General features: G+C 36.2%; 1 protein-coding gene across 2 annotated transcripts; it reads left to right on the top strand.

Moving 5' to 3' along the window:
• The first annotated feature begins 42842 nt into the window (after nt 1–42842).
• gria1a (glutamate receptor, ionotropic, AMPA 1a) lies at nt 42843–129239 on the top strand. Of its 2 annotated transcripts, none has more exons than XM_051127452.1 (16): nt 42843–43260; nt 43405–43539; nt 61221–61460; nt 72677–72861; nt 77464–77517; nt 85193–85351; nt 86789–86956; nt 87814–87918; nt 88176–88286; nt 92964–93170; nt 93641–94065; nt 109734–109932; nt 111803–112050; nt 117842–117956; nt 120743–120877; nt 126938–129239. In XM_051127452.1, exons 1-16 carry the CDS (start codon nt 43179–43181, stop codon nt 127103–127105), a joined length of 2736 nt encoding a protein of 911 aa, XP_050983409.1. In that variant the 5' UTR covers nt 42843–43178; the 3' UTR covers nt 127106–129239. The 2 variants fall into 2 exon arrangements, with proteins under 2 accessions (XP_050983409.1, XP_050983408.1); XM_051127451.1 differs by lacking the exon at nt 117842–117956 and adding an exon at nt 117255–117369 and having other exon boundaries at nt 42847–43260.
• The last annotated feature ends 14940 nt before the right edge of the window (nt 129240–144179 follow it).

The raw sequence follows: 144179 nt of genomic DNA, 5'->3' as shown, positions 1-144179 counted from the left end.
ACAGCAGCCCTGTGGGAAAGGTAACTTACAGGATGACCTGTATCCGTAAGTGAACTTATGACTCAACTTGCTAGGACTGTTAAAAAAGAATGTGAATGAAGGGGGTCAGCTTTTGGTCTACCAAAAACATAAAATGGCAATAAAATACTGGGTAAAATAATCTCACCTTGGCTGCCATCTTAGAAATATTTTTATGAATTTATTTTTTACACATCCAATTCACAATATCTCAACCACTCACTGGCTGGAAGGATGTGGATAAAATGTAGCTGAGCTTAGATGAAACATACAATCACACTCTCATTGACACTAATATAAAAATGCTGAACCTGGCAACACACACTGCAAAATATCAACACACTCAGGCATGTAATATGTTTGCATAGTGCACTAGCAGTGTGCTGTCAAATCCATCTCATTTTTTTTTTATAGCTGTAAAGTAGCAAATCAGATTGTGAAGTAAAGAAGGCAGGGAGAGGGTGTCAGGCATGGCGAGGGCAACTCTCTGAGTGAATCGGAAAAGTGACGTCCATAAATCATGCCAGACATATGCAGCAAAGTGGATCTTACATCTGCGTCTGAGGTGAGCCTCAATTTAGATGGTGAACTATAGTGAACAAACAAATATATGCTTTAGTTCAGACAGAGCAGAGCTGAGAGGGTTGATAGGAACGAAGGCCACTGCAGTGCTTTTAAGTGCTTGGCTATCAGAGAATTTTAGATGCTACACTTTGCTGTAGTAAAATAAAGTAGACAGGTATAAAGACCCTGTCTGGCACAAGATGTGTAATCATGGTTTGTATAAGACCAATAAGAGAGAAAAAATATTTTTTGTCTGTTTGGTGGAACATTTTGTTAATGGAATCACCCCGCTTCTATTTTTTAGCCAATCTTATTGTGAAATATCCCCAGTTCTGACCAATAGTTGTGAAATATGATCTGCATTTGGAATTTGTTTTTAATGAATTGTCTTGTTTCACAATCGCTTTGCTTTTCTATTTTAGTTTTGCTGAAAGTGACTATAATAGACTTTCAAGGTGTTGTTTTGAAAGATTTTGGGAGGATAAAAGAACTCATTTTTCAAGGAGTGAGTACATCAGCCACAAAAAAGTCAGTTACGGATGGTGATAGAGAGGCCAGCATTCTGTATTCCAGTGTGCAGAACTGTACATCTGTTTCAGTCACCTGTCCTTTCTACTCATTTGCCATATTTTTGACCATCGGCAAGACAAATTCACAGTGGTGAATGAAAAATATATTCGGGCACCTGACCATCATACCAACAGAGGCTTTAATGACATTGCTTTGTAAATGCAGTTGAGGTCAAAAGTTTTCATACACCCTTCAGAATCTGTAAAATGTTAATTATTTTACCAAAATAAAAGGGATCAAAATAAATGTTATTTTTTATTTAGTATAATATAAATATCTGAATAAGATATTTCAGTTTACATACACTTGATTCTTAATAATGTGTTGTTACCTGAATGTTCCACAGCTGTGTTTTTTTGTTTAGTGATAGTTGTTCATGAGTCCCTTGTTAGTCCTGAACAGTTAAACCTGCTGTTCTTCAGAAAAATTCTTCAGGTCCCACAAATTTTAGGTTTTTCAGCATTTTTGTGTACTTTAACCCTTTCCAGCAATGACTGTACGATTGTGAGATCCATCTTTTCACACTGATGACAACCAAAGTCCCTTTAAGGCAAACCATTTCACTTGGTGGCCATCTTTGAAACGCTTCTCGGGCATGCAAGTGCAGCTCTTATCTCTTTGAATAGGGAAACATCAAATTCTCTCAAATTGTCCATTAAGCTTACGATTAAATTTTTTATTTAAAAATCACCAATAAAATCTGACAAGAACTCCAACAGCATTAAAAGAATCTTATTTTTCAGGTGAGATCAGCCAGTGTGCATGCGCAGTACTAAGTGAACGTCTCAGAATGCTGACTGTTTTTTATACTGGGACTTATAACGGCAGCTGCAGTGACATGCTGACTTTACTTATTAACGATTAGTTCTTTTATTAAGAAGGCAGGGCTTCGCGGCCATAATGAGCGTTGCATCTTTCCCCATTCAAAACTATACAAGTGACAAGTCTTGGGTATCTATAGTCTTTGGGACAACTGAGGAACTATTACAACTATTACAGAAGGTTCAAATGCTCACTGATGCTTCAGAAGGAAACACAATGCATTAAGAGCCAGTGGGTAAAACATTTTGAATTTGAAGGTCAGGGTAAATTTAACTTATTTTGTGTTTTCTGGGAAACATGTAAGTATCGTCTGTAGCTTCTGAAGGACAGTACTAAATGAAAAAACTATATTTAGGCAAAATAAGAAAAATGTACACATCTTTATTCTGTTCAAAAGTTTTCTCTTAATGCATATTTTTTCCTTCTGGTGCATCAGTGAGCGTTTGAACTTTCTATAATAGTTGTAATAGAGTCAATCAGTTGTCCTCAGTGTGAAAAGATGGATCTCAAAATCATACAGTTATTGTTGGAAAGGGTTCAAATACACAAAAAATGCTAAAAAACCAAAGAAATTGTGGGACCTGAAGGATTTTTCTGAAGAACAGCGGGCAGTTTAACTGTTCAGGACAAACAAGAGACTCATGAACAAGTATCACTAAACAAACAAACACAGCTGTGGATCATTCAGGTAACAGCACAGTATTAAGAATCAAGTGTATGTAAACTTTTGAACAGGGTAATTTTTATAAATTCAGCTATTATTTTCTCTTGTGGACTATATGTAAACATCTTTTATGGGAAATATCTTATTCAGGTCAGTACTAATTTAAAAAATAACTTGCATTTTGTATAATCCCTCTTATTTTAGTAAAATAATTATCATTGGTGTACATAAAAATTTGACCTCAACTGTATATAGACATTAATATGGAGCTGGCTCCACTCTTCTGGGAAGGCGTTCCACAAGATTTTGGATTGTTTCTGTGGGAACTTTTGCCCATCTTCCCTGGCTCACAATCCTTGTTCTAGTTCATCCCAAAGGTGTTTGATAGGGTTGAGTTCAGGGCTCTGTGGCCAGTCAAGTTCTTCCACACCAAACCCATCCAGCCATGTGTTTATACTGTAGACTTTGATTTGTGCACTGGGGCACAGTCATGCTGGAATAGAAAACTGTTCCAACAAAGTTGGAAGCGTAGCATTGTCCAAAATGTTTTGGCATGCTGAAGCATTACGTTTTTCCTTCACTGAAAGTAGTTTCTGTGCTAAAATTAATGCCAGTGAGTGGAAGTTTCAAAGTCCTCAGCTGTATCAGAAAAAGCGTTAGCAGCATCAGAAAAAGCATTAGCAACATTTTTACGTTTCATGTGCCTCAGAACTCAGTGAACCCTCATTCATGAAACATGAGCAGAATTTTTTTTTGTGTGTGTATTTTTCTTGCATTTCCTAAATGCTTTCACTTTCCAATAATACCACCATACCAATGCTCAATGGTATTTCTTGGTATCTTTGTTCATGTGTTTTTGTGTTCACCTCCATTACTTTGCAAAAGCTAATGGTCATATGGCAGATAAGTGGAAAAGTCATGTGAGTGAAACAGATGAATTGGGCCATGCTTTCTTAAAAGGACAATTGTACCGTTTTTCCTGGTTGGAAATAATCAGTAGCTTTCCTCCCCCCCCCCTTTTTGTAGCCAAGACTTAAGGGATCCTAAAAAAAATATTCATTTGAGTGAAGGGTTTTGATAGTTAGCTCTGTAGCTTTGAAAATTAGTCATGTAGACTCTGCTATAAAGACTTGACTCACATAGAGTCTTCTAACTGTGAAACCCAGTCACACGAGAACACATACTGTACGTCTACACATGCCAAACGACCAAACTGCACATTGAATTATGTAACAGTCTGCAGCCCATCACACACTACTCCTCCACGCAGATATAAAAAGTCAACCATCTTTGAGAAAAATGTTTGCTGCATGCACGCCAGCTTGTCATGGAGTAATGAGGAGTGACTGGCAGATGGCTAAAGGATAACATGTGTCATGAAATTGGCCTGCGTCCAAAAAAGTGTCTTGATTTCACCCACTACATGTCTTCGATCAATCTCTATAGCTTTGACACTCTCCCGTGGTACATCAATAACATGTATGCAGTTCCTCCAACGGTATATAGTCAATAGACTGACTTTCATTTATTTCTCCTCAGTGTGTGTTTGGCTTTACTCCTGTCCATATATGCACATATCAAGATCAGTCGATCTCTCTGATGCACAGTCACACATTGTGCTTTTATTGGACATCTGTGAGTGCATTAAGAGCATGTTTTCCTCATTAGTCCTGGTCTGAGTGTTTTTGTTTGTTTCTTGCTGTAGTTATTGCATCTTTCATAGCTGATTCTATTACTTTCACAGTGTGCTCTTTATCAGCATACTGTGTCACTGTGCTCTTGCAGGCTGAGCCCACATGGCTTTTACACATGTAGGCACATAAAGAAACATTTTGTTTTTGGAAACAGTTTTTTTTTTTTTTTTTTTTGGTAATTTTCTTCTCTCTCCTTTAGAATTTGAAGTGCTGTTCACTCTCAGAACATCATGTCTAGAGTGGAGTGTGTTAATCTGAGTTTTAATGTATTATTGTTGTGGTATTTCATGATAAAACCCGCTCCTGCAGACTCCAGAGCCCACTGAACCTACTCTTCGGAAACCTCATTAAAATAAACCATCCAATTTTACAGTCACCTTGCGAGTGGAAAAAGTGAATGTGCCTTCATCATTTTTAAAGCCAGACTTTGTAAGACTAAGGATAGAGAGAATATTTTCTCACAACAGTCGATAGTTGCCAGAGGGAGTCAACTAAGGATGAATTGTGGCAGCACAGTTTTTTTCTTATTTCTTATTTCCACGTGGTCAATCAGCATCCGTTTCTCAAAAGAAATTATGTAAATCTCATATCAGTTTAAATATACTAACAAAATCTGGGGCTGAATCTGCTAAATGGGACTGAGTACACTGTAAAAAACTATTTGTTGAGTCAGCTTAAAATAATTTGTAACCTGGCTGCCTTAAATTTTTAAGTTCTTTCAAGTTTTTTCAACTTGAAATGTTAAATTATACTAAGTGACAACTTTATTTGAGTTGAATCAACTTAAAATTTTAAGGCAGCTGGGTTACTTACCCATCTGTTAAGTTTAGCAAACATAAATATCTACGTTGCTAGTACAACTTAACATTTCAAGTTGAATAAACTTATTTTAGTTGACTGAACTTAAAATCTGCGTTTGTGTTAAGGACCTTTGCAGAGGAGTTGTCACCTGTCTGGCATAAATTATTCCAGTTTTCTATTGATACTCATACTGTGCCGGTACTGTGGAAAAAATCGGTTATCATCCCAATACCCAAAAAGGGGTGCCCCGAGGAGGACAATGATTATAGATCGGTGATACTCACCCTCACACATATTCTTCTTAGTAAGTTGGCCCAAGCAAAGGTAAATCCTTTAAACAAGTGGTATCGTTCTTTTTTGTATGATAGGCCACAGCAGGTGAGGTTGATGGATTTGTGCGGGAGTGTTAATTGCATAAGTTCATCTGGTGAGATTGTACAATTTTTTTTTTTTTCTCCCTCCATGCTATGTCTTTTTTGTGCAGAACGCCCTCTGTCCAAGCCAAATTTCTCGCACGGGAGACGAATAAAGTTAACCTAACCTGACCTTTAGTGATTAATAATAGAGCATTTTTCACATGACTATTGCTTTTAATAGTGACAAAGGATAAATGGCAATATAGAAAGAATAAAATGCTACTTTCAACACAGTTAATTGCACCTGGTATGCATTTTTATTTATTTTATTTATAATATAATATAATAATTATACTTTTATATTATATTATATTATATGTCCATCATATCATCAGTGAATAATAATTTATATAGAATTCTCTAAATTTTTGCCTAAAAAAAAATACAAATAAATGGCCATTTAGCACTGGTAATTTCACCAGACTAATATAACATAATATAATATATGTCGTATAATCAGCGATTACTAATTTAGCATATTTCACATGACTATTGCTTTGAATAGTAACAGAGCATAAATGGCAATACAGAAATGAAAAAAATGCTACTTTCAACGCAGTTAATTGCACCTGGCATGTATTATATAATATAATATTATATTACATTATATTTATTATATTATATTATTTATATTAATCATATTTATAATGTATTATACATGACTATTGCTTTCAAAAAACAAGTATAAATGGTCAAACAGAATTGCTATAGGATTGGGGTATGTTAAAGTTCAAGTCTATTATACTGTTCTGAAAGCATGCTGTAATGTGACGTGGAAATGCTTTACAGTCTGTCTGCTCGGTGTCTGTGTCTCTGAGGTGGATTCATGTATGAATTTGATGGAGCTTGCCGCAGAGCATAAAATTACATTAGGCATTGCACTGGCTCTGGCTTCCCACACCTGTCAGCCCAGTCAAATGATGGAAGGCTTTTAGTAATAGTAAAGGTAATGTTAGGGTAGACTTCTCCAGACCTAAAAACCCTTTTCGGTATTAAATGCAGAACTGAACATTTCATGTTCAAAGGGTTGAGTAGTTTTGCCTGTACCCAGGAAACCCTTTTACACTCTGCCCCTTTAAACTGGAGTCAACTGAACAGATTAGTTCTTCTGTTTTCAGCTCATCTGTCTGAAACAAAGTAAATTGCATTTTTGTGAGTTTTCATTTAGATTCTTTTGAAAAAATTGAAACAAGAAAGTGTCAATTTGAAAAAAAGTTTCAACCACCAAGCTTCAATCCCAATGTAGGTGTTTGATTAATAACTAATCGCTTCATTTCCACTTTTTTGTTTTTGGAAAGTCTCAGAACTGCAAATAAATGACTCAATCATTGTTGAAATTGTCTCCTAGCGTCATATAATACTGGTAGAAAGGTTTTGTTGATTCATTCATAACTTGTTATATCATCTAAAGTTTATGCCGATTGTATAAGCAAACTTTAATCATTTTTAATCACTTGTTCAAATAGAAACTGTGAATACAAAAAGAGCAGACGGAAGATGGCTTATGATTAATGGAGGTGCTGTCTCGGGGTCTCTATAGACAAATACTTAGAGGAGAAAGTCATTGATGGTCTCATTGATCTTTCCCCCAAATTATTCACTACATTAGTGGCGTTCTGATTTTTAGATTGCACCATAGCACCGAGATTAGATCCTGTCTGATGAGTACTAAGATTAATTTCAAGTAGCCTATATTTCATATGCCTGCTCAGGCATAGGTTTGTAAACAAACCGCAGTTTTGACCTGCTCCGTATAAAATGAATGCAGCTGTGAAATGCTTTTCAAACTGTGTGAGCTATCTATATAAAACAGATTTTGCATTTAGGCGTTAACCCTTCGCACTGAAGTTAACAGCTTTATAAACTCTAGACTGAGGTCACTTTTAACTGTGTGTAAAGCAATGTTTTACACAAATACGGTGACAGAATGTTATATGTTTAGCAACAGACAAGCAATCGTAAACTATACAGTGATTAACTCGTTAAATATTCATTAACTTTGAATAGCTCTAGAAACTTTCATAAGCTGTTTATTTTTTATCATCTCAGAAAAAAGAAACTTTGATATTGCTTGTGTGAAGAGACTGCAATTTTGCAATAACAGCCGACTGGATGTGCATTATCCTGCTTACTACACGGCTACTTTGCATTTAAGTTAATATTTACACAAAAAAATATTGATTTTGAGTTGAAGTATTTTATTAGCTCATTAAACGCAAAGCTTGCACAAAGAAAAACAATTCCTAGCAAGCCGCTTTGAGCATAGGCAAACACAACGAGATGGACATTTAATGGATAATGTACAGGCGTATTACTTATTACACAGCTTTTCGTCCCATAAATAATGATAGGGACATAAAATATTGATTTGAGAAGAAGTTTTTAAATCTTACCTTTATTATCTTATTATCTTGTAATCCATTACAGTGCTCAGTTGTTCTAGCAACAAGACGAATACTGCAACAATGTTGCCGTAGGCCTGCTATTAATACTGAAGTCCTTCAGTTTCATTTCAGAGTTAATACAGTCGAGTACTGAGGCGTAAGATGGCACCAGCTGCATTTGAATAAAACAAGACCGTGTGTCCACGGTGTGATGCGAGAGACATGAAAGAAGCTCCAGTCTCAAATACCCGGAATAACGGTCATACAGTGCTTTGCGAAAGTATTCTTACCTCTTCATTTTTTTTTCATGTTTTGTTATGGTGCAGCCTTATATTACACTGCTTTAAATTACTTTTTTTTCACATCAGTCTACACTTTATACACTATAATGACAAAGCTCAAAACAAGTTTGTAACATCTTTGCAAATTATTAGAAATAAAAACTGAATAATAATTCCATTGCATAAATATTCACTTTAGGTGATATTTGAAATTTAGCTTAAAAGCATTCATATCGCTTGTAGATGTTACTACACTTCGAGTGGAGTTTACCTGTAGCAAATTCATTTGAATGAGTATGATTGGAAAGGCGCACACCTTTAAGTAAAAGGTCTAACAGCGGAAAATGTATATCAGAGCAAAAACCAAGCCCTGAGGTCAAAATAACTGCCTGTAGGGCTCAGAAACAGGATTGCGTCAAGGCACAAATCTGGGGAAGAGTTCAGAAAAAAAATTCTGCTGCATTGAAGGTTCACAGAAGCATGTAAGAAGTTTGGAACAACTAGGACTCTTCCTAGAGATGGCCTGCTCTCCAAACTGAGCAATTGATGGAGAATAGCATTGGTTATACTGCTAATGGTCACTCTAGTTGAGCTCCATGATCATATATGCAGAAGGACAAATATCACTGCAACACTCCACCGATCTGGGCTTTATTGCAGTGTGGTCAAACTCAATACTCTCTTCAGTGAAGACAAATGAAAACCCATTTGGAAATTGTAGCAAGCATCTAATGAACTCTCAGATTGTGAGAAACAAGATTCTCTGGTCTGATGAACCTCAATTCCAAGCATCATGTATTGAAGAAACCAGGCATTGCTCATCACCTGTACAGTACCATCCCAAAAGTAAAGTGTGCTGGTAGCAGCCTCATGCTGTGGAGCTGTTTTTTAGCAGCAGGGACTGAAGGACTCGTCAGAGCACAACACAGCTAAATATAGACATAGCCTTAATGAAATCCTAGTCCAGAGCATTCAGAACCTCAAACTGGGCAGAAGGCTCACCTTCCAACAGGACAATGACTGTAAGCACACAGTAAGAGACAACTCTGTGAATGTCCTTGAGTAGCCCAGCCAGAGCCTGGGCTTGAACCCAATCAAATATTTCTGGAGAAACCTGAAAATGTATGTCTGCCCCCATCCAAGCTGACAGAGCTTCAGAGGTGAAGAGGTGAGGAGAAGAATGGCAGATAACTGCCAAATGCAGATGTGCAAAACTTGTCGCATCATACCCAAAAATACTTGAGGCTGTAAAGGTGCTTCAACTAAATACTGAGCTAAGAGTATGAATACTTGTGCAATGTGATTATTTCAGTGTTTTATTTTTAATAAATTTGCGAAGTTGTTAAAAACCTGTTTTTTGCATTTTAGAGAGCTGTGTGAAGAAAATGTACTGTATGGTTGAAAAAAAATTTCTTTGAACCAGGTATGGAAAAAAGACAGTCGCTGTTTTTCTTCCTCTAACACCATGAGCACATTAGCTTATTTGTTCCACAGTAGGAGAACAACAAAAACAAAGTGTGCCAAATGCTTTCCCCGGTTCTTTCTCTCCCACAGCAAAGACAATGTTCTCTTCAGCTGCCAGCAGATGAATGGAAATAGGTGTGATGGGAGGAGACTGATGCCTGCTAGGAATATAAAGAACTCAGACTCTCTCAAAAGACAAAGCCTGCAAGGGGTTAATGAGTGGGGGACTGTGACAGGAGAGAGCCTATTATCACGCAGCTGAGATGGATATTAAATTGAGTCATTTCTTTCTGGTCCAGCTGGCAGGCTGCGATAAGGCCCATTCCACTGAACCTGTGAACCCTCCAGAATCCATCAAACTACAGAGCACAGGCCTTTAAACACCACACACCTTTGTGTCTGAGCCTAGTTTACACTCCACAGTGTGCTGGAGGATTGTAACGCTAAGCTAATTGATAATTATTTGGCCTCCGTGAGTTTAAGATATCTCTGAAAACGAACGCTTGTGCTGACTTGCGTGGTTTTCAATGCCATTTTGTCTCTAACCAACCATAAAAAAGCCAGAGCTCCATAATCTGCTTCGAAAAACACAAGTTGTGCACCATTAAGAATTGAATTAAAAATGATTTTCACATTCGAATTCATTTCCTGCATTTGAATTCAATTTGAACTAGTGTAGCTGATGCTCCAGAAGGAAAAACGATGCATTAAGAGTGAGAGAGAATTTGGCGATCAGGGTAAATTTAACTTATTTTGTCTTCTGGAAAACATGTAAGTATTTTCTGTAGCCTCTAAAGGGCAGTACTAAATGAAAAAATATGATATTTAGGCAAAATAAGAATTTCTATTCTGTTCAAAATGCATTGTTTTTCCCTCTGGAGCATCAGTGAGCATTTGAGCCTTCTATGAGTCCCTCAGTTGTCCTCAGTGCGAAAAATGAATCTCAAAATCATACAGTCATTGTTAGAAAGGGTTCAAATACACAAAAATGATGAAAAACCAAAGAGTTTGTGGGACTGTAAGGACTTTTATGAAGAACAGCGGGCAGTTTAACTGTTCTGGACAAACAAGGGACTCATGAACAACTATCACTAAACAAAAAAAGTACAGCTATGGATCATTCAGGTAAGAACATAGTATTAAGAATCAAGGGGATGCAAACTTTTGAACGGAGTAATAAATGCATCTATTATTTTCTCTTGTGGACTATATGTAAACATCTTTTATGTGAAAAAAAATTTATTCAGGTCAGTATTAAATAAACAATAACACACATGATATTTAATATTTTGCAGATTCTGAAAGGGGGACGTAAACTTATGACCTCAACTGTAAATGTGTGAGTTGTTTACTTTTTTGAATTAGTCTTCCCATTAACGCCATTATATTGTTAATTCAGACTGATTCATGAATGCGGAATGTGACTTTTCTCCATTCATTCTCAGTTACCCCCCACCAAACTCACTGCATGCTTTAAGGGGTCTGTTAAAACTCAATGGGCTAAGGGAGACTAGAGATGCGGACTCCTGCTGTAACTTTACCCGCTGGTATCAATATTTGACAGTGTTTTTTTGAGGAGACACCGCCTCCCTTTCCTCTTCAGAAGAAATGCCCCTGATAAATAGATGGCATGTTAGCATCACATAAGTTCCAGTATGTTCAAAACACAGCATGCTTTGCTATGTTTTTCAGTAATCCATGCATTTTATGCTATCAGAACACGTCTGCTGGAAAAGATCTCATCTCTATCATCTCGGCAGCATTGAAAACTAAAGCGTTTAGCTGCTCAGGGACAGCAGCATAATCAGTACAGCATCGTAAAAAGCAATTTAGAGTCTAATTAAAAGAAACATCCCAAATCATCACTGGCCTCTGCTCATTACTGCATTACTGTGCTGGGTCAACAGTCTAAACATTTGGTTAATCATAACACAGTGAAAGCTGCCACACAAGCCCTGCCAACATGGTAATTACTATAACTGGCACCCAAGACAGAGAAGCAGTGAGCTACAGAGCCAGAGAGAAAAAACTATTAGTCATCTTCATTATAGAAATTCAAGAACGGCACACTTTGGTTGCTTTTCTGGTTCTGTATTCGTATTGATTTTCTCAGGTTTACAATCTGAGAGAATGGTGAAGACAAATTTATAATGGTATCGAGTGTCCTCAAGACCCTTCTTTTTTATTATTATCTAGCTTGTGTGCATCCGTGATTATTCATCAACTCTGGAAAAGCTTCAGTCTGTGGAGACGTTGAGGTTTAGGCCTTCCAGGGAGACACATCCATTACCTATCCCCCCTCGTGGCAGCACAGGGCCAGACGAACCATCACACACCGGCCTGATTTATTGGAGCTTTTAAAGCCTCGTCATCAGCGGCCCGTTTGATTTACACAGTGCTGTCCTGACAGCTGTCGACGCTTGGCAATACAGCAGCTTACTGTAAACTAGCCACTCAGGACAACGATTTTTATCATAGCATGAATTACAGTCTGCAGTCTCTATAGCCCTATAGTCACTCTGAAATTCACGTGGGGGACCGGCGCAATATATACAGCACAGTGCGTGTGTGTGACATGACAAACTGTGTTGTTTAATAATACTAGTTTTTCTGTTTCACATTATAATTTATTATAGTGCAGTCAGGACCACTTTTGTCACATATAAATGTCTTAATAAGAATTTTACGCAGTTTAGTTGGTGTTGGTGGTGCGGTTCTGTTCTGGGCAAACTGTAGATATGCTTGGACAGAGCACAGATTAAACCCCTCATGGGTAACGGACCAGATAGAGCAGAATAAGATGTTACAAAATGACTAATATTTTTGCATAGAGTACATTAGTGGATACTTAATATGCTGAAAATGATTAACTTTTTCTTTTTAACAAGTTTGTTACTCTACTGAAACTTATCTAGAATCCGTAGGTGTTTTTACATTTGGAATCATAACAATTAAACAGCATATTTGTGACCCTGGACCACAAAACCAGTAATAAGTAGCACAGGTATATTTGTAGCAATAGCCAAAAATACATTGTATGGGTCAAAATTATCAATTTTTCTTTTATGCCCAAAATCATTAGGATATTAAGTAAAGTTCATGTTACATGAAGATATTTTTAAATTTCCTACCATAAATATATAAAAACTTAATTTTTGTTTAGTAATATGCATTGCTAAGAACTTCATTTGGACAACTTTAAAGGCGATTTTCTCAATATTTAGATTTTTTTGCACCCTTAGATTCCAGATTTTCAAATCTGATCTCGGACAAACATTGTCCTGTCCTAACAAACCAAAAAAAAAATAAAGTAAATAAATAAAAAAATCCCCTTTTAAATAAATTGACCCTTTTGACTGATTTTTGACTGGAATAATGATGCTGAAAATTTAGCTTTGTCATCGCAGGCATAAATTACATTTTAAAGTATATATTAATAGAAAACAGTTCTTTTAAACTGTAATAAAATTTCACAATATTTCTGTTGTTACTGTTTTTTTAATCAAATGAATGCAGACTTGGTGAGCATATGAGGCTTCTTTTTCCTTTAAAATAATTACTTTTTTTTTTTCACATAAAAAAATCGGAGTCTCTTCCCATCTGATACATTCACTTCGAGGCACATTGTAAGAATGCGTCACAGGTACAAAGAAATGCAAATGACTTTGAATCTATAGCGCTCCCAGCATGCACTGCAGCACAAATGCATTATGCAGTTGCTGTTATAGGACTATTGTTTTGCTGATTGCTGACTTTGTTGTTTTTTTATCATTGCCATCAGTTGTTTGTTTTGTGTGTGTCAAGGCATGTTCAGAGCTTTACTTAATGAGATTTGCATGTTAAGTGTTGAGATCAGTGTGCATAAATTTAAACCTATTGGCTTGCAATGTGTTCTATTCTTCAGAGGCAAAGGTGGCTGCTAATTGATAAGTGCTGATAACTAATACTTTTGATAACAAGAAATCTGTTGCCCTTCCTAGTATTAATTGGCTGAATGTTGCATTTTAGATTTAGTGAAGAATTCAATTCAATTTGACTAAACAAATTATTATTAGCAGCATTTAAGGGGACTCAAAAGTCTCAATCTGTCATGGTGACTTTGTTTTTACACTTCCCAACAGTTTTCAATTTATGTAATTATTTCTTTGCAATATCTCTTTCCTTTTTTAATTCATGTATAGATAAATAATAATAATAATAATAATAATAATAAAAATAATAATTTAGACAAGAAACAAAATTAAAATGAAGATTAAACATTCTGAAATATATAACATAATATTATTAGGGCCGTCAGTTTAACTTAATTAAAATATTTTAACGCGCTGGCCCCGCCCCCAGACTTGTACATCAACTTATATTTCATACAACTCACAGTTGACAAATATGATGCAGGGCAACAACTCCATAACTAGAGTTATGCCCTAAAATTCAAGATATTGGTGCAAAAATGCCCCTGTATGTGTTTTGTCTCATATTTATACATATTACATATCACATGATGATATCACACAGCAAGAGCAATATGACAAGAGTGCTGATTTTGTCCCGATCTATCACAAGCTTAAACGTGATTTTATACAACAGTTCATTAAATAAGAAGTTGATATTGTGTTATTCTTTAAGCACTATATTGTGTTTTTGCTCAGTTTTGCAGAGAACATACTATCTTTCAAACAACAGCACAATAGTTGCACATCTCCGACTAACACACCGGTGTTTAGTTTCTGAATGAATCCGTGTTTTAAACAAATCATGTGAATCGATTCAAAGGTACATTCATAAAGAGAGCCATTTACTTAATTCCTGAATGAATCAGCCATTTGAACAAATCAAATCGAATGAGTGAATGACTCATAAAGACAAGTTAAAAAAAGTTAAAAATAAGTTTCTTATTTAGAGTATAATTTCATTAAAAAAAAACAATAATAATGATAGGAACCCCCCAAAAATTAGATAGATAGTTCACTATCAAGTTTACTTCAAGATAGTTCAAACCAAAAAATTTAAATTTTGTCATCATTTGCTCACCCTCATGCCGCTTCAAACCTTTCTTTTGTGGAACATAGACTGTAAAAAACAATTTGTTGAGTCAACTTAAAATAATTTGTAACCTGGCTGCCTTAAAATTTAAAGTTCAGTCAACCCAAAAAGTTTATTCAACTTGAAATGTTAAATTATACTAAGTGACAACTTAGATATTTAAGTTAATCAACTTAAAATTTTAAGGCAGCTGGGTTACTTACCCATCTGTTAAGTTTAGCAAACACAAATATCTAAGTTGTTACTTAGTACAACTTAACATTTCAAGTTGAATAAACTTATTTTAGTTGACTGAACTTAAAATTTTAAGCCAGCAGGGTAACAAATTATTTTAAGCTGTGTTTTTTTATTTTTTACAGTGTAGAAGACTGTTTGTAACAAAGCTGTTTTGGTTATCATGACTTTCATTATATGAACAAAAAATACTGAGATGTTTCTCAAATTATCTTCTTTTATGTTCCATAGTTACGGTAGGCCATTGCAGCCTAAATGTTTATGTGTAATAAATTTAATGTTGAAAATAAAATATTTATTTCTAAAGCTAAAGTTTATAATGTCTACTTGATACTTTCTCATTTAACACAAAAGTAGCTTTAAATAATCTTTTGTGGGTATTTCTTGTTAAATTTATTTTGTGATTAATTAGATTAATTAATCAACACATCATGTAATTAATTAGACTGACAGCCCTAAATATTATTTAGTATTATTATATAATATATCTAGCATGATTCATAAATAACAAATCTGGAAATTCATGTATATTTTCAACTCCTTTTGTTATTCAAATTGTGCTGAAAAGATCATAAATGTATAAAATTATACAAATGGAAAATAAAAGCATTTTTGCCGGTGTTCACTGGGACTTTTGCACCCCACTGTATGTTTTTATAAAACGAAATGGCATCCAGGGGCATGTGAATCAATTGCAGCAGTGATTCACTGATTGCTTTTGAAACAAACCAAGGAGCTCTGCAGCAGCGAGTGCATTTGTAAGTGAGTCAACATACCTACTGTTTTCAGCCACCGTGTATGTGATAAAACACTGATGAAAGCTTGTAAGTGTTGCCCCACGCACTCCTGACCTTGATAAGCCATTGAGCTGCTGGCTGCCAAGCTATGGGAAATTCAAACAGGGTCTTATCAGAGTCTGCAATTCGCAGACTGACCGAGTGCTGATATAGAAAGAATTTACAGAGGAGGAGAAAATGTCTGGCCGTCTGCATCTACACATAAAAGGCTTAGTGGTGCACACATATAGAGCCATGTCACTCATACAAGTGACTTGGGTTCAAACCCGACCTGTGATGTGCCACGATCCAATTTCCCCTCCTTTCTCTCCTATATATTTTCCTCTTGCTGTCTGCTATAACCAATAAACTGGAGAAATAAACTTTTTAAAGGCCCCACCTCACTTGCAGATAATTGTTTCCTCTAGAAATCCTACATAGTCCACATCAGGAGTCTACAGTCCTCCCTGTGAATATAAAAGTCACGCTGCATAATTTGCCGACCCAGAATTACTGTATTTATAACTGCAGTAAGCAATGGTAGCTATTTTAAATATATAACACTTTTCAAAAGCAAAAGTGGCTGATACGGGGCTCAGGGTAGCAGAGTGCATTTTGAAGCACGCGATAAGTGATAAGTTATAGAAGCCTATGCATCGTGGTGTTTTAAATGGGGTTTCTGCTCAGCTGTGCTTGAAATGGAAAAAACGGTTACAGTGGCAGTCACACCACGTCCTTCTCTCCGCATCACTGCCGCAGAGGTGTCAGGTGTGGAGCGTTGACCTGCTTTACACTCCGGCATGTGCAGATATGTGAACATGTTGACGGCTCTCTATAGCATAAAGCCCAGGTGTGTTGTGTTGTGAACACTGGAAATCATCTTGAAGCTGGTGTACTGATCATCCCTGAGGTGAAATGCCTGTAATCTACTGTACAACCTGCTTTGATTACAGTTTCATAGTCAGTAGCACACAGTAAACATTTGAGCTGGAAATTGTGGTCATCTTTCCTGTTATGACATATGTGCAATTAAAGGGATAATTTACCCAAAAATGAAAATTCTGTCATTAATTACTTACCATCATGTCGTTCCAAAGCCGTGAGATTTTTGTTCGGAGCACAAATTAAGATATTTTTGATGAAATCTGACACAGACAAACAGAAATTGTTGAATAGTCATTTTCTTTCTGCACAAAAGTATTCTTGTAGCTTCCTTAAATTAAGGTCGAACCACTGATGTCACATGGACTATTTTAATAATGTCAGTACTACCTTTCTGGGCCTTGAACGTGGAAGCTGCGTTGCTGTCTATGCAGGGTCAGAAAGCTCTTGGATTTCATCAAAAATATGATAATATTTGTGTTGTGAAGATGAATTATAATTTTTGGGGGGTGAACTAACCCTTTAAAGCAGCCTCTCGAACAGGAAACTAAATTTTGTCCGTAATTAATTGATTTGGCAATTTTTGTGATCTTGTATGAAGGACAGATTGACAGATTTTGATTATAGGTGAAAAAAAAGTTATTCATTTTATGTTTAGAGTAAATAGTAAATTCTCTTAATTGAACTTAAAATGTCAAGTTTCTATGACTTTTAGCAATTACCTGATTAAAGGGATAGTTCACCCAAAAAAGAAAAATCTGTCCTTATTTACTCACACTCATGTCACACCAAACTTGTATGACTTACTTTCATCTGTAAAACATAAAAGAAGATTTATAAAGAAGGTTGGTAACCAAACCATTTTAGTTCCATTGAATTCCATGATTCAGCCAAAAAATATAGTGGAATCAATTGGACCCAAAACTGTTTGGTTGCCAACATTCTTTAAAATATCTTGTAAAGAAAAAAAAATAGTCATACATGTTTGGAAAGACATGCGAGTGTCATTTTTGGGAATTTTCATTTTTGGGTAAAATTTTCATTTTGAGTTGGAATTTAATTACAAAAGTTTTAGGATGTTAAAGGAGAAGTTCACTTCCAGAACAAAAAATTACTCAAACCATTATTATTCAAACCATTGTTATCCAAGATGTTCATGTCTTTCTTTCTTCAGTCATATAGAAATTATGTTTCTTGCAGAAAACATTTTAGGAATGTTCTCCATATAGTGGATTCCTATGGTACCCGCAAGTTTGAACGTCCAAAATGCAGTTTAAATGCAGCTTCAAAGGGCTCTAAACGATCCCAGCCGAGGATAAAGGGTCTTACCTAGTAAAACGGTTCTTTATAGTTACAATTTATATACTTTTTAACCTCAAATGCTCATCTTGTCTAGCTCTGCTATGTGCATGCATAGTCTGTGTAATCCAGGTCAATACAGTTAGGTCGAAAAACTCCCATCTCATTTTCTCCACCAACTTCAAATTCGTCCTACATTGCTGTAGAAGTACCAACCAAGTACCGAGTTTTTCAACCTACCCTAACTGTATTGACCCGGATTACACAGACTACGCATGCACATTGCAGAGCTAGGCAAGATGAGCATTTGAGGTTAAAAAGTATATAAATTGTAATTTTTTTTTAGAAAATAATCGATTATTTTGCTAGATAAGACCCTTCTTGCTCTGCTGGGATTGTTTAGAGCCCTTTGAACCTGCATTTCAACTGCATTTTGGAAGTTCAAACTCACAGGCACTACAAAAGTCCATTTGTATGGAGAACATTAATGAAATGTTTTCCTCAAGAAACATAATTTCTTTACGACTGAAGAAAGAAAGGCATGAACATCTTGGATGATAAGGGGGTGAGTAAATTACCTGTAATTTTTTGTCCTGGAAGTGATCTTCTCCTTTAATTAAAACATTCATGCTAACTCTCCCTTTTATTTACATTTTAATTATTCAATATTATGTGCTTCATCTTATGTTTTCTATGAGAAATATGCATTTCATGGAGACTATAACGTGTATAATTTTGAACTGCTGGCATCACATTCATGTTTGCCTTTAAATGCCACATGCTGACCTCAACAGTTGGTACACGAAACATGACAAGAATAACAATCAACTACTGTACATGTAACTGCTACTTTTAACGGAGGAACAAATGCATTCTGATATCACAAAACAACAGGTTATCAGAGTAAATAAAACTTGCAAATTGTCAAACAATGTAAACATATTCATTATTCATAAGGGTGGATGCACCTGAAACCTTTTTTCATTCTTATTCAAACACAAAAAAAAAGCATTAACTCAACACTCAACTCAAAAAAAAAGACAAAGAAGTACAAGAAATGCATGCATGGTGTTGTTTATCTATGTTTGCTACAGACTTTGTGGTTAAAAATGAAAATCCATGTTTTTAGGTCTGTTTTTAGACCTGCATTCTTTCCTTTATGTCAGGAAATGAGATCCTTTTGCATAATTTCTCTTCAGAATCCTTCTGTCTTGAATTTGATGTGTGCTCCGCACAGACGGTTATGGCAGTTTATCACATTTTACTGATATTTGTCTAAAGTCTGGCTTTAGACTGATCATCACAGCACAAGGCCATTAGAAAAATCACCTGGAAGAAATGATATTAAAAAGCATATCTTAAGCATGGCCTACGTTCGTGTTCCATCAGACAATCTCCAGCACATTACTCACTGTCATATCGCAAATGATTCAGCGTGCCATGCATAATGCATCAGTGCGAATCTTTAGAGGCTGCCTGCAGATTGCCAATGTCTCTGACTGCAGGTTAATCTATCCTATATTCACTGGAGAAAATACAAAAGTGTTGTTACCTTCTGCTGTGCAGATCGCACTTTTACACAGGTGGTGTGTCTCCCATCATCCTTCTATCACTTCAATCAAGCCGCTGATTAATTAATAGAGCCTGATTATGGTGGTTTTGACGCACACGGTTCTGTATCTCATTACCACGGCATTGTTCTTTCAGAATGCTACGTAATGCTTCTATTAAACCAACCAAGCTAAGAAAAAGATAGAGATGGAATTGCTCTGGGCTTTAGGGGGTAATTGAAGGAACGATCACCTCGCTTCTGTCATTATCATGGGAATCTGAGATTGACTGTGCCATCATCCTCTGTGGGTGCTACCATTTCTTCTCATTCTTCTCTCAACATCCGTTCCAATATGTCCTCCTGAATAGCTATCTTTCACTTTTATTTTTTTCCCCCAGCCTTTGAAATGACTGAGAGGTGAATCAGAGGATGCCAAGATTCTAGGCAATAACAATAAAACGCTTCTGGTGAGGAAGAGGGAAAGCAATAAGAGTGGAGTGTTCTCCTAGTGTGCCAGCAAGCAGCCCTGAGACGCCTGAGAATCAACCCATCTGCTTCAACTCCATTTTCGCTGTTGTGGATTACACAAAATATTGACGGAATTAGAGAATTAAAGAGGAAGTGGTGGTTTCGCATCTCCTGATATTTGGCTATTTAACTCTAATGTTCTGTCAGGGGTCTGAGAGAGCTACTGATTCGATAACACACTTCCAAGGTTCTGCAAGACATCTGTTTCATTAATAATGTTTAACGTCTCAGAGAGTCTGGATATAGTTTACTCCCTAGTTTTTATTTTTCTACTTTAAATTTATTTTATTTTATATGCGTTTAAGTGCTATAATCGAGTCCCCAGTGCATCTACCAACCCAGAAAACGTGAAAAAGAACAACCCAGCAACTTTAATTTGGTAAGCTTTTCTCTGCAACCTTGTGAAAAAAACGAACCACTCAGATGACATAGAAAGGGGATCTTATTATAATATTACCACCCCTTAATCTGCATGTTTCCACCCATGGCACCGTCATTTTGGAGTACCAGTTCTAACACCATGGCATAAGTTCGAGCAAAGCTCGATACCCACATAGTTTAATACCCACATGCCGTGTGACAGGCATGCTCCAAATGTGTGCGTTTAGAAAACCCTATATCAGAAGTTTAAACTGATAAGGCTTTAAAACACATGATTTCAGCACAATAGACATGATAATCAAAACCAAACAGATTTTTTTTTGACTGAGTATCTAAGAAATGAGCTGTAAAGGCACAGCCCTATTCTGAAAAAGGGGGCAAGGAGCAGCAGCTCATTGGGGTATTTTGAGCTGAAACTTCGCAGACACATTCTGGGGACACCTGAGACTTGTATAAGCTCTTATAATAATGTCTTCTTTAAAAAGTACTAAAAGAAATGTTATTAAAATCTGATTTGTTCATGATTCCCATCCCTACTTCTGTATAAGCACAGGCAATCAGTGTTTGGCATGTTATTTAAAAAAAAAAAAAATTAGTTATAGTTACTAGTTACTTCTCACAAATAGTAACTGAGTTGGTAAATAATTACCAGGAAAAGTATCTATTGTGTTCAAATAGGTCAAATAACTTGGATGCCGCCAACATTAAATATGTTAAATTAATATAATTTTAATTTTTTTGTTTGTTTGTTTATTCACCAGATGTATAAAGCTTTTTTTATTTTCAGCTGTATAAAGCTTTTTTTATTAATATCTGAATGTACACTTAGCGTCAGTCAAGCATGATTGTATGATATGATATTAATTAGTAATTAGAACTTTAGAATAACCATTTATGAATGCATATTTATCATATTGACTGAACTTAGGACTGGTGGTGGTGCTTAAGATGTTGTTTGTAATTTAGCATTTCTATAAAAAAAAAGTTGGAAAAAACTAAAAATAATACTTTAATAAGAAACAAAACTACTACAAATTCTACTACAAACTAATAACAATATAAAATGCCCTAAGGATTAATGAGCAGCTGGGTTCATGAATATTAATCACGCTGTCTGCGTTCGTACAAACTGATTTGCTGAAATCAAAACAGGGGCTATAATAGGTGAGTGCCAGCCAATGAGATTATCGTTTGCGCATTAGTTCCGCCTACTACCGGAGAAACCGGGAGTTCTTAAAAGCTAAAGAACTCCAAATGAACTTTGTTATTTTGACAGGAAAATACAGCAAAGAATATCGTTTACATGTAGCACGTCAGTTCTGCATGGTATATAAGACTCTCTCGCTCTGTATCTTTCTTTGTGTGTGTGTGAGACAAAGCAAAGGGTAGTCATGTGCTTTCACACTAGAGTTTACGGGTCATCAAATACAGGTACGCTGAACTAAAAAATAAAATGATAATAATATTAAAATAAATTATAGTAACACCGCATTTTATTGTCAGTAACGGCACTGTAACGGGGGGAGACAGTAATTTGTTTAATTAATGCAGTTAGTAACGCTGTTTATTTATAATGCCGTTATTCCCATCACTGCTGGCCATATGCTCTGTAATCTCACTGTGTGATCATGTTCATACAAGCGTATCAGGTTCCATGTACTTTTATAATTGATTGTGTAATCCACCTGTTATCTTATTAGTAATTTCTGTCCTATCTGTATTGCGTCAAGGCTTCTCTAAGGCTTGTAACCCAAATGTCTGTATGTTTACACACATGCAGCATTTATAGTTTATTAACCTCAGTGGCGTGACATCAGTTCCTCCCCCCCTGAGGGCTGCGGGGAAATCTGTAATGGCTTCAAAGTGTTCTGCCGTTTCCATAGAAACAGCAATAAAAGCAATTAAATGTGATGTGCAAAAAAAAGTGTACATCGAGCCATCTTTTCAGAATGGCCCTTGAAATTCCATCAGTCATTGCTTCAGATTGTCTTGCTCTCTTGCTCTCTGCGTGAATCTCCGAAATGTTCACGTGCTTCGTGCATTTGATTTTTGCTCTGCTGTTTTCCCATCATGGTATCTATGGCATCAGGGGGAGGGTGGCAGAGAGTGGTGCTCATTTCTGATGCGTGGCACATTAGCGGGTATTTGCATAATGTCTCCAGGCCTTATTAGGGCCATGCAGAAATGCTTTAGGGAGGATCTCATGGGTCTGATCCTGCATAGACATGTTTCACACCTTCCAGTACTTTGCAGTGCAAATGAATCACACATGTGAACAAATCACTTAGTGGATCCCAGTCTGGTCCTTCATCACAACCAATCAGTATACGTGGATACCTGAATGCAAACCAGTCCTGCTCCATATGTGCACATAATTGTACAAACATTCATTTTTATAAAAGTATTTATTTCAGTCAATAGTGTGTATTTTAATTAGTTTTATTCTTAATTCAAATTTATTATCTACTTCATTAACTGATTATAATTTTATTATATCTTATGTTTTTATTTTGTCTTTTTTCTTTTTATTTATATGCTAATTTATATAGATGACATAAAGAGAAATCCAATTGAAAATGGCTTTATTTGTATATATTTATGATTATTTTCTGTAAATGTATAAAAAAATAGAGCATATTTAATTTTATATAATTTCAGAAAGCCTCTAATACAAAACATGTATTGTAATTTTGTAATATCTATTAGTTATGAATTATTTTAGCCCTTTTTACCTTTAGTGTATTGCTTTATATAGCCTATAGCCTTTGTGCAGCACTTTGGTTCAGCTTGTTGCTTTTCAGTATGCTTTTTACTGTACCGTAAGTACCTTTTGTCTTGACATGACATACTTTTGGCCATGTAGTTTGTGTTCTAGAGCTTTTAGACCTTCAGGTGCTCACTTAGAGGTCACTGGAGATCTCCATTAGCTCCAGAACCATACCGAATGAGCAATTATGTAAGTATGAAGGGTTGGTCAAAACAAGCCTGCAGAGAGAATGCATCTTGCTGGTGTACACCAGCAAATATTCACAAAATACTGTGTGCAAAACTGTCTGTGTCTTGTGAACAGCAAAACATGACTTCAGGCTCTGATTGTGCCAGCAGTGGAGACCAAAAGGCAGCGAAACAAAATGTTCAATAGGAATGTGCTGTACTGTATCTGTGCATATCGTGCAGCATGGATGCTCAGGGTTAAAAGAAGATGTAACAATCAATATCTTCCTCTGCTTGTCTTTTGCCTTCGGCTGTCTTGCTCTCCTACTCAATCTGACACAGAGCACAAACGAAAGCATATAAAGGCGGCGCTCTAACAGATCACTGTGTTGTTCAGTGTTTTTTTTTTTGCCCATGCCAAAATAAATTCAAAGAATGAATTTATTTTACAGCAATTAGTAAGCCATCCATGATCTAGAAATATTGAGGCCTAATTTTTTTAATTTAACTGTAAATAACCATAGCTCACACATGATGAGTATTAATGTGAAAGGGGCCAATGGTGTTGACACCATGTTGACAAAGGAGAGAAAATTACATTTAATATAACTATATAGGAAAACTGTGCATATTTTTTTTAAAATGTTGTGCAAAATATATAAAGTAAAGTATATATCTCTACAAAGCATCTGTAATCTGATCACTGCTCGCTTTCTGAGTACAGGCCTGAAAATGAACCCTTGGCACTGCTAACACATAATACTGGTATATTAACATAGACACTTCATTTTAACCTTACAGTCAAAATTAATGTAATTTACGATTTAAGTAAATTGCTACACTTATTGGAATGTGACCAGTAATTTAGTGGGATATGACACTGAGACTGACACGGAAGAGAAGAAATTGTTGAATAAAGTCATTATTTTTGTTTTCTTTGCACACATTCTCGTAGCTTCATAACATTGAGGTTAACTACTGATGTCACATGGACTATTGACTATCAAGGCCTTGGTAGTTGCGTTGCTGTCTATGCAGGGTCAGAAAGCTTTTGGATTTCATCAAAAATATCTTAGTTTGTGCTCTGAAGATGAACAATGGTCTTTGCGCCCATTTATTATTTTGCACATAAATATAAAAATGCCTACATGTCATAATCTATAGTCAATCGTTTTCTTACGCGAGCTGTTTTTTGGTTTCACTTTCACTTTCGAAAACGATCCACAGCAAGGAGGGGAAAGTTTTGAAAGGGGGTGCACAGTTATTCATTTAAGTGGGCTCGGCCCGTGAATGCCCCCCTTTGCGCTGGCCCTGCTGTCTGGAGAAGTGTTCAGTCTTTGTTCTCGCAAATTCCGCTGTTTAAATAGCGAATCCACCATGGTGCAAGCGCAACTGGCTCTTAAAGGGAATGGGAGATGAGACTGATTGGTTTAATGCACGTTACGCCCAAAACACATCCATGACTGTGCACCCATTCACATAAGAGACTAGGGACAACCCTTTCAGACCATGTGCCAGGCGCGCTGACCGTTTTTCCCATCCTTAAAATAGCAAAAGTGGATTTGGACACGCCCCAAGTGCATTTGCGCCGTGCGCTTTAGACCATGCACTTCGATCGTTAAAATACGGCCCAAAATGCTCAAAAGATCTGCATGATTTAGTGTGATATGGATGAATTATGATTTTCAGTTTTGGACTTTAAGGCGTAGCAACACTTGACAAGACAAATCCACCAGAGCTTACATGATTTTACGGGTATGTCCTGAAATTACATTAATAAACAATGAGATTTCTCAGTGCTGTTTTGGTTTTGCATGGTTGATTTGTAATCTTGACACAATATTGTGTTGCTGGACAGGCTGAGCCCATACACCTTTATAATAAATATAGTGTGTGAAAATGAATAATTTTTGGCAGTGCATGTACATTAATGTAACAAACAGACCTCAGGCCTGCTTGAGGGTGGGGAATATGTGTGCCAAAAGGTTGCATCAACTGTAGATAGCCATAAGCAAATTTGATCACTCAAATGTAATGTTAAAAACATATGATCTTATTTTTTGTTGTTGCTATTTCCAATTTGTCAATACAAAATGTATTTAATAATTAAGTGATTTTGAAGAATTTTTGCTCAGTCTTTGAGATGATTTACATCACATGTGAATGGAAATGTCCATCCTAGCAAAATCATTTCAAAGTACACTCAGGAAGATGTGCTCTGATTATTCATTGGAAATTAAATGTAGGCCATTATCCTTTTTTAACAGTCACTATAAAATGCATGTAATTACCTGCTTTAAGGCATTTTACCATCCTGTGTATTATTAACTTAATTACTTAATGTTGTAAAAGAGATTCCCAAAATGTACATTTCAGTTAACATTTATATCTAAAAGAGCTATATTGTAAATCGTTAAAAATGCAACTGGCTTAGCCAGCAAGTTTCTTTAGCCAACAAGCTTAACTATGAATATAACAAGCTGCTTATTTTCTAATTTTATTTACAGAAAATAAAAGTGGCAACATGTTTTTAAAATTACTTGAAATAATTATAAACAATTAAAATAATTAAATTACTAAATAACTAATTAATTAAATAATTGATGTTCTTCGGTGTTTACACTTTTACATAAATTAATTTACATGACTTTTACAGTTATTTGTGACCGGGGACTGTGGGAGTCTTTGTTCTCAAATTTTGTTGAGAGAATTAATTAAATAAGAAATACAATGTCAGTTTACATCTTGTCTTATTTTGTTATATTTTACATCATTCTTGTGATTAATTACTGCCTTAAGGTAACAATTTGTCTTTTTACAATACAACCTGTTGATATTGCAGCATGGAGAATGTGTAGTTTCCTTTTGTCCTGTCTGACTCAAATGTCTTATTACATTAGCTAGAAAAAAAAATCCCTAATCCTTTTTTCTTGGTCGTCCATGGATACTGAGCAGAGATGCGTCTTCAAAGGGTCCCTTGCATTTATTTGCATCTCCCGTGCTAATGAAAGCGCTATCAGCACTCTCCGCCCCTCGGCTGCTCCCGCAGCCCTGCTTTGTCTCGCCCTTTCCTGGGGTCTGACCACCAGACACTGAGCTTGAGTTCAGCCATTACAAGGCTATCAGAGACGAGAGGGTTTTTTTCCCACCTCCGGTCACTTGGGAGCAGGAGCCACTGGGAGCCTCACTAATTGGGCTAGCAACAAAGGACTGAAGCAACCCCAAGGCCTTAGTGCCCAAGAAGTGAGCTGAAAAGCACAGCCATTGATGGAAGGAGTGAATGGTGAGATGGGCCTGTTACTATCTAATGGGAGACCATATTTGTGGTATGAACTGAGAGGGGTTTGTTTTCTCAGTCCAGCAGCTGCCCTTATTCTCTGGTGACAGTTGAGACGGAAAAGGCTTTTGAATGGTACTCTTCCCTCATCTCTGTTACCATAGTTGCATCTCCGCTCTCATCCAGGCCTGGGCAGCACAATCCCGTGTGAACTCAGAAGGAGAAGTGAGAGAAGAAAGCAGTATGATGTTGTGAGAGATGCCGATAGGGCTAATCAGTGGGGAGATGTGCTTTGCTCTTTTTCTGAGCCAACTGCACAACACTGAGACTCACTGAAAATGTAGGTTGGTTTTGCATCAATATTTAAAGGCCATATATACATACAGATATACAGTCCACATATGGCGGGTTCAGTATGACCCAGGCTACATTTCATGATCTGAGAGATTGGTGAAACTAAACCAGATCAATAACCCACAGGCTCTGCTGCTGTGCTGAAAAATGAAGCTTTCAGAACAACTCTTAAGGGGGTTTTATAATAAGAGTCAAGCTTTGATTGCTGTCTTGTATGGATGCATAGAGGTGATTTCCATGCAAAGACGATTTTGAAAGATGGCAACATGGCTTACAGAAATATGATGATATAGAAAGATGGCTTCAGCATTAAAATACAGTTAAAGGGTTCATCTCACCTGCGTAAGGTTTCATCTTCGAAGTATAAATTAATATATTTTTGATGAAATCTCAGAGCTTTCTGACCCTGCATAGACAGCAACACAACTATGATGTTCAAGGCCCAGAAAGGTAGTAAAGACATCGTTAAAATAGTCTATGTGACATCAGTTGTTTAAACGTAATGTTACGACACTATGAGAATACTTTTTGTGCGCAAAGAAACCAAAAATAACGACTATTCAACAATTTCTTCACTTCCATGTCAGTCTTCACCACACGTTCACAAGAGTACCACAACATGTGTGATTCAAGTTGCTATTTTTAGGGCCCGAGCACTGAGGTGCAAGGACCCTATTGGAATTGCTCAGATTCTTTTTCTTCTTCTTCAACATCTACAAAAAAAGTCCCCGGTAAGAAGTCCAAAACCCAACAGGAAGTCTGTTATTTTAAAATTTCTCAGCAAGTTTTGTGCCGTTTCTGTCATTTTCAGGCATTGTATTTAAACAAACTCCACCTAGAGATTTAAACAGATCAATGCCAAATTTGGTCAGTGTAATCTAAAACCCTTTGTGACATTAAATTATGAAGATCTTGAGTTTGAAGGGTGTTTCCGTGGCGGCCTGACAAACTTTGATGTTTTGCCATGAAACAGGAAGTTGTTATAATTCAGGCATACAATGTTTGATCTGCACCAGAATCCACATGTTTAATAAGAGTCCTGTCCTGAACACACGCCCATGACCATATTCAGCTATAGCCATAGCGCCGCCTGCTGGCAACAGGAAGTGGCATGTTTTACGCTGTAATGAACGTCTCATCTGCACCAAACTTCACATGTTTGGTAGAAGTCTTGGCCTGAAGACACCTAAAGGCCAATATTACCTACCTGTTGGCACCAGGATACATCATACTTTGTACTAACTCAAACATACCATGTTCAATCTGCACTAAACATCATATGTATTATACAAGTGCTGGCCTGAAGACATCTATATCCCAATATCCAGTTATAGTCATAGCGCCACCACCTGATAGTAGAAAGTTTGGCACATATAAATGACTTATGACATATTCCTTCTATATTTACCACTTTAAATGTATATTGCCCACCGTTCGCTGTTTTCCTAAAGCCACCAGGTGGTGGTGAGCCCAGGTGCGAGGGCCCTTTCAACGCCTCTTGCACCTTTAATTGTTGTTGCACAAAAAGTATTCTCGCAGCTTTATAAAATTACCGTTGAATCACTGATGTCACATGGACTATTTTAACAATGTCCTCACTATCTTTCTGGGGCTTGAACGTGGTAGTTGCATTGCTGTCGTTGCTCTCAGAAAGCTTTTGCATTTCATCAAAAATATCTTAAATTGTGTTCTGAAGGTTTGGAACTACATGATGTTGAGTAATTAATTACAGAATTTTCCTTTTTGCGTGAACTATCCCTTTAAGTCCAGCACACTGCATTGTGGGACAGAGTGTCAGTAAGCTTTGTGCATAGCACACATTTGAGCAAACTGCATTAAAGTTCACAAGCTTTGCAAGCAGTTCAGCCTCCATTCTGGCATCTTCCACCTCTTTCCCATTGAAAATGAACTGGAAACGTGCATCGTATATAACCGGCCTTTTCCCCTGTCACATGTGCACACTGTGATTGGGATAGATTGGTTGTCGTGGGTGGTGAAGTACTCCTGGATCAATGATATGTGTGCAATGAGGTAATTCTTTGTTTCTTTCTGTATTTATTCAGCAGGGATCTGAGCGCGTGCCAGGAACGCTTGTCTTGCTCTCTCTGTGGAGTGACACTGACGACTCTCTCTTCTGACACTCCTCTGGGGTGGCCCACTTCCTCTCATCCATCCATGCACTTGTCTGCCGTGTTGACAAAGCTGCGCAGGTCTCTCTCCATCAACACCGCCACCTGACAGCACTGCGTTTTACTCCGCATGGAAGACTGTTGCAGAGTCGGGTAATAGGTTTGCTGACACAAACTATGCGGGTCAATAAAACTCAAAGATGTTTTGGACTCTGGGAAATGTCTTTCCTGCAGTGCCTGCACCGTGATGTAGGCCTTTGAAGAGCCGGGAATGGGGTTTTTAATATTGACCTTTGGCTATACACAGACACCGAACTCTTGTTTTGAAGCCATTATAGAGTCTCTGACACTCTTAAGAAATTTTCAGAGGCTCACTTTGAAATACTCACAGCAGTCACTACCTTACAAAAGATGTTTTTTAAAAACGTCTCACTAGAACAATATTTTTGATAAATACCAATCTGAAATATCAAATAGCATTTTTCATCTCTTAGCAACAAGGCGCATGTTTCTGCTTAAGTTTGTTGTGTTTGAAACAGTTTGAAAGGCTGAGGTGTGTGATCCTCATTCGTTTTGTTCAGTGCCCAGTTTTTCTCTGCAACCGTCAGAGAAAAACCAACGTCAGCAAGTTGTAGTGTTTTAAAAAAAATCAAGTCATGTAGTGTATTCAAGCTTTTAGTGACACAACCGAAACATAAAAAATTACACTGAAATACTCACAGCAGTCACTCACATAAAGACATTTCCACTTGGAAAAATGTTTTTGATAAATATCCAATTGAAAGATCTGTAAATTTAAGAGCTTACTGTTGGATCTTTTTTTAATGATTTATTAAATTTATTTATTGATGATCAGACTTTAAACTGTTTGTTAGTGTAGCATTTGCTGCTGACATGGCATAAAAATAAATAAATGGTTTTTACTATAAATAAATAAATTTATAGTAAATGCATGTAATGCATATTTATTTATTATTTTATTTCTAAACATTCTGATTACATAAAGATAAAATAATTTAGATTTAATTCATTTTTTTATATTTCATTTCATTAGTTTTTATTTTTTAATTCTGGCTGTTCATTTATTTTTAAGTACTTTTTTCAAGTTTCCACCAGTTGGATCCCTCGAGGTGAATTGTGGTTAAAAAATGAATTTGATAGGCAGCCATTATCTCTCTGACACAGTAATGAGCCAGTTATAGCGTAGTGTAGGCATTCAAATTTTGTTTTGCCTTCTCACATTTAATCCATGCTTTAGGATCTCAATGAAAATGCAGTGAGCTTACTGTTGCATCTTTTTTTAATGATTTATTACATTTTTTGTCCTATCAGTCATTTTCAAAATGAAAATGCCCTCTGTAATTAGATCATTCCCAGATTTTTTTTGTACTAGTATGAATCAGATCATATTAATGATGCAGTAATTGGCATGAGACCTTTACTGGATCCGTGAGCTTTAACCTCATGTAAATACAGGATAAGAAGCGTTAAACCCTACTGTATATACCTTTAGGTGCTGTAAATGCATATATCCCCCTTAAAGGTCATCTAGGCCATCTAGAAACATAGAACACTCTAATTACAAACAAAACAGAGCGTCTCTTACGCATGAGCCCTTGTTCATGTTTAATTATTTTAATGAATTCTAAGCTAATACGTGCTGTAATGTGCACAGCAAACTATTTCAGGACCCTCTGGTGACTTTTTTTTTTAACATCCCAACCTCATAATGAATGTAGGCCATACTGCTGTTTGAGGACAAGAAGAACATGGAATGAAACTATGCTGATGATGATACATCTAGACTTTGCTTTGGCACGGCGTCTTTATTATAAGATATGCGTAAACATTGTTGTCTTAATAGAGGCTGCTTGTGATCAGGGAAAGCCCTGCGCGGAGTAAGTTCACACTATATTTAAGTTTGGAAACATTCTCATCTTGGCTGCAATATGGGCTGTGTTACACATGATTGTCTCCAAGGGAAAGAAAAAGACAAATGCTTAAGTGAATTCCATGTGTAATTCCAGAAAACACCTACATAATGTAGGTTTCCAGAAAACACCTACACAGCAAACATATATATTAAAGGTGCGGTACGTGATTTTAGACTTCGTACTGCTGCTTTCCACCACTGAATTGCCAAGCAGTTTCTAATTACTTAAAAAACAGTCTCATGGATTTATGGATCAGGTGATTGGCTCCATAGAGTGTTCTCACGACACATCATCAATTGGCCATGTTGGTGGCACTGATCGTAAACAATGTCACTGAACTGAACGAAACTTGCATATTTATCTGATTATTGCTGCTGAAAATGGTCAATAATTGTCATGTTTTGGGCTGTAATAATTGGTGAGACCAGGAAAAACATTTGGAGTACTATAGACTGCCAAAAATTTTAACAAATCAAAAGTAGAAGAGTGCAAAAAACTGTCTGAGGAACAAAAGGCGTTTGTCCTTGGCCAAACAGCACCAGGATTTCCAGGGCAAGAATCTTGACAACATTCGTGTTTGTTCTTCTCATTTCTGGTGTTTACCACCTTTAAACTTTAGTTTGTCAAAATATTGTGCCTTTTCCTGCTTACTAGGTCATTCTCTACAATTTAGACCAGAGTATGTGAGCGGAGTGGAGCGGCAACAATTTCCCCTCCGCACTCCAAGCATTCAATAATCACTCTGCTCCAGCTCCACTCCAGGTTCACCATTTCTCACTCCCCGCTCCACTCCTTGCTCAGCTGATCAGGAACACCGCTCCGCCTTCGCTCCGAGGAAATTACGGCTAAAGTATTTCAGTATGTTTTGAAATATCACATAACATGTATTACAATAAAATAAAACTAAATAAAATACTAGGAGAGAAGATTTGTGGCTTATTGGACCACTAGTAGTGTGCAAACTATTATCCTACCACATTCCTATCCAGCTTATTTGGTGGTTGTCAGCATTAAAAAGTATCATCTGCTTTTTTCAATGCAAATTTTGTTTATAAAGGATGAAAATAATAGTTCATTTTTGTAAGTTATTTTATCTACGGATTGCTGCATTTCCTACAGATTTCTGCTCATTCGAAATCGGATACGGAAGCAGTGCTGTAAGATTACATTTGATTGAATTCATTATTGAGGTAGCAACTGTGTGTGTAAATAAGTGTTGAAAGCAGTGCTTTCATCTGAAAATTTTCAGTATCTTGAAGGAGCAAACAAATTCCTCGAAAACTATCCTCCTAAACCTCCCGCTCATGTATACTGCTGTCATTATAATCCTCACATTCTTTCTGATCTCAGTGATCCATCTATATCAAGCTAGCTGTCTATGCTTAACATGTGAGTTCTTGCTAAATATGCAGTTATATTACAGGCCATTGGCATGAATTGTACTCATGATGGAGCGGTAGTGGAGCACTCTTGGAGCGAGTGAAAACCATGACGCTCCAGCTTTTAAAAAATCCTCTCCTTGCTCCGTTCAAAATCACACCGCTCTACTCCACGCTCCGCTCACATACAGACAGCATAAATTAGCGGATCAACCTATTCAGTAGTACATTAACCATGCAATTCATTCTGTTGTTTACATCTGAGTATCGCCAATATGGCCACGTATCCAAGTTTGCGGTCTTCCCGTGGAATTGGACCATGGGTGTCGGAACCATTGAATGTGGGTGGGACAGGACCCACGCATTTTTGAAGACCAGTGATATTGGACCCACCCACTTTTACCATCTCTAATTCGGCGAGATATGTCTACGCACTTTTAGAGCACCATCAGTCAAATCCATTCCACACGACGAATGCGCTAATAGACTAAGCTCTATGCTCACACGTATGAACAGGCAGCATCTGGGGTGGAGGAGTGGACGGAGCGGGCGCGGGCGCATCAGGCGCAATCATCAAACATGCTGCACTCCTGTAACACAGCGAAGTAAACGAAGCATCTGAGCGTATCAGATACACCTAAGCCTACCCGATACTTTCAAACTTTTCGATTATTTCCTTCATTTTTATTTATATTGAAAACAAATGCCTTTCCGATGCAAAATGAGATGTGAAAAAAAGCAAAAGAACGATTTCGGCAACAGGCTGACGCGAACTCAGGTCGTTCGCATCAAAAAATACTAGCTATTCGCTTACGCCACTGGAAATGTGGTCAAATGGTCGTCTTTTCTAATGTTGTCACGTTAGTGGATAGAGGTAATATACATCATAAAAGGGACCAGACTACAGAAAATGGCATATACTCCAGTAATTTTTGGGGGGAGGACCCACCCACATTTATTTTGCTTCCGACGCCCATGAATTGGACTACTTTAACAGTGTTACAGCGGGTTGATTTTCATGTTTGTGGGTTGAAGCAACAACAATAATGTGATATTTAGCCAAATCTGAATTTTACCAGGGGAACCTCGCTAAAAATATGTGTATTTTACCCCTTGCAAACACAGTTTTTACTATTGGACCCACTTTGAAATGCAATTGGCCTAGTTTTTAATAGTAATTGGGTGGGTTTTGTTGTGAAAACCTGGCAACCCTGCTCTATAAAACCTTTATGTTAAACAGTTAAAATCTGTCCTGTTGGTCTTTTTCTCTTTCTGCCATTCTCTTTAGGGATGGGCCATATAGCCAAAAAAAAATCATATCTCGCTAGGTTTTGGTTGAAATGCGACATACGGTATTTATCTCTGTATTTTGAATTCACTAAAAAAAAATTAAGTATCTGTTTGGCGCGCTCGTTCACTTAAGTCTCTTAAAGTTCCGCGGAGAATCGCATGCTAAATGGCTCCAGACAGCAAAATGGAAATATAATTTCTAACATTTACAGATGGAGAATATACCTGTGTAATGTAAGTTATGCACTGAGGAAAACAGCACATCTCAAAAACATTAAACAGCACAAGTAGCGTCTCTGTCAGCAGCACATCCGTCAGAATATCTGACAGGGCGAACCACATTAAACTGTACGTGTTAACTATACCTTACGAGCTTTTTAAAGCTCTTAATATAAAACACATCTAACAAATTGGACAAATTGGATTATGCACTTTCCCCGCACCAGCTCACTCCGTGACTTCTGGTGTTATTCAGATGCGCTCCTGTAAATCGCTATAAACTGTATCCCCTCATACCATATCGCTTATAAAAATACACCGATATATCGTATAACCTTGATATACTGCCCTTCATTCATCCTGTCACTTACTTTTTGTATGGCATGCAGGCGATTGCATCAGACAGCCGAGCGATTGAGATCATTAGGCGAGCTGATTTAATGAACAGGAAGCGTCCTGCTTGGCCGTGGCAGGCGTGCGATACTCACACAGACAGGCACTAATTGATTTCTCAGCCAGTGATTTCCCTGGATAAATATATGAAGGCCCAACACCTCCACAATGCGAGCCGTCAGCTCAGGTGGCTGCGAAGATGCTAGCACAGCATAAACAGTGCATGAGGCACGATACGCAAATCCATCAATGCTTTGTTTACCTCATATGGCCTCCCAGTATTCTCGCCTGTTGCCACGGAGACTCTTATATCACAGTCAGGGCCTGAAAAGTGATGGTATGACGGCTGCAATCAGGAGTGGCTGCTGTATATTGTATACAACATGACATGGGTTTGCCTCTTCGGTTTTGACCTTGTTCATCTCCTGTCTGTTTTTTTTTACTTTCACAATATCATTTTCTTTTGTCTTTGACAGAGGATATGCTGAAAAGTCGTTGACTTTTGGGGTTCAATTTGCAGTTAAAACAGATTTTTTGCTAGTTAGCAATTTTGGTCAATTGGAGATAACAGTTTTCATAGAAAATCACAGTGTGTGATTTTTAGCTTTAGACTATGATTCCATTCAGTCTGAGGATATCAAACATGTTTGATATTTTAAGCTGATTCTAGAACACATTGTTTTCATTTTTCATGTATCTCTTGGCAACAAGGCGCATGTTTCTGCTTAAGTTTGTTATGTTTGAAACAACTTAAAAGGCTGATAGTGTGTGATCCTCAGTTTCATGCCCAGTTTTTCTCTGTAACTGTTTAAAAAGTCCGCAAGCACCTAGTGTTTTGAAAAAACTGTTCAGATTTTAAGTCATGTAGTGTGTTCAAGCATTTAGTGACACATCTGAAACCTAAAAAATTTAATTTAGTGTTTGCCTCATGCCAACAATTAGTACAACCCTAGTTTAATTCCTTAATAGGAATAGTTTTCTCGAAAATAACATTTTGCTGAAAACGTACTCACTCTCAGACCATCCAAGATGTAGAAACGTTTATTTCTTCATTGGAACATATTTGTGGAAATTTAGCATTACATCACTTGCTTACCAATAGATCCTCTGGACTGAATGGGTGCCATCAAAATGAGACTCAAACAGCTAATAAAAGCATCACAATAATCCACAAATAATCCACACCATTTCAGTCTATCTATTAATGTCTTGTGAAGCAAAAAGCTGCGTGTTTGTCAGAAACAAACCATAAGGCTGTTTTAACTTTTTAACTTTTTAGGATGTAGGACCAATCAGAATGTAAATCAATTTTAATTAGATTTATCTCAGTAAGTGATGGTACAGTTTAGTTTGTGCATAGTTTGTCAATTTTTGTGTACTTTTACTGAGGAGTAGTCTAAAATTATTTTCCATAATTCTCCATAGTAGCATGACAGTAATAAAAAAGCATCAGTCACATACCTAATGTGTATCTTTTTCTGTTTTTGTATGTAGCATGAAAGCTTTAAAAAGATTCATGTCTTTACATTTTTTTTAATTGTCTAGTTCTTTTTATTCTGACCAAAATTACATTACACATCACATGAAAACTAAAGCAGAAACTTTATGAGTACTTGCAAGAATTTAATTCATAAGTCATATCCTTTTTGTCATTTTTAATTCTATCATAAACTAGTTTTGTAATTTTAAAATGTTCACTTTTTTTAAAAAATTCTTTTATATTATTATACCTTATGGTGCCTCAGGAGGAACCATCATACCATAACCCCCTCTGTGAAGTCATTGATTTTGTGAAGATCATATGCTTTAGGTTTCCTAAACATCCACATTTTTAATTGCTATGCCACAGGTGTCCAGTATTTGTCTGTTGATATCTTGCCCCCATCAATTACATCTTCACCCCTCTGTTCTCTAAGGTCTGTGTGGGTGATGGAGAGAGCAAATGATTGGCAGTCGTGGTGATTGGCACTCATTATTCGCCTTGTGACTGCTTTGCAACCAGGTCCAATTCCATTTAACATAACGCAGCTATTGCTGTCAGCCATTAATTTGTTTTGATTGATTTTTAATGCTTGTCTACTAGTCACATTTGGACTGAAGCAACCCTGACGTGTCTTGCTGCTTTTCTTTAACCCACACGTCTCCGTAGCAGATCACATTAATTTCCTTGTTTCCTGCTCCTTTTATTAGCAAGAGTGAATGTTTCTCTGTTGCATAACTATTGTGCTTGATGTATTTCAGCGGCTTTTTAAATGTGGCTCAAAGACTAGACGTAGTTCAGAAGTAATAGCCTCTTGTCAGCATATATCCACCCGTCGAATGCCCACCATTACTGTCTTTTATCCATCCTCATCAGTGAGAGTTTCCGCCTCTTCACCTTGTCTTTATTTTCTTCCCCTTTCCTACATGAGCATACTAAATGAATGGCCATGTGGCAGGCAAAGTTCATAAGTATTCACAATATTTCTATTTTCCCAGAAGGAATTCATCATGAGTCGAGCGATTATAATTTGTTCCCCGAAATTTGTCATGTCTGTGTGCGGGGGTGTTCGATGTTCTGGAACCTGGCGAGGTATCGACTCCATCAATCAGTATTACCGTGGTAACATTCTGAAAGCCCTACATCCAGCGCCAGGCAGCGGGATGGAAAGACAATTATACAGGGAACATGGAATGAGCGAGAGAGACAGATGAGGGGCTTAGGCCCTTAAAAATGCCAAGCACACATTTCTTTGACTCACTTGTTTTCTACCTTTCCATCAGTTGGTGTCAATCGCAGTTCTTTACAGCGTAATTTGTCCCTATAGACTCGCTTTGGTTTAGAACATTCAAAAATGGGAAAAATAAGGGATCTGGAGACAATTAAACTGAAATAATCACATTCTGATAAGGCAATTCTCTCCAGTCAAACAAATAATTAATTCAGTCATAACACCGTTACCATAACAATTTATGCAGATTTGTGTAAAGAATAAATCTTTGCTTGTCTCTACGTATTCTGTAGAATTTACAGACTTGTGGCTTTTTATCCTAAGAAAAACTCCCACTGAAATTGATCACAAAGACTAATTAAGTTGCACATCAATAATCACAATTAAGACAGAATTAAGGTTAACATGCTTCCCAGATTCACATTGATCTTTAGCACCGAGACATTGGCCAAACAAGTCAAAAAAGGCTTCTTAGCCAAAAGTATAAACAAGCCAGCCATATTTGCAATGCTGTTTTGAGCATGCAAGACTAACTGCTGTCTTCATAAATGGGGAAATAACATTTCAAAATATCAAAAACTGTTGGCAAACTCACATTATCAGTCGTGATAAAACAGAAGTAGCAACAGATCTTTTCTTCCATGTTGTGACGTATGTCTAAATGTAATGAATTATTAAAATTGAGAATTTGTTCAATGCATCGGTTGTTGATTGGACTTGCAATGTGGGTGTTGCACTCAAAAATGGATGCAGATGAATGCAAGCTTGCAGGGTTGAGGTTTATGTTGACTAAATGACTGGAGAAGTCCTGCATACATCATCAGAGAAAAGTCTGACGTTGTCTCTGGAAGGTCCAGTTATGACATTTTGATTAAACATTATGAGGCCAAAAATAATTAAATAAACGAATACTGACAAGAATTGTCTCAAACATGCTGTTTCTTGTCATCAAATAGCATTTAAAAAGTGTGTACGTTAGGTTGGTCCAATGCATGTGCAGTCCCAAGCTTACATTTCAGAACACTGACTGTTTCATTGAGAACTGGAGCTTTTAATGGCAGCTGGAGTGACGTGATGACTTTACTAATTGGTGAATTGTTCGTTTTTTTAAAAGGTGGGACTTGCTTCGCCGTATTGTGCACGGTACAGGTTCTCCAATCATAGCACTGTGAGTGATCCAACTTGGTATATGCAGTCTTTGGTAATACTCAAGGGTTTCAAGTGCATTGTTTTGTTGACATGCTGTTGTTCATTTAGTGTTGCCAATAGCTGTCTTGGTGATTATCGATTATATTTTTGTTCCAGAGCAATTTTAGAGCCAAAGTTGTCTGAGGTCAAATATTTGTCTAAAACGGCCAAACATTTAGGGCATCAATTCAGTCCACATCATTGATTTGAAAATCTATAATAATTTTATATCTAATCTGTCTATATATCTCGAAATATGTAGTAGAAAACTCATTAAATATTTTGGTTATTTTTATAAAGTTCCACTTTGTTGTGTGCGTATTTTGGACTGTGGGGGGAGTGCCATTATTTTGATGACCACAAAACAACTCGGAAAATAAAATACTGAAACGATGCCACATTGTGAGGCTTTTGGTTGTAATTTTCAGTTGAAGGGCAACAAGATAACGATGTGAGTGTTTACTGATTTCCTAGCGATAAGAAGAGGTGAAAAGAATAGGAAGATGCCTGTGGATGAATAAAACTTGCGTCTTTGTTCTCTCCACTTTAGCCCTGATGCCTTTGAGGCTTTTAGTAGACCACAGCTACTGAAAGAGCTTACAGACGGCAGAGACAAGAAACGCTAAATGCCATCCTGACAGGATATAAACACGTCGATGCTTGTCATGACACTGCAGCCACTGAAGGAGTTTCTCAGTGTGGATTTTACTCAATATCTGGGGGCGTTTAGACTCCTTGTCAGGAAAAATGGTCATCCTATGAGTATTTTATTTTTCAAGTTGTGTTGTGGTAAAAATAACAACAGGTAGCGCCAGTAGTTCACAGAGTGCAACCATTTCACGTCATCAAGATAATGGCGTCCCACATAGTCCAAATATGTATAAAACAATGTGGATTTTTTAAAACTAACATAAATCTTTTATGGGTTTTCTATTACGTATTTCAGTAAGACACATTGTTTATGTTATATTAAGCCATACAAGTCTTAATGAACTAAACTAAACTGTACTTAATACCCGGTATTCAAACAGGTGGAGAACCCTCACTCCTCACTCCTAACTATTCCTATCCCAGTATGGGATGCGGGGAGTTCTAGCTAAATTATGGTATCGGAGCCCTCCCCTCGGACAGCACACCAAATATGCATACTATTTGCTCAATCTGATTATATGTAAGTGTAAACTCGTGAAAGTCCTTTTATGTGGCCTGCTGGGAGGTGTTACATGATTAGTGGTATGGACATAATGCTTATTCTGAGCTTATGCAAATGTTTGTGTCTTCCTGTGAAACTGGAGGAAAATATGTAAATTAAAGATGATTAGAAGAATCAGCATCATGTCTAATGTACATGGAAGAAACGTATGCTTGCATTAACCCGAGTTCTTTGACAGCAGACGCCATTCTACAAAAAGATAGCGTTAATTATGTAGGCCTTGGAGAAGAGTGCGCAGGGCATCCTTTACAGAGAGCACAAGCTGTGTGTACAACAATCAAAACATCTTACGTAATAGGTGCAACTCATTTTCCAAGCCTCTAACTACTTGCTCCTTTTGCCTTGATGTCTAATAGAGGTCTTTTGGGTGGAATATGATACAGGCTTAATGAGAAAGGCCTCCTCACCTTCTCACTTTCCAATGAGTAATAGAGCTTCATGGTTAGAAGCTGGTGTGGCTGATTGTAGCCCATATGCTACATCTCGACTCATTTGTATGTGCGCCTTTCCTCTTGAACTCGGCTTCTAATAAATGATACCTCCCTTTCACACTTTGCAGTTGATGGTAAGTTCTCAGACGTTCTCTTTCATTTTATGCAGTCTCACCAGATTTCCTTGAGTCTGAAAGGTGTCACAGCAGCCAGATACTGAATCTATCATGTTTTATCATTGGCGCGCTGTGAGTGTTAAATTGAAGACGGGAGGAAAGCACTCTTGTCTCTCACCCCACACCCATTTAATCGCTTAAATTCTATTGTCAGGGAAAATATGCTAATTGGACCCTCTGTTTGCGTGAGACAATATTAAAAAGAAAAGCAATTTTTCTATTATCCAGAAGAGAGAAATTGCTTGGCTCTGATAAATGAGCTTATCCTTAATCCTAATTATGTCAAAGGCAGGATTTACCACCTTTTTCATAAACAAGTAGAGAATGCCACAAAAGAACGTGGATAGCATTTAAGCTCACCTTGCATTTAAACCTGATGCAGAAACTTGGTTGAACCCTGGCAGACTTGTTCAAAGAAATATGACAAAGTATTTTCTCAGGCATGTGATAACTTTACCTCGAAGCATGATGTATAATACACAGATCCATGGGAATATGAGCATCTTGAATGGCTCATGTTTGAGAATTATTGTGGTGATGCTGTGACAGTGACTGGCATGTTGTTTCCTGCAGTGTTTGCCAGCAGGTAATCTCTATCACACTGAAAGTGCAGTGGATTATAAATAACCCACTGTTGTTCTGAATCAGCCCGAGAGCTCTAATCTTGTCATTGCTCTCTCCAGCTCAAAGTGGCTGCGAAGCCGGCTGTGCAGCTGTAAGTGGTGGAGATTGCACAGCAACATCATAAAGGATGGTTTCAGTGGTTGAGTTTAAATATTGTGCCAACCAAGGAAGATAAACCATAAAGTTTCAAAAGTTCTTTTGCTCTTGTTTCATTACGTTATTGTAATTAATTACTTTTAAACTTCATTTTAAACCCATAAGGCCTTTGTTTATCTTCAAAACGCAAATTAAGATATTTTTGATGAAATCAGACAGCTTTCTGTCCTGTGTAAACAACAATGCAACTGACATGTTCAAGGCCCAGAAATGTAGTAATGACATCATTAAAATAATCCATATGACATCACTAGTTCAACCTTAATTTTAAGCTACGAGAATACATTTTGTGAAAAGAAAACAAAAATAATGACTATTTTAAAGGGGTCATCGGATGATTTTCCACAAGCTGATATGATTCTTTAGGGTCTTAATGAAAAGTCCATAACATACTCTGGTTAAAATGTTTCAGTGGTAGTTTAAAACAACACCCTTTTTACCTTGTCAAAAACAGCTCTGTTCACCGCAACCCATTTTGGTGCATGTCCCTTTAAATGCTAATGAGCTCTGCTCACCCCGCCCCTCTGGTACATGGGGTGATGAGCCATTCTCTGAGAGACTGTAAACTAGAGCTAACTAGCACATTATTAGAAAAGGCGATTTGCAAAGATTCATTAACAAAAACCTTATACTCACTTCTTCTGTAGGTGAAGCTGGATCACTAATAATTCACGCGAACATAGATGGATTTAGACAGATCAAGGGGTGCATTCCCTTCAAAAAACAAAAGTAATCATCTACTTCTTCAGCGGCTCAGATGTGGGGGGGTAAATGACAACTGCTATGTGCATTATTACATCCAATAACAGACCACCTCAATCGCCTAGGAAAAATTTTTGTCTACCCCTGCTCAGGCGTCGAAACAGTGGTTCACAGCTCACTTAGGGCTGGTATGTGCTAAAACAGCCATGTTAATCAATAGTTGTGGGAGGCGTCTGTGCGGAACTACGTCATTCTGACAGGAATCTCTAAACAGCCTGATCTGAGAAAGCGATTATTATTATTGAGGATTTAAAAAAGCACTGGGTTGTTTTTTATCATTATAGGGTGGTTGTGTACACACACTGCCATCACACATGTATGTTCAAACAACATATAAAAGTGAATTTTGCATCTGATGACCCCTTTAATGATGTTGTTATCTTTCTGGGCCTTGAACATGTCAGCTGTGTCTACACAGGATTAGAAACTCTCAGATTTCATTAAAAATATCCTAAATTGTGTTTTGAAGATGAAGGAATGTCTTACGGGTTTGGAACGACATGAAGGTGAATAGTTAACAGAATGTTTATTTTTGGATGAACTGTTCCTTTAACTCTAATTGTAAGTGATTTGTTTTATTGATTCTGTTGCATTGTTACAGCATGTTTTTGTAGTCTAAATGTTCTTGCATGACATTAACTTCTCAAACATACAGGGACTGTTCCCTGCATTTAAAACACTGCTCACAGGCTCACCTTGAAATCCCCTGCAACATGATCAAGCACAGAAAGCACTTGAGTCATGTAGATTAGGAGTATTTCAGGTAAAATGACATACTCAAATAATTATACATATAATATTAGTTACATTTAATATATTATCCATGTGTTTTTAAATGTTATGGTGTACTGGAAGCCTGTGAAACCTTCATTTCTGTATGAGGGAACTGGGCAGCAGATGGTCTCTCTGTCAATGTCGGCCAGTAAAGTTTATCTAGCATACTCTAAATCAGTGGTTGTCAACCAGGAGGCCTTGGCAGATGTCCAAGATGACTTCAAATTATGTTAAAATATTCTAACTAATGTTACAAAAATGTAAACCAGCATCATATTTTCTATTTACATTTGTCCTCACAACAACTGTTGTTTTTACTGAAGAACATACAGTTCTTGAAACTGGAAAGAATCACTCCATGAGAGGAAACCAAAGGAAATAGGAAGAAAAAACAGAACCCTCCGATTATTGTCTCTGACAATAGAGGATCTTGAAGTGACAAAGGTCTAAAACATCATTTCAAAGCATGCGCTCGTGTTTGTTTACGCGTTGTTCGCCATCGAACAAGACGCGCACGAGAGACCGCTGTGTAATTCAGTCATACAGAGTAATTGTGAACGTGAGAAGAAAGTCCACACACGGTGTTGCTCTGGAGTGGAATACGGTTATCAGTCCCTCGCTCACTCGCTCTCTCTCTCTTGCGCGCCCGCGGCTCTCAGAGGAAGTGCTGCTTGTGCTGAAGGAACGGCTGGGAGCGCAACACACAAGGACGCAGCGCGCAAAGAGGTGCACCTGTAATCCACGCTGCTCACTCGCCGATGTGCGGATAGTGTGAGAGCATCCAGCAGAGATATTCTACACCACGCGCATACCCATGCTTGGGATTTGGCTTTCTTTTTCTTCGCTAATGCAAAAGGAAATATGCAGCGAAGCCTCACACTGCTCTGCACCAGTTTTCTGGGATTGTGCTTCGGTTCCAGTTTTCCAAGTAATATCAACATAGGTGAGTGAATAAAAAAAAGTGAAGGATGGAGTGTAGAATGTTGCGTTATGAATAAAAAATATTGGATTAGTCGTTTCACTTGTTTTAGCAGAAACATTCCGAGGTTGTTTTAATGTATTGTGGGATTTTTGTCTTCCCCCACAGGAGGGTTATTCCCAACCGAATCACACGAATATGAAGTGTTTCGGTTTGCGCTCTCGCATCACCAGGATATCCCTAAACTGGTACCTCAAGTGGATATGGTCAAAATGGGGAATAGCTTCTCCATGACATATGCTTGTGAGTACAACCTGTTTTTACAGTGTAGAGATAAACGTATGTGGTGAATATCAACGCACTGCAGCTGCTGTTCACGTCTATCTGTTGCTCTGATGGCAGGATTATAAAATGAAGAAGTGAAAGGATGTAAAAGTTTTTGTCTCCCTGTTGCGCATTCCTCGCGGAGAAAAAAATCGATCTGTTTTGTATTAAAGACTAATATTTTTGGCATCAAACGTGGCGCTTTTTAAATGTATTAGCGATATGTGGTTCACAAGTGCAGAAAGTGCAGGGTTCAGACGTATAAATGCGCGTTAACGCGTTATGCCTGGAATGTGTCGTTGGGCAATAACCTAATCATCAAGTTAAGCACATTTTTGTACGTCATTTTTGTTAATTTCGTTTCACTGCCGTGCGTGCAATTAATCTCAATTATGCGTCATGATGGACGTGCGCGCTTCGTCGCTGATATATCATCAACGAAACCGTTCTGTTATGTTTATAATGCTTATTATTTGAGTGTATAACATTTTGGAGTTGTCGATCAGCTATTCTGGGTCACAGGTCATTTTATGCCTTAATAGCCTGTAAGGTATTGTGTTTCTAGTCTGAAAGCGCACAACGTGTGGCACCTTCCGTTGTACAGAACACAGGATCAAAGCGCTGCTGAAGAAAACAAGCGTTAATAGCCAATGAATTGATTAATCAATGACTTTCAAGCTCTTTAGACTCATGTCTAACAGCAGCAATAGTGAGGTTATAGACAGGGGATGTGAAATGTCTATTTTGTTAGTCTATGTATCAGTGATTCCCAACAAGGGGTACTTAATATTTAGATTTACAATCTTTCTTTGCTAAAGATCTAAAACAGAATTTTGACTTTTATTTGTAAATAAATTTACATAGGTCTTTTATATTTGCATCTAGACATTTCCAGTATTGTTTCCAGTACTTCCATAATTGATTGTTATGTTTCAAAAGTGAATCATTGCAATGGCGGACACTTAAAATAATGCTAATGGTGAATGATGTCCATTATAACTTAATTTAAGAAGAACATATTTCTTGTTTTGTGTGATGAGGGGATTCTTGAGCCGTACTCATGGGAGGAAAAAAAGGTTGGGAAACACTGTGCTATCTGACTCTTTCTCAGTTTCTTTTTCTCACGAAAGCATCAAAGAATGTAGAGCGAGAATAGATTTTCTTTTTCAAAATATGACGCAAACTAGACACTTGAGTATGAAAATCAGTGTGAAGATGTCTTTCAGTTCTGTAGCATGTTTTAAATATTCTTTGTTCTGTAATACTACTGAGAGCACATCAAAGAAATGCACATTAAATCTAAGCATTCGTCTCCCCCCGGGCTACCAATATTTCTTTTCTTGATGTGAATTCTGAGTTCTGAGCTATGCATAGACCCTCCCACCTCATCCTCGTTTCATACATTCAGTGTGTGTCAAGACATCCATCAGAACCTCATGCCTTCTCTCTGGTCTTGAGGAAACCAATCAGATGAAAACAATTGCACAATGGCCTTATTAACAAATATTAGGATGCAGTTCCAAATACTAATGCGGAGGTTTCCCAACAGTGTAATTAAACTCCATTCACTGATTCTGTCAGGTGTGCTTTGGGGATTTTTAACAGCGTGAAGAGACAAATCAGCCCCTCTATGAATTTCATGGTGCTCTCTCAGGTGGAAAATTCAACATGCTCATTAGTCAATGATGTTCTTGCACTTTTTTCCTCAAGATAAGGCATGTGTTATTCACTGACCCATTATGAAGCTCAGTCATATTTAAGTGCGGCAGCAGTTTGTCTGGGATAATCGAAGGTCTCTTGTATCACTCTGTGCTCCTGTCCTGATATGTTGCATAGTGAATGGGCAGTCCTCACGCAGTGAGCTGTGAGAGGAGTGCTGTGAAGGCCCCGACTCTGTGTAATGCTGAATGGCCTCTTGTGCCAGGAACTGAATGTGTGTCCGGAGATGCCTGAGGAAACTTACCCTCAGCTGCTCCCCCTCTGTGTGGGCTCAATCCTTAGAGCAAACCATCCCCGTCAGCACCTGCCAGGCTGTACCAGAGGGGGTTGAGTACACAGAAAAAAGAGCGCAGGATTGTTCTGGGGCAAAGGTTGATTAAATAAGAAGTGCTGTGGGACCTGGGAAAGCACATGTTTATTGATAATTGGAAGGTGTAATAAGAACACATGGAGCCCTCATGTTCTGTTTGGGGTCTCAGAGACTTCAAGGCCATTTTAATAGCTAATGTTAATAGGTTTACAATAAGGTTTAGTTTGCTATCATTGGTTAACTACATTTGTTAACTAACATACTTTATCCTTTAACATTTGTTAATGCACTGTGAACTAACATGGACATGAATGCTTGTATTAAGTAACAGTAACAGGTTAAAATGGTCCCAAACATATTGCTAATTGTTAGTTAATGTTAGTTAAAGGGATAGATCACTCAAAAATAAAAATTATGTCAGCGCTTGCTCACCCTCATGTCGTTTCAAACCTGTATGAATTTATTTCTTCAGTAACACTTTACAATAAGGTTACGCTAAGAAACTAAGAATGAACAATACTTCTACAGAATTTATTAATCTTAGTTCAAATTAATTTCAACATTTAATGCATTATTAAAATCACAAGTTGTGTTTGTTAACATTAGTTAATGCACTGTGAACATGAACTAACAATGAACAACTGTATTTTTTAACTAACGTTAAAAAAGATTAATAAATACTGTAATAAATGTATTGTTAATTATTTGTTCATGTTAGTTAATACATTAACTGGTCATAACAAATGACACCTTATTGTAAAGTGTTACTAGTTAAAATAATTAACTTTCGTTAATGCTTTAAAATACACAACATAATGATGGATTGCAAAATTCTAGCTACTAAGATTAAATGTAAAGATGCAAATGGCAATATGTGGCACAATCACTAATTAAAATATTTTTGAGTTCATGTTAGTTAATACATTAACTACATGTTAAGTAAGTAACAAGTGTTACCATTTATTTTATTACATACACAAGATGTTTTGAAGTAGTTGTTTGGTTACGAACATTTTTTGAAATATCTTCTTAAAAGAAATGATAATAATGTTGATATGCTCATTCTCTAATAAAGTCTTGTTACTAATATTTATGGTCTTAGAGACCCCCAAAATACAGAATAAATAAATGCAGTTAATTTAATCACAATGTAATTTTCTTTAGTGAACTTACTGTAATATATAATTGATGCTTCTTTTTTCTAAATGCTAAAAAATTAGGTTTCTGGATAGAATCAGAATCAATCTCAACAGAACTTGAGGGCTAAGCTTTTGTGCTTTTAAATTATAGGTATATTGTGTGTGCTGCTATTGTTCATTAATATATGAAATACAGCATCAGTTGAATACAATAACTATTGATTTCCCAAAGCCATATTTGATTTAATTTCTGCTGCGGTCTGTGTTTTCACCGGTTGGATGATAACTCTTATTACTGTACATTAAGCTGAAGCTAAATTTAGATATCCTCTATATCTAGAGAGGTAATATTAATCAGATGCCTGATGGTAGACAAATAATTCAAATAGATGATTCATAAACCAGACAGTTTTTTTTTTTTTTTTTTTGTATCCAGACACATTCACTTTCAATTTCAGAAGAATGTGTCTGTATAAAGGTGGAATGCAATTTATTCAATGACCCCCAACCGTCTCGCTGACATTTGAAGTCCTCACAGCTAATGGTAGATTCCTTTATTTGATCCGTGAGCAGAATTAGAGCTGATCAATATCCGGACCCCATGCAAAGACTCTACAATCAATATGAGATGTTCACCTATTCCTGCATGCAAAGACTCAAGAGCCCACTTAAAGATCTATGGGAGAGTGTGCTTTCATAGACCTTCAAGAAAGAAAGCCTTCAGGCCAGAAGAATATTAGCACGCTTCAGGACAAAGAACTGAATTGAGCGTATTTACAAGTGCTATAATTTGATCTGCACTGAGTGAAGTCTCGTAATATAATGCTCTAAATGAAACATCGTTTTTTTTCCCCCTGCTCTGCTACTGTTGAAGAATAGTATGTGCGTGTGTTTTCTTTTATTAGGTGTTTCACAATATGTAGTTTACACCTTTGCATCTGATGTGATTGCTCTTGGGAGACGGCTGTAAACATGCATCAGAGTATCTCAGAAAGCAGCAGCGGTTTCTATCATAAGCCTGAAATGTCTTTCAGTGTTTCGCTCTGAGAAGAAAATAATAACCCTCTGCAGCAAGTCTTTCTGCATGTCGAAATGCGCACAGGCAGCACGGTAGTGGATTTCTAGGATTGTGTCTGTTGGGGGAGTTTGCCCCGGGGTGTTGTCTTATTGTGTAACAGGAGACCGGACAGGGGGAAGGGATCGCCCTCAGTCACCAGAGCAACAAGATCTCAAAATCCTGAATGAATAAATGACATGGATGGGATTCCCTAAAGTAGGACATTCAATTAAAGTGCCAAGAGGTTCAGTCCCACAGACAAAGTCCAAGCAATGAATCAAAAATCACAAAATAAACATTAGAAATTCTGATTGGATGAGCCACACTCAAAGCCGCTGCGCACCTGTGACCACACATCTGTTGAATTCTGTATTACAGGTTGTGCTGTTGCTTGGCAACCGTAAACAACCTACAGTTAGCCACTAAATCACTCCAATTATAATCAATGTGCTGTCTACCCCCATACAGCCATTCGCATGGCACTGAAATTGTGTAAACACACCTTGTCAGCTTCTTTGCTGCCTATGCAATGTGTATCTTAACAGTCCAATATGAAGAAAAACATGATTACATTTTCTGCTTATTTTTTAATTAAATTAATGCTTTTTTGTATCAAGTATGCACTGACAGTAAAGACATTTATAATGTTAGAAAAGATTTCTATTTTAAATAAATGTTGTGTTTTTGAACTGAAAAAAGATTATTTCGGTTTCTGCAAAAATTTTAAGCACACACAACTATTTTCAACATTGATAATAATAATAAAAGTTTCTTGTGCTAATCAGCATATTAGAATGATTTCTAAAGGATCATGTGACTAAAGACTGGCGGAACGCTGCTGAAAATTCATTTTTACATCACAGAAATCAATTACATTTTAAAATTATTACTTTAGAAAAGAGTGTTTTTTAAACTGTAGTAATATTTCACAAATATTAATAATATCATTTACTGTGTTTTCAATCAAATGCATGCAGCCTTGGTGAGCAAATTCTTTTAGAAACCTAAAGTGGGAAATGACTTTTTGTGTTTAAGTGCTATAATTGGGTGCATCTAGCAACCCAGAAAACGTGAAAAAGCACAAGCCAGTAACTTTGTTTTAGTAAGCCTTTCACTACAAGCATGTGAAAAAATGAGCCGCTTAAATTTTGCTCCCCTAGTGACGCAGGAAGGGGATCTTATTATAATATTACCACCCCTTAATCTGCATGCTTTGGATGTGTGTGCTCAGAAAACTGTATATCAGAAGATAGATATGGCTTTAAAATGGATGATTTCAGCACGATAGACATGATAATCAAAACCAAACAGAAGTTTTTTTAACAGAGTATCTGAGATGCAAGCTGTAAAGGCACAGCCTTATTCTGGAAAAGGGGGTGGGAAACAGCAGCTCATTTGCATTTAAAGAGACATGCATTTCTGCTTCCACTCAAAATAGGCATAATCATAAATGATATGTGGAGTATTCTGAGCTGAAACTTCACAGACTGATTCTGGGGACACCTGAGACTTATATTACATCTTGTAGAAAGGGGCATAATAGGTGCCCTTTAAAGGGTCATCGGATGCAAAATTCACTTTCACATGTTGTTTGAACATAAATATGTGTTGGTAGTGTACACAACCACCCTTTTATGATAAAAATCCACTCAGTGGTAAAACAAAAATATCCCCTTTTTCAAATCAAACCATTCTCAGCTTCTTGTCGGTGTGACATCACCGAGGTCACTCCCACGATAGTTGATTGACACAACCGTCTTACCTTAGACCCGCCCTGAATGAGCTGTTTGAACAGTCTGACTCCAACCGCCATTGTTTCGACACTGGTGTAGAGGGAGAAGATTAACGTTACTTTTGTTTTCGAAGTGAATGCTTCCGATCTACAAAAATGCAACTATGTTCACGTGAATCATTCGTGATGCAGCTTCACATACAGCAGAAGTGATGCATCTTTGTGAATCGCCCTTTCTTAATAATGTGCTTAGCAAGTTTCGTGGCTAAACGTGGCTAAAGTAAACAGAACTGCCCATCACCCCACAGAAGAGAGCGGGGCGAGCAGAGCTCATTAGCATTTAAAGGACCTTGCAACAGAATGGCTCACTCTGAACAGGGCTGATTTTGAAGGTAAAAAGTGTGTTTTTTTACAATACTGCTAAGAATTTTTAACCAAAGTATGTTATAGGCTTCTCATTAAGACTCTAAAGAATCATATCAACTTGTGGAAAATGGGCATCCGATGACCTCTTACCAACCTTAAACGTTTGAACGGTAGTATTTATAATTTATGTGATTTGGATAGAACCAGTGCTGGTCTGGATCTCAGTCTCAAACTGTTAATTGTGACTTTTGCACTAAAGCATACACCAATAACAGCACCAGTCTTTCAGAGCATCGCATGGCAGCTTTTCACACCAGCAGCTTGGGAAAAATCCAATACAGTTGCATATGTCTTTGGCATTTGCAACAATAACACAGAGGTGACTGACGCTCATATGTGGTGGATTTATATATCTCTGGTTTACTGTAGCTGTTGGTTTTTGTGAGAACTGTGAGAAGGGATCCAGCGAGGGATGTACTTCTCAATGAGGCAAAGAGAAGAGCTGTCATGTTCAGTCTGAGAGACGAACAGAGACTCTCTTGTCTTGCACAGTCCTTTACATTAATGAGAGACAAAGAGAGCATCACGTCTGCTCCCATCTGTCTTCTCTTCCTCAAAAACATGACAACTGGTACCATGCTGTGGTTTTTTTTATATAAAACTAGAACAAAGAATTTAAAGGTGGTAAAACACTAAGGGAAGCTTTTGATTTTCAAGCTGGAAATGACAAATACAAGAATCAATGTAACAGCCTGAAGAATACATTCAGTATGAGACAGTCTTGCTTTGACATTGTTATCTAGTGCAAGAAACTCTACTGTCCCCATACCATCATATAGTGCCAATGTTAAATAGTGGAAGCAGTCCAATTATGCTTCATTAGGAGGATGCCCCATATAGCCTGAGCTTCCTGTTTTAATGAGGACACATGCGTCTGTCTTGGCTGACATCACCATAGAGAATTTGAGAAGGGTTTTTAATTCTAATCCCTGTAGGTTTAAGTGCTTGTGGAGATGTAACCATAGGCTGTGTTATCCATGTTAGGACAATGTTTTATGAAATCTGGTTCATGTGTAGGGATGAAAATAAAAAAATACTAGTCTCAGAAAATCAAACCATTTATTGAACTTAATCAGTTTCAAGAAAGGTTTTCTATATAATTAAATTAAGCCTAAAAAGTGAACAAATTTACAAATTAATTGTAGTGTTTTTGTACAAACATAGATTTAGTTATGCTCACAAATTTAGGATCAGTGCAAATCAGCATATTAGAATGATTTCTGAAGGATCATGTGAGATTGAAGACTGGAGAATTGATGCTGAAAATTCAGTTTTGCCATCACAGGATTAAATTACATGTTTAAAAAACATTAAAATAGAAAATGGTTGTTTAAATTTGTAGTAATACTTCAGTATTACTGTACTTTTGATCAAATAAATGTAGGGCCCTATAAAATCCATTTTATTTTTTTCCAAATTTCATTTTATTTAGTAAAATTCCATTTAAATTTTTCTGGATTCTGTTTTTCCATTTTAATTTTTCTAGACTCTGTTTTAAAGGTTAAATAAAAATATATATATGAATCAAAATGCATGTCTAATTAATTGAAATAATGAAATGTACACAATTAAGTAGCAATTTATTAAAAGTTTAACAAAAATATTACATTTCTAAGGCCCTATTAAATATTTTTTTTTCTCAAATTCAATTTTATTTTTCTCAAATTCTGTGTTTTCTGTAATGTTTTTTTTTTGGATTCCATTTTAATGATTTCATTACATTTTAATAATCAAGAGCATCTCTAATTAATTTATTTTATTTTTTTAAAATAATTTATTATTGTTTTATTTTTATTTATTTTATTTTTATTTATTTTTTTCAGAAATACTGTGTTGTGTATTTACTTTTTTTTTTTTCAGGTAAATAAATTTTAGTAAATAATTTATCTGGTAAATATTCCCTAAGAATAGTGTTTTGATAATAATTTTATTAGTAGTGGTACTGTAATTACAATTAGTAATATATTTCTGTCACAGTTTCTTTTGACAGGTTGCTTTGAAGACCTTTATGACGATAGCCTAGTTTTTCTCAAAAGAAACTGTAAAATGCTCACGAAGTGACTCTCAGAGCATTAGAGATTATGTTTATGTGTTCATGTACTCATATATGGAGACAGCAAAGACTGAAAACCACACATCTGCGCCATTTAAACAGATTCAGAACATGCAGGATTCATATTTAAATATTTTTAGTATTTTTTTTGTGGCTTAATATTCACAGACACTTGTCCATACATGTTTTGATCTATGTGTACTGACCTACTTTTGATTTATTCCTCCGAAATTTGACAAACTCCATGACATTCTGTGTAAATTCCATTTTTATGACTGGATTCTGCAATTCTGTCTGCGTTTTCTGCATCACGTAAATCATTGGGTCCTATAAATAGGCCTAAGTGAGCTTACAATACTTGTAAAAATGTTGAAAAATAATGTTACCAACCATAAAACCATAAACATTTGTATTCTTCTAGTGACATGGATGCAAAACTGTTCTTAAAACACTTTAATAGAGTCTAGCACTGCTATTCAGTGGTTTTGCACGACTGCTACTGAATTTATTTTAGCTGAATTGTGAGCTTACTGTCTGAATTGAACATGATGAAAGAGAGAAAGTCTGGGTGCCCAGAAATAATGAATTGACCACATATCCTTCTATTTCTATTGCTTCCTCAGAAGTACAAAAAAATGGAATCAGAACCAGACTTCTTATGATTCCAATACTTAGGTCTGTGTTTGTGGGTCAGCCTGCTGTCTCTTAAGATGCCTTGTGAATGGTCTGGTTTTCTCAAGTATCAGCTTAATTAGGCATTAATACGCCATTGTTCTTTACACTGGTGAAACAAAGTGTGGAGACCAGCCCGTCTCTGACTTCAGCCGACATCTGCCTCTTTCATCCTTTGCAACTCTGCTTAAACACAAGAGCTAATATGTGAAACTGATGCCTGTCGGAGGATGGTGCTTTTGTCCTTTCCGTGATGTCGAGGACACATACTGAGCCCAGCGGCCTCGGGCTCACAGCACTATTAGCACTCTTTGAAAGTGTGACCGTTTTGTTCATCCCCTGCACACCAAGACTGAGTGTCAAGTTTTCTGGTCAGCCTGCCCTAACACTCTTTTGGCCTACTTAGTGCTCTGATCCTTGAGTTTAATATCCATCCACATGAGAGGAAGGCTTCTCATCTGGGAGCTTATTATTGTGCTCACATGCATTAGGTGTGTGCGTATGTGAGTTTGTGGATATATCCAAACATGCTGTCTGAATATAGAGCTGCAAAATGCCATAAAACATTGAAATAACGTTTTATCGATCAATACCACTGTTTGGAAGAGTAGCTTGTTGCTGGAAAAGCTGCAAGAATTTGGACGGGCATTGCACAACAATTTTCAACATTGATAATAATATTAATAAAGGTTTCTCGAGGATCAAATCTGCATATTTGATTGATTTCTGAAGGATCATGTGACACTGAAGAATGGCACGATGGCTGCTGAAAATTCAGCTTTGCATCACCTGAATAATTCGGGCATTGATTGGTTGGATACATGCTGTTGTGGGCACACATTTGTGCCACCCGGTGTGTGCCGGCCCATCACATTTGCCACTGAGATGGATTTTATTCTCCTCCATATTTATGTGATTCACACTCTCATGGTCTTGTGCAGGTGACTCATTCTGAAGCAGTGAACTCTCATTTGGCCAGAGCAGTGGTCTCTGCACCTGAGGGCTTCCACCCACCCAACACTGGATCTCTTTTGCTGCACTGAGAGCTATTTGTGACGCTCAGTATGAACGACCTGTAACTCTGTATACCATTATCATTAAAGGCAGTCACAGCTTGGTTGTTGTCATGCTGTTTTAAACACAGCTAAATCTAAACAGAAACGATATGTACTGTACTGGACAGACTGACTTTATGGACTTCAAGGAGACGTTTGTTGGAAATCTTTCAAAAGTGTTTGTGTGGCTTTTAAATAATGCTTTAGGGCCACAGCTGTAACTCTTAATGTCAACCGGTAGGCAGGATAATTTAGTTGTTTTTATATAATGACACAAACATCACGCTGAAGCTTAAACTGTCAATATTTTATTCTCTTTTACTGCATCAGACATGATGGACAAAATGAGATGCAGTGCTCAGGCTATTTGTTGTGTTTGGGTAGCAGGAAAAAAAAAAACATCTTTCTGAGGTCGCCGCTGGCTTTCACTAAATTGGTTTGTTCTCCTGTTGCAGGAGTGATAACAGCCGTTTCAGCCCTGAGAGGCCTTGTCAGCAGACCGGTTTAGAACATGACTACCGTTATCCACAACAAAAAGATTTCTCAGGATGCTCTTCTGTACATTCAGGGAAGAGCAGAAATTATTCTATTCCATTGAAAATACCTGAAACTTCTGGATCATGTGAATTTGTAGGTTCAAATTATTATTAGAGATTTTATAATGTAATTATAGTCACTATGAAAAAAATGACATTTCTTATTATTTTTGAATATTGCAGTGTTTGTTATAAATTATTTGTTGATATTATAATTAGCTATTTTTTGTGCCCTCATAATCTTTAATCAAAAACATTACCATTAACATATCAATTTCAATCAGATATATGTCACAGTAGGGAAGAAAAAGACAATTTAAATTTCTGACTTTAAAATATTATATAGCTAAAAATGTGAATAATGTAATATTATATATTTTTATGAAATAATAATATTTTACTTATAATAAAACTAGTGCTGTAAAATTGGTTAATCACGATTAACATTTTTCTTAAAATGTAAAATATGTGTATATATAAAAATACACGCATGTATATGTGACCCTGGACCACAAAAACAGTCATAAGTATACATTTCTCAAAATTGAGATATATATATCATCTGAAAGCTGAATAAATAAGCTTTCCGTTGATGTATGGTTTGTTAGGATAGGATAATATTTGGTCGAGATACAACTATCTTGAATATCTGGAATCTGAGGGTGCAAAAAAAAAATCAAAATATTGAGAAAATCGCCTTTAAAGTTGTCCAAATGTAGTTCATAGCAATGCATATTACTAATCAAAAATTAAGTTTTTATATATTTTTGGCATAAAAGGAAAATCGAAGGAAATTGACCCATCCAATGTATTTTTGGCTATTGCTACAATTATACCCGTGCAACAAAGCCTGGTTTTGTGGTCCAGGGTCACATATATAAAATATACACATATAATGTGTAAACACTAACTTTTATTTGGATGTGATTAATCAATTTGACAGCACTAAATAAAACATTATATTATTATTATTATAATAATAATTATTATTATTTGTAGCAATAGCCAAAAATACATTGCATGGGTCAAAATTATATATTTTTTATACCAAAAATCATTAGGATATTAAGTAAAGATCATGTACCATGAATATATTTTGTGAATGTCCTACCATAAATATATCACAACTTAATTTTTGATTAGTAATATGCATTGCTAAGAACTTCATTTGGACAACTTTAAAAGCAATTTTCTCAATATTTAGATCTTTTTGCACCCTCAGATTCCAGATTTTTAAATAATTGTATTTCAGCCAAATATTGTCCAAAAAATTGACCGTTATGACTGGTTTTGTGGTCCAGGGTCACATATTATAAAATACATAAATAAAAATATTACAAATATTATAGACAAAGCATTCTAACATTTGTAAGTCATCAGCCATTGTGACTGAATGGAAGTACCACAGGACATGAGCAAACAATGAGTACATGCAAATGATGCAAAACCCTGGCTTTTGTTGTCATACCATACTGTATTTGCAAAGGTCGAATTCCTTGGAAATAACACATTATGTATAGCTGACCTGGAACTGTCCACTTAGGGCATAAATACAGCAGGGTACAGGAGTGATTATTACTACATCTCCCCTTGAGCGCCCACAGCCATACGCTCGACTGTATAGGGTAATGACGTGTAACTCCCGTCAATGAGTATGGACAGGTTTATGTGTGTCCTTACGCGTGTGTGAGAGAGAGAGAAAAAGATCTTATAAAGCTTGTCTTTGTGTAATTATTCTGGTATTATTTGCAGTCGCTTGTGAGTAGCAAGAGTGAGATTGCTGAATTATTTTGAATGTTGGTGTGTGTGTGTGTGTTTTATATTTAAACTGTGAGGCATGTAGGTTGTGTGTGTATGCTGGTGTGTGCCGAAGGATATGATGTGTGTATGAGTGTTTATACAGAGGACTGGAGGCCAAAAGAGTGAGCAGAGCACCTCATTAAATCAGTGGATGTGGATGGAAGAGGTGGAGCTTGGTGTCCTTTAAAATTCAGTCCACTGCAGTTATTCAAATAATCTATAAACTGACATGTTATCGGGCATCAACATACACAAATAACAACACAGGAAAGGGCACACAGGCTCCAAATAATCCACAGGTTCTCTGCTCATGATTGGAGGGATGGAGAAAAGAGAAAGAGTGAGAGAAACAGATTGAGAAGGAAATGGCTATTTAGTCTCCACGGTTCTCCTGAGGGAGTCTACCTGCGATTGCTCGCAGACTGCAGTTTAAAGCAGGTTTACTCCATAGTGCCGCCTGGCAAGAACCTCTCAGACACGCTGTCGTTTAAATAAACTGTCCTCACACATATTAGGTGGAACTGATGTAATTTAGGATGAGCAAAAACAGAAACGCTGGAAAGCCAGTTCAGCAGCCCAGCTGTTGTAAATTGATTTTGAATTCGGAAATCTCTAATTTCTTTTGTGAAACACAAAAGAAAAACATTAGCGGGACGTTTTAAGGTAGAAAGTTGATTTTGTTAGCTCAAGCAGATTTGTATATTGACATAACTTTAAGGTGTAGTTCACCCTCATCTTCACTCTCATGTCATTCAAACCTGTAAGACCTTCATTCATCCTCAGAACACAAATTAAGATATTTTTTGATGAAATCCGAAAGCTTTCTGGTCCTGCATAGACAGCAACGCAACTACCACGTTCAAGGCCTTGAAAGATAGTAAGGACATCTTTAAATAGTCCATGTGACATCAGTGGTTCAACCGTAATACTTTAAGGAAAACAAAAATAACAACCTCTTTCAAACAATTTCTTCTTTTCTGTGTCTCTGTGAATTTCTGACAGCCACACCTGTTGTTTTATTTTATTTTTTTACTGTAAATGTATTTTTACAGAGCAGCTTCTAGTCTGATTGCATCAGTTTAGTTTCTGCTCGCCGAGTCCCATGAATACAGACAAGCTGAACGTTCAATACAGTCATCAGTCATCCCCGCCGAGGGTCTGGTAGGGCCGAACAGACCTGTGGAGATCTGTTTGTGAGATGGTGCCAGGACGGGCAGATGCTGCCAGGATCTTTAGCAGGGCCAGAGAGAGCACAGGTTGGCCAGAGGTGTTCACATCGTGTTTTACGCCTCTACTCAGGCTAACACAAACCACTGCAGGCGGCATGTGTGTTCCTGTCATTAGAGGGTCGGATGACACGGCCATGTGCTTCCTGTCAGGAGGAACTTTTCAGAACAGGGAAGCAGATGTGAGTGAGAGAGAGCCGCACACTTCCAATCTGCTTCCACATTATCGCACACGTGGGAAGTGGCAGCAGCCGTGTGTCAAATGGATTCCATTGAAATTTTTGTAAATGTGTTACTGATTAAAAACCAAATGTGTTTATGTTACTATTCTGGAAACCTGGAAACTTTTTACCAGAATATTTTAGATTTTACTGCTGGGTCATTCTGTGTCAAATCAACCAAATTTCAGAAACTTCCCCAGCGAAATGTTTGGGGTACAATCAGTGATTCTGCCAAATATGCCCTTTAGCAGTAGACACTACTTGATCTAAGACTATGCTTCACATTTTATAACAATAAAAAAGTAAATGAATTTCTAATCCAGGTGAGGCAAATCTTTGATGTATTGATGTAAATGCAATGTGTGGCGAAAGTGACCACTATTAACTACTATTTTTAAACTGTAGGTAACTTCATAAACTGTTAAAATGAACAAAATCCCTTCTTCCAAATGTCCCTGAAACTGATTCAAATATAGAATCTTATGAATAGACTACAGAGAGCAAGGTAATGTGCCTCAACTTGAACATTTTAGTGCTCTATGTGTTCTATGTAGTTGTTTTGATAATGGAAAACAATATACATTTCTTATTTCAACATTTATTTGTTCTTCAGACAATGTTCTTTAAATAAAATGAGTATCGTTTGTATACAAGTGACCAACATTTTGTTTTCAGCCACTGAAGATGAGTCATATTAAACAATCTGAATATGGAGCATCATTGAGATTCCCATATCTCTGGGACTTAACGATGTAGGGATTTAAAAAATAAAGATTCTAAAATAAAAGTTTATTAAGAAGTACATCTAAATCGTATTGTGATAATTTAATACTTCTTGAGTTATAGGCATGTAAACTGGAAAAACAATATTTATGGCTCTCTGAGTTCAATGCAGGTATCTTGAAAGAAGGAAACAAGGTAGATTTCTAGTTTCAACTTTATTTGTTCTTCAATCATTCTTCTTTATAAGTAAAGAAGTATCATTTTTTTTGCAAAGTGACATACATTTGATTTTTGACCACTGAAAATGATAACGATTTACTCCTGGAGCCATATTGTAAATTCCAGTATCTCAGGAACTGAACCATATAGGGCCTTAGAAATTAGAAAAAAAGATTGTTTAGAAAGAAAGTTTGTTTAGACCCTGTAAATATTCATCCATGACATTGCATATTCAGAAACAATTGTTAGCAAAATCTAAAATTTGAGCCGAGGACCTCTGGTTGAGCTGACACCGAATGACCCTACTTTTCAAATGACAAATTACAGTTACTTCTAAGTTTTATTTGAAGTTAGTGAAGAGCTTAAGATTAAGTAAACAAACTGACAAATTACCTAAACTAATATGAGTCTGGAAAGTGTTTTAGTAAAGTTTATTTTCTAACAATTCATAGGGCAAAAAATGGCCCGTTAAAGGGATAGTTCACCCAAAAATGAAAATTCTGTCATTAATTACTCACCCTCATGTCATTCCAAACCCGTAAGACCTTCGCTCATCTTTGGAACACAAATTAAGATGTTTTTGATGAAATCCGAGAGCTTTCTGAATGCAACTAAACCATTTTATGGCATTTTTATGTTACATCAGTGGTTCAACCTTAATGTTATGAATTTACAAGAATACTTTTTGTGCACAAAGAAAACAAAAATAACAAATTTATTCAAAAATTTCTTCTCTTCCACGTCAGACTTCATCACAAATTCATGAGAGTAACATAACACATGCATGTGGTGCTGCTGATGCAGGAGCCGGCGTTTTCAGGTGAACTATCCCTTTAAGGAAATTGACACAGACTTTATATATATATATATATATATACTACTGTTAAAACTTTGCAGTCATATATATATATATATAAATGCAGCTTTTAACTCTTCTAACTCTATTCATAATCATAATGTATCACGGTTCGTCAAATTGTATCATAGTTTCCACAGAAATATTAAGCAGCATAACTGTTTTTAACATTGATAATAAAAAGTTATTTTTTTGAGCATCAAATCAGAATATTACAATGATTTCTGAAGGACCATGTGACACTGAAGACTGGAGTAATGATAAATCGGTAATATATTTAAAAAGAAAACAGTTATTTTAAACTGTAATAATATTTCATAATATTACTATTTTTACTGTATTTTTGATTAAATAAATGCAGCCTTGGTGAGCGTAAGAGACTTATTTCACAAAACATTACAAAATTGTACCCACCCTAAAAAAAGGTTTAATCCTTTTAGCCTTTTTGTCACGTTTTATTGATACGAAAATAGAAAAAGAACAGGAAATGATGCGTAGAAGAAGAGGGAACGGATCAGGAAAGGAGTGTGACTCACACTCCCATCACTCTCAAGTACATCAATGTGAATATCTCGGATAGCATTGCAAGTTTAAAACCTCATGAGGCACTAAAACTCTGTTCAGTCAGCCAATATATCGCTGCAATTACTGTTAAGTCATTTCGAATGAAGTCATATGTCAAACGATATCAAATAAAGTTAATGAATATGTTATGCTGATGCTTGTTGCCAGGAATCCAATTCAACAATATGTTGTAGATGAATGAGCACAGGTTATGAACATTGTATGAATTAAAAAAACGAAGGTATGTGAAGCCATTCAAGACAAGCACATATGGCATGGTGAGGATCTCGATTCAATGTGCCATATGTCTTCAGTAATAGCTAACACAGAGGAATGCAGTCCCCCACCTTCCTTTCCCTTTTCACTTTCTCTCTCTCTCTGTCTCTCCGGGTCCACAAAGCTCAGCCCAGACAGAATTAATGTGCAAGTCATCAGTCACAGAGGAAGCAGAGCCGTGTGATAAGAACACCCCCAATATTACCTCAGAGCTCACGGCAGCGTCTGCTATAGGCATGTCACACTCATTATTGCTTAGCACCAAGCGTGTGACTTTTATATACAGCACAGAGAGAGCAGTTTAAATTAGTGAGTATGTGTTACATATCACCTTCTCTTTATAAGATATAATTTGCTCGTTTATTTCATGGTATGCGACTTCAGATTGAGACAGTACCTATATATGACAGACGAAGTGTTTATCTTTCAGCCGGATGTTGAGTCACAGTGCATGTGATGAAGGCCAGTGGTCACAGACTCACACATACACACAAAGACACACATGCTGGAGGAGCTGGCACCCTGCACTGCTTATGGGCTGTTGCATTGTGGGGCAGGCAGTTTGGGTGATGGCCATGCCTATCGCTCCTGCTCCCCCTGTGCCCCTCAGGCGGCCCCTGCTGGGATTTGGGCCTTGGGCAGCGAACAGACTGCAACTTCAATCTGTTTAGTTGCGGGATTGAAACGTGAGGCCCGGAGCTGCAGTGAAAAATAACCTCGGCCAGGGCAAAGATAGCAACAACAGAGTATGATACAGCATTAAAATACACAGGGAAACCTGGTTTGAAACAGATTGAGGCCATTTTGCCACCAACAGTGAGAGAAAAAGATATTTACCGTTCAAAGCAACAGAGATAGAAAAGCGGCCCGCTGTTTGGTAAATGTCAGCGAGACCCTTTGTGCGCATTGATTATCTGGCCCTTCAGAAACTCCATCCGCACCATTTCCAGTCCAGTGATGCATATAGAAATGTTTACTAATTGCTTCTCGGAAGCGAATAATAAAAGCAGCGAGATGCTAACAATCCGAAGTGAATGATGTCTGTGTTGTAAATCGTGTTTTGTTGTCGTCTCCAGTCTGTTCGCAGTTCTCCAAAGGAGTGTACGCCATCATCGGCGTGTACGACAGGAAGACCGTCAACATGTTGATGTCCTTCTGCGGCGCGCTACACGTCTGCTTCGTGACGCCCAGCTTCCCCATGGAAAACTCCAACCAGTTTGTCATCCAGCTGAGACCCGAACTTCAGGACGCCCTGGTGGGCGTAATTGAACACTACAGGTGGTCTAAGTTCGTCTACATGTACAGCTCGGACTCTGGTGAGACCTGCTTTTTTTCTTTTGGGGGGAATTTATTATGAATTAACTGCACCTACAATGTTTATGCACACTTTTATCCTTAGCATTTGATCATTATTTTTAGGGCTGTCAAATGATTAATCGCGATTAATCACAATTAATTGCATGCAAAATAAAAGTTTGTTTTAACATGAAATATGTGTGTTTGCTGTTTAGATTTATTATGTATATATAAATTCACACAGATGCATGTATATATTTAAGAAAAATGTTATATATATATACAAAATATTTATATGTACATATAAATTATATGTAAATATAAATGTGTATATATGCATAATTTTTTTAATTACATACGTGTATGTGTGTGCATTTATATATACATAATTAATATACATAGTATACACACATATTTTATGTGTAAACAGACTTTTATTTTGCATGCAATTAATCACGATTAATCGTTTGACAGCCCTAATTATTTTATGTATAACTGCTTCCATGATATAGGGTTTTCCAAACTAGGGGCTTTATTTTAAAAGAAAAGTAATTTAAATTTATTATTATTATTATTATTGTTATAATTATTTATACAACTTATAATAATAAATACAATATTTTTATTTAAATGTAATGATTAATTATTAAAATGTAATTAGTAAAAAATAAATATAATATTTATTTTTATCATTTTTACAGTAATAATAATAAAAAGAACATATTATCATTATTACAATAATAATAATAAACAAAAAATAAATTAAAAAAATAGTGTTTAAATAAATAATATCAAATTTGACCTTTTTAAACAGTGTAAGGTGATTGTAAGGTAGTTATCATTTTTGGGGTTTCTTGGCATCAAAAAGTTTGAAAATCCTTGACATGAACAGAAAGTCTCTCTTTAAATCTCTTTCTAAAAGTGCTTTAAATAGGGTATTGTGTATTTTGCATAAAGGGTTAGTTTGCATAGAATTACAGTTATGGTGTCTTTGAAATGAGAACTTAAATAGTCATAGTGTAGTGCTATTGCAACACATTTAGTGCTTGGTTAAAATGGTTTGTGGGTGCCTAGTGAATAAGAAACAGTTTTTGTGCTGGAATACCGTTTAGTGAATTCACCGATTAGAATTCTCTCTTGAATGTGGCTGGTTGGTTTTCTGAGAGCCAGTATTTACCACCACATTGCTGGTGTGCGCATTGAGTCAGCTTTTGTTCCCGGTTTGTTTGTGAACATGTTGGTGTGTAATGACAGATATAGATATGACTCATGAGAGAGCTGCCTGCTTGTGTGTTGCTGGGATGAACAATAGTGTTCTGATCTGAGTGGATGCATTTCTCCCTGCACTTGGAGCTCATTTGTGCATCTTTCTCCATGGAGATCTGCCAGAATGAAACTGTTGTGCCAGAGTAAAATGTATCTTGCTAAAGGCCGTGGAAAGAAAATCCTAATTCCAAAGCACCCCCACACTGGTTTCATTGTTGTTCTAATGAGGGTCCAAAATTTACTTGTCTGCCATACAGACCAGGGCCAATGAATTAAGGACATTTGCCAAACAATAAATATTTCATACAAGCCATGAAACTGGGTTTAGTTTATTATTTATTAAAAAAAAAAAAGCTTTGGAATAATTTAGCTGTTTTTTTTTTGTTTTTTTTAAAGGAGAGATCGGATGTCAATTTCCACAAGTTGGTATGATTCTTTAGGGTCTTCATGGAATGTCAGCAACACACTTTGATTAAAATTCCTCAACAGTTGTGTAAAACAACACCTTTTTACCTTGTCAAAACAGCTCTGTTCACAGCGATCTGTTTCAGTGCATGTCTCTTTAAATGATAATGAGCTACTGCTCACTCCACCCCTCTCTTCTATGTTTTGTGTATTTGGTGGCACATTACTATCAAAAACAAAACTAATCTACTGTGTCCTCAAAGGCTCTAATGTTGGGAGAAAATGAAGACCTGCACTGCTTACGAGACGTTGTCACCACAGCTAGAATATGCTAATATGGGACATTCCGTCAGGGATTGTGGGCGGGGCCTGTGCAGTATGACATCATTCTGCTCAGAAAATCAAAACACCTTAATAATTGGGCCTGTTTAGGTTTTTGGGGATTAAAAAAAGGGGTGAATGGATTTTTATCATGTAGGGTTGTTGTGTTCCAGTGTTGCCAAGTCTGTGATTTTTCCCTCGGAATTGGGCTACTTTAACACTGTTGCCACAGGTTGTTTTTCCATGTCCGCGGGTTGAAGCGACCGCAACAATGCTCCTGGAATGTGAATTTTAGCAGAGGAACCCAGCCTAAAAAATGTCTTTTTCCCCCCTGGAATGCGATTTTTCCTGGAAGGAACCGACCACCGAAGTGCGATTGGGCTAGTTTTGATTCCGGACTAATTTGCTGTTTAAAGGGGTTTGTTATTAATCCATAAAATTACAATTATGTAATGTTATGGCAAGCTTTTAAATCAACGTTGTAGTAAGGGGCAGCGTGTTGGGATGGTTTCAACAATGTGTTGCAACTGTCCCTACACTAATAGCCGTGATAAAACTTTGTATATTAGCTTGACACCAGGGCCTGAAACAAAATTTTTGCCACACCTGCCAGTGGCTGGTGACATGATAAAATATACTGGCAATTTTTTGTTTTTGCAAAAGCAGGCAGTTTTACTACTACAATGACTAAACATATTTACATTTTTTTTTTCTGCTACTGGTGTAAATGCATTTCCATCTATTTTACCTATTAATTTTAGCCATTCAACATTACAGTATAATTGAAAGCTATTATTTCTTATATTTAGGCTCTGAAATATCAAATTCAGCAGGTTTCACTTTAAAAGCAGTGCGGTCTCTTTAAAACATGGTGCACGTGACGCAAATCTGACACAGATCCGATTTCTCCAAACTCTTTGCAAACATTTAAGACTTTATAACTCATTTAAGACTACGTTTATGAGGTTTCTCACCAAAACCGGGCATTTTGACGTAAGTGTGTGTGTTTTCGTCCATTGAAGCGTTACTGGTGCACTGTCTGAAGCAGCTCAGCATATGCGTACAGCCGAACGCGCAACCTTTCAAACTATACTTCACTGCACCATTTAGGCAGCGTAACCCCAGGTATGTGTCACCACATTCTTGGGTTATGAAGAATAAAGAAGGAAAAAGTTAATCTTCCTAAAAGAAGCAGCAATATCCTCTCATGTACAAGTTATTAGAACCGTGTCTAGGACAGGCTAGCCATCACACTGCTTCCACCTTGGTAAAAGTCAAGAAAGTGTTTTCAGACAGATGATTTCTTTGGTAGATAGTTGGATTTATTTAAAACATGCTCGTCTTTTACATCAGGGAGAGTCAGACTGTTGTTCTAATTTGATTTAAATTAGACTGTCTAACTACTGTAATTTGATTTAAAAGATGTCTTATGTTACAGTTTCTAAGAAAGTTACCATCCAAGTGGTGACTAACCCAATTTTTACTTGCATTTGGCACCCGGCGAGTGTTAATTTTGGACCCTGTTGCCATGTACCATCCCACAGCACAGCCATACTGGAATTTTGAACGGCTGTCTCTTCTCGCTTCAAAATAAATACCTGAAATTCCCAGATCTGCTCTAGAAAAGTCACGGGCATCCGGCGCTGCTCCCCGAGCAGGTAGAATCTGACACACCTGTCAGCACCAGGTGTGTTTTCCCCCCGTAGCCAATCGGCTGCAGTGTCCCCATAATGTGTCACCATCTGTCACAGACGTTCGGCTCAGCCGACCATGATGGGAGCATGACGCGATCTGCATATTACAGGTCTTTTTTAAGAAATGTAGTTCCCCTCAATGCTCTCCCCGCCAGCTCCCTTCTTTCCGCCTCTCTTTTTGCCTTGTCGCTGTCAGTTCTGTCATCGCTCCACGCACACAATAGGTTTGATGCCTGCCTATATGCACGCCACGGGTGTCTCTGTGATGGTTTTATCTTGTGGAAGTGCTGAGGGCTCTGGGTTAAGATTGTAGGATCATTAACTCTGTGACTGAGAGGAACCAAACCACAGGAATCCATATCACCAGCCTCTTGTTGCCTAGATACAGCGCTGCACTGTCTACGGGGTTATTTTAAGCCTTTTAAGGACATACGTGTGACAATGTACGTAGCCCGTATGTGAACCCAGCCACGGCGTCAGCTTCCTATATGTATAAAATCAGCCACTCCACCGTGTGCTGTTTTCCATGTTGGCGTAGTACTCTGTTAGCATCACACCACCCCAGATGAGTGAGAATATGGGTAAGGAGAGACGTCTTCCCCCGCTGGCCCTGTTCTCTGTGTGCATCGTGAGCCATTTGTTCAGCCTGCTGGGAGTGTGAGCTCCTTAATGTCAAATCACCCTGCAGTCTTAAAGTGGTCCAGCTGTACTCACACTGAGTCAAGCAGGAAGCAACACTGGCTCAGATGCAGAGGGGTCAAAGGGCAAGTGCTCAAAACAGAGGCGGACAGAAGCAGAGGAGGGAATCAATATTTCTTGCTTCTGTTGTCAGGATGTGCTTTCTTTCCTTCAGAATCCAACACTGTAAATATGATTTGATTGTCTAATTGGACTGCTTCATGAAATTTACTTTGTTTACCTACCGTCATGCATTTCCTGTATTCTCTATAATATTGGGAAGAATTGTTCTTCTCTTAAACTTCCATTCGTGTAGTCCCCATTACAGCCGAAACCATTGTTTCAAAAATAAATAAATAATAACAAACAAACAAACAAAAAAAAAAACATAAAACATAAATATACACTGCTGTTCAAAAGTTTGGGATCAGACTTTTAATGTTTTTTTAAAAAAGTTTTTCATCCTGCATTTATCAAGGCTGCGTTTATTTGATAAAAAATACAGAATAAAAAATAGTAATATTGTGAAATATTATTGCAATTTAAAAATAGTGGTTTTCTACTTTAATATACTTTAAAATGTAATTTATTTCTGTGATGCAAAGCTGAATTTTCAGCAACATTACTCCAGTCTTCAATGTCACATGATCCTTCAGAAATCATTCTAATATAATTCTGATTTATTATTGATGTTGGAAACAGTTGTGATGCTTAATATTTGTTTTGGAACCTGTTTTTTTTTTTTCAGGATTATTTGGTGAATCATAATGGCCTGGTTTCACAGACAGGGCTTAGTTTAAGCCAGGACTAGGCCATAGTTCAATTAAGAGTTTTATAAACATGCCTTAGAAAAAAACATTATTGGTGTGCATCTTGAGACAAAACAAGGGCACTGACATATTTCAAGACCAATCAGTTCAAATTTCTTTCAGCTGAAACAGCTCAAATTTACATTTTAATCAGGGATTAGGCTTAAGCCTTGTCTGTGAAACCGGGGGTAAAAAGAACAGTGTTTATTTAAAATAGAAATCTTTTGTAACAATATACACTACTGTTCAAAGTTTGGGGTCACTAATTTTATTCTTTCTTTGTTTGTTTGAAAAAAATTTATACTTTTATTCAGCAAGGATGTGTTAAATTGATACAAAGTGATAGTAAAGACTTATATTGTTTTGAATTAATGCTGTTCTTATTCATTTTTTATTCATCAAAGAATCCTGAAAAAAAGTTCCAAAAAAATATTAAGCAGCACAACTGTTTCCAACACTGATAATAAAAAAAATAAATCAGCATATTAGAATGGTTTCTCAAGAATTGTGTGACACTGAAGACTGGAGTAATTTCTGATGAAAATTCAACTTTGCATCACTGAAATAAATTATATTTTAATGTATATTAACCCTTAAATGCGTACCTCAGGTCTTTAGCGACCCAGGACATCATTCACTATTCACTAAGTTAGACATCAACTTTATTAGTATTTCTTAATCTATTCATTAATACTTAATACAATTTATAAGAATGTCTGTTTTTCATTTTCTTTATAAATAGTGTATAGGGTCGCTAAAGACCCAAGGTGTGTATTAGTGTAAGTATATTTTTTCTGCCCAAAAATATTTAAATATCTAATGACTCAATACATGCAGTTTAACTTTTATTCCCTAAGGTGGCACTGTTTAATAGTTAATAATGACATGATGTTACACTCATAATTACCGCAGGCGTAAAACAAAAGAATATCATTAGCAAAAATTTAATTGCTTTGAATGGCTTTACCGCAGAGCAGTTACTGTATGCAATAAAATATAAATGTCACTGTCATTTGATGGTAGATGTGTTGAATAAACTATCAGCAATCAAACTATTGATTTTGAAATCACTGAAAATGATAGTTTTGTTAAAGAAGTCCACTTCCAAAACAAAGATTCACATATATTGAACTCACCCCCTTCTCATCCAAGATGTTCATGTCTTTCTTTCTTCAGTCGTAAAGACATTATGTTTTCTGAGGAAAACATTTGGGCATTTTTCTGCATATAATGGACTGATATGGTGCATCGATTTTGAACTTCCAAAATGCAGTTTAAATGCGGCTTCAAACAATCCCAAATGCGGTTGTAAATGGTCCCAGCCTAGAAAGAAGCGGATTTTGGCATGGTAAAAAGGCTTTATTTACACTACGATTTAGAAATTTAAAACAAAGCATGTTATAGACTTTTCATTAAGACCCTAAAGAATCATATCAACTTGGGCATCCGATGACCCCTTTAAGTATCATAAGCATATCCACCTTTTACTTCAGCAACCAATGAACAGATTCTATGACAGATGCTAACTTCCAAAGACCTGTTCTCCTACACTCTTAAAAATAAAGGTGCTTTAATAGGTTCTTCACAGTGATGCCATAGAAGCACCATTTTTGGTTCCATAAAGAGCCATTCAGTCAAAGGTTCCTTAAAGAATCATCTCTTTCTTACCTTTTTATAATCTAAAGAACCTTCTTTCGCAACAAAGAACCTTTTGTGAAACAGAAAGGTTCTTCAGATGTTAAAGATTCTTTATGGAACCATTTAAACAAAAAAGGTTCTTCTAAGGCATCGCGAAGCACCTTTATTTTTAAAAGTGTATTCCTGTCTCTATAGGAACTCATGTTACTAGGTAAAAAAAAAGACTGAATTAATCCAACAAAACTTTGTGAATACTGCTAAGAATAAAAATGAGCGCAGGGTCAAGCTGTTCTGTTCTTGGTTGCCACAACAACAGCACTAAACTGAAGGAATTCCTAGAAGTTACTTTTTTTTAAGCATCAGCAAGCTTGAAAAGAATGTGTGTGGTGCTGTATGCATTGCATTCTACAAAAAGCTCTCTGAGCCTTGTCATAGTCTGAAGCTCTGTGACCTATTGTCAGTGTAGTTAACCTAAGGCCACTTCATGTCATCGACACACTTATTAACCTGACAGGTGAGGCACTGGAAAATGGGAAAGACATGACACTGTGGAGCCATATGCACTTTTCAAGCCATTTTCATAGGTTTGTTGTTACATTATCAGCAAGGGAAATATGCAGATTTGACTAGGAAATGTAAAACTGTTTTGTGTGACAGACAATCATTATTCACTGATAATCTTCCCCTCTGGTGGTTGTTATTCGCTGCTACCGAATCATTGAGACCATGAACTCAAGAACTGAAACACATCCGTAAATGAATCATTTGAATCAGTTTTGTGAACTGAATCAATTGATTCATTGAAAAGATCTGACTCAAAATAACAATTCATTCACAAACTGCATGATCTCTCTCATGAACATGCCAAAAAAGGCTAGGATATTTCAAGACTTTTAGCAAACAGAAGTCATAGACTCATTTTATGATATTTTTATGGTACATCTGCATCTTTTTTGAAGCTTGAGTGTTGCATAATGAATAGAAAGTCATCTGGTTTTGGAAAGTTAAATTAACAGTTTTTAAATTATTTTATCTTATTTTATTTATTTAATATTTTATTTTATTTTATTTTATTTTATTTTATTTTTAAGTCATCCTGCTTTGGAATGACATAAAGATTAATGAGCAATGATTGAATTTTCATTTTAAGGCATTTTTTTCCTGACATTTTTCCTGACAAAATTAACAGGTTTTATTTTATTTTATTTTATTTTATTTTATTTTATTTTATTTTATTTTATTTTATTTTATTTTATTTGTTATCTTAATTTTTTACTTTTTTATTTGTGACCACAAAACCAGTCATAAGGGTCAATTTTTGGAAATTGAGATTTATACATCACAAAGCTGAATAAATAATGTTTCCAGGACAGGACAATAATGTTAGAACAGGACAATATTTGGCCAAGATTCAACTATTTAAAAATCTGCAATCTGAGGGTGCAAAAAAATCTAAATATTGAGCAAATCGCCTTTAAAGTTGTCCAAATTAAGTTCTTAGTTATACATATTATTAATCAAAAATTAGGTTTTGATATATTTATGGTAGGAAATTTACTAAATATCTTTGTGGAACCTGATCTTTACTTAATATCCTAATAATTTTTGGCATAAAAGAAAAATCGATAATTTTGACCCATATAGTGGATTTTTGGCTATTGCTGCAAATATGCCTGTGCTACTTAAGACTGGTTCTGTGGTCCAGGGTCACATTTGTCCTACTTAATCATTTTCTGACACATATAAATTATGTTCAGTTGGAGTGACGTGAAGGTGTATAAGAAATGAGTGAATTTTTCATTTCTGGGTGAACTAATGCTTTACCTAAGTGTTTAGTCCCTGTAGTGCAGAGTATGACACAGTTTTGGCACAGTTGCAGCTTCCTGTGATTTATTTTGTGGTCCATCCCACCCCATAAATGAAATATTTATTCCTGTTATCTCTGCTGCGGGATCCATTGGTTCCATAAATTATAAAGCGTGCATCCTTGTTGTTGCTCTCTTTTTAATTACGGCTCATGCAACAGCTGTGTGGTGTTGCATTAAACAAAGACTGTAAAATTCAAGTGCACGCTTTTTTACTTTGGGCGCTGGTCAAAACATAAAACAAACCTGAGTAAGTCCATTAAACATTTCATAAACAATTTTCCATATAAATGTTCACAGGGGACTTACTGTATTTATGTCACTTTGTTGAGGCTGGCAGAATTTACAGGAGGCCATAGACTTTCATAGGCAGTTTTGAAGCAGGGTTTAAAAAAACAAAATGACTGGATAAACTTAGGCTTGTTCCGTGAAGTACTCACGCAGCAAAAAGCATAGATGGCTGTGAAAGCGTGCAGTTGAGCACTTGGAGAGGTTTTGATGAGTTTGAAGGAGCTGGCCATGGTGCTGAAGTACTGAGAACACAAGAAGCAAACTGCTCTCAGCAGCAGCATAATAAGAGCAATCATGTACGCTTGTACTTTCGACTGTTATCACGTCATGGGATCATATGATCCTTCAGAACTAATCGGCTCTTAACCGAGAGATGAGGCTGGTGTTATGTCTGCTCCAAAAAGTTGGTGTTTTATTTCATTTCTTTTATTTAGTGTACGTGAAAATATATTTGCATTAATATTTTAGGAAGGAGGTCCCTCTCCAGAAGAGCATAGTATTTAGCCCTCAGTATTGACACAAATTTCAAGATTCGATTCGATTATGCTTTACAAGCTCATGGTTCAATTCCGATTTCAATTTGATTATATTCAATATTGATTATGTTGGATATATATCAGATAGGGTACATAGCAAAATTTTCTCAAAGAAAAAAATTTCTCAATTAATGCTGTAAAATACTGTAAAAATACTGTAATACACTGTAAAAAAAACAACTTAAAAAAGTTTTTAAGTTTAGTCAACATGAAATGTTAAGTTGTACTACATAAATGGATATTTGAGTAAACATAAAATTTTAAGGCAGCACAAAAGTTGAAACAACTTTTTTAAGTCGTTTTTTTTTTTCAGTATACAAACTAGTGGTGTTAATTAATTAAAAAAATTAACTAATTAACCACACATTTTTTCTGAAATTAACTGCGATTAATCATGATGAATCTCACCTAACATTACAATTTTTAATTATACTTTTATATTGCAATAATTTCACATTCAAACTTCAAATGAATGTAGAAACAACCTAAAGGAAGTATATTTTTGATATTTGTTGAATACCATCTTTGTTTTATGACTGAAGGTGAGTATCACTGATACCAACTGATGTCTCTATGAATTTATTCCTAATATTTAACCACTGACCATTTAACATTACAGTATAATTGAGAGCTTTTAATTTAACATTTATTAGACTTGCAATTTAAGTGAACTTAAAACAATCTTCACATAAACCCATTATAATAACTGTCATAATAATCTGTGCCCTTCAGCAAGAAAATATAGCCAAATTTAATAAAGTTATCAAACACTAAAATCTAAATTAAATAAATGATAAAGCTTAAAACTACAGAAGATATTGATTTCCTGGTTTTTAATTTTGTTCTTTGATTAACAGACAGCAGCAGCTGGTAATTAGGATATTTTGGCTGCTGTTACTTTAAAAGCTGTTGCTGTTTAAGTTTGAAATGTGACTCTTAAATAATAAACACTTATATGCGCCGTTTTATGGCAGCTTTAGTCGCCTTTTTTGTAACTTCATTGTAAAAAAAAGAAAAAAAATGAACATAATTTGAAGTCTGAGACTTTGCTTCATATCAAAAGTAACAAAGCACAAAGCTTATTGCGATTTATTGTATGTGATTTGCGCTACAATGTTCCATTCATAAACTGAAAACAGGCTAGACTAATCAATTCTTGGGATTTAAGAATCAATGTTGTTTCGTGAAAATGGAAATCGGATAAAATCAAGAAATCCATATTTTTTACGCAGCCCTAGGGCATTAAAAATTTTGAAAACCACTGTTATTAACAATATTAGAAATAGCACTTTAGGTTTCAAAACTTGTATTCAAACACTGTTGGCTTTAACTGATATTATAATAGTGCATTATTTTCGATCTAGAGGGATTTTTGTTGGCGTCTAGGGAGAAAGCTGATTGGTCCTTTGGTGTTGCACACATGCATTCACCGTCTGTGAATCCAATGCCAAGATCAATGTCTTCACTAATCGAACCCCATTTCCTGTCTGTGAACAGTGTGGCTCTCAGTCTTCACTGTCTGTATCGTCCTGGCAGGTTTTACTGAATTCACAGCCAATAAAGTGGCATTCAGATGGTCAGAGGTGCCTGGAGATAACAGACTGTCAATACTATAGTCCTCCAAGCTTCTGAGCTGCTTCAGAGTGACTTCCTAATGAATTAACTTACCGGCATGTCATTATTTACACATTACATTTCACACATTAACCAGTTTTTTTTCATTTGTGTTCTAGGACTGTCAGTTCTGCAGAAGGTTCTGGACACTGCAGCAGAGCATAACTGGTTGGTGACCTCTGTGAACGTGGAGACAATGACAGAAGCTTCCTTTCTCAAAGTGTTCCAGGACCTGGATAAAAAGAAGGAGGGCCAGATCATCATCGACTGTGAGCTGGAGAGACTCACTTCCATCCTGAAGAAGGTAATTGGCTCTTACCAGTCTTATTATAGTCATACATGCTGTCAAGTGCTCCAGATTAATGAGGAATCAAATTATGGATCCAAATTGAGAATGTTCCTTGTTCTAAATGTACTAAGATCACTTAAATATGTCTTTGGATCAAGACAAACAGCACGACAAACAGTCTTCTTTAATGCTGCTAATAACAATGTCCTTATGAGTATATATGAGTAATCATCCGAAGGCTCGGATGACTCAACTTAAAATATAATTCAGAGCTGGAATACTCAAATGAAGCCTGTGGCCACTTGAATCAGATGGAGTGGCCTGTGCAACAGGCCCCAAGATGCTCTCTCTCTCTCTCAAAAAGCGCCAAGGACGGAGCAGATAAATAACACTGGGCTGACATTTGGGGTTGGCAGCGGAGCCATAGTGACGCGTCACTTTCTCTGTCACCTCTCTCCGCTGCCTGGAGGAGGAGGAAGCGTCCTGTTACTGTAATTAATGAGAGCATGCCTTTTCTTCCCTTTCTCTCCTTTCCTCTAACAGTAACCCTTGACAGGCCGTGTTGTGTTATTGATAGCACGGTGCCCACAGTTAAGGCTGTTGCATCATTTGGTGGCAATTTGCACAGCACGCCTAGACAAATTTTGCCTCTCTGAAAGCAATCATCCATCACCATGCGTCCACCAATCATACCGTAAAACAACATTGGTGTAATTTTCCCCCACTTTGATTCACATTCTTTCACTAACACCAGGGGCCAGAGGGTTTAATTGAGGAAAAGCTCTCAGTGCAGGTTTTTCATCATTCTCTAAGCATGTGAGACGTTGTGTGGAACTTTTAAAGTTAGGAATATTTTAAAGGGGACCTATTATGCACCTTTTCACAAGATGAAAAATAAGTCTCTGAAGTCCCCAGAGTGCGTATGTGACATTTTAGCTCAAAATACCTGACAGATAATATTTTATAGCTTGTTAAAATTGCCACATTTAGCGTATGAGCCAAAACACACCGTTTTTGTGTTAGTCCTTTTAAATGCAAATAAGATGGTGCTCCCTGTCTGATAAACAGTTTTATTTCCTTATGTACTTCTTTTGAAATAGAAAGTTACAGTATGACATTAAAAAGTAGGGCTGCCCTCAACTAAAGATTTTTCTGGTTGACTAGTAGTCATTTATTTTAAGTATTAGTTGACTTTTCCTCACACATTTATTAATAAACAATATAAATCATAATAATGAGCCTGTATTTGCCTACATAGCCTAATAAGCACTCACATTTTGGGCTTAAGAGATAAAGTCAGCGACACTGACTCGTCATCTCGACAAATGTGATGTGCCTGTATGTTTCATGTGAATTACATAATCTGAGAACTTGTTTTCTATTTGAATTGGTTTGAATTGAACTGGTGTCATCGGATGCAAACTTCACTTTTTCATGTTGTTTGAACATTAATGTGTGTTGGCAGTGTATGTACAAATCTACCCTATAATGATAAAAATCCATGCAGTGGTTTTTAATTAATCTGTAAAAATAAGACTGACAGAGGCCACTCCCACGATAGTTGATTGACATGAGCTCTTACCTCAGACCAGCTGTCACAGTCCAGTAACTTTCCTTGTTTCGATACCGAAGCAGGGATGTAAGTTAGACAAGAATATCTCAATATGAGCGATTGAGGTGTTGTGTTGCTGGATGTAATAATGAACGTAGTGGTCGTCATTTACTCCCGACATCTGAGCTGCTGAAGATGCAGTGGATTACATTTGTTTGTGAAGGGAATGCGCCTCCCGATCTACATCATTCATGATCCAGCTTCACTTACAGCAGAAGTGTGTATAAGCGTTTTTTTTTTATAAATCTTTGCGATCGCCTTTCCTTATAACGTGGTAGTTAGAAAGTTTAGCGGCTAAATGCGGCTAAAGTGAACAAGATCGTCATTCCATAGAGAGAAGGGAGGGGCGGGGTGAGCAGAGCTCATTAACATTTAAAGGAACAACCCCTTAGAATGAGATGATTTTTGCAGAGCTCATTTTGACAAGGTAAAAAGGGTGTTGTTTTACAAAACCATTCAGAATTTTTAATCAAAGTATATTAGAGACTTTTCATTAAGTCCCTAAAGAATCATATCAACTTGTGGAAAATGGGCATCCGATGACCCCTTTAATTTAAAAGCAGACATTTCGCTCTCTATAGATATATTCCTCTGCAAGGCAAGTATACACTGAGTTTCGGAGTTTGCGCTCAAATTCACAGAGACAGAGACGGCAGAAAGCGCATCCTATATGCTTTCATTATTTTACAAAAGCGCAAAGTTTCGTTGTTATTATGAGTGCACACAAATAAACTTGGGTCTTTACAGATTCGAGAGATGTATTACTTTTATCTGTATGACCAAAAAAGACAGAGCATTTTAAGAGCAAGTGGCCACATTGGCACCTCCATCTGTCATGCAGTAAGCATGCTACTATTCAGTTTCCACACTCCGCATAAACACTTCAATAGCACACATTTCTCTATGTTAACGTTAGACTGAGCGGCCATGTAAAGTTGCTACTACTTACGTATTTTAGGTGATAAGCCATACATCATCTGAGGTCGATGAATGATAGCTGAGCATTTGGATGTCCTGCCCGATGTACTATACTACCACATAGACCAGCCGTTAACTATCTGTCTGTCACTGGCTCATCACTTCCTGTGGAATTTTTTTCTGCGAGTTACAGTTAGTCAACTATTAGGGGGTAGCCCTATTAAAAATGTTCTTTTTTATGGATAGCCAATATTGTTATCGTTGACTAAATGTAAAACTGTTAACTGTTGCTTTTATTGATTGCTTTAAAGCTTAAAGGGATAGCTGAGTTTGGAACAACATTAGGTAGAGTAATTAATGACAGAATTTTCATTTTTGGGTGAACTATCCCTTTAAATAAAATGAAATATAAAAATGGAACAGAAAGCCCAGTAAGACTATGATTTGTTTCTTGCTTCATTTAATTGGTGGCAAGTGGTATTACAAAGAGCAGACAATTTCATTTCCAGAGTGCTATTTATTGAAAAAATGAGTATATACCCTTAGCAAGAGATGAAATGGACTAAAAGCAGCAAGGGCTTTAATTTCATTTCTGTGCTCTGCATAAAAGGGACAGTACCCAAAAATGAAAATTCTGTCATTATTTGCTCACCCACATGTTTATTTCTTCTGTGGAACATTAAAAAATATATTTTGAAAGAGGTTTTCAAACTTTTTGGTTACCCAGTGACTTCCACTGTATGGACATGAAAAAGTCACAGATTTAGAATGGCATGCCAGTGAGTTTTCATTTTTGAGTGAACTATGCCTTTAATGTTGAACCCAGCACTGAAATGCAAGAAGACCAAGCAGTGTCCTTGTCAGTAGTGTTCCCAAGCCTTGGGCTGGCCTGCTGGATGAAATCTTACTGGGGTCATCATTAATAACTAATGCTACTGTCTGTCATGGCCACAAGCTATCACTGTCAGCTTTCACAACTTCAGTTTACAGAGAATGTGAGAGAGCGAACTGATGCTTACATACATACATTTTGGTGACTTCATGATTGCTCATTGTTATATCTAAACACTCGGTTGCTTCCCCAGCACATGCAGAAGATTTTCTTTCATTGAAGCCACTGAAAACATAACAGTTTGATGGTGTCAGAGTCTATGGCACCAACTGACACCGCACACTACGCACTTGTGTACATCCACACAGGTTCAAGCTGTGACCCTCGGTCAGTGTAGTGTACCAAACAGAACTGAGAGCACTGCTAATGTGTTCCTCCCCCGTCAGCGTATGACTCATTGTTTTTCACCAGTGTTGTACTCTCCATGCCTGCAGAGGCTTTGTTATCTCTATAGCCACACAAAAGAAATCCTGCATCATAAATCTTCATTCCTCTCCTCTTTGTAACATCTTGATTTTGTGACACCCTGAACTCAATGTAAAGATGAAAGCCCAGGATTGTAGTCTTTTTATGGCGATGGGTGGGTGTATGCTTATGGAAAATGTGCCATTGTTGTTATTATTATTTAAATGTTACGTGTTTATGCACTTGGCAAATGCTTTTATCTAAAGTGACTTGCATTCATGCATTGACACACTTTAATTGAGTTGAAACCATTACTTTGGTGTAGACTGTTTGAAATGGGAAAACTTTGTATTGTATGTTTCACAATACACATTTCGTGCAGCTTTACAAAAAAAATCATTATGTTATAATCGCATTTAGCAGATTAGAGCTGGGCAATAATAAAGTTTACAACTGGCAACAATCATTATTATATTATATTATATTATATTTGTTATTATTGTTTTTTTAATTTATTTATTTTTATTATTATACTTTTTTTTATTATAATTTTCTTTTTTTTTTTTTTTTTTTTTTTTTTGGATGGTGGTGATGTTATCAGAGTATAAATGGGTTTCCCCTAAGATAGTGCATCCATTTTTCACCAACCTTTACAGTTATGCATAATAATAAAGCAAATATTACATTACAGTGTGATTTACATGATTTATTTACACAAATAAGCCTTTATAATGCCACAATTACTACTAACTGCTGTAATTTTTCATCTTTATTTATTGGTCTATTTCAGATCATCGAGTTGGGGAAGAACGTGAAGAGCTACCACTACATCCTAGCAAACCTGGTAAGCTAAAAACACGCCACCCATTTCAGCACTATGCGAGATCTCATGACTAATGCTCAGCGTGAGGCTTTCAAATGTCACTGCTACTCTTGATATTCCAGGTGATTTGCATATTTTCACTACTGACCAATTGCAAGAAGCCGCTCGCTATGACTAACAGATGAGATGTTATATAAACGTTGCCTGGAGAACTGCTCTGTGAATATGAAAAACTACAAGTGATTTCTGCAGTCCTTTTCTGTAGATGTGCTCGATGTATGAGAATGAAGGACTAAATTGATTTAAACAGAAATGATGATAATCGCAGCATTAATATGCTGTGGTGTGCTCCTGGATGGCACACTGCTGAGGATTTTAAATTAAACTGGTCTGGCTGGTTTGTTAGATGTAATTGTAAATGATAAATGATAAGGGTTGCACAGCAATAAAGAAAGATTTACAGCGGCCGGCTATTTCCATAATGGGCAAATTTTAAGAAGTGAGCAAATTACTTCTGGTGTCCTATTTACACTGTGTTTGCACACGTGAATGTGTGTGTGTTGCACGTATCTGAGTGGATGCCCGTGTAAGCTTCCCCTCTGTGTCCAAGCCTTTCGGGTGAAGGCTAGTTTCTATAGTAACATGACCAACTCACCACATCACATTTACAGGGACACAGAGCGGAAAAAGATACAACTCCATCCACTCAGTCAAGAGATATGGACACCTGCTACAGGTACATTACAGAGAAGAGACTAGGAATGGAGAGCTAATGATTTTAAAATTAAACATGATCTTTAATTCAGCAATCTAGATGTTTTATTCATAAAATCCGAAAGATCGATCTTTTACTCCAAGCCTACTTTCAGAGGATGCATGGCTCCTGTTATTTCAATATGAATTATTTTTTTTAATGAAATATTATTGCAAAAAAGGTTTACTATTATATATATATATATCATTATTTGTATTATTTGATCAAAAATTAAAACAAAATATATATATATGGAAAAAATAATTATGAAATATTATTGCAAAAAAAAAAAAAGGTTTACTATTTTAATATACTTTAAAACATAATTTATTCCTGTGATGCAAAGCTGAATTTTCAGCATTATTACTCCAGTCTTCAGTGTCACATGACCCTTCAAAAATCAATCTAATATGCTGATTTATTATAATATTGGGAACAGTTTTTGCTGCTTAGTGGATTCTTTGGATTGCTTTTTTTCAGGATTCCTTGATAAATAGTGTAATAAAATAATTATAATAATAATAATAATAACAGGATTAATTTAAAACAATTTTTTTGTAATAATATACACTGCCATTCAAAAGTTTTGGTCAGGATTTTATTTTAAAGGAAATTATTATTTTTTTTTTCAGAAAGGATGTGTTAAATTAAAAAGCAGCAAAAACTGTTTCCAACATTGATAATAATTTATAAGATAAGAATAATTTCTAAAGGTTCATGTGATATTGAAGACTGGAGTAATGAATGATGAAAATTCAGCTTTGCATCACATGAATAAATTATATTTTACAGTATATTAAAATAGAAACTATTATTTTAAATTGTAATAATATTCACAATATTACAGCTTTTTCTGTATTTTTGATTAAATAAATGCATCCTTGATGAGCAGAAGAAACAATACAGACCGCAAACTCAATCACATACTTTAAATATAATATAATATAATATAATAAATATAGATTTTTGTATGTGATTTTGTGAGTTTGCAGGCAGTATTGAATGTTATGCTATTAAAAACTGTACACTGCAAAATAATGGAACAAAATGTCTTTCTATTGAGTCCACAAGGACTGCATGCAAAACAAGTATTTTTGTGTGCACCACTGTCATATGATTCACCAAAAAATGACTAAAGTCTATTGTCAAAAAACTAAAGACTTACAAAGCACAGCTCATACAGAAATCACTTTTAAACCAAGCAGTTTCTGTTGGTCAGTGCCACAAATTAACATGACCAACTTCAATCTGATTAAACTCTGTCTAGGGGATTTTTTCATTTGCACACTACACTAGATAACACAAATTCCTATTAGAATGACTGGAATTCACCCACTAATTTTTTGTTCATAGCCCGACAACAAAACAAATAACTCTCAAGAAAAAACAATAGTAGTTTTGAATCTGTCTAAAGCTGTATTACTGATAGAATATTGTTTATGTGTAAAAACATATCTGACATAACTGACATTATAACTGAAATCAAATTAGAATCTGTGGAAACTGAATCAGATCAAAATGAGTCAAACTGACAAAAATAGATATCTGATTAGTACAATTGCCTTTAAACAAGAGGATTAAAGGCAGTATTGGTGACATCTCCTGATGATGTAAAATAGACATCTTGCTGTCATTCTGACTGGAGAATCTTCCCAAGTTTTGTGCTTGACTTGCATTCCTTAAATCATTCACATGGTTTACAGTGAGTTGTGTAGGATCAGATGGGCAAAAGCCCTCACTGTAGTTGTAGAGTGGGAGGACCGCCTACGCCTGAAATCGAGAATAATCAGGCTGAGCCGAGAGAACAAGACTGGCAAATACTGACGAAATCCGTCAAAAACCTGCGATCAATTCCATCAGCCACATACAAGTGAAGGACATCATCAGTGCTGCCCTGTTCCAAGAAACAGGATGTCACTGTTGCTATGAGAGCAGATAGTCGACATGAGAGGGAATGCCAAAAGACGTGCAGCTGACCACAAAAAACGAGAACGACACAGCCAATCATGAGAGAGCTGTGGCAGTACTTCAGAAAGCAGCTCGCTGCTGTAATCAGAGACATCTGAATTGACTCCTGGCCCCATTTCTCTTCCATCATCTCGATTAGTTATAGACTCCTAGTGTCTCCTGGTGTGTTTAACCAGACAGACAGGTCACATGCTGCACTGTTTACCATGTTACCTTATCGGTGCTCTTCAACAACTCAAATGCCAATTCATTTCACTATAACTTGTACTAACTCCAGCTAAATTCAGAAAACCATATAGAAACTACCTAGCAGCTACATGAAATACCACAACAACCCTTTAAAATGGCTTAGAACAGCTTAATAATTACATATCAATAATTATAACTACTTGCAATTTCAGAGCAGTTTTATTTTAGAAATATTTATATACTGTGTAGTATTTATTAATATATATACATATGTGTGTCTTAATGTGTGTGTGTGTGTGTGTGTGTACATATAGATATTTAGATTTCATTTTAATTTTAGCTGTTTTTGTTATTTTTGTTTTTATATAATGTTATGTAACTTTAGTTTTTATTTCATTATATCAGTAATTTTAGTGCTTAAACTTAAATGAAAATGATAAGTTTGACAGCTAAATAAAATTAATTTTTAATTTTATATTTGTATTTTATTTAAGCTTTTTTATTTATTTATTTTTCAATTTTATTTATTTATATTTCAATTACCAAAAACCATGAATGGCAAAAAAAATACACTGCTGTTCAAAAGTTTGGGATCAGTAAGATTTTATATGTTTTTTAAAGAATTCTCTTATGCTCACCAAGGCTGAATTTATTTGATCAAAAATACAGAAAAAAACAGTAATATTGAGAAATATTATTACAGTTTAAAATAATGCTTTTCTATTTGAATACATTTTAAAATATTACTTATTTTTGTGATGCAAAGCACAGTGTTCAGTGTATTTTTATTATCAATGTTGGAAATAGTTGAGCTGCTTAATATATTTTTGATGAATAAAAAGTTAAAAAGAACAGCATTTATTTAAAATAGAAATCTTTTCAAACAATATCTTTGCTGTCACTTTTTTATCAATTTAACACATTCTTGCTCAAGAAAAGTGTTAATTTCTTTCAAAAAAGAAAGAATGTAAATTTACTGACCACAAACGTTTAAAAGGTAGTTCATATTGTTACAAAAGATTTCTACATTAAATAAATGCTGTTCTTTTTCAGAATCCTATACTGAAAATTCAGCTTTGATCACAGGAATAAATTGCATTTTAAAATATATTCACACTAGGGCTGTCAAATGATTAATTGCATACAAAATAAAATTTTGAGTTTGCCTAATATATGTGTGTGTACTGTGTGTAATTATTATGTCATTTATAAACACAAACACATTCATGTATATATTTAATAAATATTTACAAGTATATGTATTTATTATAATTTTTATATAGTTTATATTATATATAAATTACAATATTTTGTACATAACATATTTCTCTTAGATACATTAATTTGTGTGCATTTATATATACATAATAATCATGCACACTACACACATTTATTAGGCAAAATCAAACTATTTTGTATGCGATTAATCGTTTGACAGCCCTAATTTACACAGAAAACAGTTATTTTACATTGAAAAAATATTTAACTATATTAATGATTTTTCTGAATTTTTGATCAAATTCAGCCTGGATGAGCATATGAAACTTCCTTAAAAAAAAAAAAAAAAAAAAAAAAACATTAAAAAACTGATCTCAAACTTTTGAACAGCAGTGTATAACATGTAAAAAAAAAAATGGACTATTTATGCTTCTGAAATATGTTTATGAGAGTTTCTGAAGTGTCTTCATGAGCGTTTTGTTTTTTGAAATCAGTGCAAACTGCTTGACTTTGTTTTCTCCTTTAATTTAGTATAAAAACTCTTTTGTTTAGTGAATGAGCTCTTGATTGCCTCCGAAGCCTGCAGACATCTTGACCGAGGGAAGAATGTGCCGTGTTTCAGACTTGAGAGCTTGTGATGACATGCGTCCCAGTTGTGCGCTCGGTAACAGCCCCGCATAATATGTGCAGCGATGCAGACAGCCTGCGTATCTCTGATTGCCTTGTTCAGTCTCACCGTAGAGAGTGATGAGGCTGTGAAACGAGGTTGCGTGACGCTTTAGCCCTGAGGCCAGCCATGTGATAGTGTTTCCCTCCCAGAATTGATTCGACGTTACAGGAGACTTTGAGCTGTCCCTGTGGAATGGTGGGCTACAATAGGGAGACTATTATATTGGTCATGGGATTCCACACTGGGATCGGGGGACACCCACAGGGCTGCAACTGGATGCTGTGTACGAATAAATTTAGGAAAAAAGTTTAAAAAGTAAATATTGTATTGTATACACTACCAGTCAAAAGTTTTTGAACAGTAAGATTTTTTATGCTTTTTAAAAAAGTCTTTTCTGCTCACCAAACCTGCATTGATTTGATCCAAAATACAACAAAAACAGTAAAATTGTATAAAATTAATATTTAAAAAAAAAAAAGTTTTCTATTTCAATATATTTTAAAACATAATTTATTTCTGTGATCAAAGCTAAATTTACTGCCTCGTTACTCCAGTCTTCAGTGTAACATGATTCTTTAGAAATCATTCTAATATGCTGGTTTGCTGTTCAAGAAACATTTTTTATGATTTATTATTAATATTAAAACAGTTGAGTGATTTTTTTTCAGGCTTCTTTGATGAATAGAAAGATCCAAAGATCAGCATTTATCTGAAATAAAAAGCTTTTATAACATTATACACTCTACCGTTCAAAAGCTTAGAGTCAGTATAATTTTTATTTTATTTTTTATTGGGGGGGGGGTTATAAAAATTAATACTTTTATTTCACAAGGATGCTTTAAATTGTTTAAAAGATGATAAAGACATTTATAATGTTACAAAAAGTTTCTATTTCAGATAAATGCTGTTCTTCTGAACTTTCTATTCATCAAAGAAACCTTAAAAAAATTCTACTCAGCTGTTTTCAACATACTAATAATAATAATAAATGATTTTTGAGCAACAAATCAGAATATTTGAATGATTTCTGAAGGATCATGTGACTGGAGTAATAATGCTAAAAATTCAGCTTTAATACCACAAGAATAAATTACATTTTAAAAGATATTCAAATAAAAAGCTGTCATTTTAAATAGTAAAAATATTCTCAAAATTGTACTGTTGATCAAATAAATGCAGGCTTGATGGGCAGAAGAGACTTTTTAAAAAACATAAAAAATCGTACTGTTCAAAAACTTTTGACGGGTAGTGTATTTTATTGTAAGAGGATCGTTATATTTTAAGGTCTTTTTAACCACAATATTTAGGTTGACAGCCCTGCCCTCTCTCTATTTAAATTAGCGGCCAACCGATATAGGTCAACACTGGCATATGAGACTTTTTTGCATTGCCGTTTCGTTTTTGCCTGTCAGTGAGGATGTCAGAACGTAATGTGATTGATTGCCCAGTCGACACTGTCAAATGTGACAAATGTCTCAAGATTTATATCCTTCAGTCTGACATAAAAAACACTGATGTTGCACGATCTGCCAAGTGCGCTGTACAATCATACGCTTCTGACAAGCAACAAAAGGACAAAAACTCCCCTGAGTTCGTGTACGTGTGTGAGAGGGCATTCGAGGTAAGAAACAAGCGTGAGGTCATGTTAGCAGCGCAGTGAATCTTGTTCGTTGCCCTACAGAGCAGATGTTCCCAGGGACGTGTTACTGCTCCTGGGGGACAAAGTGTGTTAAGGGATAAAAGATCAAAGATCAACACACTTAGAGCCTGACAAGGGCTATTACACTCAAAACTGAGTCAAAGACACACACCAACATATTAACACAAGTAGTGCTTTGGTATCCACACAGTTGTATTGAGCTTGTACAAATAAATAAACAGCTGCATGAAGAAATCATGAAGTGAAACGTTAATTATCCAGGTTAGCTTCAGTTCGGTGTGATCTCAGGTACAAAAAGTGTGTGGGCTGCTCTGGGGCAGCTTACCTCAGCTGATTGGATTGTGGGAAAAGGCCTTGAATTACTAAATAGAGCCTGTGGGATCAAAGGCAGACCTCCGGCAAACTCTCAATATGTGCCACAGTTTTTTTTTCACTCCAAATTCCTATTCACAGCTTCTGCATTTTTCAGCACCACATCGGATAACAACCAAGCTTTCTTGGATAACCAGCCTCAGTGGATGAGAGGGATTAGCCTTTTTCATTAAGCGATTGACCCAACCATTCTTTCCATTATAGTTTTAAACCCTGCATTACATTTGACAGCGCTCCACAGGCCCGGCCTCCCGCTCTCTTGCTGCACCTGAGCGTTAATGCGTAAATGACTCCCTCCGCTGCAAATTCAACCTCCATTTGCTGTCGAGGTCTTGCGTTGGATTTTTTTTAACAATCGCAGGGGACTTGTTATTGTATTTTATCTCAAATAGGTCTCATTTTCAATTTAGTCAATGGCTTGTCTGCAGTCACATTGGCCTGAAATTGGATTTTCTTGACTATGGAGAACTTGAAAGAATAGTTCACTCAAAAATGAAAATTCGGTCATTAAATACTCACCCTCATGTCGTTCCAAACCCATAAGACCTTTGGTCATCTTCGGAACACAGATTAAGATATTTTTGATGAAATCTGAGTGCTTTCTGACCTTGCATAGACAGCAACACAACTGACACGTTCAAGGCCCAGAAAGGTAGTCTGATAAAATAGTCCATGTGACATCAGTGGGTTAACCGTTGTGTCAGATTTCATCAAATATACCTTAATTTGTTTTCTGAAGATGAACATAGGTCTTACTGGTTTGGAACGACATGAGGATGAGTAATTAATGACAGAATTTTCATTTTTGGGTGAACTACCCCTTTAAATCACAGTATGTCATGCATGTTTCTCTGTGCTCCTTTAGGGATTTCTGGATATCGACCTTACAGAGTTTAAGAAGGGTGAGGCGAATGTAACAGGCTTCCAGCTGGTAAACTACGCAGACCCTAACGTCAGTAGGATAGTACAACAGTGGATGGATTTTGACAACAAAGACGCCAAAGTTCCCAAGCGAGGACTGAAGGTGAGCCAGCTACATTAAATCATCCACACTCTGAAGAACTGAATCTGCCTTGACAGATAAATAAAAAACAACATGTCATTAAGTTGTGTAATGAATTACTGTTACAGTACACATCAAAATCTGATGACAAAATACAAAAGGCATTTGATTCTAGGCTTAAAGACACATTTAGTGGAATAATCAATAGTCACATTTATTTAAATATATGGCTGAGTTCAAAAGTTTACATACATCTTCCAGAATCTGCAAAATGTTAATTATTTTACCAAAAGAAGAGGGATCATAAAAAAATGCATGTTATTTTTTAAGTACTGACCTGAATAAGATATTTCACATAAAAGATGTTTACATATAGTATAAAAAAATAGTAGTTGAATTTTTGAAAATGACCCTGTTCAAAAGTTTACATACACATGATTCTTAATGCTGTGTTGTTACCTGAATGAGTGTTTTTTGTTTAGTGACAGTTGTTCATGAATCCCTGAACAGTTAAACTGTCTGTTGTTCTGCAGAAAAATCCTTCAGGTCCCACAAATTCTTTTTTTTATTTTTATTTCTAATTATTTTTTTCAGCATTTTTGTGTATTTAAACCCTTTCCAGCAATGACTGTATAATTTTGAGATCCATCGTTTCACACTGAGGACAACTGAGGGACTCATATGCAACTGTTGCAGAAGGTTCAAATGTTCACTGATGCTTCAGAAAGAAGAAACAATGCATTAAGAGCCAGGGGTGTAAACTTTTGAACAGAACAAAGATGTGTAAATTTTTTTTATTTTGCCTAAATATCTTTTTTTTTATTATTATTTAGTACTACCCTTCAGAAGCTACTGAAGATACTTACATGTGTCTGAGAAGACAAAATAAGTTAAATTTACCCTGATCTTCAAATTCAAGAAGTATTCACCCCCCCCCGGCTCTTAATGCATTGTGTTTCCTTCTGGAGCATCAGTGAGCGTTTGAAACTTCTGTAATAGTTGCATATGAGTCTCTTAGTTGTCCTCAGTGAGAAAAGACAAAATCATACAGTCATTGCTGGAAAGGGTTCAAATACACAAAAATGCTGAAAATCCAAAGAATTTGAGGGACTTGAGGGACAAACAAGGGCATCATTCAACTATTACTAAACAAAAAAACACAGCTGTGGATCATTCAGGTAACAACACAGTATTAAGAATCAAGGGGATGTAAACTTTTGAACAAGGTAATTTTTGTAAATTCAACTGTTATTTTCTCTTGTGGACTATATGTAAATGTCTTTTATGTTATATATCCTATGTCAGTACTAAATGAAAAATAAAATGCATTTTGTATGATCCCTCTTATGTTGGTAAAATAATTAACATTTTGCAAATTCTGCAAAATGTATGTAAACTTTTGACCTCAACTGATGTCTCATATGTCTCTCTGCATTCTTCTTGTGTTCTTATGTTCAGTACACTGGAGCTCTCACATATGATGGAGTCAAAGTCATGTCCACAGCCTTCCAGAACCTCCGCAGGCAGAGGATAGATATATCTCGCCGTGGAAATGCTGGAGAATGTCTGGCCAACCCACCAGCACCTTGGGGCCAAGGCATCGACATTCAGAGAGCACTCCAGCAGGTATCTCACGCTGCTGGGTCTGCACACAGACACATTTTTGAACGAACACAGTGTTCACAAACATAAACTTTCCTATCTGTAAGACTGACACCGGCTCTAATCTATTCTGAGTGTTCAAAATGAAGCCCCAATAAACAAATTACATCTTTATTTCATAAAGTTCACATTGATTCAGCAAAGAGACCATCGCAATCAAATGTGACACTTCGGATAATAAACAAACGGAGTTGGTGATAAACATTTATGCTGGTCATAACAGCACACGACAAGTTATATTTACAAAGAGATACGTGAGGGAAGGAACACCTGGCTTTGTTGTGTTACCCTTAGGCAGATGTTTGTCTCATTGCCTTGGGCGGTGTATGAAGATTTAGGTGGCGAGGATAAAATTTGGCAGGTGAGGTGGAGCAGAAACCAAATGTGACTTATTTGGAAATCTGTAGAAATGCTCTTTGTTTGAGAAAGCATACACAAATTGGTATTTTCTTCCAGCCGTAAAATGTGTTTTTTCTTTTCACTTAATTATAAGTCTGAGAAAGTCTAAGCAATGTAACAAAGTGAGTGTGTAGCATTCTTCTAGCAGAAGTAGGCTCTGTCTCACAGTTGCCTGTGGCTGTGTCTGATGAGAGTCTGATGTGTGCTGGACTGAGGCAATTTGGTCCATCTGCTGAGAGGCCGTGGAGATTGATGTTCAACTCGGTCAATTAACTCCATCATGCGGCCTGGGAGACATTCAGTACTGTACACACAGAAGAGGCGCTGTGAGAGATGGACACCCCTCAGAGGAGGAGTACTTGAGGAAGAAAGAGGAAGTTTTTTGTCTAAATAAAGACATTTTCTGTATGATTTTTACTTAGGTTCGGATTGAAGGCCTAACGGGACACATTCAGTTTAACGAGAAAGGACGGAGGACAAACTACACTGTCAGTGTGATGGAGCTCAGGCCGACAGGACCGAAAAAAGTAAGTACTTAAATATCAGGAAAAGGATTAGGGAGTCTCTCGATATGACAGACTGTTTCACACTTCTTGCTTCGCTTATAGTTCAAACGAAACGTTCACTTTATAAGCTGCAGTATGGTCACTGTTTCAGCAATCCAGTCTACTTCTTCTGGGATGACTAAATGAGTACTGTATTTCATGTAGTGTCTCCTGTGGGATTTCTAAGAAAGGTTTCTGATGATGCTCAAGTTCCTGTCCCTGATTTGATCTTTTCTCAGGTGGGTTACTGGAATGAGGATGAGAAGTTTGTGAGCACAGCGGCCTACATGCCAGGAAGTAACGACACTTACGGACTTCAGAATCGCACGTATATTGTTACCACTATTCTGGTATGTCTCCTTTAAATAATTTACATGATTTACTAGTTTAAATTTGTACTGGATTGAAAACATTAAATGTGAGCCTGGAGAACAAAACCAGTCATTTTTTGGAAAACTGAGATTTGTACATCATCTGTAAGCTGAATAAGATTTATTTAATATCCTAATGCTTTTTGGCATTAAAGAAAAATCAATAATTTTGACCCCTAAAAAGTATTTTTGGCTATTGCTACAAATATACCCATGCTACTTAAGACTGGTTTTGTGGTGCAGGGTCACAAATGTTATACTACTATTCAAATGTTTGGGTCTAGTAAGACTTTTTAACTATCATTTTTTCAGCAAGGATGCATTGCATTAATTAAAAGTAGCAGTAAAGACATGCATAATGTTACAAAAGATTTCTGTTTCGAAATCAAAGAATCAAAATCAAAGAATAGCAGCTAAAAAAATCATCTTTGCCATTATAGAAATAAATTGCATTTTAAAATATATTTAAATAAAGAACAGTTATTTTAAATTGTAATATTATTTTAATTATATTACTTTTTTGCTGCATTTCTTATCAAATACATGTAGCGGTAAATGATTCGTTTACTTCAGAATTAAATTTCCTGATAATTTACTCACCCCCGTGTCATCCAAGAGGTTCATGTCTTTCTTTCTTCAGTCAAAAAGAAATTGAGGTTTTTGAGGAAAACTTTCCATGATTTTTCTCCATATAGTGGACTTCAATGGGGATCAACAGGCTAAAGATCCAAATTGCAGTTTCAGTGCAGCTTTACACGATCCCAGCTGAGGAATAAGGGTCTTATTTGGTGAAACGATCAATTGTTTTATTAAAAAAATAAAAATTTATATACCATTTAGCCACAAATGCTCATCCTGCACTAGCTCCACTTCACACATTACGTAGTCATGTTGGAAAGGTACAGACCCAGTGTTTACAAAGCGAACGTGCAAAGAAAGTCAAACAGCTTTTACAAAAAAAGGTAAAAGGATGTCGGACTAATTTAAAGTTGGAGAAAATGAGAGTTTTTCGCCCTACACTGCCTTTTTGAACCGAAGTACACAGATGAAGAACTAACCATGCGTGGCCTTTCAAACATGATTACGCAATGTGTGAAGTTGTAGGTGCACACTGTAGAGCTAGTGCAAGATGAGCATTTCTGGTTAAAAAGTATATAAATTTTTATTTTTTTTTTAGAAAATGACCAATCGTTTTGCTAGATAAGACCCTTATTCATCAGCTGGGATCATGTAGAGCCTTTTGAAGCTGCAATGAAACTGCAGTTTGGACCTTTAACCCACTGATCCCGACTGAAGTCCACTATATGGAGAAAAATCCTGGAATACGTTCGTTCATCTTCAGAACACAAATTGAGAAATTTTTGACCCTGCATAGATAGCAACACAACTACCACATTCAAGGGCCTGACAGGTAGTAATGACTGTTAAATTAGTCCATGTGACATCAGTGATCATTACTATCATTCTTCCCCAGCACTGGTTGAATGACAGTACAGGAATTCAGTCTCAGCCCACCATCTCACAAGTCTTCTTCTCCATCTTTCCTTTCTTAGAATGGCTGATGCATCACCTCCATGTTTTTATCCCTCAGTATGAGGACAGTAATGCTGTGCTGTGCAGATAAAAGCATGAAGGCTCTTCTGTGCTGTCTGTAAATGAGACATTATTGCTCCTCCAGCCATAGTGTTTTCATCTTATACTTAAAGGGGAACCTTGGATTGAATTGCCAGCAGTGGACAAAAGATTAATTTTCCTTTTCTTTATCCTGGTCTGGCAGAGATCTTTGGGCTTAGCCTGCATTTTAGCAATTCTCTCGCAAGTTAGGCTTCAGAGGGCATTTATTAACCTTTCATATGTGGACAGCCCGTCTCTTTCCCAGCCAGAGAAAGGGCAGAGTGAGTGGACCGGCCTCCTGATGGAAGGACGTGGGGAGAATAGGTGATAGGACAAAAAAAGCAGTAATGGATCATCTGTGTGGGTTAGGGGCTAAGCGCTCACAAGGGAGTGGGATGGATTGCAGGAAATAGCCTGAGCTATGCTGTTTGTCCTACAGAGACTGTTTATCAGAGAGGCTGGGAATAGTCGCATCACCACGGGTGCTCTAAAGAATGATCTGTTCTCTGAAAGGCAGCGTGTAGGCCATCTTGGGGTCTGCATTAGCAGGAAATGCACTGCCACTGTGCACTGTGTCTGTTTCTAAGATGCATTGCAGCACAGCTGGGTTCAAACGTTTTGTTATACTAAAGCATTCACAGACATGACACTGTAATCAAGGGTTTTGCATTTTGAGGTTTGTTTCTGGTAAAGGAAAATAAAACAATACATCTCTGCGGCTGTATTTGCTTCTAGTTTCAAACCTATGCTGCACAGCGAGGGTTTTTTTTCTTTTCTTTTCTTTGCGTCAGCCCATTCTATTTTTTTCGTTACGCTCTCATGTTATTTGTTCATTGTGAGCTCCTTAAAAAAGTCCTGTTACTGACTGAGCTGTCAGCAGGGCCTCAGGTGCCGTTTGTGCTGTAATCTCCTCAGGATGTCCAATCTTTCTGAAATATCACAATTGAAGTGCTAAGTCATATTATAGACCTTCCACAAATAGAATCACTCTACCCTTTCTACACAGTTGATTGCCAGGTCTGTCCCTCATGCTCAGGAACAAGGCATCTGAAAATAAACCTGTCAAGTTCACTGTGTTTTAAGTAAAAAAACACTATTTTATATCTGCTTTGTCAACTCTTTCTTACCCCAGCTCTCGATGTCTTAAAATATGGTTTCCATAATGCTTACACTGTTTCTACTAAATTGGACTAAAACTAAATTGCTCCCATTAGAATCAGTGGAGCTGTCTACATCGGAAGTGCCTGTTGTATCGCATCTGGTGCAATGTCCTTTTAGTTGATTTTAAACTTAAATGGATTGTTAACCCAAAAATGAAAATTACTCACTAGGGATGGGCCAATACATCGATTCGTGGATCGATTCTCTAGATCTTCCGAATGCATCGCCATTCTCTTTGGAATTGATTCTGAGCTTAGATTTTAACAGCAGATGGCGCTCTAATCTAGTTTTTATCTTAAGAATAGCTTTTATATTAAGAATAGTGCTGAAGAGAACTTGTCATGTAAGAGTCATGTAATTTCACCTCGGCTCAGAATGCTTTTATGATACAATTTTCAAATTGTATAATTGATTATTTTAGGTTCAAGTGTGTGTAAGGATTTAGAAACAAGCTGAGCACGGCTGTTTCTAAAGCAAGCAGTGCCATCTGCTGTTCAAAACTAACTTCAGAATCAATTTGAGAAAGAATCATGATGTGTTCGGAAAATCTTGAATCGATGCTGAATCATTTCTCGATTCACGTTGCAACGATTTATCATCCCACCCCTTCTACTTACCCTCAAGCCATCCTAGATGTATACAGAAAGACTTTGTCCTTTCAGATGAATACAATCGGAGATACAGTTGAGGTTAAAAGTTTACATACACCTTGCAAATCTGCAAAATGTTAATTATTTTACCAACATAAGCGGCATCATACAAAATGCATGTTATTTTTTTTTAGTACTGACCTGAATAAGATATTAAACATAAAAGACGTCAGTCCACAAGAGAAAAGTTTACACCCCCGGCTCTTAATGAATTGTTTTCCCTTCTAGCGCATCAGTGAGCATTTGAACCTTCTGTAATAGTTGCATATGAGCCCTCAGTGTTAAAAGGTGGATCTCAAAGTCATACAGTCATTGTTGGAAAGTGTTCAAATATACAAAAATGCTGAAAAACCAAAAAATCTGTAAGACCTGAAGGATTTTTTTTTGAAGAACAGCGGCAGTTTAACTGTTCAGGACAAACAAGGGACTCATGAACAACTACCACTAAAAAAAAAAAAAACCTGTGGATCATTCAGGTAACAACACAGTATTAACAATCAAGTGTATGTAAACTTTTGAACAGGGTCATTTTTATAAATTCAACTATTATTTTCTCTTGTGGACTGTATGTAAACATACAAAATAAAAAAAATAACATGCATTTTGTATGATCCATCTTATTTTGGTAAAATAATAAACATTTTGCAGTTTTAAACTGCAACACAGAGCCATGTAGAGTAATTTTATGATGGATGGATGGATGGATGGATGGATGGATGGATGCAAAACATCAACAACCATTCACTGCCATTATAAAGCTTGGAAGAGCCTATACTTTTTTTTTTTTTAAATATAACTGATTGTATTGCCTGAAAGAAGAAAGTCATATACACCTAGGATGGCTTGAGGGTCAGTAAATCATGGGGTAATTTTCATTTTTAAGTTTGTCTTAAATTAAACATATTTTACAGACACCATATGTATAATTTGTGTAATATGTATAATTTGTTATACTATGTGCATTGGAAGAATTTTTAGTATGAGCTATTATAATCAGTATAATATACTATAATAATATAAATATAATATTATGTTATGTTAAAAAAAGTTAAAATACATTTTAAAAAATCAAAATTGCTATATCAAAAAAATATCAATTTGCATTAAAAATAAATGATACACAGTTATTCAGACCTTTTTAGTTTAGAATTCCCAATAGTTAAACAAATACCAGGTCTGTTACACAAACATACTGTAAATATGTGGCTGTCTGCCTGTGTCCCCTGACTAGGAATCACCATACGTCATGCTGAAGAAGAACCACGAGCAGTTTACAGGAAATGATAAGTATGAGGGTTACTGTGTGGAACTGGCAGCTGAGATAGCCAAACACGTGGGATACCACTACATACTCAAAATAGTGGCTGATGGGAAATATGGAGCCAGAGATCCAGAAACCATGATGTGGAACGGGATGGTGGGAGAGCTCGTCTATGGTGTAAGTGCTACGTCCTATTTTCTCACTGCATATATCCAGACTTGAATGTCAAAGTGTTAAGGACTAAGAACTCAATAGCTTTTTACCAGTTATGTCACAGATTCAGAAATCCGCTGGTTTTCAAATCTGAATCATTTTAATCAACATTCCTGTACTGAAAAATCTAATTATTAGCTTACTGAGAAAAGCAGACCTCATTCAGAATGAAACGAGGTTCAGTAATTGAACCGAAAGGCTTCATATTTTCACCTCAGTGATAATAACACAGAATAAGAAAACTCTTCCTAGAAAGGTGGTTGGATAGAGGTTGAGAGGTTAGAACAAGTCCGCTCTGTATTTATAGCACACGTTTACAATAAACACAAGAAGTAAGAAAAATGACTCAAGCATGTCTGTGTACTTTGTGTAAATATATATTTAACAATATAAATTTAGTGTTTATTCCAATAACATCTCATATCCTTCTGCAGAAAGCTGATGTAGCTGTGGCCCCACTGACCATCACCCTGGTCAGGGAGGAAGTCATTGATTTCTCCAAGCCCTTCATGAGCCTCGGCATCTCCATCATGATCAAAAAGCCCACCAAGTCCAAACCTGGTGTGTTCTCCTTCCTGGACCCTCTGGCCTATGAGATCTGGATGTGTATTGTGTTCGCCTACATCGGCGTGAGCGTGGTGCTTTTCCTAGTGAGCCGCTTCAGTCCCTACGAGTGGCACGCTGATGACTGCGAGGAAGCTGAGCAGAACCCTAACCAACCCTCCTCATCATCCGCCCAACCGGGTCAGCAGAACCAAAACCAGCAGAGTCAGGAGCAAACCAACGAGTTTGGCATCTTCAACAGTCTCTGGTTCTCACTGGGAGCTTTCATGCAGCAGGGCTGTGATATTTCCCCCAGGTGAGATGCCTTTTTGTGTTTTTGCAGTGTTTTTGCAACAGGTTTTGCTTTAGTGTTTCAACTTGGTTAATAAAGTAGTGACTCATCAATCATGAACAAAAATTTCCACAAAATTGAAGACATTAATTGGTTCTAAACTTTGATGGGTTCATGCGCAAAACTTTGGAAGCCCATTCCATTGCACTGAAGAAAAAATAAAAGGTTATTACACATTTTTATGTCACAATTCTGACTTTTTTCTCGCAATTGCTACTTTACATCAGAATTGCATGATACAGACTCACTATTCTGACTTTTTTCACAGAATTGCATGATTTAAAATCACACATGCAACTTTAATGACGATAAAGTCAGAATTGTGAAATATAAACTTATAAATGCAAGTTTGTATCTCACATTTTGACCTTTTCTCTTGCAATTCTGCAAAAAGACTGATATGTTCTCAGAATTGCGAGATATCGAGTTTATATCAGAAAAAAATCAGAATTGAATCGGACTTTGTGAGAACTGCGACTTTATTTCTCAAAATTGTGAGTTTTTTCTCACAATTTTGACTATCACATAATACAGACTTTATAACTCACCAATTATATCATGCAATTCTGAATTTTGCAAAATTGCGTGATACAGCCTTGCAATTATGACCTTTTTCCTCAGAATTGTGATATAAACTTGCGATTTTGACTTTTTATTTCTCAGAATTGATAAACTCGCCATTCAGACTTTTTTCCCAGAATTGCATAATACAAACTTACAATTCTAACTTTTTTCTCAGAATTGCATGATACAAACTTGCAATTATGACTTTTTTCCTCCAAATTTTGAGATATAAACTCGCAATTCTAAATTTTTTTCTCAGAACTTCATGACACAAACTTGCAGTTCTGAATTTTTTTCTCAGAAATGTAAGATATAAACTTGCAATTCTGAGAAAAAATTCAGAATTGTTAGTTTGTCTTGCCATTCTGAATTTTGTCAGAATTGCAACTTAATTTCTTAGAATTGGGAGTTTAAATCTCACAGGTTTTTTCTTACAAGTTTGAGTATATGTCATGCAATACTGACTTTATAACTCACAACTTTTTTTGTTGTTTGTATAACACAATTCTGAGAAAAAAGTCGGAACAGCAATATGTTTACTCACAATTGTATTCAGTGGTGGAAATGGGCTTCCATACAAAAGAGTTTATGCTTGTTGCAAATTAATTTCTATTCTGTGTTATTTGGGTTGTATTTTTTTTTTTTTTTTACTTTTCAAAGTTTTGTTCATGGTTCTTTTGAGTTCGTTTGAGGGCATATCATGCACACTGTCCATCTTGGCATTCATCTACTTTGGCTTCGACCAAGTGACAGATGAATTTGCAGCAAAATATCATAAAGTTTGATTGGGCACACAGTGTTTGACGCCAGCAGAACAAGTTTATGAGCTGTTTAGTTTGCTAGCTTACTCTGCCATACCATTGCATGTTTAGTTGCATTTCATTATTATGGTTTCCTTTTCGTCAATTTCAGTTGCAAATGATGCAACGGTTCACAGCATTCATATATATTCCCATGCTGAAGATGTTAAAATCTTTTTTAAATGTTTGGGGTCTAGTGATTTCTCAGCGGTGCTGTTGTGTGGCTCTTGGCACTGGGTTGTGTTTGTAGTTTAGTAATTTCTCATTTGCACAGCTGGTTTGTGGTACATGGCAGTATTTCTAAAGATCAGATGGAAGTGCACATCCACTTGGACCGGACACAGCCTAATGCCACAGTGTTTAATGAGAGGAAGACAGCAGCTCTTTGAAAAGCAGATTAAAGTGCCGTGAGTGCTACATCGGAGCCTTTCACTCTGTGCTGCTGGTGCGCAGGGCCAGAAATGAAGTGTCTCTCTCTACACAGTCACTGGACTCTCAAAGGTCACCAATTAAAATCCTAATTAATAGGGGGTGAAGCTGGCAACATGAGGTCAATGGCTGTGGGTTTTAAGGGCACTGGGAGGGATGGTGCAGTAGGCCTCAGAGAGAGAAATGTCAGGCACCAGACAGCATTCACGCCTGCAGGCAACACATTTAAGTCTAACTGATGCTTAAAGCTAACATTACAGATGGATATCCTAGATTCCAGGTTCTGCAGTATAATTAAATGTCTATCTGGTATGTGAGTCTCTTTTAAAAAAGGGGGGAAGAGTTATAAATGTGTGACTGTAGTTGATATAATGTTTCTGTTCCAACACAAATTGATTGATTTAAAGGAATGCATATGTGTTTTTCTCTGTTATCATTCTCAAACTGTTCTAAATGGTAGACAACTCAATTATGCTTTCTAAGATAGCTAATTTCAGACGAAATCAAAGGCAGGGTCACGTATATTGAGGGTATTAAATCCTATAATGCAGCTTTACCAAGCTAGAAGGCTCTGGCCCAAGCTTTGAAATAAACTAAATGCTATTGGCTGTTTAAAAAAGTGGGCGGGGCTGATTATGACTTGTCTTTCTGTTTTTTTCTGAAATTATGTCAACACATAGAATAACACTGCATGTTTCAAAGCACTTCAGTGGTTAGCTAAGAAACAGGCTAATGATAAATTCATTTGGAATGAGTTAAGTCTGCTGTGTGTTTTGTGTAAGGAGACTGACATAAAGTGTAGAAAGTAGACAGCAAGGCAGCTCTTTGTGATTTGGAACAGAGCTCATGTTCTGTTTTTTCCAGTTTTGCCTGTGAATGTCATTCCATCAACATAACAATAATTGTACCTTTCCTTTTTTGGAGGGGACAATTACTACTATAAGCATAATTACAAATGGCTACGTTGGCAGGGAGTCATTAAGAATCTGAGATGTGATGAGTAAATCATGAGTTCAGTTTCACAGGTAACATCTCTCACACATTTTAGTGTGGGTTTTATCTTCAGCAGTGCCTGTAGATATATGCAGTGTGTACTTTGCATATCACGAGTGCTTACTTTTTGCTGTTATTATTATTATGTAATTCTTGGCATTCAGTTGATACCTTATTTGTCTACAAGAGCAAGTGCAAAAAAGTGTGTTAAAGAGTCTTTTTAAATACCTAAATGTCACTTTTTTCCCCAAATGTTTAACAATGACTGTCCTACACAAACTAATTTGCGTTGACATAATGGTAGGATGTCCACAGCACTAAGCTGTCACTTTGGTTCCTAGTGTGCTCTGTTGTATGAACAAATTATACTGTTGAAGAACCACAATAGTATTGCGAGCCTCTTTCCTCGGTTATAGTCATTACCATTCAAAAGTTTGCAGTAAGTAAGATTTTTCAATGTTTTTGAAAGAAGTCTATTACTTAACAAGGCTGGATCTATCAGTAATACTGTAACATTGAAATATTATTGCAATTTAAAATTGGGGTTGACCGATATGTGTTTTTCAGGGCTGATGCCGATACAGATCAAGTAGACTGATAACCGATATTTTGAACCAATATATGTGTCTGCTGTAAAAATGAAATTGATGTCAAAATTAAAAATAACAAGGGCTCTGACAAAAGCTTTCTTTAAATGCTTTCAGTTATTTTATCGGAAAATCGGTTTTGAAAATAACCAATACCGTTAAATTAAAAATGCTTAATATATAATTTATAATTTAATATAATTTGTGTTTAGTTGTGTTTAATGTCAAAATTAAAATAACAAGGGCTTTGACAAAAACTTTAAATGCTTTTAAATTATTTTATCTGCAAATTGGTTTTGAAAATGGCCAATACTGATACCCATAAAAATGCTTAATATCAGCACCAATAATCTGACAGGCCAATAATTTAAAATCTCTCATTTAAAATGCTGTTTTCTATTTTATCATATTTTAAAATGTAATGTCACCTCCCGAGCGGTGAGGTTTTGGCGGGTAATTAAGAACGAATGAGGAAAGTGAGAGGAGGCAATGCCTTTACCGCGATATGATTGGATACGACTGGTTGTGATTGGGTGTGATTGGTTTATGCGATAAATCCCACCTCTTTATGTTCATGCATGTGCCGCATTCACAGATCAGTCTGAATAAACAATATAATAGCGTTAATGGAAAGACTAATTTTAAAAAGTTAGTTAACAACTCACACACTTGGATATAACCACTTTATTACGTCAAAATAAGACTTACAAATATGATCTGTGAAAGTTTTTAGTAAGTAATTAGCTTGGTAACACTTAAAGTAAATCTCTGTGTCTATGATCAATATTTACCCAGCTTTGATGACTGATGATCTGAAAAATAAAAAAAAAAAATGTTCAAAGTTAACTATTAAAAACATAGCTGAGCATAAGTTCACAAATAAATTATAGTGTTTAAATTGTTGCTGGCTTGAGTTACTATTTTGGAATAAATGTAAAATGCTTAAACACTAACTTGATGAGATTCATGCTTGGCTTTAATAAATAAAATATTGATTACATTGTTAATGTAAAATGTAAAATAGACTTTTTTTGTTTGTTTTGTTTTGTTTTGTTTTCTGACAGTGTAAGTAATTTGCATTTAACCAAGAAAATGTGACTGGGACATGAATTTACATTTGATTTGAAAAAAAAAAAATAATAATAAACTTTGAGGACTTTGATATGGAAAATGACCTTGACCTTCACTGATTCACAGTGATAAATCTTGTACGGTTCTGTACGGTCTGTCATCCAGCATATCAGAACATACAGACAGCGTATGTCTCTGTGAGCTCCTGTATGAATTGATTGTTCTGTCTCAGCAGTGGCGTTGAAATGTCAGCGGTGTGAGGGAGAGCAGCAGGCCGCTTTCCTGTGGATGTCTCCTGTGATGGGGCACGGAGAGGCTTCAGAGGATCTTAATTAGACCGTGTCATTTCTCCCTGTCATTTCTCTCCGTGACTCAGACTCTGCAGAGTGGAATCGACAATGTTGTAGTGATTATACCTTCTCTCTCCGTGTCACTGAAGTTCTATAAACAAGTGAGGACGGGCTGCGGATGGCGTGTCCGCATTGCGGGTTGAACATGTTTCGCCGTCTTGAACACGTCACCTCAGACGCTGCTGTATGAGCAACCGTGCGTGACTGGATATTCACAATTCTGTTTGTGTGATGACATTTAATTAGTAATGTGAGGAGAGAGTGGACGGCAGCAGCATTAACAGCTTCCATTATGATTCTTTAATCATGGGTAGTCAGAGCTCCTACTCTCTGTGATCATCCGCATTTGAATTTACACACTTCGTCCTCCCGTCTAATGAGCGCTGATGGGTTGAATGGTGAGTGCTCTGGCCATTCGATGGTAACAGTCAGGCTATGGTTTGCCCCTTCATGTGCTATTTATTCTTTGGGAGAAAAAAATCCCTGTTCAAATGTCAGACCTGTCACTCAAACCTCCCCATCAGGCATAATTTATTCAAGCCACTCAAAATAATGTTTATCTCCTCACACAGGTGCCCACAGTCTCATATCTTACACAGTTACACTGTCGTGCACTTCTCTTCTCTTCTCTGAAATAAATGTACATAATACATATATACATACAATTAAAATAAAATTCTAAAATTATATATAAATTACAAAAATTATGTCTAATGTTTAAAATTAAAACATTTTTAATCAGTTGAGGTAAAAAGTTTACACTCCCCTTTCAGAATCTACAGAATGTTAATTATTTTTACCAAAATAAGAGGGATCATACAAAATGCATCTTATTGTTTATTTAGTACTGACCTGAATAAGATATTTACATATAGTCCACAAGAAAATATAGTAGCTGAATTTATAAAAAGGATCCTATTCAAAAGTTTACAAAAAATTACATTTTGTTTTTTTTTTTATTTGTTTGTTTAGTGCTGGTTGTTCATGAGTCCCTTGTTTGTCCTGAACAGAAATTTTTTTTTTCTTTCAGAATCCTTTAGATTCTGAAAGGGGGGTGTAAACATTTGACCTTAACTGTATTTAGAAAATAAGATTATTTTTTTATTTATTTTTTTTTTTTTCTTATGCTCTCCAAGTCTGCATGTATTTAATGAAAAATACAGTAAAACAATAATATTGTGAAATATTATAGTTTAAAATAATTGATTTCTATGGAAGCCCATTTCCGCCGGTAAATAAAAATAAATAAATAAATAAAAAAGTTAATTGCGCATTTTTATCTCACAATTCAGACTTTTTGTCTCGCAATTTTAAGTTTACATCTTGCAATTCTGACTCTCTTTTTCAGAATTGTGACATAAACTTGCAATTGCGAAATATAAACTCAAAGTTCTGACTTTCTTTCACAGAATTGCATGATAGAAACTCACAATTCAGATTTTTTCTCAGAATTGCAAGTTTATATCTCGCAGAGTTGTGAGATATAAACTCGCAATTCTAAGAACACATCAGTTTTTTTTTTCAGCCTCAGAACTGGACTTTATAACTCGCAATTGCAAGTTTATATCTCACAGTTCTCAGAGATATAACCTGGCAGTTGCGAGAAAAAGTCAGAAATGTAAGATACATTTTTCCAAGAAAATTCATTTCAGAATTGCAAGCAGACTTTATTTCTGGCAATTGCGAATTTGTATCTCGCAATTGCATCTCAAAATTGTGCGAAAAGTCAAAATTGCAACATATAAACTTGCAATTGTGAGAAAAAAGGTCAGAATTGCAAGTTTTCGTTTTAGAATTGCAGGTTGGCTTTATTTCTCACAATTATGAGTTTATATCCTACTATTCTGACTTTATAACTTGCAATTGCAAGTTTATAAAATGTAATTCTGAGAAAAAAACTCACATTTGACTCACACATGACTTCATTTTTCAGAATTGTTTATGCCTTGCATAACTCGCAACTGCAAGTTTAAATCTCATAGTTCTGAGGGGAAAAAGTCAGAATTGCAAGAAAACAATTTGCAATTACCTTTTTTTATTTTTTATTTTGTGGGAGAAAACTGGCTTCCATGGATTTTTGTTCTAATGTATTTTCAGATTGAATTTATTCCTGTAATTCAAAGCTAAATTTTCAGCAGCCATTACTCCTGTCTTTAGAGCCACACGATCCTTCAGAAATCATTCTGATATGCTGATTTGTGCTTAAAAACATTTACTTTTAATATACATTTTAAAAACATCAGCATAATATTTTTATAAAAACTTTTTCAGGATGAAGTGAATACATTCAGAAGAACATATGGAATAGAAATAATACAAATAGAAATACAGGATTTTATTTATTTCAGATTCACACATGTACATTTTGTACATTTCTAAATTTTCCCAGTCACTTTGTGAGTCATAGACTCTGGCAGGCATCCCCCACAGTCCCCCGAAAGGAATGACATGCTCTCACTCACAGAGCACGTCGTCCCTTGTGTCATGCTTGGTTTGCTCCTCTAAGCTCTGCTGTACCTCCGTCACTCCTGTTCATTTAGTCTTTACTTGGCTCTTTTTGTCCCTCTGTGTTCCAGAGGTGCACAGCGGCTCGGTTCAGGTGATCTGTACTAAGAGCAGAACGGCTCTAGCAGTTGAGTGGTTGATGGATCCTGTTACACTGATGATGGCTCTCCTAGGACAAGGATCTTTTCCATGCCTCTTAGCATCCTGGCCACAATGGCACATCAAACGTCATTTTGTGTCATTACACTAACACACACAACCGCACTTTAGTGGCCCACATTACACCTACAGTGATTACGTTTGCACTTGTCATTTTCAGAGGATTTTTGTGTATTTCTGTGCTCACTTGACACATCTACCTTCGTATGAATGACTAAGTGACCCTTCATTAGTCATACTAAGAGTAACAAAAAGTGGCTTAATATTTGTGGAAACTGTGATTTCCTTGATGTTTTGTTTAGACTTAAAATTGCTCTTTGTCTGTCAATATGCATTTTCTTCATGCTGCTTTTAGCTAATTCTATTGCATCATACTTTAGTCAAAGATCTATAAAGGCAAAATTAAAAGATACTCTCAGACATGCTTTTTGGGAGAAAATGAAAGTTTGAGAAGGTCTGTTTTTTCTTGTTGCGTTGTGCAACAGGCCTCCAAAAGAGAGGGGATGAACATAAGAACAGGAGCAGCAACAGTTTTCTTTTTAATTATCTTCAGTGAAGCAGTCCCTGGAGGACTCCACTTAGACTTTGTTTTGCAGTTCTCTCTGCGTTTCCTCTGTGGAGCTACATCGCTTATTAGTTATTTAGAGAAACCGCCAGAGTCAGTGTCCAGCGTTCTGCATATTTACTTGAGCGCTCATGATCTGCCTCACATCACCTCATTTATTTCCAACGATACAACTGTCTTCTTGTGCTATTATCTTGTTTCAGATAATGACATAACAGAAATTATATGAAGACAGGCCCATAATGTATAGCCTTATGAGAGACTCTACTTTCCGTAATAAGCTTCGATTTTCCATGTAGCATTAACCTAACACAATGGTTGATCCTGCAATCTTGCCTAATATGATATTTATCAAATACAATGTGTTATATAATTTCTTAAAGAGATAGTTCACCCAAAAATTATTTACTCAACCCTATGCTGTACCAAACCTGTATGGCTTTCTTTCTTCAGTGGAATATAAAAGCTGTTTCTGAAGATTGTGAAACACAAAACAGGTTTATACAGCATGAGTAAATTATAGCCAAAAAATTGGATAAATTATGCCTTTATATAATTTACCAGTTCATTGTAATACTTACCTATTCATACATGAAATTTAGTTTTTGTTGTGTTTTTTGATGAATTATACTCTTTAAAGTTATAATTATGAATGGGCATAACTTTTACATTATTTAACATGAACTAGCGATGAACAATACTTCTAGACTCTAAAAAAATGCTGGTTATAACCCAGCACTGGGTGAAATATGGACAGCAACTGAGTTGTTTTGACCCGGTGTTTACCCTAGTTTTATTTCACTCAGCTATTGCTTAAACGGGTCATCAGATGGCCATTTTCCATAAATTGAAGAGGCCTCAGGGTCTTAATGAAATCTAAAACATACTTTGGTTAAAATTTCTCAGTGGTAGTATAAAACAACAACCTTTTTACCTTTTTACCTTTTTACCAAAAACAGAACTGTTCACAGTGAGCTGTTTCGGTGCATGTCCCTTTAAATGCTAAGGGGCTCTGTTCACCCCGCCTCTCTCTGCCATAAATTACTACGTCTTCAGTGACAACTGCTATGTTCATTATTGCATCCAACAACAAAACACCTCAATTGCTTAGGAGACATTCTTGTTTACTCCTGCTCCGGCGTCAAAACAATGACAGACTCTTTACAGCTCACTCAGGGCGGGTCTAAGGTAAAACACCAGTGTCAATCAACAATCGTGGGAGGGGCCTGGGTCTATGTGACATCACACGGCCAAGAATCTGAGAATGGCTTGATCTGAGAAAGGGGTTATTTTGAGGGATTTAAAAATAAAAAAAAATAGCACTGGGTGGATTTTTATCATTATAGGGTGGTTGTGTACACACACTGCCAACACACATTTCAGTTAAAAAAAAAACTTGTAAATTGTGAATTTTGCATCCAATTAACCCCTTTAAAAATTAGTATATGGCTGGCTTAAAATGAACCCGAAATAGGGTGTAAATTAAAAATCAGACACATAACTACTAGAGGCATTGATAACAATAAAAATGTCAACATTTATTAATAAGCAATTTAAAATGTTTATTATTTAATTAATATTTATTCAACTAATTAATAAATATTAATTTACTGAACATGATAATAAATGTTAATTTCCAACCTATAGAAGTTCATTTTAAACCGGAAATATAGTACATTTTAAACAATAGTTGAGTTAAATAAAACTACCCAGAAGGGTAGTGAGTCAAAACAACCCGTTTACTGGGTTTGTCGAAATTTTACTCAGCACTAGGTTGTTTTTAACCCAGCATTTTTTAATATGTACAGGATTTATTAACCTTTGTTAATGTTAATTTCCACATTTAATCTAGTTAATGCACTGAACTAACATGAACAGTAAACAATTGTATTTTTATAACTAACACTGACAAAGGTTAATAAATTGTCAGTATATATATAGTCAGAATATATAGAGTACCTTTCAAAATTATTCAAATCCTCCTTTTTTATTTAGTTATTATTTATTCAACTAATTAATGTTCATTTCCAACCTATTTTTGGTTCATTTTAAGCAAGAAATATAGTCATTTTTAAACAATAGTTGAGTAAACATTGATAAACATTTAACCCAACTGCTGGGTCAAAACAACCTAATCGCTGGGTTTGTCCATATTTTACCTATTGCTGGGTTGTTTTTAACCCAGCATTCTTAGAGTGTACTACATTTATTAACCTTTGTTAATGTTCATTTTCACATTTACTAACATTTTTTAAAATCCAAAATTAATCTAGTTAATCCACTGAACTAACATGAACAGTGAACAATTATATTTTTATAGCTAACACTAACAAAAACTTTTGCAAAAGTATTCAATTTTTTCATGTTTTATGTTGTAGCCTTATGTTAAACTGCTTTAAATAACTTTTCTCCACCTCAGTCTACACTCCATAATAGAAAGCAGAAAAGCATGTTTGTAACAACTTTGCAAATTTTTTAAAAATAAAAAAACTGAAATAAGTACATTGCATAAGTATTCATACCCTTAGTTAAAGCACCTTTACAGCCTCAAGCCTTTTTGGGTATGATGCAACAAGCTTTGCACATCTGCATTCGGCAATTATCTGCCATTTCTCACCTCACCTCTTCACCTCTCAAGCCCTGTCACCTTGGATTGGGGCAGATGCATATTTTCAGGTTTCTCCAGAGATGATTGATTGGGTATATATAGCTTATGTTTAATTAATGTTAACAAATGCATTTACTAATGTTAACAAATGAAACTTAGATATGCAGTGTTGTCATCTGCTTTACATATTCACCAGTAAAAGGAAAACAAAAAGCATTTCTGTGTGGAACTTTGGTAGAGCCAGCTTAGAGTTGGGAATTAAATTCAGTGACAGAGATAAAAAGAGAAAACATACTGCGGACAAACAGTGGGCTTCTCTGTGCTGCACAAATGCGTGCTGGCCGTAGACGGCATTCAGTCAGTTCAGTGTCGACAGAAAGCTGCTCGGTGACAAAACCCATCTCAGCCGCCTGTTTGGAGAGAAGAGAGTGCTGCCATGGCAACGCTGAAAGACATGGGTGTTTCCTCTAGAGTGGCACAGCTCACAGTGTGAGAGCACTGCTGACTGAGTACCACCATCCGCGTGTGTGTGTGAGTGAGGCAGGTTTAGCCTACATTATTACGACCAAATGTCCTCACAAGCATAATAAAACTTGAAATCACCTACAGGGAAACAGCAAGTGAAGGAAATTTGCTTCATAAACATACAAAGCAATGAAAATGTAAAAGATATTTTAATGAAAATGTGAAAATGCATGAGGGATAGTCAATGAAAAATACACTACGTATTTGATCCTGTTTATGTGCTCTATTAGTGTGTGTAAATTCATGATTCACATGACTACATATGGCTTTCATTATAGAGATGGTTGTTGTGATATATCAGAGGGTGATTTGTGTTTTGTGTACCGTGTGTGTTGTTGCAGAGAGAGTCGATATCTATGCCACCTTCAGTAGTGAGTTATCTTGAACAGTGCAGTACAGAAGATTATAGCTATAATTTATATAACAGTTGGGTTGCTTTATCTCAGAAATGGATTTTATAAGACACTTACACATTTGTCTGAGGCTTGTTTTATAAAAATCTGTACGATTTCTGAAATTAAAAGTGCACAAATAAACCACAGCAGTTCCATAGAGTCACATACGTGTGCTTGAGATATGAGCATATTATGCAGACGTTAGGGAAATCTCTTGCAGTTTTTCTCTCATTTAATTGCTGTAAACGGTATTTGCATAATCGTCTCATTCCATACGTGCAGAGCGTAAATACTGACCTTGTGAGGAAGAGCGAGCGGCGATGTGGATTTAAGCACGGAGAGATTTTGACATGTGACCAGGAATGAGATCAGTGTGTCAGCTTCACACCGCTCAAACGGTGCCCGGCAAATGCTGTCAAACAACATCAGAGCTGTGAGCTGCAATTCCCTCCGCCAGCTTAGAATTTTTGGTGCCGGGCTTCTTGCACACATTGTGCCTGTGGTATATTTTCAGAGTTTGACTTGGGGTTTTTTCACAGCTCGCTGATGTTTTGCATGGGTTTAGGACTGATCTGAAACGTGGGAGAGAAACATAAATATTATTAGCTTGGCTCATGAATATTAATTACGTGGTTAACTGATTTGCTTAAAATGCACATACTTTATATATAAGGATTACCATGCATTAATTGCATTTTCATTTATTCTGCAAAGGTTTATGCTTGAGCTTAAAGCTCTTTTTTTATACTGCCGGCTATTTTTATTCTTTGCACTGTGGCCAAGCAAAGCTTTTTAAATATATGATTATTTTTGTTAAACAACTGTGGGTCTCTGTTTCTCTATATAAATGCACTTGTGTAAATCAAGAAATTATTGGTAACACTTTACAATAAGGTGTCATTTGTTAACATTAGTTAATGTATTAGCTAACACTGAATAATTAATTTATTATACTAGTTATTAATCTTTGTTAATGTTAGTTTAAAAAATACAGTCTTTTATTGTTTGTTCATGTTAGTTCACAGTGCATTAACAAATGTTAACAAACACAACTTGTATTATTTATTTTTAGTTCATGTTAACCAGTGTAGTTAACTAATGAACCTTATTGTGAAGTTACCAAAATATTATATTAAAAATAAAAATAATAATGTTACAATTCATATAAAATACATTCAGATATGAATACTTAAACATATATTAATTTTATTTTGAATAGTTTAATCATCATATCTTTTTAATCATTATTTAACAAGCAAAAGTTTATACCTATCAGTGTTATTTTAGTATAATTTTATACTTCAATAGTGTTTATTATAATTTTAAATTACCTTTTATGTTTATATTTTCAGTTTTCATTATATTGCTGCATTAAGTTTTAGTAATTTTACACTTTTTTACACTCATTTTTATTAGTTGAACTAACTACATGAGTTAACATGAACTAAGAATGAACAATACTTACAGCATTTATTAATCTTAATGTTAATTTCAGCATTTACTAATGCGTTATACAATGAACAACTATTTTTTTTTACTAACATTAATAAAGATTAATAAATAGTGTAATAAATGTATTGTTTATTGTTCATGTTAGGTAATGCATCAACTAATGTTAACAAATGACAGCTTATTGTAAAGTGTTACCAATATTTCAATATAGCTTTAGCTTCAGTTTGTTTTTAGTGCCTCAGCTTGTTTTCCTTTAGTTGCAAAATCAAAATTTCCTAATGTCTGAAGTTTTTCATGTCTAATAAAATGTTTAAACTACCTATACCTTATAAATCAAATAGTCTATTTTATTTTTTGTCAGTGTAAAGCAAGATGTGCCATGTTTACTGAGTGCAGTACTTACCATCAAGCAGTTATTAAATCACAATATGGAGATTACTAATCATTTAGTATTGAATCATCCATTTCATATTCTCAAATAAATATACTTCAGTATGCTTTCACATTTAATTATCTTGTTATTGGGTGGTTGTAAATACAGCATGCTATATTTGTCATAATATGTATTGAGTATTTAAGGGTAATTAGCTCATATGAATTATGAGGCTGAATAAATAGCAGACACAACACATCAGCATCCTCATCAGACCAGTTTAGCACTAACTCAACACACTTCGGCACGTCCTGTCGTGAATCATTTTTACGGTGTAGCCTGGTCACGCTGAATATTGATTTACCAGCATCATTACATTATAATACTGCTGTGTACTAAACCATTCAGCGAATAAATTTCCCATCCTACGCTAGGTGCTTACATAGCTTTCTGTACACAGCTATATTTGTAAACACATTTCACACAAAGAGAGGACGTGGAAATGAAAAATAGAGTCTCAGGTTTTTAAATCAATCTCAGTAGACCTGTTGACTATCCTGGGCGCCCCCTGTCAAGGTGGATTCACCATGTACCCAGTTAACCCTGGTCTTTACTCCAGCAGAGAGAAAGGATTATGCCGCCTGGCTGCCAGGAACTCAGTGGTTTTGTTTATGCCTTCTAGTCCTGCAGGTGGACCTTCTAGAGCTCCCTAGGAGATGTTAAACTGATCTCATATGCCTGCCTGAGCTTCATTCAGGTCATAGGATTAAGAGCCCAACCCCAAAGGTCTGGTAGAAACTAAGAGGTGTTTAAAAAATATTCTCGTCGCATGGTGTTCTGGCCAGGGGTGAAATTGTTCTTCTTATTTTCAACCTTGTGAAATTGGAATTTGTGACCGGAGATGTCTCAGTCCAGCCCTTGAAGAGTAAAATCAAATATTCGTTATGCTCTTTCTGTTAAATACACGTTTATTCGCTCTTTTTGACAATCACTGCACATTCGCAGGGTTCACAGGTTCTTGCCTTTTCATATTTCTGTTTATTGCAATCTCGTCAGCCTTTCATCACGGCAGGTTCTGCCTTCCTTTGCAGCTTAAATGATTAAACCGTGCATTTGTTTTTGTTTATGTGTTTTATCTGAGCAGCTTTTCCTGTTCCACCACACATATCGAACAACTGCTTTCCCTGGAACCTTTTACACACACCGTTTCTTCGTGTGCGTTGCTTAGACTCACTTGAGCGAGAGAGAGACTCATCCTTGGGGATTTGGACAAATCTGTTTTTTTGTTTTTTCGTGTGTTTTTTTTTCCGTTACTGGTTAAAGTGCAATTACAGTGGCGGCTGAGTGCTCTCATCACCATTAATCCCTGGCAATTAATATGCATATATTCATTTAACATACTGGCAACTTTCTAAAAGTGAGATTAATGCACTGCTGGTGAGTCGCATTGTGATGGGCCTTATCTCGTTTCAGCACATTTCACTAAGAGTTTGTAGCTGAGTGGAGACAGAGAGCAGTGTATCAAACAGACTAGACCTCCGACCACTGTGGAGCATGGAGAAGCTACATGTGTGTGTGGAGAAGCTACACGCAGGCCAGCGTTTGTAATACAGTTGGGGTGTAGAAAATGTTCAGCGCTCCGCAGAATGGGATTTGAGTTTTTGAATGAGTACACCTGATAAACTCATAATGGATCTCCATCTGAGCATGTGATTTCCATTAGATTCTCTGAATTATTTTAGCAGAACAGATACAAAATAATCAGCTCATCCTGAATAAAATCCTGGATGATGAACTGATAATTATGTTCATGTTATGGCCGATAACCGATAAATGACTGAAATGTTTCAGGTGACTGTGAAGACTTGGAGTAATGGCTGTTGAAAATTCAGCACAGGAATAAAGTGCATTTTAAAATGTATTAAAATAGAATAAAACATTTAAATTGCAGTAATATGTAAAAATATTCCTGTTTTACTGTAGTTGTGATCAAATAAATGCAGACTGAATAGTAGTGTAAACTGAGCATTATAGGCATTATAAAATTAGACATTATACCAGTATATGTACACTTGAATACAAAAATGGATATATTTGCTAAGGATTTGCATGTTTCATTTTGCACAGTACATCTATTGTTGTATATTTGTACTGTATTTTTTTTTTTTAATAAATGCTACTTCTTTTGATTTTTGGTTTTATAATGCAAGAACCTGTGTTCTAAGCATATTCATGTGTAAAATTGCATTTCCACAGGTCTCTCTCTGGCCGTATCGTGGGTGGTGTGTGGTGGTTCTTCACTCTGATCATCATCTCCTCATACACAGCCAACCTAGCTGCTTTTCTCACAGTGGAGAGGATGGTGTCACCCATCGAAAGTGCAGAGGATCTGGCCAAACAGACTGAGATTGCTTATGGGACTCTAGATGCCGGCTCCACCAAAGAATTCTTCAGGGTAAGAGGAGCCATTAAGTGTTTACCTAAAAAAAAAAAAAAGTATGTGCACTAAGTGCAAATAGCCTGTCTTGTTGGCAGAGGCTATTTACACTAACTCCACCCACCACAGTGTGACTGGGGTAGTCGACATTACAAAAGACGACTGTCGAACATCAGTTCCAGTGGCATAGATGGCAAAGCACATGCTGCAGTCTTTTCAACGCGATCAACCCGAGTTCAAATCCGTCTTTGCCAGACTTTTTTCTCCCTTTTCACATCCCATGTCATATTAGAAAGCCATTTATTATCAATAAAAATAGAGGAAACAATCAAAAAGTTGAAAATAAATTATTGTGTAGGGTTACACTCTCAAAAATAAAGGTGCTTCATGATGCCTTTCTGTTTCACAGTTATTTCTGTTTCAGATTAGAAAAAGGTAAGAAAGAGATGGTTCTTTAAAGAGCATTTGACCGAATGTTTTTTTTGTGGTACCAAAAATGGTTCTTCTATGGCATCGTTTGAAGAACCTTTTAAAGCAGCTTTATTTTTAAGAGTGTAGGGTAGGTGTAGGGAGTGCTTTATTGTCACAGTAATGTGGCATCCATTTAATAATATGAATTAAAATTGTAATTTACACTCAATATGTTATTATTGCATACTCTTTTATAATGTACTGCAATACCGAGGTGCAGCTAACTGCCACTATTTGCAATAAGTAGTATAAATAGAAAAAATACTGCTATTTTAATGTAGTGTAGATAGAATTTATAGCTATTTGCACTTAGTGTCATTAGCATATCATTAAAAAATACTGCTATTTTCACTTAGTGTAAGTATAATCCATTGCTATTTGCGCTTAGTGCTATAAAAATTCTATAGTAAGTAGCAAAGTAACGCAGTCTGTGACGGACACATCGTTAACAGCTGGTCTATGTGGTAATATAGTAAACCGCTCACCTATCATTCATCGACCTCAAATATATCTTTTCATCTGAAAAATGTATGTACATGGTCACTCAATCTAATGTTAACCTAGAAAAACGTGTTTATTCAAGTGTTTGTGTGAAGTGTGGAAGCTGAACAGTAATGCACTCACGGGATGACAGATGGAGGCATCTGTGCAGTCACTTAAAATACTCCGTCATTTTTTGTCATACAGATAAAAGTAATACATCTTTCAAATCTGTAAGACTCTACGTTTATTTGTGTGCACTCACAATAACAACGAAACATTGCACTTTTGTAAAATAATTAAAGCACACAATGCACTTTCTGCCGTCTTTGTCTCTGTGAACTTGAGCGTGAAACTTCGAAACTCTGTGTATACTTGCCATACAGATGTGAAAAATATGTCTATAGAGAGTGAAATGTCTACTTTCAAATTAACCAATTTAAGCAGAAAACAAATATTCTCAGATAATGTAATCCGTATGATACATACAGGCACATCACTACTACGGAGATAACGAGTCACTGTCACAGACTTCATCTCTTAAGCCAAAAACAAAGAAAGCGCTAGTTTATCAATACATTATTAAAACTTTAATGCAGCCTTCTTGCTGTTTTTCCCTAACACATACATAATTATTATATCTGCCGGTGCGCTGTGGCAAGCTTTTTGCATGGCAAGAGTGCATATTAGGCTATGTACGCAATTAAAGGCTGATTATTATGATTTATATGGTTTATTAGTAAAATGAACTTAAAATGAATGACTACTAGTCGATCAGAAAAATTTTTAGTCGAGGACAGCCCTAATAATAGCACTTAGTGCAAATAGCCACTGCCATTTAGTCAAAAATATTATTTACTGTTGAAAAATAGCTTCTACATATGCAGGTTATCACTTTTTACATGTGCATAATACTTCATTTTCTATCCTCTTTTAGAGGTCAAAGATTGCAGTCTTTGAAAAGATGTGGTCCTATATGAAGTCTGCAGACCCCTCAGTGTTTGTGAAAACCACAGATGAAGGAGTTATACGGGTGAGGAAATCCAAAGGGAAGTACGCCTACCTGCTGGAGTCCACCATGAATGAGTACATCGAGCAGCGCAAACCCTGTGACACTATGAAGGTCGGAGGAAACCTGGACTCCAAAGGCTACGGCATCGCCACCCCCAAAGGATCCCCTCTCAGGTAAAGCCAGCTGTCCACTATATGCTAACTGTATGGATTTAACCATTATGAAAATAACTTCTTATAGTGGTTTTAGTTGTGGTAGAGGCTGCATACAGTACTAAAGGGGTTATGGGGTATTTCATATTGCATTTCGCAAACTTGCAAGGTACTAGGTTATGAAGGACACAGCAGACTAATGCAATCTGGCGTACTTTACTGAATCTGTACAGCATTACTCAATCACTGCAGTCCTGACACCTAAATCAGCTTTTTAAAATGCCAAGTGCACTTGAGTTCACTCTAGTCTATATGTGCTCTTCTCCATTATTTGATGAATTTTTGCTGACACGAGTTTTGCTGAGTTAAGACACATTCTATAATAAGCTTAATTTACATAGAAAAACAACGCATTTGTGCTGAGAATGTCTTACTCACTGCGCAGCGCCCAAAACACATTTAGCATCTGGATTGTGGGTGGTTTATGAATAAGATGCACATTTTTTGGCTGTTTAGTGAACTTGGTTAATGGTTGTGACTTCATTAAATAAGTCAAAGGCGAGGGTGGAAGTACTGTACTAAGCAGCCTCTGCTATAACAGAACATGCTGTTGTGTGGGTGTACAAACTTGTGTGTGGAGCTGTTCAAAATCCCGCCCGTACCTCATGTTGCTTGAAGGGGTTTTCAGCACACTCCACCAGAAGTGCTTGCATAAGAAACGGTAGGAAAATGATGCGCCCTCTTCACAAGCTCTTTAGGAAACACGTGCGTTCGCCGTCCTTTCATTAAACAGCAGCGTCGCTCGGCAGAGCCCATTGAGATAGCGCAGACATTATTCACGACAGGCTCTTTGAAGCTATAGGTTTACCGAATGCTAATTTCAGTCCTCCTTCATTACGAATTACGAAAGCGTTCTCCTCACGGAGTGACTTGCGCATGAGAGAAATTGGGCAATCAGTTGTTATTCTTATGCAAGCCACTTCTGAAGATGAATGTCGACATTAACACGCTTATTTTATATTCTCTGCAATATAAGGTGAACAGTTGTTATTTCAATTGTATGCTGCCATCATTAACGTCACATTTATTGTGCTTGAACGTACCCATCTGACTAATACACCATGGCCCACATGATATTACATTCATTGCAGTGCAAAGGGCCTCGCAAGGGCAATTTGGAGCTGTTGAAATAACCTCAATAACTCCATCTCTCTCTAATAAGATAAGCTCCTTGGGGATACGACCTCATAGCAATTGTACAGTCATTTTTTGGGTCACCTTATAGCAAAGCGAACAGGGGGAGAGCGTGGATGGAGTGGGAGAGAGACATCGGATACAAGATGTAAATGACTGACTTCCATCTTGCCACCTAGGACAGGACTCAAATTAAATTCAATACTAGCTAGCCATTACTGTGACAGCAAGAGTGAAAGAGGCTTGGAAATGAATTCATAAATGTGTTTTTCTGTCTGGTGAATTACCAGCTGTGCGGTGTGTATCTGATTTTGTGAGAGAGCGACTCGCATACTGACTCGTGTTTACATGCACCGGTATATGCTATATGGGCATCTACTGCGTGATTTTTGCTCTCTCTGTCAAAATTGGTAGACACTGAGAATCGTATATGTCAACATGTAGATTGGGTATGATTTGCTTGACTAACCATGTGGTGCAGTTGTCAAAATGTACCATAATTTTCCATGTATCTTTACTGAATTTTGGCTGCATTTACACTGTCAGTCTACTTTCATTTTTATTTAAACAGCATGACAACAAAATAGAATGTGAGATCGGTGCATTAGCCATTGCAATGTAAATTGCAAGCTTTAATGACACTGTGATCAGAGCCTTTAATAACAGATCACTATCTGATTTGTTATGGTCTACTAGTCTCATCATGCTTTAATGAACAATTTCTTAACTTAAGAAGATGTTAATTGAGCTTCTGAACTTGTTTTACTTTTTACTTCACTTTGTGTTTTATAGGTTAATTTACCGACTGAAGAAGTAATCAGTTGTTTCGGTGCATTTCGACAGCTGTTCCGCATTTTCCTTGTCTTATCTCCGACTGATACCTTAAATCGGTTTGTTTTGCAGTCTAGATGCGACAGTCTTAAAGATTGATGTGTGTGCCCTTTTATCTCTATCCATCTGTGCCCATTCTCTGAGCTTAGTCAATAAAATCATCTCACCCAAAGCACTGCCACCTCCTAAAGCAAATGCTCATCAAACTGAATGTAGCTGTTTGTTCCTCATTCCTGAGACACTCTCTGACTTCTTTCTGTCTGATACTTCTGGGATTAGAAAGAATTCCTGGGTTTTATCAAGCCAGAGAATCACGCTCCTACACACGCAGAACCACAGACGGCATTTGCTCGCAACGCAGATCGCCAGCCGGTTACATGGGTTGCGAGGAGATGTACGTGCGTGCCTGTGAACTGTATGGGTGTTCAAGACCTGAGGATGAAAGAGTAGATGAAAAGAGATGAAAAGATAGACACTTTAGATGTGGTTCCTCATATCAGTCATGTGAAGCAGGGGAATTAATATCAAAAATTAAATTTTTGTCATCATCTACTAGCATGTCAGCCAAATCCTTTATAATGGTACTGCTTCTTCAAAGCAAACACAACTTTAGTATAATGTTCATGCTGCTCCTCTCCTTTTAAAACATTGAAACTAAATGGTGACCAAGCTCCAAAAATGACAAAAAATCACCATAAATGTAGCCCATACGACGTGCATCCAATAAATTATTCATTCAAGAATGTTGTGCTAGTTTACTGCAACAATGGTGGTGAACTTGACATACTTTTGAAAATCCAGCATTTAGTTGATCCTGATAAATGCGCATACTGGTTCATTTTTAAACACAGCGGCTGTCTTCGTCTATAAGGAGGTTAGGCTTTGTTTTTACACAGACTGTTAATGCAACACATGTCTCGTGGAAATTCTGTCCAACCAAAAACATTTTGTGTGCCTTATGCATGAGAAATTCAGTCAACAGTCCAATGCTTCAGGTTCTAGAGCGCATTCAGTTACACTTTATTTTGACTACAAGTTACTTTGAAACTGTGTGTCAACTAACTCTCATTAGAGTAATAGCAGAAGATAGTACTAGACTGTAAGGCTAGGGTTAGTAGATATAATATACATATATATATATATATATATATATATATATATTGTGCCATTTAAATACATATAAAACAAACAGTGTATATAGATCAGGGATGCAACAATACAATTAGCCCATGGTTCAATACATACACTCTTAAAAATAAAGGTGCTTCCCAATGCCATAGAAGAACCTTTTTGTCTAAATGGTTCGAATAAAGAACCTTTAACATCTGAAGAACCTTTCTGTTTCAAAAAAAGGTTTGTGGCAAATAAGGTTCTTCAGATTATAAAAAGGTAAGCAAGAAATGGTTCTTTAAAGAACATTTCACTAAATGGTTCTTTGTGCAACCAAAAATGGATCTTCCATTGCTTGAAGAACCTTTTGAAGCACCTTTATTTTTAAGAGTGTACCTTGGTTTTTTAACCACGTTTTTGGTTCGGTTCTGATAGTTTGACAGTTTTTAGAGTCTGACAGTACAATGCCAATATAACATTATTTCTTCTTCAGACATTGTTCTTTACATAAAATAAGTATCAGCTGACCAAATTTGGTTTTTGACCACTGAAAATGAGTAATAATTAGTAATCTGGACATGGAGCCTCATTGAGATCCCCATATCTCTGGGATTAAACAATATAGGGCCTTGAAATTTAAGTATATTAACAATTAGAATCTAATGTCATATTGTGATATCTTTAATACTTCTTGAGTTATAGGTTATAAGTTCACTGCAGTTGTTAAGGAAGGAAACAAGATACCATCTCTAGTTTCAACATTATTTGTTCTTCAGACATTCCTCTGTACAAGTATCATATTTTTGCAAACTGACCCACATTTTGATTTTTGACCACTGAAAATGTGTACATTTTGATTTTTGACCAACTGAAAATGGACCGAAAGGAAAGTTTGTTAAGACATTTTAAAAATTTACTTTTAAAGCTTTTTGAGCCAAACTAAAAATTTTTTTTTTGAATGGTCACCATTGGCACCTAATGCAACAAAGATTGCTAAAGTCAACAGATTTTACTAACAGAACTACCAATTTCTGTGTAAAAGCAACATTATGATGTTGCCATCTTTCTAAAGTCATTTTTACCCACCTGTAATTTGGCTCTGAATCTCAAGTGAAAACATATTCCTTGCAATTTGAAAAATATTCCTTCATGACATTTAATATTTCAGCATTCATCACTATACATACTTTTCTTTCTTCAGAAAAAAATATTAGCAAAATCAAAAATTGGAGCTGGGGAAGTTTCACAGAAATGCACAGAAATTATTTAACCGCAAAACCGAAAAAATGCAATTCACAAACATGTACTGAAACCATGTACGTCGTACTGAAAAGTTCAATACTATATTGAGAATTGTGGCATCCCTAATATATATGAATGACAATTTATATGTTAACTTGTTTATTAACTTCTTAAAATCCACACTAACAAGAAACTATGCTAGTTTTGAGAGCTGTAGTTCAAACCATTTGCACAAATGAGATTTGTGACAATGCACAACTTTTAAAGACTTGGAATATATGCACAGTCATACAGTATAAATATGGTACTTCTTGTATTTAAAAAGTCCTTGGTCACCCTTCGCTTTCATTGTGTGCATGAACATTATCCTTTTGTATCTGACAGAACAAAGAACGAATGCATTTGGTCTTAGGGTGAGTTTTTACTTAGGTTGAACTATCCCTTTAAGAATTCATCTAATGTCTCCAGGCTGTTATTTTAGATTCACATTGTTACATTCACCAAAAAGCAAAAGCCAAAAGCAGACAGTAAACATTGAGGACATCTAAGGACATCTTTTTTTCTCCTTCTCTATCTAAGAAGTAGTCTTGTTCCTGGCTTTATAAAACCTGTCTTTCACAAAGGCCACTAACAAAAGCATTGTTTTCCATTAAAACACATGTTAACATACTTTATATACAGACTCTGGGCAAAACCACTGCGAATGCCATGCATTTAACATTCCAACCTACATAAAGCAGTGGCTGTTGTGTTCAAACCAGTCTGAGTCTGTTCTCCCATCACGCTGTCTCTGAAATGGTTTATCTGGGCTGACACTGACCAAAATATTATTTCGTTATCGTTTCAAGAAACCCAGTAAACCTGGCAGTGTTAAAACTGAATGAACAAGGCCTGTTGGACAAATTGAAAAACAAATGGTGGTACGACAAGGGAGAGTGTGGCAGCGGAGGAGGTGATTCCAAGGTCAGCCCCAATGTGACAAACCCAGCGGGTAAAACCACCACTACCATGGGGGGGTAACCGGCAACTCACGCCGACCAAACACTCTAGACCAAAACAATCTGGCCTAAACTGAGCTTACTACTAACATGTTTTATGTCTTATTAACAAACAGCAAGTGCATCTTGATCAAATTTTGGCGATAATAGCCGACCACGTTCACTTTATTCCAGGTGGAGTGTTTGCGGTCTGCCGGTTACCCAAAGTGATATAATAATACACATCTTGCAGCAGGGAGCAAGGAAGCATCGCTAGATGGAGTATTAACCCATATCACTTTTACAATGAACTACCAACATGTTTCTGATATGTGTGCAGTCAATTAAGAAAAAGAAACAGAACAGTTGAGTTGATATTGATGGGTATGTGTTTAATGTGTGCTGAATAACATAAAATAACATAGATAATGTTATTTATGTTATTTTCCTGGTTGAAGAATCCCAGTTAACCTAGCGGTGTTGAAACTCAGTGAGCAAGCCGTCTTAGACAAACTGAAAAACAAATGGTGGTACGATAAGGGGGAGTGTGGAAGCAAGGACTCCGGAAGAAAGGTCAGTTCACATATTTGGTCCTGCTCTGTTCCCTTCAGTTTAGTCCTCTCAGTACCCTTCCAGAAGGTTCAGTTAGGAATCTGGATATGGGCGGCTCTTACTCTCTCTCCTGAGTTGTATTCTTTCATTTGGGCTGGCAAGAGGACAAATGTGGTAGTGCAATCTGCTTTTTTGCAGATTGAAAAATTTATTTTAGTCAGTATTGTGTGAAAACATGTTATGCTGATTTGGTGCTAAAGAAACATAACATCAATGTTAAAAATAGTTGTGATGCTTAATATTATTATTTTTTTTATTTGCAAATTTTCAACAAAGCATTGAAGAGTTTTATACAACTGCAAAATTGTAATTTTTTTTTCTCCCACATTACCTCTTTCTGCCAAAATGAATCAAAATATACAAAAAATATTTTGAAATATAATAATAAACATAATAAATAACATACAAAATAAGTAAATTAATAAACTTTAGCATACTGTACACATTTGAAAATGTACATATCCACAAATAAAATAAAATTGCTGATTCATATATAGAAAGGATAGAAAGAATTAGAATTAAATTGAACAAATTTAGTTTGAAGAATAGAAAATTCAAAGTAACTTTGTTCACAGTATATTTTTTTCATAATATTTATTTTTAAATAATTTTAAATTTAAATTTAATTTTAGATTGTACTTTTTACCCCTTTCCACCAGAATGAATTAAAATATACATAAAAATAAAATAATAAACATAAGAATTATAAATAACATACAAAATAAGTAAATAAATAAACTTTAGAATATTGCATATATTTAAAACTGAACATGTCCATAAAATAAAATGTAAATAAAATAACGTTAAATTAAATTAAGTCTACTTATATATATATACAAATAAAATAGATTTTTTGGTAATATTTATTTTTAAAATAGATTTTGTGTAATATTTATTTGTATTAAAAAAAAATAAAAAAATAAAAAACATAAGGCTTCATACAATTGCAAGATTGTAATTTTCTTTTTTTTAATTTTGACCCCTTTCCACCAAAATGAATTAAAATATAATATAATATAAAGAGTTTATTTGCAAAAACAGGTTTTTAACTATTTTCAAAAATCATGTTTTTTCAATGTGCATTCCAATTAATCTCAGTCAAACTGCACTTGGGTTATAAGTAAAAAAAACTAAAAAAAAATACCGCTAACTAACACAATAAAATGCAGTAAAAACATGATAACATCATAAAAAAAACTTGAATTTTGAAAATGTAAAAGAAAAAAAAAATTGTTTATTTAAAATACTAATTTTTGTAACATTATAAAAAAGTCTTTACTGTCACTTCTATGATAAGTTTAATGCATCCTTGTTGTAAAAATATATTTATTTCTTAAGAAAAATTATTTAAACTGAAGCAATTCAGAACATTTCCAACCATTATGTACTGTCATACATTACAGACTTTAGGTGTATGTTTATAACAGATGTAGATATTTTGGCAGCATGATTAAATATCATGTGTATTCCAGATTGTAGTATTTTTGGATGCTGACAGTTTCCATTTACCTTTTTATATATGTAATTTTATATTAATTCAAGTGTAAATAATAGTACGTCTAGCTCCAGGGGCCCTGAAAGAGAAAGGCCATTATTATAGTCTGGATGACTCACTGTATGATACACTCACTTTGTTTAAAATAGCCTGGTGGTCTGAATGGAGCTCTGGAGAGAGACTGGTCATATTGCTCTGATCATCTGTAAGAGTCAAGCCTCCCTTGTGGTCCTCAGCCTCTGTGTTCTCCCTCCTGTCTGCCCTTGGAGTGTGCATGTATTTGGATGCAAACCCAGTGGACAGCTGTCTGTGCTGTCATAGGCCCCGACCGCCACGCACACCCCCACCGCACCAAACCCACCTGCATGGCACACACAGACGACACAACACCTCCCTTATGTGCCTTTCTTAGGGAACCGGTTCCACACCAATTCAGCTCCTTAGACTGTTATTATATCACCTTTAATTGCAAATCCAAATCTTTTTAGATACATGACCTGGGCTGCATGGGTGCCAACCACTAATATAGTCTTTTGCAGCTGTGATACTGTATGTGATTGTTTAGTAGCTTGAAAATTGCTAACTAGCAGGTTAAATGAGTGTTAGTGCATGAATGCATGCTCCTAATTTTAATTCCTAAATGACAAATTGTGGCATATCTGGACATGCATTTAATCTGTTAGTTACCAGTCATTTTTATATTATTATTAAATGAATATGACTTATTTTATAAAATATTAATTTAAATTGCATTAACATTTGTAAGTATTAGTAAATATTATAATCATATTTACACAATCATATGAATATACACAATACACACAAATATATTGTGTAAGCAAAAACTTATTTTGCATGCGATTAATCACGATTAATTATTTGACAGCACTGGTATTTAATAATAGTAGTTACATAATTTAGCGTAATTGGATGTTTAATAATGGATATTGCTTTATGAAAATCAAAAACATCTATATTCATGATATTTTATACTCAGAAGTCAGGTAGGAGCAGGAAACATTTTAATCAAATTATTATAGTGCTACATTTGGTGCCACCGTAATTTCTGCACTTGCAACATTGTTAGCTTTTATGTATATGTAAATGTATATCTATATGTTTAGATGTTTGGATGAATGCATAAACGTGTATATGTGATATGTATAGGAGTGCGTCTATTGTCTTTGTCCCTGTAAATCTGTTAATATTTTATGCAGTGACTCTCATCTAAGACATTTTCCTTCTTCTTTAGGACAAGACCAGTGCTCTTAGCCTCAGCAATGTGGCTGGGGTCTTCTACATTCTGATCGGTGGTCTGGGTCTGGCCATGCTGGTGGCCCTGGTGGAGTTCTGCTACAAGTCCAGAACAGAGTCCCGCAGAATGAAGGTGTCTGCGCGGGCCGCTCAGGCCTTTCACTGCACCGCCTTAGACAGCAGCTACACTGAGCTGCAGAGTTACGGCCTGTACGGTGCCGACACTGTTAAGATATAAAGCACTCTGGGGTAGGATCCTCGAGTACTGCGGAGAACTAGGCCACATCCTGCCCACGTAGCAGCCTAACCTGCCCCCATCTAACCGTCGTCAGATTCAAAGCTTCTGCTCCCCACTTTCAATATCATTCCTTTCTCCTCACCTCTTCTTTTTCTGTCTCTCTTCCATTTTTATTTTAAAGGGGTCATATGATGTTTCTAAAAAAACATTGTTTTGTGTATTTAGTGTAATGCCATGCGTTTACGCAGTTTAAGGTTTAAAAAAAAACATTATTTTCCACATCCTGTACATTATTGTTGCTCCTCTCTGCCCCGCCTTTCTGAAATGCGTCGATTTTATACAAAGCTCATCATTCTGGTCATTGCCAATAGCCTTGTGGTTAGTGCGCAGACATATAGAACAACTGTGTTCGTGGCGACCCGAGTTCAAATCCCATCTCTGCCAATCCCCTCTCTCCGCCCAGTACTTTCCTGTCATCTCTCTACCGTCCTATCCATTAAAGGCACAAAAAAACCAAAAATATATGAATAAAAAAAAAGCTCATCGTTCTGAAAAGTGTGGTGTGCGCTGATTAGCCAGCTATCAGTATGTTGTGATTGGCCGAATACCTCAAGCGTATGACGGAAATGTTATGCCCCTTACCATGTTGTGATGCCGTGTCCCGGTGGGACGAGACAAAAACAATATTATAAACCCATTATAATTGAGGCATTTGTTGCATCCAGTGGAGATATAATTACTGATTATAATGACTTATATTGTCTTCTTACACGTTGCGTCGCACCACGCCATGCTGTGGCGCTTAAACATAAAAAATGTCTGCATTTGTGATCGTAGAAACGACAAACAACAAGCTCTACACTGCTCAAAACTCGCATTCACTGTAAAAAAAATAGTTGTTTCAACTTAAAATAATTTGTTACCCCATTCACTTAGTTTCAGTTGTCATTTAAATTAACATTAAGTAACTTACAATTTCATGTTGACTAAACTAAAATTTTTAAGTCAGCGGGGTTACAAATTAACAAGTTGAAACAGGTTCAACTCTCCCAGGTTCAGGAAACAGTCCTCTGAAAAATGCACTCCACACACTCAAACATTGGTGTTGTACTGTTCTGGAACAGTGTTGTAAATATAACTTAACCACTGATTTCTAGTTGTGTACTCAATTGGAAGGCCAATCAAAGTAGTTTCGCTTTCGCAACGAAACACACAGCATCTGTAGCGACAGCCTATAGTAGAAGGAATACCTCCGTGACATGTTCCCATTCGTTTGCATTTTCTTTATAGATTTATTAACACAATGTAACAAACAAATGCATGATTTAAACAATTAAAAACGTGATAAAAGGTCAATAGAAAGTAAGCACTCCCACTACTCACCCCCTCTCTACTGACCAAATACAAAAATCACAATACAAAATAAAAGAAACATTTTCAGTACTTACAGCGTCTCCACAACATGACAGCAACTGCAAACAATATTACAGCGAGAATAAAAGTTACACCTTCTTTCTTTACATATGCATTTGGGTGGTGTTATGCAACTCATCCCACACAGTGACGTAGACATGTGGAGCGTGTTTGAATGAGCCGTTTTAGGAAGGCGTGGCTGAGTCTTAACTTTTATAAAGAATATCTAATCTTTGCAACTCTACAGATCTTATATATGCACAAATAGCTTGTAACACGCCAAAGACAAAGGAAAACATGAAATCGCATCATATGACCCCTTTAATAGTAGGGCTGTCAAAAATTTACATTAAAAAATATTTAATTATAAAATAAATATAGTTAATGTGATTATTTAATAATGTTAATTAAAATATATTTGCTGAGAAATATCCCCAAATGTAATAAATTATTTAAAGAGATAGTTAACCCAAAAAATGAAAATTCTGTCATTAATTACTCACCCTCATGTCGTTCCAAACCCGTAAGACCTTCATTGATCTTTGGAACGCAAAATAAGATATTTTTGATGAAATCCGAGAGCTTACTTTTTGTGCGCAAAGAAAACAAAAATAAGACTTTATTCAGCAATTTCTTATCTACTGATATCACATGGACTATTTTAACGATGTCCTTACTACCTTTCTGGCCCTTGAATGTGGTGGTTGCGTTGCTGTCTATGCAGGGTCAGAAAGCTCTCAGATTTCATCAAAAATATCTTAATTTGTGTTCTAAAGATGAACAAAGGTCTTAAAGGTCTGGAACGACATGAGGGTGAGTAATTAATAACAGAATTTTCATTTTTGGGGTGAACTATCCCTTTAATTTAATCGACAGTATTTTAATATTGCTTTAATTTGAATTCTAACTAATTATTTTTATAGTAATATTTAAAAAATGTTTTTTATTTTATTTTATAATTTGTTTTTTAATTGTTAGTGTATGTAAACATGAAAACTACATCTTGACAGCCCTATTTAATACTCCTAATTTAATCTCTCATTTCTTTCTCTTCCTCTAATTCCTGCTCCCTCAGTTTCCCGCTGTCCGCTAGCCGCTCTGTCCATAGACTAGAGCTTTGTTTATACACATCGTGTCTCTGTTCATTCATGAAACAGAGCAAGTGTTCCCCGGAGACACTGCAGGTCTCTGTTTTCAACCATGACTCCAAAAATAGTCCGTCTAGACTCATGATTATGGATCAGTCAGCTCGTGTGCTCCTTTATACAATAAGATCCATGTCAGATTTTACCTAATGTACTTTTACTAATGCATACTTGATTAAAAGTATCTATCATAAACAGGCAATCTACAGGCCTATGGAAGCCCGTTTCTGCCATGAAAAAAACACAAAACTCACAATTATGATTTCTTACACCTGTTTTTTGAACCTATGGCAGAATCAAGCTTCCATAACAGGCCAGATTGATAAATCAAAGAAACCCCATTGCAAAAGGTCCTTGATGAACATAACCCATTGGATATACAGATGCCTCATTGTGATTTTTGTAATAAGTATCTTTATGACAGGCAATTATCCAAAGTAGGATTTGTAACAAGTTTAGCTGGGTATTACACACTCGTGTAATACTATAATAGCAAAGATTAATATAGATTTGCTTTGTTAATTCAATTGACAGGAGTCACATTTCACAGCTGTCCATTTTTCATATTACGCGAGCAGGAATCTGAGTCATTATAGGCGAACTAATTAGTCTGCATAAGGCGTATAACTTCATCCCCCAACGCACTGAAGTGTAGGGCAATGAAATCATTCCTAGATTGGAAAAAATGCGATTTAAAGGGACACATCATTAGCCTTGGTTTCAGGCCCACTGGCTGCGACTACAATAGCGGATTGCTCTTCACAACTGCAGCAATAAAACGATGACATTTCTCACTTCCACACCGCCGTAGCAAATTAAGAGCGTGTTACACGCCTATCAAGACTGTTTATTGTCTACCCACATGTCAGAGATGCTTTACAGTGTCAGCTTTGGTTTTAAGGGCCTAAATACGGTGGTCCTGGGGGGCACAATGCAACAGTATTAGCCAAGCAATTAAAACCTGACAGCACAACAGCATTAGCCCAACACATCTTTAATGCAAATAAGGGTTGTTCACATATCAAATCATTTTGAATACAAGTGCTCAGTACTGTTATGGGTAGTAAAGCATGGAATTGCAACCCAAGCTTATTGGAAAAACGTGCCTGTGGCGACATTTCTGCTAAATATTTTGCAGTTTTCTGCATGTTTTGCGATACTATCAAATTGAAATGTCCAGTAAGTGCCACTAAAAAAGCTTACATTATAAGTAAAAGTAAAAAAATAATGATACTAAGTGCAAATAGCCACCTTGTTGGCAAAAGCTATTTATACAAACTCCGCCTGCAAACGTAGGTTTGGGCTAGTCAACATTATGAAAGACGCCTGCTTGAATAACTGTAGGCGGTAAAGCTCGTAGAAGTGACTTTTTGACTCAATCAACCCAAGTTCGAATCCGCCCTCTTCACATCACGTATTGGATCAGAAAGGCATTTATTTTCAATAAAATTAAGGAAATAATCAAAAAGCGTAAAATATAGTGTGTTTATCAGTTAGGGTTGGGGTATGTGTAGGTGTGCATACTGTGGTGCAAATATTATAGCCACTTGGCACTAAAATCTAATATTTTATTGCAAAGAAAATGCTGCTATTTTTATATAGAGTAAATAGAATATATCGCTATTTGTACTTAGTGTAACTAACATATCACTTGGAAAATACTGCTACTTTCACTTAGTGTAAATAGCATCTTTCACTATTTGCACTTAGTGTTAATAACCACTGCTAAAAAAATAAATTGTGTAGGATTTACATTGAAACAACAAGTAGAAAGGCCAAAATAGTATATTCTTGTAAAATGTACCAATTTATTACTAAAAAATGTTAGTAATACTCTTTAAAAATGTACGAATTTAACATCTGAAGTGTAACACTTCACTAGGTGAGCTACCGAGCAAGTTTGCTACATTAAAAGCCATACATATGGAGTTGTTTCTGTAATGGAAATGTCAAAATGTATTAGTTTTCAAATCATGCACTATAATAAAAGTATTTTGAGGTCATAGCATAGTATTGTTTAGTGAATCATACAAAAATAAGTCTTAATTAATAATTTGTAAGAAGTAATAAAATTCATTGGTGTTTTACTGGCACTAGTGGCCATTTCAGCTGGAAACTGCAGTACATTTTTGGAGCTTTGCACAAATGTACACTACCAGTCAAAAGTTTTTGAACAGTAAGATTTTTAATGTTTTTTTTAAGTCTCTTCTGCTCACCAAGACTGCATTTACTTGATCCAGAGTACAGCAAAAAAAAATAAATAAATAAATAAGAAAACAAAAACAGTAAATATTTAATAAATATATTATGAGTAAATATTTTTCATGATTTATTTTTACTATTTAAAATAACCATTTTCAATTTGAATATATTTTAAAATGTAATTGATTTCTGTGATCAAAGCTAATTTTTCAGCATCATTACTCCAGTCTTCAGTGGTCCCTCAGAAATCATTCTAATATGCTGATTTGCTTTTCAAGAAACAATTATTATTATTATTATTATTATTATTATTATCAATGTATTATGTATAATAAATTATATATATATATATATATATATATATATATATGCTGTTCTTTTCCATTTATCAAAGAAACCTGAACAAATTTTACTCAGCTGTTTTCAACATAATAATAATAATAAATGTTTTTTGAGCAGCAAATCAGAATATTAGAATGATTTCTTAAGGATCATGTGACTGGTGTAATGATGCTAAAAATTCAGCTTTGAAATCACAGAAATAGATGACATTTTAAAATATACTCAAATAGAACACAGTTATTTTAAGTAGTAAAAAATATTTCAAAATGTTACTGTTTTTGCTGTACTTTGGATCAAATAAATACAGGCTTGGTAAGCAGACCAGGCTTGGTAAGACTTTAAAAAAAAAAAAAAAAAAAGATTACAAATCTTACTGTTCAAAAACTTTTGACTGGTAGAATACATAGGTTAGCATGTTTTTCTAATGACTCTGTGTTGTGGAATTGGTAGGTTTTCAAATGTAGAGAGCTATTGTTGTTATTTAATAGCAATATGGCTAATATTGGATTGTTTCCCAAAATGCATAATTATCAGAAAAGTTTCATTAGCGTTTCATCTGTTTGCTTTGCTAAAGGCATTGTGTTGTGCCCCCCCGAGCCACCATGCTGATCAATTACAGTCAGAAAAGCCAAAAGATGGAAATCTGTTGGCACAGGCCTGCATAATAGTTCACTTCACAAATGTTGTCTAACTAATTATCCAGTCATCACATGGCAAAACATTTTATGTGCATACTCCATTAGGCAGATGCTTAAATCATCTTTTACTGTCTCCTACTAAAATTGAGCATCTTTCAAACAGCCCTGCACGTATTTCCGTATTCCTGTCTAACGCTGTTGTGTCTCCATCCCAGCAATCCATCAATGACGCCATGCGCTGCTCCACGCTGACCAGGATGAGCGGGAACGGTAGCGGCGGGGAGAACGGGCGGATTGTCACACATGACTTCCCCAAAGCTGTGCAGACGCTGCCGTGCATGAGCCACGCGGCCAGCATGGGCCTGGGAGCCTCTGGCATGTGACCATCTTGACGGAGCGGCTAGCGTCACATGTAACGCACGGACCTCCCGTTCACCTGCCGTCTGCCCCTATGTCTGTCTGCCCGCCCGCAACAGACGCACCGTACTGCCAAAATGCACTCGAAGACTCTTCTCAGTGAATAGCCACCAATAAAACTCTTTTCTAAAGAAAAACAAACACTAAAAAAAGGAAGAAAAAAATGTGCTGCAATAACAAGCCCATGGGACTCTTTTGGGGAAAAAGTGTTCATGTCTTGAATTCAAAAAACAAAAAAGAGAAGTCTTGTGTCTGATTGGACACTCGCGCTGTGCCAATATTATAAACCTGTTTACTTCTGTCTGAGTGTGCAATATTTTAGTTTATATCAGTGTTCGGCAATGTCGTCTTTCTTTATGAAGATTAGCTCACAGAGATGTTTTGGGGTTTTTTTTTGCACAAATATGTTCTATGAAATGACAAAAGCAAGTTCATTTTCCTTACACTTACTAGAAAAGAGTTAGAGTAAGCTAACGAGCAAGATCTTACACATTTATATGGATCCAGTGCCCCGTAAACAACATCGCTTATTTCTCTCGGTCACTCTGCGTATTGAACAAACATATCAGCTCATTTAATGACCTGTCCATAGTGTAAATACTCCGGTGTAAATCTGAATCTGAGTGAGGGATAAATTTGATTTGTTGTCAGTCGGTAGAGCATAGCGGAACTGAACTTGTTGATTATCTTGCTCTGTGATTTCCCACCTCATGGACCTTGCATAGCTGCTACGCCTCGTTTCAGGCACCATACCTCATCGGAGACCTGGGAGCGAGCCGCCACGTTTTGATTGCCACTTCACTGAGAGCTCTCCTAGGACGGAGTCCAATTTGACCTTAGTTATGGGCAAATGTGCTTTAATGAGCTAGTTTGTCCCCAACACAAACCATCAGATCTCGTTAAATCGAAGCTGTTGAAAATACATTAATTTAAACGAGGTTGCTGTAACAAAAAGGGTACTTTGGTAAAAATTTGTTCATATAAGACTGCCCGCATGGAATATCCAGAGAATTCTGCCAAATCCAAATCCCCATCATTTAGTTTCTACACAGCCCTTGCTACGTTCGGCTAATTTGAACACTCTAAAAGAGTGTCAAAAATTCTATGTTGGCCTACATTAAAAATTCTGTCATTTACTCACCCTCATGTTGTTCCAAGTTATGCCCATAAGACATTTTCCATATTTTTTACGTCCATCATATGCAGCGTTTGGACCCCATTGACTTTCTGTGTATGGGATGACATGAGGGTAAATGAATGACAGATTTTTAATGTTTGAGTCAACTATAATAACTGTTAATAGAACTAACAAAGAAAAGAGTGCAGAACAAGCTACAGGATCCAAACACTAGGCTGTTCTGTCCTACATACACACACTGTGCGACAAGGCTCCTCGTGAGATGATGTTTGTGGGGATATCATTGATCGGCAACTGGGGCCAAGCTGACCTTTCCAGAGCTCTTGGCTTCTTCACTGCAGGCTTTCAGAACATGGCTTCCAGCTCAACATAAACAGCTCTCTACCTATTCAGCCTTCCCCTGCACACTGCCATTGTACTGCGAAACATGACACACTGTGTGGCCATCGAAACGCTTCTATTTCTCTGGCTTTTTCTTTCCATTTTCTTGACGTGTTTTATTAGGCACAGAACACTGCGGTCCTTTATGGCCTCATGTGAGAGCAGTATTTTATAAGCAGTAAAAGATTTGTAAAGTTCAAGTGAGACGTTTAACATTTATACCGCTGTGAGATTTTGAAGAGTTGACTGAGCTAGTGTTTTACACATTGCTGACGCAATGTTACTCGGATATTCTCACTGATAAGGGTGTTGATTTTGATTAGTTAAGAGAGAAATGGAGTCTTTGTGTTTCTGCTATAAATGTTGAAACTTCTTATTTTTGGGGTATTTTAATGCAAAATTTATTCTTCATACTCATCTACTTCTTGATGATTCCACAGTCTTGAGAATTTTATTTGAGATGTTTTTTGTTTATTTTATTGGTTATTTTTTTTTTATCATAAAAGAGAGATGTGGTTGAATCAAATTTACTGGAAAATACATTCAGTCAATAATGAATAAAACTTTTCTAACCACAGTCACCAAGAGCTGGGTCACTGCTTTTACTAGTGATGTACGATTCTTGAACGAATCGTTCTTTTGAGCCGGTTCGCAAAATCGAACTGAATCAATCTTTAGTTCCAGGTTGATGCACAGCCGAAGTAGCTCGTCTGACTAAAAAAAAGAACCGAATGAGCCGGTTTACCGAACTGTCGAAGTTTGCCGATGATTACCGAGAATCCTGACGGGCAAGTTGCTGACTCTGTGCAACAAGCCTAAATGCGCAATCTAAGCTTCTTTAATAACAGACAAAATGTACTGGAAATATACTTATAACTGGTTTTATTAAATAGGCCTTAATTTTTATTAAAGCATGGGGAAAATGTGCTATGGCTTATTGTAAGTGCAGATTATATTTTAAATGAAGGAGATTACGGCCAAAATGGCGACGTAAACGATGTCACTGAACCGAACGAAAGTCGCATATTTTGCTGATTATTGCTGCTGAAAATGGTCAGTTATTGTCATGTTATGGGCTGTACTAATCAGTTGACTGGGAAAAACATTTGGAGTACTACAGACTGCCAAAGGTTATAACAAATCAAGGAGATGAGTGCAAAAACACTGTCTGAGGTACAAAAGGCGTTTGTAGTTGACCAAACTGAACCAGGATTTCCAGGGCAAGAATCTTGACAACATTCGTGTTTGTTTGTTCTTATCATTTCCCGTCAGGTAGGTGAAATATTAGGCTAATATCTTAATTATTACTGCTAGTGTGTATCTTTACCATTTATTAACTATAGTTTGTCAAAATATTGCACACTTTCCTGCTTACTAAGTCCTTCTCTATATGATTTAGCAGCTTCCACATGTTTTTCCCATGGTTTAGACAGCATAAAGTAGCAGATCAACGTATTCAGTAGTACATTAACTGTGCAATCCATGCTGTTCACATCTGAGTATGGCCACGCACCTGGGTAACTGACCAAACCATTGATGATGACATCAGGAACTGGTTTATTGTGCCAAACTGTCCGAAAAGCGGTTTATGGAAATGAATCAGACTTTACATCACTACTTTTTAACCATGGGAAATTATTCATATTTTAGTCACAATTTTTGTAACAATTGTGCTTTAGGTGTGAAAGCACAAGTATTTAATGTATTGAATTGAAGAACAATATTTATTGGATGCTAGTTTAAATGAATACTAATTGCTAAAAGCAAAGTGATTATTCTTTCATTACTTTCTATTATTACTTGATAAGTGGCCATCTCTGAAAGATTGGTGTTTAATGTATTTCCAGCTGTAGATCTGTAGAGCTTGACTCACCGTAGAGTGTTTTAATTACCTACAGGTGCATCCCACACATAATCACCGACGTTTAACCAGTCGGCACATGTTGCCTCAAACCCATTCATTTTAGGAATTATTAATTCTTTAATCTTTGTCAATTTAAGCTCCCCTGCAGAAACAACGGAAGGAGTTAATTGGGATGCCCCATGGCTCTAATTATGGAGATGTTAACAAAATGTAAAACTAAGAAACAGGTGTTTGTTCCCTCATTTTCATTTGGTTTGATGCCATACATTGCATTTCAAGTCTCATCAAGGCATGCACGGAAATCTAAACCGTTTTACTACCGCATTATCGAGCGGATGATAAATCTGGCATGAAGTAAAAAGTGCACTATTCACAGCTGTAGCTGGTAGCGTTCATAAACATCTCTGTGCTGAAGCTTCAATGATCACCAGTGTCTGTTTCAGTTCCTTCAGGAAACATCCTCCACCTCACATGGAGATGCAGTGTGTAATAACTGAAAGTTGTTTTCTTTCTTTAAGATTTGTGCTCCAGAGACTCATTTGTGACAGTCTGTCAAGATGATTTGTTAGATGTAGTGTAATTCCACACATGATAGGCAAGCCTCTGCTGTGACTGAATTTCTCTTTTTGCATATCAGCTTTATAATCAGTTCTATTCTGTTTCCAAGTAGGACAGTTTAGTCTGAAAAGCTGGCGTACTGTGTAAAGTGTCAAGATGTGGCATTTTCAGCATAGTCCTGTTATCCGCCGTGACACTGGAGAAAATGGATCGTTTGTTCATGGGAAGCTGCAGTCAGGCAATGAAATCTAGGTTTGTCTCTTATTTCCCCAGAGGTGGGTGACACAAGTTAACCTCCTTAACTTCCTTGATCTTCTAAAACATCATTACTTTCTTAAGTGAAGGTTTTGCTGTGGGCCAAAGGACGAAAAAATAGTATAGGGTATTTGTGTTAATGTTACTGGCAGGTATAGCTGTGTTTGCTATTGTTTGCTTCACGCCACCAAAAAAGCTGACGAAAAGAAAGAAAAAAATTCTGATATATGGTAATGTATTGTTTATATTTGAGTCACATTCACACATTTAAGTAGCAACCCCCAACCCGCCTAACACCCCTTGCCACTTTCTCCTTCTTAAGAATTAAGCAATTTGATATCTGCCATTTTTGGCTAAAGACTTTCTTTGTCTGCCGATTTTAACCAAACTACCGCTGATGGACGTGCTGTGTTTGGAGGCTGCTTTAGAGAACACTGAGGACACTTTATAAGCGCTTTTAGGCATGTTGTTTGGTCTTGGCTCATAAAGCTAGGCAATTTATCAAGTTAAGTGGTCTGTTGCACATACTATATATATTATTTTTTTGTGTGTGTTATAAAACAAAGTATTTGGGTGTTTTACTGTTTTTTTTTTTTTTGTGCTCGTCCTTGTTTGTTTGTTTTTTGTTTTTGTTTTTTTGTTCTACTGAAGAAACAAAGTCACCTACATCTTAGATGCCCTGGGGGTAAGCAGATAAACATCAAATTTTCATTTTTGGGTGAACTATCCCTTTAACTCTCAAAAAATACAGGTAGCGACAACTGCTTTTACAGAAATTCTACACAGTGTGAATTGAACTGAACTGAACAACTAGTTTTTAATGACGTATTTAAATGTGCATGAGAAATGTGTCTTCGTCTGTATGCATAATCTTAATCTTAGCACATTTTGACACGGGACTAGTTGCATTCACAAGCCCTTTGGTAAAGTGTCAATGTTGCCAGATCTTCATAGAAAGAAAACACTAAAACACCCAAATGCTTTGTTTTATAACATCAAAAAATTATATAGCTCATACCCGCAACAGACCACTTTATTAACTCCATAAAGTGTCTAGCTTTATGAGCTAAGACCAAACAACATGCCTAAAAGCGCTTGTATATATATGGACATGGCAACACTGCCAAACAGCGCTCTCTAAGGCAGCCTCTCGAGCATAAACAAAACACAGCACATCAATCAACGGTAGTTTAGTTAAAATCGATGTACACAGATTTAGCAAAAGGCCAGATTCTTATTCACTTCCGCAAGACAGCAAAATGTTTCTATGGTTACAAATGCAGGAGTGACTGCTTTTCCGTACACACATGGAATGATTATTTACAGGACTCACACCCACATTTAAATGTGGTCATCACTCCTGAAACTTGAGGTGTGTACGTGGCCGTATTTTTCGGGAGTTAATGCGTCTGTTCAGTGCAGTTGTCACTGACATATTTTAGTGAATTATGTGTGTACAGAATGCAACTAAGGAGTAAAAGGTGAAGTGACAACGAAATTTAGCTGCCATTGACACATCCAGTTTAATACATCCGTTTGTATCATAGTATTACGCGATGCCACAAAAAACATCCCGCGAGTAATCTAGAATGATAATGCGATGACAATATTAGCTCCGCATTTGGTGTGCACACAGCATTATGAGTGAACTAGCCAGGGATCAACATTTGAAATAATGGACTTGAGCGAGCAAAAGGCACGCCATGTGAACAGCCTCTAAGCAAACCAAAAATTATATTGTGAACAATAAACCCAAATAACTATTTGAATTAAAAATTCTATCTTGTATTTATACATTGCATCACAATTTTTTTTTCTCGTAATGTCAGTATTTACGACATGGTGTGAACGCTCATTAGGATTGAGAGTTTGCCGCTTGTAAAAGTTATTTTACTTGGTGGTTCATGTGCTTGAAACTTATATTTACCTAAAGGGCATAGTCTAAAAAGTAGACACAGCAGAATTAACCACACTTCTGAGCAACAAAGAATGGTGGCATTACTGAACGAATTAGTGTTTTTGAATGAATCGTTTAAGTGAACAATTCAATGGCTCACACTGTCTTCTAAATAAAGCACTGTATTTGAACAAATAGGATCAATTAATGATTCAGTGTCTTGCTCAAAAAGTCACTTGTCGCCACCTAATGACAAAAAAAAATGTAGTCACCTAAAATTTCCATCACGCAGACCTGATTGGAAGACTGGAAATGACTGTTGTAAATATTCTTTATCTGAGCCCTTACATACTGCAATAAATCACATGACATTCTCTCATCAAAAAGACCAGGAAAGCATTCGGTATAAAAGAAAACCTAATTTTAAGGCGGTCTAAAAGAGCAGTATGCTTGCCGATAGCCTGAGCTGTTTGATTGCTCACACTGTGACTATGGCATTGTAATGTGTGTGATTGTGTGGGCCTGAACAGCATACATAATGAAGACACAGTGTGGGTGTGTGAGACGGCATGAGAGGATCCATGACACCTGCCACTGTGCCTCAATCCCACGCTCTTTCTTTTTCTTTCTTTGCTATTCTCTCATACACTCCTCCCTGCGAATTGTATTATTTCCCATCAATCTATCTTTCTTCCTTTTGGCTGCACAATCGTGTCATAGCCCACTCAGTCACAGCTGCTTTTATCTCAGCAGAGGGTCTCTGACCATCCGGCATCACATCCAGATTTTCAATAAACTACAGACACGAACATTCATGGAAATATTACTTGCAGTGATGTACTATGAAATATACAAGCTAAGGATATCCTAAGTGACATGTGGTCCTCTCCCTAAGCTTCTCGGCTTCGAGATTGATATTAATCACGAATCGTAAGGGGGCAGAATATTTGATCTGAGTCTAATCTGACACTACCATCCCATCCTTGAGAGACAGAATTGCTTGGGGCAACATGGTACACGGTACACAGTGGATAAATGAACGCGGTTTGAAGCAGCAAACATACATGAAACATGACGGAAAGTCATCTTCCTTTAGATCATACTCCATGTTGTTGTGCATGCAGTTACAAAGGTTTGAGTATTTCAAGAACTGTAAAATTATGATAAGCCTAAGTCAATTAACTAATGAAATTTAATTCACTAATAATATTCCTCACAGTGAGCCATTAAGCACCCTGAATAAAATGCTGAGTCAGTGAGTTGAACTTGAGTTGTGGATTTATTTATTTTTTTTTTTTTCATTAATGAATCAAAGGATTCTTATGTGAACAGGATATAATGCATTAAAAATATGAATTTTAATGACTTATTTTCACAAATCACATAACTGCAAGAGTTAGGGCAAATGTTAAGATTTTCTTGTATAACAATAAATGTAAATCTGTTTATCAAAAAGATATACTGTATGTGAAAGCCCATTTTTATGCTTTGGTAAATTATTAATATTTAAATTGTAATAATTTGAAATTATGAGTCAATTATGAGGTAAAGTCAAAATTATGACAAACTAAGTCATAATGAGATAAAATATTGAAAATGTGACATCAAAAATAATTATTATAACATAAAAAGTCAAAATGATGACAGGTTGGAGGTTGTAATAATGCCAAAAATACTGGGTGACTTTTTTATGACTTTTTATCTGACAGTTATAACTTAGTATCTCATAAATTCAGCTTTTTGCTATAATTATGTCTTCTATCTTAGTTATGATTTACTTTTATTAAGCATAATTTTGATTTAAATTTAAATTAGTTTTTTTAAAAAGATATTGTATATGAAAACCAATTTCTGACACGTAAGGGAAAAGAATTATGTTTTGGTAAATCATAATTATTGAAAATGATAATCAGTCGAAATTATGAGATCTAAGTAAATTATGAGATAAAGTCAAAATGACGACAAAGTCATAATGAGATAAAATGTTGAAATTGTGACATCATAAATAATAATTATAACATAAGTCACAATTATGATAGGTTGGAGGTTGTAATTATCCCAAAAATATTGGGTGACTTTACACTGTGTGCAGAATTATTAGGCATGTTGATATTCTGGTCATATTTTTTTTCCAAACACATTTTACCAATTCCAAACCACATCAGTCTTAGTAACTACTGTTAATTTTGTATTTAATCATTTATATGTGATGTATAATTGTCTGTGAAGGCTGGAAGTGAAAAACTCCTTATATTCAGGTGTGCAGGATTATTAGGCATGTTTTCGTTTACAGCTAAAATGAGCCAAAAAAGATATTTAACCCAGACTGAAAAGTCCAAATTATTAAATGCCCATGAGAAGAATGCAATACTAATGCATTACAAGAATTTGCAAAGTTAAGGCTTGACCATTGGACAGAGAAATGCTTGTTGAGTCTGCATGGTCAGAAAAAACAGGTGGAGAAGAAAAGATGCATGTTAACTGCAAAAGAATTAGGAATTAAGGTGAAGAATTAGGTGTGACACCATCAGGAACCGTTTAGTCTCCAGCGCCACCATTTTCCAGAACTGCAACCTACCTGGAGTCTTCAGAAGTGCAATGTGTCAGGTTCTCAGAGACTTTGCTTGGTAAAAAATCTAAAAAATGCCCCTTACTTAATAAGAATAACAAGCTGACGTGTTGTGAAATACATGAAGACAGTTTTTATATGCTTTAGAGACAGATAAGTTGATGACTCTTGAAGGACAAGCATCACATCCTCTTGTGCCTCTGATTCAAGAATTTATCTTCCAAAATCTGGCAGTAAGTTTTGGGAGTTCATGTTTAGTCTCTTATCCTGAAAAGTCTGACTTGCAGAGATGGACTAAAATGAACTCCCAAAACTTACTGCCAGATTTTAGAAGATAAATTCTTGAATCAGAGGTACAAGAGGATGTGATGCTTGTCCTTCAAGAGTCACTCTCAACTTATCTGTCTCTAAAGCATATAAAAACTGTCTTCATGTATTTCACAAGACGTCAGCTTGTTATTCTTATTAAGTCGGGGGCATTTTTTAGGATTTTATACCAAACAAAGTCTCTGAGAACCTGACACATTGTACTTCTGAAGACTCCAGGTAGGTTGCAGTTCTGGAAAATGGTGGCGCTGGAGAACTGGAAACGGTTCCTGATGGTGTCACACCTAATTCTTCACCTTAATTCCTAATTCTTTTGCAGTTAACATGCATCTTTTCTTCTCCACCTGTTTTTTCTGACCATGCAGACTCAACAAGCATTTCACTGTCCAATGGTCAAGCCTTAACTTTGCAAATTCTTGTAATGCATTAGTATTGCATTCTTCTCATGGGCATTTAATAATTTGGACTTTTCAGTCTGGGTTAAATCTCTTTTTTGGCTCATTTTAGCTGTAAACGAAAACATGCCTAATAATCCTGCACACCTGAATATAAGGAGTTTTTCACTTCCAGCCTTCACGGACAATTATATATCACATATAAATGATTAAACACAAAATTAACAGTAGTTATTAAGACTGATGTGGTTTGGAATTGGTAAAATGTGTTTGGAAAAAAAAATATGACCAGAATATCAACATGCCTAATAATTCTGCACACAGTGTATAGGTCATTATGACTTTTCATCTCACAATTATATTTTAGTATCTTATAAATTCAACTTTTTGCTATAATTATGACTTCTGTCTTAGTTATGATTTACTTAAGCATGATTTTTCATTTAAATTTAAATCTGTTTCTCAAAAAGATATATTGTATGTGGAAACCTATTTCTGCCACATAAGAAAAAAAATTATGCTTTGGTAAATCATAATTATTAAAAACATAAAAAACATTTAAAATTATGAGATAATTTTATTATTTTAATTAATTATAGAAACTTTTTCTATAATTACAACTTACGTCCTAATTATGATTTACTTTTATTAAGCATGACTTTTCTTTTTAATCTAGTGGAAATCAGCTTCCATATACAATAGGTCTTTATGAGGAGCATTTTTAATTTGTCGTTATTTGCAGAAAATCTTAACATGACCATAAAATAAAGACAGCTTTTAATACTAATTTATTGGACCAATTAATTGTGATTTTGCATCCAAAATTTGTGGCATAATAATGATTTTTTTCCTCATAATTATGACCTGGTTTGTCATAGTTTCAACTTTTTATCTCATAATTATCCCAGAAGGCATCATAAGATGTTGATATTTGGTTAAATTTCACTTGCAACAGCAGGTAATCAAAACTCAATGTCAATTCAATGTCTAATATCATTGCTAATTTGATATCCTATACGATATTTTGTTGTTTTTAGGTTGTGTAACCATAATCCAACGTTAAGTCAACGTCAAATTCACATCAAATACTGACGTCAACCTGAATTTCTTTCTCAAACAAAATGCAACGTCTGTCCAACATCTCGTCCAACATCAACCTGACGTTATATTGATGACTGGGATGACTTAGTATCTCATAATTTTGACTTTATTGACTGCATCCATTTTTGCATTTTAAAGCTTCAAACTGTTTTTGTGGAATTGATTGGAAAAAAAGCATATAAATGATTCTCATTTCTTTCGCAGAAGATAGAGACACAAAAAAGTTTAATAATCACAGATTTTTGGATAAACTTTCCTTTTAAATATATGAAATGCTAAAAGTCAAAGTCTTGCAATCATTTGCAGGTTTCCCTATGGTTTTATTTGTTGCAAAGGGGCAGACGTGAGTGGGAGCGATGGAGTGATGGACCAAGAGCGAGCACACTTTTCACAGAAAGTGAAAGCAAGGGAGACATGAAAGAGCATTGTATTTGTACGTTGGCTCATCAGCAGCTCCCACTGTTCTACGGTCTGTGCGGAGAACAGAGGCCTGTTAATCACACGGGCTCATCAGCACACTGACAAAGATAGATCCCCTGCCTCCTCTCCTGCACCGCCACGGGTGATGCGAACAAACCACGCTAATGCGCTCATGATTTCACTTCTGTCCTACAAAGGCACCCTTCACTGTTTCATCCCAGCCACGTTAATGCACAGCGTTTGATCTCCTTTTTGAGAGGGAAACCGCTAAACGCCACGCTGTGAATCAAAAGTTAAAGTGGAGGTGCACCTCTCCATCTACTGTGGGTGAATTGGACAGGCTTGCTTGGCTAGTGTTCGTGTTGTGTGTAGATGCAGAAAGTCACTGGGATAAGATGGATGGTGAAGTTAAATGAGCAACGCAGAGAGCAGAGAGATGTATGGCGACGCACATGGAGTGAGACGGGATGACGGATGAACGGATTACAGAGTCACACTGGAGCCTTGCTTGTCACCGTTGAGAGGGGAGCAGGAACAGCCAAGCAGGACAGTCCCAGCTGACCTCCAGTCTGTTACGAGCCCAACTAGGGACATCACAAGAAAAGAACAGCTGGAAATGCCTCCCACTTGAAGGCAGCTTTTGTTTATCAAGATTGTCACTGCTAGAGTTTGAGGCATTTTTGCTAAGGTACAAATTGAAAGGGATAGTTTACCCAAAAAATTAATCTGTTCTTTACTCACCCCCCTGCTGTTCCAAACATAAAAACTGCTACAAACAAGTTGTGCTGTATTCCCACTACAATATGAAGTTTTATATGAGGAGCATTCAAGTCTCACTTTGCATTAACTTTCACACATGAATCCTGTTAAAGGGGTCATCAGATGCCCATTTTTTCACAAGTTGATATGATTCTTTAGGGTCTTAATGACTCTATAATATACTTTGGTACTGTAAAACACCTTTTTAGCTTGCCAAAATCAGCTCTGCAAAAATCATCCTGTTCTGGTCAAGGTTGCTTTAAATGTTAATGAGCTCTGCTCACCCCGCCCTCCTCTCTTTTCTCTGTGGAGTGACGAGCCTGTTTACTTTAGCCGCATTTAGTGCGTTTAGCCGTTAAACTTGCTAACTAGCACGTTATTAGGAAAGACGATCACAAAGATTCATTAAAAAAACCCTTATACTCACTGTAAGTGAAGCTGGATCACGAATGATTTGTGCGAACATAGAAGGATATATGTAGATCGGAAGGCGCATTCCATTCACTAATGTAATCCACTGCATCTTCAGTGGCTCAGATGTCGACCACTATGTTCATTATTACATCCAGCAACACCTCCATCGCTCAATCGGAGATATTCTTGTCAAACTTACATCCCTGCTCTGGCATCGAAACAATGGATTTAAGGTGATTTAAGGTGGTCTGAGGTAAGACGCTCATGTCAATCAACTATCGTGGGAGCAGCCTCTGTCTGTGTGATGCCACACACACATCTGAGAACGGCTCAATTTTAAAAAAAGGGGATATTATTTTTACAGATTAATTAAAAACCACTGCATGGATTTTATCATTATAGGGTAGATTTGTACATACACTGCCAACACACATTAATATTCAAACTACATGAAAAAGTGAACTTACCATCCGATGACCCCTTTAAAAATAAATGTTCTTTATTGGAATCTAAGGTTCCATGAAGAATCATTCCATTACAGAAAAGGTTCTGTATAGTGGAAAAATGTTTTTTACACTAAGAAAAAAATGCATTTAAATCTGATAGTTGAAGAGGCCTGTTCTTTAGCAACTGTATAATTCTTTCAAAAAAGTCTCTTTTACGTTCCACGGAAATATGGGTTTGGAATGTTGTGAGGGTTTGAAAATAATGACACAATTTTAATTTTTGGTTAAACTGTCCAACAGGGGAAAGAGCTGGGATCTAAGCAGTGACGTAAGTTGTACAATATGTGTATGAATAGATCACTGGTGATCACTTGTGTAATACTCCATAATTAGCATCTTGAGAGCACTGAGTGTAAATGCAGTGCTGGTCTCATATGTGGTTTCCTGGAAGCGTCTTTTTATTTTCAAAATGTGCATTACTTCTAACAAACAAAAAGCACCACTTCTGTTTTGAGTGTAATGTGAATGTATAATAGATGCAGCCCATTTTCATTTCAGTAAACAGCATCTCTAACCTTGAATAATGGATTCAGCGCCTGCGAGAATGATCGGTGAACCTTGATCTGAGTCCATTGAAGTTTAATATCATTCTGAATGTCAGAATGCTTTACGGCAGAGAAACATAATCCTTTCTCGCCGAAGGTTGGGCTTGTCACCAGGATGTGCTACAAAACACCTCCAAAAGATCTGAGATGAATTTCTATGAACAATGCGCAAATTATGGCTGAATAATCATCTCAATTGATTCACTGGAATTCTGGATTCAACAACTATTTGCGGATCTTTTCTAAACATCACACAACAACCCTCTAAAGCGATGGGCCAGGTTTAAGATTTTGTCATCGGGTATAAATATAGACCGTGGTGCAATGACTGAATGACTCACGGCATGAGTCCTAAAACACTCCATTAGAAATCTCTCAGGGGGAAGCTTTTCCCAAAGGAACGACAGCCCAATGTCCTCTGAGGGTTTGAGTAGTACATCTAAGACAGCCGAACAAGCTTTTCCACTTTTTTTATTCGCTGAAAAACATTTGAAAGCATGTCGAGCAAAGAGAAGGGAGCACATGTTCAGCGAGGTCACTGCCTTTGGCTGCTCTTGAACTACACAAACCCACTGCTCATGGGATCAATATCTCAGTCTACATATTCAGGCCTGCTTTTCTGAACGGGCAGAAGTGCACCTGTCCTTTGAAGGTGTGATCACCATCAGAAAACGGTAATGCGAAAAATAAATCAATTGGAAACAGACTGCCTCTTGCCTTTTGTCATTGAAACTGAAAAGCGAAGAGTTCCTGTCAGATTGTAGTGTTGTATTACTGTTGTTCAACTGAGCATGATGACCATTTCAGTGTGAAATTTCTCTTTCGAATGTAAAAAGCAGTTTTCCTCCAAATGGGCTTATTTCTAAAACACCTCAACAATGTATGAGAATGTCACATATTGGCCAATAAATAGGATGTATTTGTAAATATAATAGCCATGTAATGTGGCTGAGACCACATTCTACAAAAGGCAGACTTAATCAGCTCGTCACAAAGGTGAATTAAATACAGGCTACATTAATCTTGTCACACAGTTGTGACATTTAAGTTTCTTTCCTTTGCAGACAGTTTTCTTTTTCCTGCTTCAATCTATGGCCTGGTGGTTCTTTAACAAGAAAACGAATTCTATATTCACAAGCATCCACTGGACCATTGCACTGGAATGCAAATAGGTTGGCTGCGGAGAGAGGAACTGTGCTGGGCTGCCATGTCCTATTGTGGATTTTTTAAAGACATGGCATTTTTGATGATTATTCTAATCCCACCAAGGACCTCTTAGTCTGAACTTTCCTTATCTCTCGCTCCCAGTCATTCTCTCATTAAAAGGCAATCACAGGCCACCAGCTCTAATAAACCTGCAAGTTCCCTTTTGAAATGGGGGGAAAATGGGCATTTCTGAAGCTCACATCGGAGAACTTGTTTCCTTTTCATGATATAAATGGTAAAATCATTAATCTAGTCATTTATGTAAATAAATGCATGTTGATCTATTAGCATAATAGTGTATTATTGTTTCTAGCTTTTGAATAGTATAAAAGCAAAAGTCAATTATAGGTATTAAAACTCAACGAAGAGCAAGTCTCTGTATTTCTAGATGGACTCTGGCTGAGCTCCACTGCCGTCAAAGATTTTTGGGTAAACTAATCCTTAAAAACACTTTCACAAACAGAAAATGTCAGTCTTGCCTAAAAGAGGAAACTCTTGTCAGTGCCGTGGCACATTGGTTGGTGCATTGCCATAAGCACATTGGAGCTGCAGGTTTGAATCATATCCTCCTAGAAAAAAAAAAAAAGTTTTGCATGACAGAGTAATATGTCTCAGATCAGTCACTAACTACTGCATTTTCTTGTTTCATCAAAACATTACCACAGGTCACATCTGTGATAATTGCAATTTTGTTAGAAAGTTGTAATTAGTAAAGTGGTGATTCCAGCAACAGTTGTCTTAAATTAGAATGAATGCATTTTGCTCATTTACTTCTAGCACATTCTCTTTCTTTGTCCTTTAAAATTTAAAGATCTAAAACCTTCCAAATGACTTCCAATTAACTTCCATATGGTATTTATTTTCACCAAAGACATTGATCAATTTGATGAAATAGAAATCTGTTTGTTTGTTAAATAGCAATTACCAAGACAGCCTGCCCATATGCTGTACTTTCTTCCCATTTTTTAGACAGGGCAGTCAGGGAGGAGACAGAAAATGATAAATGGGATCAGGAAATGGCACAAGCTGCATTTAAACTTAAAGCGTATGTACAAATACACTACCACACAATGTTGGAGAACAAACTACCCACCAGGCCACATCTCCAAATTGAATACTTTAGGGGCGTCACTAGACACTTTTTACTGATAAATCCTTATGCGTCAGTGGGATTGACTATTCCAACCTGAGAATCGTTCTGTCATTTGTTTTCTGTTAGCTGTTTGGAAACAGAACTGGTGACAACACAGATGTTGTGTGGTGAATGAATCACTCTTTTGAGATTATCCACCCTTTTCTTTAACATGGAAGTAAGCCTGTTGGTGAGATTCCTGGTTCATTAGCCTCTATAGAGAAACAATGAGAAGAATAACAGTATAAAGTAAATGGTAAAACTGTTTGGACTACAAACCAGTGTTCTCATAATTAAGATAATGCACTAAAATAATGTGGTAAGACACACAAATTTGCAACATCAAGCAGCAAAACAAGCTGTTTTGTACAGCTAAAAATAGCTTGACGCGAATGAGACCGAAAGTCAGACTCATAAAATTTACAAATGGCCGTGCCCACTCTTACAGTAAGAAAAGCGTGGATTAGGCAGGTTTGCAGGTCTACGGTTCGTGAGTTTGATTCACTCGGACAGTTCACTCCCGCACTGAATCACTTACAACGTTTTCTCGCACTGAGGTAATTTATAAGACCGAAAACAAAAAGAGAACTGATTGAGGCGGATATTTACCTACAATCCATTGTAGAAAACAAAACAAGAAAATGTCTTATATGGTTTTTCAAAGACGAAGTATGTCTTTGCGTGTGAAGCGTGTGAATGACCAAGTTCGTACTGCAGGTAAAGTCAATTTATTTCCGTTTATGTTTAAATCAATAGTTAATATGAATATCAAAATATGTTTCTGGATTGGGAGTTCTGATAAAAGGCTAGATATGCTTCATTTTTATTCACAAAAACCAAAAGAAACCACTTTCTCTTAGTGATGGGAGAAACGAACCTTTTCGAAGCTTCGGATCAGTTTGCAAAATGATTCACTGTTTCGAAGCACTTGAAACACCACACCCTGGTGACGCCTACTGTGTAAATGCAACAAAAACTCAACTAAAACATGCAGGAAAACGTTTAACAAACCCATTGAAAAGGTTTTATTTAAAGTATAATACATTAAATGCAATTAAAATAATAAAACACCATTAAAAAGTGCCTGTATTATGTGTGTTTTAATTATTATTCATTCGCAGGGCTTGTCTAAAAAGGCCAATAAGAGGCTATTAACTACTAATTATCCTTTTAATTACACATGTCTCATTAAAATGTCTAAAACTGTTCCAGGATCAGGTAAAAACTAGATCGCCCCCTAACAGCAAAATTTTGAAAAGTTTCGAAACAGTTACGACGTAACGAAGCCTTGTTTACTGACGTGGTCCGATCCACTGTTTCAAAACAAATGACTCGCAAAGGTTTCGAAGCTTCATGAAGCAGTGTTTTAAAAGCGCCATCATTACTCTCTCTATCAATGCTACAGCAGCTCTGCATGACCAGAGTCTCACCTACCACACTCCAGCAACAGGTAAATGAGCCAATCAAATGATTTCCAAACAGACTCTCGTCTAGGAGCCAGAAATGGGGTAAATAACCATCAATGTCAATCCCATCTGTTTTTACTGTCACACCCAATGTTTTTGCACCTATT

The sequence above is a fragment of the Labeo rohita genome, chromosome 14 (assembly GCF_022985175.1).
Source record: "Labeo rohita strain BAU-BD-2019 chromosome 14, IGBB_LRoh.1.0, whole genome shotgun sequence".
NCBI classification, from domain to species: Eukaryota; Metazoa; Chordata; class Actinopteri; order Cypriniformes; family Cyprinidae; genus Labeo; species Labeo rohita.
Note: the sequence above shows the minus strand (reverse complement) of the source record. Positions and strands in the feature narration are given on the sequence as shown.

Bases quoted from the DNA above. Each gene is read 5' to 3' on its own strand.
- gria1a (XM_051127452.1), top strand. From the start codon at position 43,179: ATGCAGCGAAGCCTCACACTGCTCTGCACCAGTTTTCTGGGATTGTGC. The intron at 86,957-87,813 runs GTATCTCACGCT...ATTTTTACTTAG, and splicing joins TTCAGAGAGCACTCCAGCAG to GTTCGGATTGAAGGCCTAAC. The intron at 94,066-109,733 runs GTGAGATGCCTT...GCATTTCCACAG, and splicing joins GGCTGTGATATTTCCCCCAG to GTCTCTCTCTGGCCGTATCG.